The sequence below is a fragment of the Calliphora vicina genome, chromosome 5 (genome assembly GCF_958450345.1).
Source record: "Calliphora vicina chromosome 5, idCalVici1.1, whole genome shotgun sequence".
NCBI classification, from domain to species: domain Eukaryota; kingdom Metazoa; phylum Arthropoda; class Insecta; order Diptera; family Calliphoridae; genus Calliphora; species Calliphora vicina.
The window spans coordinates 12,632,180-12,760,882 of NC_088784.1; the positions used below are offsets into that span (position 1 = coordinate 12,632,180).

The 128,703-nt window shown below is 27.2% G+C and overlaps 1 protein-coding gene across 1 annotated transcript; it reads left to right on the plus strand.

Moving 5' to 3' along the window:
- The first annotated feature begins 27,368 nt into the window (after nucleotides 1–27,368).
- Nucleotides 27,369–116,912, plus strand: uzip (unzipped). The gene is made up of 6 exons (XM_065512170.1): nucleotides 27,369–27,384; nucleotides 28,072–28,175; nucleotides 63,656–63,695; nucleotides 115,100–115,901; nucleotides 115,963–116,312; nucleotides 116,377–116,912. The coding sequence occupies exons 4-6, from the start codon at nucleotides 115,160–115,162 to the stop codon at nucleotides 116,806–116,808; spliced, it is 1,524 nt and encodes a 507-aa protein (XP_065368242.1). The 5' UTR covers nucleotides 27,369–27,384; nucleotides 28,072–28,175; nucleotides 63,656–63,695; nucleotides 115,100–115,159; the 3' UTR covers nucleotides 116,809–116,912.
- The last annotated feature ends 11,791 nt before the right edge of the window (nucleotides 116,913–128,703 follow it).

The window sequence follows — 128,703 nt, forward strand, 5'->3', positions numbered from 1 at the left end:
AATATTTCCAAAAAAATTTAAAAATAATGTTTTTCGAATATTGTGATGTAAAATTATGCCTCAATATTACTTGGCATAAGAAAAAGAAAGGGTGGATATATTTTATATCAATAGATAGGTAATTGTGTCTAGTTTCCAAAAATGTATAAATAATTCAAATATTCGAAAATTCGTTTAAAACTTTTGCAAGAAATTAAAAAAAATTTTTTTTTCTAATTTTGTGATGTCAAATTTTACGTCGACTTTATTTGCCATTCGAAAAGGAAAATGTGGACATATTTGATATCCGTGGATGGGTAATTGTGTCTAGTTTTCAAAACTGTAGAAATAATTAAAATATTCGAAAAAAAATTAAAGACTTTTGCAAAAAATTGGCGAAATATTGAAAAAATATTTTTTTTTTTTTGGAATTTTGTGATGCTAAAAAGAAAAATTGGACTTCTTTTATATCAGAAGATAGGAAATTGTGCCTAGTTTTCAAAACTGTATAAATAATTAAAATATTCGAAAATTTCTTAAAGACTTTTCCAAAAAGTTGGCAAAAAATTGAAGAAGTAAAATTGTTCGAATTTTGTGGTGTAAAGTTTTGCCTTAATTTTATTTGCCAATAGAAAAAGAAAAGGTGGACATATTTTATATCACTAGATAGGAAATTGTGTCTTATTTTTAAAAATGTATAATTGATTAATATTTTAATCGAAAAATTGTTTAAGACTTTTGCAAAACACTTGCGAAATTTTTTTTTCCAATTTTGTGATGTAAAGTTTTGCCTCAATTTTATTTGCCATGTGAACAAGAAAAGGTGGTCATATTCTATATGGTTAGTTAGGAAATTGTGTCTAGTTTTCAAAAATATATAAATAATTAAAATAAATAAAAATGTCTTAAAAACTTTTGGAAAAAATTGGCGAATAACTGAAAAAGTTAAATATTTCGAATTTTGTTATGTAAAATTTTGCCTTAATTTTATGTGCCAGTCGAAAAAGAAAAGGTGGACATGTTTTATGTCATTAGTTAGGAAATTGTGTCCAGTTTTCAAAAATGTAGAAACAATTAAAATATTCGAACATTTTTTTAAGACTTTTGCAAAAAGTTGGAGAAAAATTTAAAAAGTAAATTTTTTTAATTTTGTGATGTCAAATTTTGTGTCGACTTTATTTGCCATGCGAAAAAGAAAACGAAGACATATTTTATATCACTAGATAGGAAATTGTGCTTAGTTTTTAAAACTGTAGAAATAATTAAAATATTCGAAATTTTTTTTAAAGATTTTTGCAAAAAAGTTTCGAAAAACTGAAAAGGTAAAATTTTTCGAATTTTGTGATGTAAGGTTTTGCCTCAATTTTATTTGCCATGGGAAAAAGAAAAGATGGAAATATTTTATATAATTTTTTAGGAAATTCTGTCTAGTTTTTAAAACCGTAGACATAATTAAAATATTCGAAAATTGTTTAAAGACTTTTGCAAAAAGTTGGCAAAAAATTTAAGAAGTAAAATTGTTCGAATTTTGTGGTGTAAAGTTTAGCCTCAATTTTATTTGGCACGCGAAAAAGAAAATTTGAACATAACTTATATCAAGAGTTGGGAAACAGTATCTAGTTTCCAAAAATTTTTAAGCGATAAAAATATTCAAAATTTTTTTTAAGACTTTTGCTAAAAATTGGCGAAAAACTGAAAAAGTAAAATTTTTCGAATTTTGTGATGTAAAGTTTTGCCTCAATTTTATTTGCCATGCGAAAAAGAAATGGTAGTCATATTCTATAAGATTAGTTAGGAAATTGTGTATAGTTTTCAAATCTGTCGAAATAATTAAAATATACGAAAATTTTCTTAAGACTTTTCAAAAAGTTGGCGAAAAAATGAAAAAGTAATTTTTTTCGAATTTTGTGGTGTAAAGTTTAGCCTCAATTTTATTTGCTATGAGAAAAATAAAAGGTAGACGAATTTTATATCACTAGATTGCAAATTGTGTCTAGTTTCCAAAAAGGTATAAATAATTCAAATATTCAAAAATTCGTTTAAAACTTTTGCAAAAAGTTGGAGAAAAACTGAAAAAAATTTTTTTTTCGAATTTTGTGATGTAAAGCCTTAATTTAGCCTTAATTTTATTTGCCATGAGAAAAAGTTAAGGTATATATATTTTATATCACTAGATAGGAAATTGTGTCCAGTTTTCAAAAAAGTATAAATCATTACAATATTCGAAAATTGCTTTAAGACTTTTGCAAAATATTGGCAAAAAATTTAAAAAGTAAAATTTTTTGATTTTCGTACTAAAACTTCACTGCAAATATTATCCTACTAGTTTCAGATATTACAGTGAATTTTTTTTATAGTTTTTAGTTTATAATAAGAGGAATTCAGAAATGCTATTTAAAGCTTAAATAGCATATTCTGTAATGTTAAACTTTTAGGGCCAAAAAAGTATCTTATACAAATAAGAGTAATTTCACTACAACAGCTTTGCTATCCTTGATTTTTCACTAAAGGAAATTAGTTTGAAAATAATCTGTTCCAGATATATCTGCCTATAATAAAACATTAAAAAATTTCCAAAATTCGATATAAATTATTTGTACATCACTCAAAATCTAGGATTTTTTTTCTTCAACAATTCACTATTTTCATTTAATGCTGGACGTAGGGTGTATTTTAAAAGCCGCTTTACTTTTCACTTTTAATTATTTTCAAAGTCTTTTCTTTTGATATATGCACAAAATATATAGTTTTCGTTAAAAAAATATTAAGAAAACCATTAAAGAAATAAAGCTTTTTTACCAAAAAGTTTTAATTAATTTTTCTAATAAATTTTCACAAAATTATTTTTAAAGATATTGTAAACAAATAGGATTTTGAAAAAAATATCTAAATAAATTTTAAATTTTCACTTAAAAAAAAAAATATTTTCACAAGCAGCTTATTTTAATATCACATTATTAACTGCAGAAGTCTCCAACTAAATATTTTTTAATTAAACTCTTTTTCCGAAATGCAAACACACCTTCAAACACAATCTCATTGTACAGATAATTGTTCCCCTGTGTAATTACTGGTATGACATGACATCACATATCATACAATGCATGATTATTGCGCGTTAATTGTAGTTTTAATTAAATTTAAATTTTAATTAAAATTATTATTTTTAGTTTTAGTTTTCTTTGAAATATTTACTTAATTTTCTATTCAAAACTCCTTTGTTTTGTTTTCGTTGCTCATAAGCGACTATTTTAAAATCCTCAAAGACGACAACACGTTTATTTGAAATGAAAAGATTTTATGGATTTTACAACACATTTAAAGTGAAATATAATAACTGAGTGTTTACCGCTAGAGCGCTAATAAAATACTAAAAAAAAATTCTTGTAAAAACACAAGAAATACACAGAAATAACAACAATAAGAACAACAACAACAACTCATAAACGAATTGTTTGCTAGCTAGATGTCCTGTAGCCAAATGTGAGTATTTATTCCCTTAACGCTTTTTACCAAAAAACATAGACGACACTCGCTCGTACACTAGTTGTGAAATGAATGTATTACTGACACTACCACTACAACTAACACATACTCATACCCATCCACTTTGCAGTAGTATTGTTGGCGACGAAAAGGATACACACACTCACATGTTAACTCACACTCAGCCATGAAAGGCAACCAGCCAGCCATCTAGCCAACCAACCAACCAGACAAACAATCAGCCAAATTGTAGAAGAATAAAAACCAAACTAACGAACCAATGTTATTAGTAAGTAGATCTAGCAAAACCTGCATTATGGGGCATGATCCAGATTCTAGTTTAGGTTCTAGTTCACGTTCTAGTTCTGGTTCAGTTTCTAGTTCAGTTCTAGTTCAGTTCTAGTTCAGTTCTAGTTCAGTTCTAGTTCAGTTCTAGTTCAGTTCTAGTTCAGTTCTAGTTCAGTTCTAGTTCAGTTCTAGTTCAGTTCTAGTTCAGTTCTAGTTCAGTTCTAGTTCAGTTCTAGTTCAGTTCTAGTTCAGTTCTAGTTCAGTTCTAGTTCAGTTCTAGTTCAGTTCTAGTTCAGTTCTAGTTCAGTTCTAGTTCAGTTCTAGTTCAGTTCTAGTTCAGTTCTAGTTCAGTTCTAGTTCAGTTCTAGTTCAGTTCTAGTTCAGTTCTAGTTCAGTTCTAGTTCAGTTCTAGTTCAGTTCTAGTTCAGTTCTAGTTCAGTTCTAGTTCAGTTCTAGTTCAGTTCTAGTTCAGTTCTAGTTCAGTTCTAGTTCAGTTCTAGTTCAGTTCTAGTTCAGTTCTAGTTCAGTTCTAGTTCAGTTCTAGTTCAGTTCTAGTTCAGTTCTAGTTCAGTTCTAGTTCAGTTCTAGTTCAGTTCTAGTTCAGTTCTAGTTCAGTTCTAGTTCAGTTCTAGTTCAGTTCTAGTTCAGTTCTAGTTCAGTTCTAGTTCAGTTCTAGTTCAGTTCTAGTTCAGTTCTAGTTCAGTTCTAGTTCAGTTCTAGTTCAGTTCTAGTTCAGTTCTAGTTCAGTTCTAGTTCAGTTCTAGTTCAGTTCTAGTTCAGTTCTAGTTCAGTTCTAGTTCAGTTCTAGTTCAGTTCTAGTTCAGTTCTAGTTCAGTTCTAGTTCAGTTCTAGTTCAGTTCTAGTTCAGTTCTAGTTCAGTTCTAGTTCAGTTCTAGTTCAGTTCTAGTTCAGTTCTAGTTCAGTTCTAGTTCAGTTCTAGTTCAGTTCTAGTTCAGTTCTAGTTCAGTTCTAGTTCAGTTCTAGTTCAGTTCTAGTTCAGTTCTAGTTCAGTTCTAGTTCAGTTCTAGTTCAGTTCTAGTTCAGTTCTAGTTCAGTTCTAGTTCAGTTCTAGTTCAGTTCTAGTTCAGTTCTAGTTCTGTTCTAGTTCTGTTCTAGTTCTGTTCTAGTTCTGTTCTAGTTCTGTTCTAGTTCTGTTCTAGTTCTGTTCTAGTTCTGTTCTAGTTCTGTTCCAGTTCTGTTCTAGTTCTGTTCTAGTTCTGCTCTAGTTCTGTTCTAGTTCTGCTCTAGTTCTGTTCTAGTTCTGTTCTAGTTCTGTTCTAGTTCTGTTCTAGTTCTGTTCTAGTTCTGTTCTAGTTCTGTTCTAGTTCTGTTCTAGTTCTGTTCTAGTTCTGTTCTAGTTCTGTTCTAGTTCTGTTCTAGTTCTGTTCTAGTTCTGTTCTAGTTCTGTTCTAGTTCTGTCCTAGTTCTGTTCTAGTTCTAGTTCTGTTCTAGTTCAGTTCAGTTCTAGTTCAGTTCTAGTTCAGTTCTAGTTCAGTTCTAGTTCAGTTCTAGTTCAGTTCTAGTTCAGTTCTAGTTCAGTTCTAGTTCAGTTCTAGTTCAGTTCTAGTTCAGTTCTAGTTCAGTTCTAGTTCAGTTCTAGTTCAGTTCTAGTTCAGTTCTAGTTCAGTTCTAGTTCAGTTCTAGTTCAGTTCTAGTTCAGTTCTAGTTCAGTTCTAGTTCAGTTCTAGTTCAGTTCTAGTTCAGTTCTAGTTCAGTTCTAGTTCAGTTCTAGTTCAGTTCTAGTTCAGTTCTAGTCTGGTTCTATTTAAATTTTATGTTTTTCTCATCACCCTGCCCATTGTGCTAGTTGTGTCTGAATGAATGTATGAACATACATGTATAAATAATTGTGTGTATTTGTTTCTCATGTCTGTCTCTAAATATATGTATGTTTACACAAGAACACAAGACATGGCGTATTTGTAAAAGGGGCAAAATTATACGTTTGTATAAATTCTAGGCGCCAAATATAAACTACTTACACACACAAAAACTCATTCATTCAGTCACACACACTCTTAACTCTATAAATACATACGATATCTAACAAACAAAAATATTTCATACCAAATTTTTTTTTAAAAAATATAAAAAATGAAATTTGTTAAAAAAAATTGTAAAAATATATAATATTTGAAATGTAAACCAAGTGGCCAAGGAAGGTACTTATCCAAACATACATTTATTCATACATTAACATTCGCTCACTCACACTAAAACAAAGACATGTGTTTTGTGTAGTGCAGCAGCAACGAAATAAAATAAAATATTTGAAAAAGACAGTCATATACAGATATTTTTATTAAAAATAAATGTAAGTAAGTAAGAAAAACTCGACATATATATAGGTATATAAGTATAGGTACGTGTTCATGGAAGTAAGTACACTTGAGTTTTACATTTTTCTTATTGCAATTTCTTTTATGTTTGTTTTTGGAAGAAATACCTTCATATTTCTGTTTTCCATATAATTTTAATGTGTTATATGTAGCATAAAACGCGTCAAATGTGTGCGAAATAAAAACACGTATCCTTATCCTCGCCAGAGTACCAGTAGGTGATTGTTGTTGTTGGGGAGACAAATCCCTCATGCATAAAATGACTGAAGAGCATGATGGATGAATCAAATCTTATGTTGACATATTCGTAAGTAAAGTATTGGTGCTGTAAGCCTTTCAAGGATTGCTGCAAGTATTAAAATGATCTACATGTTTTAAATTATAAGCAAATGGAGATTAAATTATGTTGATTCTAGTTTTGTTCTGTTCTAGTTCTGTTCTAGTTCTGTTCTAGTTCTGTTCTAGTTCGGTTCTAGTTCTGTTCTAGTTCTGTTCTAGTTCTGTTCTAGTTCTGTTCTAGTTCTGTTCTAGTTCTGTTCTAGTTCTGTTCTAGTTCTGTTCTAGTTCTGTTCTAGTTCTGTTCTAGTTCTGTTCTAGTTCTGTTCTAGTTCTGTTCTAGTTCTGTTCTAGTTCTGTTCTAGTTCTGTTCTAGTTCTGTTCTAGTTCTGTTCTAGTTCTGTTCTAGTTCTGTTCTAGTTCTGTTCTAGTTCTGTTCTAGTTCTGTTCTAGTTCTGTTCTAGTTCTGTTCTAGTTCTGTTCTAGTTCTGTTCTAGTTCTGTTCTAGTTCTGTTCTAGTTCTGTTCTAGTTCTGTTCTAGTTCTGTTCTAGTTCTGTTCTAGTTCTGTTCTAGTTCTGTTCTAGTTCTGTTCTAGTTCTGTTCTAGTTCTGTTCTAGTTCTGTTCTAGTTCTGTTCTAGTTCTGTTCTAGTTCTGTTCTAGTTCTGTTCTAGTTCTGTTCTAGTTCTGTTCTAGTTCTGTTCTAGTTCTGTTCTAGTTCTGTTCTAGTTCTGTTCTAGTTCTGTTCTAGTTCTGTTCTAGTTCTGTTCTAGTTCTGTTCTAGTTCTGTTCTAGTTCTGTTCTAGTTCTGTTCTAGTTCTGTTCTAGTTCTGTTCTAGTTCTGTTCTAGTTCTGTTCTAGTTCTGTTCTAGTTCTGTTCTAGTTCTGTTCTAGTTCTGTTCTAGTTCTGTTCTAGTTCTGTTCTAGTTCTGTTCTAGTTCTGTTCTAGTTCTGTTCTAGTTCTGTTCTAGTTCTGTTCTAGTTCTGTTCTAGTTCTGTTCTAGTTCTGTTCTAGTTCTGTTCTAGTTCTGTTCTAGTTCTGTTCTAGTTCTGTTCTAGTTCTGTTCTAGTTCTGTTCTAGTTCTGTTCTAGTTCTGTTCTAGTTCTGTTCTAGTTCTGTTCTAGTTCTGTTCTAGTTCTGTTCTAGTTCTGTTCTAGTTCTGTTCTAGTTCTGTTCTAGTTCTGTTCTAGTTCTGTTCTAGTTCTGTTCTAGTTCTGTTCTAGTTCTGTTCTAGTTCTGTTCTAGTTCTGTTCTAGTTCTGTTCTAGTTCTGTTCTAGTTCTGTTCTAGTTCTGTTCTAGTTCTGTTCTAGTTCTGTTCTAGTTCTGTTCTAGTTCTGTTCTAGTTCTGTTCTAGTTCTGTTCTAGTTCTGTTCTAGTTCTGTTCTAGTTCTGTTCTAAGAAGACGACCAAATGTAGCGTATAACTGCACATAAACAGTTAAATATATATTTAAATAAGTACTTTAAGTATGAATAGATTCTTTTATCTATTATATCTTTTGTCTAAGACACATCTATCTACATACATATTTATGTAGTTGTATACTCGTATCCTATCAATGATTAGCTAAAATACAACAAAATTTATTGCCCAAGATTCGTTATTGTCACAATCTCAACAAAATCTAAACTCTTGTAATTTTTCGTTCTCGTGTGAGGGGCGCACAAAACGTCGAATATTCTTTAAATGCCACAATAAAAATAGAAAATAAAAAAGAAATCGTTACAAGTTGAAAAGAAATATATGAAAGCAGTTAAAATGAACTGTTTGTATTGCTACAGTCAAAGCTCCAGAGAGAGTCGAATGTTCAGGGACTATAAATTTTTGCTTAACTGTCGCAAGGAAATTGCTTAGATAGTTCAAGGACTAAGACAGTTTCTTGTCTTTGTGTATACAGAAAATTAGGTTGATTGTCGAGATGAAAGTGGAAAACATAAGACATAAATATGGAAAATAATATTTCAAAGAAAACTCGGTTATTTTCATATTAAATTTTCCATTGTCTGGTTGCTCACTGTACGGCGTATTATCATCATTATTTTAGCATGTTAAGTATACGTACACATGAGCCACTCACTACTACTATACGCACGAATAGTTTAATTGAGTGTGTGTGTCTGTATTTTGTCTATATTTAATTAATTCATAAAAATTTATTTAACACATGTTAAAATACGAATAAAATACACACGGTTTGTTATTTTATTTTTGCGACAAATGACACAAAATAATTTAACACGCACACAAAAATGTGGCCATAAAACTCAGGTAAACTTCTCTCTCTCACAACCCAAACACACACATGAGTACACCAACACAGGAACACACATTGACAAATTGAAGAAGAAAACAAAAGTACAGGTTCACAATTGTCGGTAAGTTAAAGCATACTTTAAGGATTTCCAATACCACAAAATAACAACAACGACAACAGTAATAGTAACAGCAACAAAACTAAAGGCAAATAAATAAAAATATCAATAAACTACACATGCACATGTATTTGTAAGTAATGTTACAACATGTACATTAGATCTGCACAATTTCACAACTTTCAATCGTTTTCCGGCAAGGCAATTAGTGTTAGGAACTACAGAACCAATTAAAGCTCATCTATTTTTGAAGAGCAGGTCTAATGTACATGTTAGTTGTTAGTTTAATGACACATATGGATGGATAAGTATAAACTGCACCTGCAGATATACAAACGATTGCCGGTTCATACATGTGAGCATTTGTAGAATAGAGTGTGTTTGTATGAAAGTTTCAGAGCATATAAATAGTAACTGAATGTAAATTATTATCTACACGCGAAGGTCGATAATGGGAACTTCCTTTACTATTAAACACTCGAAGAACTAGAACGGAACTAGAACAGAACTAGAACAGAACTATAACAGAACTAGAACAGAACTAGAACAGAACTAGAACAGAACTAGAACAGAACTAGAACAGAACTAGAACAGAACTAGAACAGAACTAGAACAGAACTAGAACAGAACTAGAACAGAACTAGAACAGAACTAGAACAGAACTAGAACAGAACTAGAACAGAACTAGAACAGAACTAGAACAGAACTAGAACAGAACTAGAACAGAACTAGAACAGAACTAGAACAGAACTAGAACAGAACTAGAACAGAACTAGAACAGAACTAGAACAGAACTAGAACAGAACTAGAACAGAACTAGAACAGAACTAGAACAGAACTAGAACAGAACTAGAACAGAACTAGAACAGAACTAGAACAGAACTAGAACAGAACTAGAACAGAACTAGAACAGAACTAGAACAGAACTAGAACAGAACTAGAACAGAACTAGAACAGAACTAGAACAGAACTAGAACAGAACTAGAACAGAACTAGAACAGAACTAGAACAGAACTAGAACAGAACTAGAACAGAACTAGAACAGAACTAGAACAGAACTAGAACAGAACTAGAACAGAACTAGAACAGAACTAGAACAGAACTAGAACAGAACTAGAACAGAACTAGAACAGAACTAGAACAGAACTAGAACAGAACTAGAACAGAACTAGAACAGAACTAGAACAGAACTAGAACAGAACTAGAACAGAACTAGAACAGAACTAGAACAGAACTAGAACAGAACTAGAACAGAACTAGAACAGAACTAGAACAGAACTAGAACAGAACTAGAACTAGAACTAGAACTAGAACAGAACTAGAACAGAACTAGAACAGAACTAGAACAGAACTAGAACAGAACTAGAACAGAACTAGAACAGAACTAGAACAGAACTAGAACAGAACTAGAACAGAACTAGAACAGAACTAGAACAGAACTAGAACAGAACTAGAACAGAACTAGAACAGAACTAGAACAGAACTAGAACAGAACTAGAACAGAACTAGAACAGAACTAGAACAGAACTAGAACAGAACTAGAACAGAACTAGAACAGAACTAGAACAGAACTAGAACAGAACTAGAACAGAACTAGAACAGAACTAGAACAGAACTAGAACAGAACTAGAACAGAACTAGAACAGAACTAGAACAGAACTAGAACAGAACTAGAACAGAACTAGAACAGAACTAGAACAGAACTAGAACAGAACTAGAACAGAACTAGAACAGAACTAGAACAGAACTAGAACAGAACTAGAACAGAACTAGAACAGAACTAGAACAGAACTAGAACAGAACTAGAACAGAACTAGAACAGAACTAGAACAGAACTAGAACAGAACTAGAACAGAACTAGAACAGAACTAGAACAGAACTAGAACAGAACTAGAACAGAACTAGAACAGAACTAGAACAGAACTAGAACAGAACTAGAACAGAACTAGAACAGAACTAGAACAGAACTAGAACAGAACTAGAACAGAACTAGAACAGAACTAGAACAGAACTAGAACAGAACTAGAACAGAACTAGAACAGAACTAGAACAGAACTAGAACAGAACTAGAACAGAACTAGAACAGAAATAGAACAGAACTAGAACAGAACTAGAACAGAACTAGAACAGAACTAGAACAGAACTAGAACAGAACTAGAACAGAACTAGAACAGAACTAGAACAGAACTAGAACAGAACTAGAACAGAACTAGAACAGAACTAGAACAGAACTAGAACAGAACTAGAACAGAACAGAACTAGAACAGAACTAGAACAGAACTAGAACAGAACTAGAACAGAACTAGAACAGAACTAGAACAGAACTAGAACAGAACTAGAACAGAACTAGAACAGAACTAGAACAGAACTAGAACAGAACTAGAACAGAACTAGAACAGAACTAGAACAGAACTAGAACAGAACTAGAACAGAACTAGAACAGAACTAGAACAGAACTAGAACAGAACTAGAACAGAACTAGAACAGAACTAGAACAGAACTAGAACAGAACTAGAACAGAACTAGAACAGAACTAGAACAGAACTAGAACAGAACTAGAACAGAACTAGAACAGAACTAGAACAGAACTAGAACAGAACTAGAACAGAACTAGAACAGAACTAGAACAGAACTAGAACAGAACTAGAACAGAACTAGAACAGAACTAGAACAGAACTAGAACAGAACTAGAACAGAACTAGAACAGAACTAGAACAGAACTAGAACAGAACTAGAACAGAACTAGAACAGAACTAGAACAGAACTAGAACAGAACTAGAACAGAACAGAACTAGAACAGAACTAGAACAGAACTAGAACAGAACTAGAACAGAACAGAACTAGAACAGAACTAGAACAGAACTAGAACAGAACTAGAACAGAACTAGAACAGAACTAGAACAGAACTAGAACAGAACTAGAACTAGAACAGAACTAGAACAGAACTAGAACAGAACTAGAACTAGAACAGAACTAGAACAGAACTAGAACAGAACTAGAACAGAACTAGAACAGAACTAGAACAGAACTAGAACAGAACTAGAACAGAACTAGAACAGAACTAGAACAGAACTAGAACAGAACTAGAACAGAACTAGAACAGAACTAGAACAGAACTAGAACAGAACTAGAACAGAACTAGAACAGAACTAGAACAGAACTAGAACAGAACTAGAACAGAACTAGAACAGAACTAGAACAGAACTAGAACAGAACTAGAACAGAACTAGAACAGAACTAGAACAGAACTAGAACAGAACTAGAACAGAACTAGAACAGAACTAGAACAGAACTAGAACAGAACTAGAACAGAACTAGAACAGAACTAGAACAGAACTAGAACAGAACTAGAACAGAACTAGAACAGAACTAGAACAGAACTAGAACAGAACTAGAACAGAACTAGAACAGAACTAGAACAGAACTAGAACAGAACTAGAACAGAACTAGAACAGAACTAGAACAGAACTAGAACAGAACTAGAACAGAACTAGAACAGAACTAGAACAGAACTAGAACAGAACTAGAACAGAACTAGAACAGAACTAGAACAGAACTAGAACAGAACTAGAACAGAACTAGAACAGAACTAGAACAGAACTAGAACAGAACTAGAACAGAACTAGAACAGAACTAGAACAGAACTAGAACAGAACTAGAACAGAACTAGAACAGAACTAGAACAGAACTAGAACAGAACTAGAACAGAACTAGAACAGAACTAGAACAGAACTAGAACAGAACTAGAACAGAACTAGAACAGAACTAGAACAGAACTAGAACAGAACTAGAACAGAACTAGAACAGAACTAGAACAGAACTAGAACAGAACTAGAACAGAACTAGAACAGAACTAGAACAGAACTAGAACAGAACTAGAACAGAACTAGAACAGAACTAGAACAGAACTAGAACAGAACTAGAACTAGAACAGAACTAGAACAGAACTAGAACAGAACTAGAACAGAACTAGAACAGAACTAGAACAGAACTAGAACAGAACTAGAACAGAACTAGAACAGAACTAGAACAGAACTAGAACAGAACTAGAACAGAACTAGAACAGAACTAGAACAGAACTAGAACAGAACTAGAACAGAACTAGAACAGAACTAGAACAGAACTAGAACAGAACTAGAACAGAACTAGAACAGAACTAGAACAGAACTAGAACAGAACTAGAACAGAACTAGAACAGAACTAGAACAGAACTAGAACTAGAACATTTCAATATTTTTTCTTAAAAAACAAATTTCTTTTTATGAGTGTAATTTATATCTTATATGTTCATTCTAAACTTTATAAACTGTGAATATTGTACACATGTACTTACGTTACATAAACTATTGAAGGTAATTTTGTAATAAGGAAGACGAAGGAAAAATAACAAACTAAAATGATCCATTATATAAATTATAAACGCCATATAAGGGGTCTATTAACGTGTTTAAATAATAAAAAGAGCTAATATAATATAAGAAATATAAAAAAAATACTTTTTAAACCCTTGCTATACTCACTTAACTAAACTGTTTACAAAGGAATACATAGCCTAAAACTGTGCAGTACTCGTGGTTGTGTGATTATTAATGTATTTGAACTTTAGTTTTCTTTTAGGGCCTTTCAATTTAACCTTAATTTTCTTGGTTTATTGTTTTCAGCTTGTTCCTACCCGCCTCGTTTCTTTTGTTTCTTGGAATAATATTTAAATTGCATTTAACAAAAATAAATTCTGAAAACAAAAACAAATATTTATTATTTTGGAAATTTGCCATCAAATTATATGTATATTGGCTGTTTTCATTGTTGTTGTGAACTTGATTTCATAAGCGTGAAACAAGAGTGAAATTTAGCATGAAATAAATTCAAATAAATTAATACGCTTTTAGTGGTTGGGTAGAATGGCAAGCACCCTGTTAAATAAATTTTGCAAAAGTTATGTAAACAAATTACAGTTTCTTATAGATCTTTTAAAGGCATTGTTGTAAAATACTCCAAGATGTTTGATAAAGGTTTCCAATACTTAGTTGGACTAAGATTTTAAATAAATTATCACCCACCCAATTGAGAATTTCAGAGTGTTTCAAATGCTATGTTTAACTTATTTATTCATCCTTAAATCCAGTGTTACCATTTTTCTGTTTATTTTTTTGGAAAATGAAAATCCGGGTTTTCGGAGAAAAATATTTTTTTGAGAATCTTAGTTTTGTGTCTATCTCGTCTATTTAGGTACCGTTTTCTATGATTTTTTATGGTCATAGTACAGACAATATTTCTGACAGCTCTGTATTTCTAGAATTTGCATTTCAGCCATAGTTCTGGCAGCTCTGTACATATGTATATGTAATAAAAAGAAACACAAAAAAGGACCAACAAAACATTTTGCTTGGCAATGTCGAGGGCTCATCATCATCATCATTATCGTCATAGAGATGTTTATTGTGAATGTGCCTGTGAGTGTCTCGGTTTGTTTGCAAAAACGGAAGTCAGCCATATTGGCAGTTATTTAACATTGTTTACAAGCAGCCAAGTATGTTAATATGTGTGTATGGATGTACGTATGTATATGTAGACTTAGAATAATGTCTTCTTTGTAATTGTAATGAAACATGTAAGTCAGTATGTGGCTTGTTTTTATTTGCCATGAATATGGCGTGACGTTACTAGATGGATTATGTTGGATAATTTTTATTTTGCCTTTATTAAACCATTGAAAGATAAGCTGTTTAAAATTTCTTGACTTTTTAAAACAAACAGCAAAACAAATATTGAACAATGATAACCGAACATATGACAACCTACATCTATCAGAATCTGAACTAGAACCTGAACGAGAACGAGAACCTCAACTAGAACCTGAACTAGAACTGAACTAGAACTGAACTAGAACTGAACTAGAACTGAACTAGAACTGAACTAGAACTGAACTAGAACTGAACTAGAACTGAACTAGAACTGAACTAGAACTGAACTAGAACTGAACTAGAACTGAACTAGAACTGAACTAGAACTGAACTAGAACTGAACTAGAACTGAACTAGAACTGAACTAGAACTGAACTAGAACTGAACTAGAACTGAACTAGAACTGAACTAGAACTGAACTAGAACTGAACTAGAACTGAACTAGAACTGAACTAGAACTGAACTAGAACTGAACTAGAACTGAACTAGAACTGAACTAGAACTGAACTAGAACTGAACTAGAACTGAACTAGAACTGAACTAGAACTGAACTAGAACTGAACTAGAACTGAACTAGAACTGAACTAGAACTGAACTAGAACTGAACTAGAACTGAACTAGAACTGAACTAGAACTGAACTAGAACTGAACTAGAACTGAACTAGAACTGAACTAGAACTGAACTAGAACTGAACTAGAACTGAACTAGAACTGAACTAGAACTAGAACTGAACTAGAACTAGAACTGAACTAGAACTGAACTAGAACTGAACTAGAACTGAACTAGAACTGAACTAGAACTGAACTAGAACTGAACTAGAACTAGAACTGAACTAGAACTGAACTAGAACTGAACTAGAACTGAACTAGAACTGAACTAGAACTAGAACTGAACTAGAACTGAACTAGAACTGAACTAGAACTGAACTAGAACTGAACTAGAACTGAACTAGAACTGAACTAGAACTGAACTAGAACTGAACTAGAACTGAACTAGAACTAGAACTGAACTAGAACTGAACTAGAACTGAACTAGAACTGAACTAGAACTGAACTAGAACTGAACTAGAACTGAACTAGAACTGAACTAGAACTGAACTAGAACTGAACTAGAACTGAACTAGAACTGAACTAGAACTGAACTAGAACTGAACTAGAACTGAACTAGAACTGAACTAGAACTGAACTAGAACTGAACTAGAACTGAACTAGAACTGAACTAGAACTGAACTAGAACTGAACTAGAACTGAACTAGAACTGAACTAGAACTGAACTAGAACTGAACTAGAACTGAACTAGAACTGAACTAGAACTGAACTAGAACTGAACTAGAACTGAACTAGAACTGAACTAGAACTGAACTAGAACTGAACTAGAACTGAACTAGAACTGAACTAGAACTGAACTAGAACTGAACTAGAACTGAACTAGAACTGAACTAGAACTGAACTAGAACTGAACTAGAACTGAACTAGAACTGAACTAGAACTGAACTAGAACTGAACTAGAACTGAACTAGAACTGAACTAGAACTGAACTAGAACTGAACTAGAACTGAACTAGAACTGAACTAGAACTGAACTAGAACTGAACTAGAACTGAACTAGAACTGAACTAGAACTGAACTAGAACTGAACTAGAACTGAACTAGAACTGAACTAGAACTGAACTAGAACTGAACTAGAACTGAACTAGAACTGAACTAGAACTGAACTAGAACTGAACTAGAACTGAACTAGAACTGAACTAGAACTGAACTAGAACTGAACTAGAACTGAACTAGAACTGAACTAGAACTGAACTAGAACTGAACTAGAACTGAACTAGAACTGAACTAGAACTGAACTAGAACTGAACTAGAACTGAACTAGAACTGAACTAGAACTGAACTAGAACTGAACTAGAACTGAACTAGAACTGAACTAGAACTGAACTAGAACTGAACTAGAACTGAACTAGAACTGAACTAGAACTGAACTAGAACTGAACTAGAACTGAACTAGAACTGAACTAGAACTGAACTAGAACTGAACTAGAACTGAACTAGAACTGAACTAGAACTGAACTAGAACTGAACTAGAACTGAACTAGAACTGAACTAGAACTGAACTAGAACTGAACTAGAACTGAACTAGAACTGAACTAGAACTGAACTAGAACTAGAACTGAACTAGAACTAGAACTGAACTAGAACTGAACTAGAACTGAACTAGAACTGAACTAGAACTGAACTAGAACTGAACTAGAACTGAACTAGAACTAGAACTGAACTAGAACTGAACTAGAACTGAACTAGAACTGAACTAGAACTGAACTAGAACTAGAACTGAACTAGAACTGAACTAGAACTGAACTAGAACTGAACTAGAACTGAACTAGAACTGAACTAGAACTGAACTAGAACTGAACTAGAACTGAACTAGAACTGAACTAGAACTAGAACTGAACTAGAACTGAACTAGAACTGAACTAGAACTGAACTAGAACTGAACTAGAACTGAACTAGAACTGAACTAGAACTGAACTAGAACTGAACTAGAACTGAACTAGAACTGAACTAGAACTGAACTAGAACTGAACTAGAACTGAACTAGAACTGAACTAGAACTGAACTAGAACTGAACTAGAACTGAACTAGAACTGAACTAGAACTGAACTAGAACTGAACTAGAACTGAACTAGAACTGAACTAGAACTGAACTAGAACTGAACTAGAACTGAACTAGAACTGAACTAGAACTGAACTAGAACTGAACTAGAACTGAACTAGAACTGAACTAGAACTGAACTAGAACTGAACTAGAACTGAACTAGAACTGAACTAGAACTGAACTAGAACTGAACTAGAACTGAACTAGAACTGAACTAGAACTGAACTAGAACTGAACTAGAACTGAACTAGAACTGAACTAGAACTGAACTAGAACTGAACTAGAACTGAACTAGAACTGAACTAGAACTGAACTAGAACTGAACTAGAACTGAACTAGAACTGAACTAGAACTGAACTAGAACTGAACTAGAACTGAACTAGAACTGAACTAGAACTGAACTAGAACTGAACTAGAACTGAACTAGAACTGAACTAGAACTGAACTAGAACTGAACTAGAACTGAACTAGAACTGAACTAGAACTGAACTAGAACTGAACTAGAACTGAACTAGAACTGAACTAGAACTGAACTAGAACTGAACTAGAACTGAACTAGAACTGAACTAGAACTGAACTAGAACTGAACTAGAACTGAACTAGAACTGAACTAGAACTGAACTAGAACTGAACTAGAACTGAACTAGAACTGAACTAGAACTGAACTAGAACTGAACTAGAACTGAACTAGAACTGAACTAGAACTGAACTAGAACCTGAACTAGAACCTGAACTAGAACTGAACTAGAACTGAACTAGAACCTGAACTAGAACCTGAACCAGAACTGAACTAGAACTGAACTAGAACTGAACTAGAACCTGAACTAGAACTGAACTAGAACCTGAACTAGAACCTGAACAAGAACCTGAACTAGAACCTGAACTAGAACTAGAACTGGAACTAAACTAGAACCGAATTCAATATTTAATATATCAAATGGTTCATTTATTTTTTGATTGTTACAAAGCCCACCACAAACACATTTTACAGATTCCTCTCATGTAGGGCATTAAAAATAAATAAAAAAAAGAAAGCAAAAACCATGATCGATGTTCTTTTTTAAGGGTGTAATGATGCAATTTATTGATTAAATTTGTTCTTTATGTTAAAGTACTTGTTCATTATAAAAATAAGTATAATTTGTTAGGAATACTATTTAAATACATATCAACATATTAACTAATGTAAAAAAATATATAAGTACTAGCTGACCCGGTGCGCTTCGCCACCCCAATTAGAAGAAAGAAATAGTAAATAGTCAAGTCTCACTTTGTGAATCTAATTGAAAATGTCTAATTTCATATTTCTGGGTCCATTATTATAGAAAATGCAAAATGTGTTCCTAATTTTAAATTTTTAGGTTTATTATTATAAAATATTCAAAAAGTACCATTGCAATAAGGAAATAGTACCATTGATTATCACTTTTAAATTCGCATTCACTAAACCATAACCCGTCAAGTTTGAATTTTAGATTTGTATATCATATCCTATATTATCAACTAATTTTGTTTCTATAATACTTAAGATTTAATAAATTATCACAAAACCGAAACCGATCGGTTTTTAATTTTTTAAATCCGAAACCGCGGTTTTGAAATTCTTCGATTTTTTGGAAAATCTAGGTCCATTATTATAGGAAATTCAAAAAAGTACCATTAGAATATAGAAAAAGTACCAAAAATCCCCCACTTGTGGTTTCCCACTCACTCGGGTCCATATAAGCTTAATTTCATGGCTTTAGGTTCATTGGTGAAGAAATTACAAAAAGTACCATTCCAATAAAGAAATAGCATCAAAAAGTCTCCCCTAGAATTCTAACTCACTTAGGACCATGTATGCTTAATTTCATGTTTTTAAGTCCATTGCTATAGAAAATAAAAAAAAAAGTACCATTAGAATAAACAAAAGGTACCATGAGGTATCCGCTTGAATTTTCAATCACTTAGGACCATATACGCTTAATTTCATATTTCTAGGTCCATTATATTATAGAAAATTCAAAAAGTACCATTAGAATATAGAAAAAGTACCAAAAAGCACCCACTTGTAGTTGCCCACCCACTCGGGTCCGTATAACCGTTATTTAGGCCCTAATTTTGTAAATTACGTCACCAAAGTGATGTTTATGTGCAAAGCAAAAACAACATTTCACACATTTTAAAAATTTGTTTTTGTTTTGTGTACACAATTTTCAAATTATGAAAGGCAAATCAACGCTTGAATTTTTGTGCGTTTGTTTGGTTCACAATTTGTACATAAAACAAAAACAAATTTTTGAAATGTGTGAATTTTTGTTTTTGCTTTGCACATAAATATCACTTTGGTGACGTATTTTACAAAATTAGGGCCTTAATGTTTCTAGGTTCATTGGTGAAGAAATTACAAAAAGTACCATTTGAATAAAGAATAAGTACCAAAAAGCCTCCCCCTAGACTTCTCACTCACTTACGACCATATATGTTTAATTTCGTGTTTCTAAGTCCATTGTTATTGAAAATTCAAAAAAGTACCATTATAATATAGAAAAAGTACTAAAAAGTATACACTTGTGGTTTTCCAGTCACTCAAGTTCATATAAGCTTTATTTCATGATTCTAGGTTCATTGGTGAAGAAATTACAAAAAGTACCATTCGAATAAAGAAAAAGTACCAAAAAGTCGCCCCCTAGAATTCTAACTCACTTAGGACCATGTATGCTTAATTTCATGTTTTAAAGTCCATTGCTATAGAAAAAGCCCACACTTGTGGTTTTCCACTCACTCGGTTCCATATAAGCTTTATTTCATGTTTCTAGGTTCATTGGTGAAGAAATTACAAAAAGTACCAATCGAATAAAGAAAAAGTACCAAAAAGTTTCCCCCTAGAATTATCTCTTACTTAGGACCATATATGCTTAATTTCATGTTTCTAAGTCCATAGTTATAGAAAATTCAAAAAGTACCATTAGAATAAAGAAAAAGTACCAAAAAGTCTCCCCCTAGAATTCTCACACACTTATGACCATATATGCTTAATTTCATGTTTCTAAGTCCATAGTTATAGAAAATTTAAAAAAGTACCATTAGAATATAGAAAAAGTACCAAAAAACCCACACTTGTGGTTTCCCACTCACTCGGTTTATATATAAGCTTTATTTCATGTTTCTAGGTTCATTGGTGAAGAAATTACAAAAAGTACCATTCCAATAAAGAAAAAGTACCAAAAAGTCTCCCCCTAGAATTCTCACTCACTTATGACCATATATGTTTAATTTCATGTTTCTAAGTCCATTATTATAGAAATTTCAAAAAAGTACCATTAGAAGAACAAAAAAGTACCTATAGTACAGTTCACACATTTTGGTACCTAAATATTATCCCCTATTCCTAACACTAACTTCACTCAAATACATATCAGCTAACTTTAATGTCGATAACTGAAATAATTTAAAATGTTAAAAAAGTACCATTAGGAGAAAAGTACCAATTTCCCTTTTCTTACTTGAACACCCCTCAAGTTTGAAATTTAAAAATATTCCATTTTGCCAAAATTGTTTATGCTACAGGCATGTATCAAAATATTAAAATCTGTGTTAATGTGCCCAAGAATAAATATGTTTTAAAAAAAGTACCAAACTGTTTACCCGGATTTGGCCCAATATACACCTTGGCACTCGAGTTCCAAATAACACCCTGTTAGTTAATTTTTGTATGAATCCAGGAACCAACGTTAAAAAAATTATCAAAATTGGCTTAATAATTTCAAATATAATGTATTTTCCCGATTTTATTCCCTTTTTGGTACCTTTTTTATCCCCATTGAGGTGGTACAATTTCATTCAAATAAATTTCTGTAACGTGGTGGGAGCTCATAATAAAATATTCGTATGTCTATGTCAAATTATAGAAAAACATATTTTATGAAAAAGTACCAAAAATTAACACAATTTTTATCCCTTAAAGGTTCGAATTTCCAAAAAGTACCAAACTTATATTTTTTATTTTTTGTTAATTAAAGAATACGATTTAAAATTTGTTTCTATGTTTATTGGTTTAAAAGATACATAGGGTGCAAAAAAAGTACCAAAATACAGTTTTTACCCGTTTTCTCCCCTAAAAGTTTCGAATTTCCAAAAAGTACGAAACACCTGTCAGATTATTTTTTAAATGGAGTAACATGCTATTTTAAGTTTTTTTGTATCTTTATTAGTTTTGAAGATATAAGGTTACCGAATTTACCCGTTTTTACCCTTTTTTACCCCCTAAACGTTCGAATTTCCAAAAATCCCTTCTTATCGGATCGTTTTGGGGAGGGAGGAACCCACAGTTAAAATTTCGTGATTCTAGCTTCAGCCGTTTGGGCTGTGCGATGATGAATCAGTCAGTCAGTCAGTCAGTAACGTTACTCTTTTATATATATAGATGTATATTAGGACTGCTCAAAATTAAAATATGAATATGAACCTGGATTTGTTCTAAGATATTATTTATATAGACACTTCTACTAAAAAATAATAAATATGAAGCTTTTTTTTTAAATAACTTGAACTAATCCTTATAACAAACGTGACATAAAAATATGTCGCATGCTAAATTATACTATAGGATGTAAAAAAACATGGCAACTATCGATTGAAACCCAAATTCTTCTACTAGTCCACTACTTTGTTTAAAAAAAATTATCTTTACAAAATTATGCTACAATTGGCAGATGTGTAACAAATTTGCCTTTTCCTATATGCAGCAAAAAACCGAGTTTTTGCCTATTTTTATCTATGTCTGGAGTACCAAGTCATTGACATAGATAATAAGACCTTTCTAACAACGCACAGTGGCACATGCAGAAGAAGTGAGGTTGCAAAAATCAAAAATTTCATGTGCTCCTAAAAAGTATTGAATAAACGTATAATTTTTTGTGACAAAAAAGTGTTGTCCACCAAAAATTGTTTTTCCACTAACATCCTCTAAAATATTTTTCGAAAGTTTATTTTCTTCTTCCGATGCTATCATGAATATTTAGAATTTTTGTTTCAACATTTTTAATTTCGAAATAAAAAAATGTAATAAATTGTCTCAAATAAAACTAAAAATATTTAGTTTAAGAATCCACATGATTTAGAGATTATTTGAAGAGTTTTCGAATTTTCGAACTTAAATTCGAATTTACGAATATATTATTGCATTGGTTTATGTATGATCTAGATACTATTTTAACAGTTTTAACCATTTTTATACCCTTCACCTTCGTGAGAAGGGTATATATAAGTTTGTCATTCCGTTTGTAATTTCTACATTTTTCATTTCCGACCCTATGAAGTATTCTGGATCCTTATAGATAGCGGATTCGATTAAGCCATGTCCGTCTGTGTGTCTGTTGAAATCAATTTTCTGAAGACCTCTGATATCTTCGGGATCCAAATCATCAATAATTCTGTCAGACAGGCTTTCGAGAAGTTTGCTATTTAAAATCAGCAAAATCGGTTCACAAATGGCTGAGATATGAGTAAAAAACCAGGACAACCTCGATTTTTGACCTACATATGTATATCTGGATTACTAAGTCATTAATATAGACAATAGGATACCTAATGATAGATATTTCAAAGATCTTTGCAACGACGTATATAAGACCATAGTAAGTTGGACCTACAATGGGTCAAAATCGGATAAAAATATATTTTAACCCGAATTTTTATTTCAACAAACAAAATTTTAAAAAAAAAAAAAAATTTAAATTTAAAAAAACAAAAATTTAAATTTTAAAAAAATTTTAAAATTTAAAAATTTAAAAAAAAAATAATTTGAAATTTTTTTTTTCCAAAAAAACTGAAAAAAAAATTTTGTTCACTTAAAAATATTTAAATTTTATATTTTGAAGTATAATTTGGTGAAGGGTATATAAGATTCGGCACAGCCGAATATAGTTCTCTTACTTGTTATATTTTAACTTGGTATTTTCTAATACGATTTCGAATGCCAAATTTCAGCCTATTCGGGCTACGAGAACTGGTTAAAAAATTCAGTTACAAATTTAGACCTAATCAAACATCCATATAAACAAACAAATAGAGCATGTTAAATAAAGTTAACGGAAACTCTGCTGTCAAACACCTAACTCAGTTGTCAAAAACCTAAGTGATGAGAATGTATTAGTAAAGTATGTGAAAACAAAAGCAATATTTGTATGTGTGATTATTTGACCTTTGACCTTCATGATTTAAGGGTTAACGTACCTGGACTATAATATTCTGAATAGGTTTTACTTAAAATTCATAACAGTAAGGAAATTCGATTCATTTGCGAAATATGACCAAAAAATTAGTTTTTCTCGAAAATCGCAAAATTTAAATCGTTGGCAGGATAAAACTATAGGAGATATTGTCATACGTTTTTCATATTTTATTCCCTATTATGTTCACAATAAATCCCAAAGTGATGATCAAAAAATTCTGAAATTTGTTTAACAAAATTTTTAAAAATTTGAAATTGGAGTTTTCAAACTGCGGTTAAAAAAATTATTTTTTTTTGTTCATAACTGCGAATAGGTTAACGGTTTCCTGCTAAGACAAAAACTCATATACAAGTAAATATGGATATGTTTTAAGTTAAAATGAGTACTACGTTATAATGCCATAGAAAATAGGTCATCATAATTTTTAAGCACAAAATTGTTTCCACCAATTTTTTTAACTATAATTTTTTTTCCTTAAAAAATTTTGTTCAACAAACATTTTACCTCTAAAACATTTTTCGAAAGTTTATTTTCTTCTTTTTAGAGATTTTTGATACTACATTGAAAATACTTTAAAATTCGTGAACATTTGAATTTTTTTTTCTAAATTTTTTGGTCGAAATTGGAAATGTAAAATTGCCTTAAAATATTTTTTTAAGAATCTTCATAATTTCGAGATTATTGGAAGAGCTTTCGAATTTTCGAACATAAATTCGAATATTATATTTCATTGTCATCCGATTGGTTTATGATCTAGAAATTATTTTGGCAGTTTTAAAAATTGTTAGAACTTAACTTCGAATTTTCGAAATTCGGTTGATTAGATGTATGGATGAATTACAATGAATTCAGCCTATTCGGGCTAAAATTCAGTTACAATTGTTTTTTGTTAATAATGAAAAATAATATTAAATTACTAGCTGATCCGGCAAACGTTGTTCTGACAAACAAATTTCTAGTGAATATTTTGGTTGTTAAAGTGAATTTGGTATTATAGGTATGTTTGATGCCAAATGAAGAGAAAATACAAACAAAATTTCATAAAAATAGGTAAATATTGATATTTGGATATTGCTCATACAAAATACTAAATCTCGGCTAAAAAACGGGTGGGTGAGGGTCGGTTGATGAAAATTTGGGGTTATAGGTATTTTTTACTGTCAAATAAATAAAATGCTTTTGGCCAAAAAATTGTAAAAATAAATATGAAATATACTTTACGACCTATTCCCATACCTGCCAAACATACATATAAAATTTCAAAAAAAAATCGGTTGAGCCGTTTCGGAGGAGTTCAAACACTAACATTGTGACACGAAATTTTTATATATTAGAAGATGTACATATCGAGCCCTTAGCGCCAAATTATCGTAAGCGACATTTTTAAAATGTTTGTTTTATTGCAGAAATTAAAATTTTATGGACCGACTGATGTTTTAGCGTTCTCAGAATATCAAAATTGTTAATAACATCAAAAATATAGGGGGTAAGATTTTATCGTAGGTCAATGTTTATATTTCACAGTGGTATAGAAAAAAAGAGGGAAATAAATCTGTAACTTTTAAATGTTTAGATTAGTTTGAATGAAATTTCACATGCGCAAAGTAGAAGTGTTGTCGAGTTTATGTTTTGAACGTGGAGCTCATGGGCCCACCAGGGGCATGACCAATGGCCCTCAAAGTAGGACACCTCGGGTATGTTACATTTTTAAAACGATATTATTTCTTGGTTTGAGTTCCGATTTCAAAAAAATTATACATATAGAATCTTCTCAACGAGCACTACAATTATCTATTATAGCTTAGGAGATATTCGCATTTGAAAATTAAATTTTCAACATTTTTACCCACCCTACACCAGTTTTTTGATAACAGCGTATCGAAATATTTCCCGATTTTCTCCAGTTTTCCTTTATTGGACTAAGAACACATGTATGTGTCAAATGGAAAAAGAATTGTTTAAAAGTAATGACTAAGTCCAAAGTTATATGCATATGAATTTAAAAAATTTTAAAAAGGCGATTTTTCGCTAATTTTTTAGGAAAAAAGAACTTTTTTTCTTTTTGAGTTATCACAAAGAATTTCTTAGAGGATGTATAAGGAATTTCTACTTTCTGAAAGCTAAGTTCTCATAAAATATTTTAAAGGAAAACTAATTTCAAAACTGTTGTTACCGAGGGGACCAGGTTCTTTCAAAAAACTCCTATTTTTTATGTAAAATAAAGTTTTAGGGCAAAAATTCTCAAATCGCGTATCCGATATCAAAATATAGTAAGCGATTATAGGTGGCGCAATATGTTTCTAATTATTTTGTAAATTGTCCCGATAACCCCGACCCTGGTATGGATATTATAGCCAAAAAAACTAAAAATTTTAATTTTTTGAATTTTTCGACACTTTTTTGGCAATTGCGGGATTGCTGATAATAAATTTCAAAATTCGTTTTTATTTTTACATTTTAAATAGAAAAATCTACATAACTGTGAAATTTCATTAAAAACTATTTATAAATAAAAATTTAATTACAATTCGAACAATTTTTATCTATGCAAAAATTCAATAAAAAACATTTTTTGTCATATTTTTCTATAAAGTATTCCATGCAATTTTTAATTGTCAAAAGTTATAAATGTTTTTGAAAAATAGATAAATAGCTTGAACGAAATTATATTATATCGCATCATAACATTTTTAATTCTACGTATAAATTTCAAAATAATCAAAAAAACCTTCTCCTGTAAAATTTGTGTTTTGTCGCTTACGATAATTTGGCGCTAAGGGCTCGATATATTTATTTACATGTTTTTAACTTTTAGTTTATTGTACTCTTATTAATTTCCAATTTAAAAATAACAGTTTTTATAACCATTCTGTTGCAATGTTGCCATTTAGAGATTTCATTTAACCGGAAATAATAAACAAACCGCTATAAGTTGCCAACCCTAACTGTTAAACTAAACACAGTTAAATATTAACATTCACTTAACAGTAATTTAAACTAACAGCTGTTAGTTTATGCATTAAACACATTGAAGACAGCAGGCTTCCGACTTCAATCTGTCAAAAATAGAATACACACGTTTATATGAAGACGATTCTTTTGACGACAGCACAACTTCACGACGACACGACTTCGTTTGCTGCTGCTGCCCAATTAGGCTAATTTCTATTTTTGTCAACTTCAAAACAGAAATAGTGTTGCTAATATAATAAAAAATGTAAATCAAATTAGTGCTTAAAAAAATATATTTTTTTTTACTTAATTAAGAGAAGTTTCTGATAACCATATTGAAATGAATTAATAACAGGTACATAAATTATTACCACATATATATATTTACTCAAAATAATTGTTTAACGTTTAATTACTTTGGAATTTTGTACGGTTATTTTTTATTAAAATAAAAAATTAAAGTGACATCACTGAATTATAAATCAGCTGTTTACTTTGAAGCTGTCGTCTTTAAAAGAATTCACCGGCTGCCGCACGGCTGCAACTTCAGCCAGCAGCATTTGTGTTCGTGAAGTCGTGAAGCCTGCTGTCTTCAATGTGTTTAATGCATTAGTTCACCATGTTTCAATTTCATATCACTACTTTAAATGTGTATGTTTCATTTGCCAAAATGTTCTGTTGATAACATCATCCTCATCTTAATCATCACCAAAAGGGAATGAAACGAAACGAACCAACGAACCAACCAACCAACCAGCCATCCAACAAGCAAAGCATGCAAGCAAGACTAGTGATTGAAGAGGGTTCAGTTGCTAAAGTCGTGCTGGGTGTTGTTGTTGTTATTAATGTTTTAATACAACCATCATTATTAGATATTTATTTACTCTGGCATTATTTTGAGTGTAATTCAAGCCAGTCAGAATTCAAACGACTGTAAAACGAAACAGACGCGTCGCGCATTAATATATTTATTTTTCTAACGCCACAAAGAAAAAAAATTAAAAAAAAAATTGTGTGTTGTTGATTTAGTGAAAGAAAATAAACTTAGAGAAAAGTTAAAAAATAAAAAAAAACAATTGTCAATTGTTAATTAATGCTGATAAAATAAAGATTTTTTTTAGAAAATACTTTAATAAAAAGGTATAAAAATTTCTTATAACAAAAAATAAAAAGAAACAATTCACAATTGTTTTTACCGTTAGTTGAGAGTGTAAAAGTTTGTTGGCGAGTGAGTGAGTGTGTGTGCATGTGTATCACAATTCCTGTGTGTTCCCTGAGTTAAGGATTTTGCTTTCTTGTGGCTCTCCTTGCTCTTCCTCTTGCTTACAATAAACAACAACAACAATAAATAATAAAAAGTGCAGTGAACGAACACCTATAACAGCTTTTATTTATTTTTCTCCCTACCACCATCATTACCACCCATTCATTCATTCATCCATCATTATCACAAACCCCCCCTTCTTAAGTTTAGCATTGAAAACTTTGTTGTTGTTGCTGCTGTTTTTTTTAGTTGTTTATTTCTCATAATAAAAAGGGTTCAAGAGAAAGAGAAAAAAGTTCAAAAAACAACAACAAATACAACAAGAAAATAAATATTCCGTACTTTAATGCTCAGTTATGTGGAAAATTGCAGTGTAATTTAAACTGTGCTGCTGCTATTGATGTTTCTCTGTTTGTTTATTATTTTTTCGGGTTTTTGTTTTCATTAAAAATTTAATTGTTTGCAATTTGAAGTGTTTTATTTAATAAACAAATATTAAGTTTACTATTTCATTTTTATATTGAAAAAAATAATAATTTCTTAATTTTTTCCTACAATTTTAGTTAAAAAATTTATAAAATTTAATATAAAAAAAACCAAGCAAAAAGTTTGCAGTAAAACCAAAATTAAATCAAATTCAGCTATCAAGGATTTCGAATTGACCAATGTAAGTATATTTTTTGGTATTTTTAATTAGATTTTGTAATAAATATAAAAGTTGTATAAATGATTTCCGCAACAAAATTTTTCTAAAATTTTGATATTTATTTTGGAATCATATATAGATTGTAATTATTACCAGGTTTCTTGCTCTGGCAATAAAAAATATTCAAGTCCTTAATCATTCCCCTGCACAAATTATCTAACGAAACAGTATTTTTACTTTCTAAGATCTATAAATGGCGAATAAGACAATATTTTGTATGAAAATGTTTAAGTTTTTATAAATTCGCCTGACTAGTACAATGATTCAGACTTTTTCAATACGAAAAGTTGTAAAAAATTTTAACTGTTTTGTGAAATTGTCTATTTTTGCTGGATCCTTAAATTTTATTTAAGAAATGTTCAAGTTTTTACAAATTTCCCTCAAAGGTTCGAAAGATTTATTTTAGCTGATTCAAAAAAACACAACTTTTCACTTTCCAAGGTTCAAAAAAATTAATTTAGCTGCTTCAAAACAACTCGACTTTTGTCAATAGTTTGACTTTTAAAGGCAATTTTTTTAACTGTTGCTTACTTCCAATAAAATCATTCTAGAATATGCTGAAAATTTTACCAAATTCGAATAACTAGCTGGCCGGGTCAAAGGTCAAAATGATGATTTTTTACATTGTTTATTGAAAATATAGAAAGATCTTGTTCTTTTTTAAGGTTTTTGATAAAATTAGAGCTAAATCGTGTTTTGTTAACACAAAGCCACCAAAAATTTTTGTGAAAAATTGTTTTTTCGAATATTTTTCAAAATAAAAAAAAATTAAAATTTTTTGCACCAAAAAGGTTCAAAGGTTCGAAAGAATTAATTTAGCTGATTCAAAAAAACTCAACTTTTTACAGCGGCTCACTTTCCAAGGTTCGAAAAAATTAATTTAGCTGCTTGAAAACAACTCAACTTTTGTCAATAGTCTGACTTTTAAAGGCAATTTTTTTAACTGTTGCTTACTTCCAATAAAATCATTCTAGAATATGCTGAAAATTTTACCAAATTCGAATAACTAGCTGGCCGGGTCAAAGGTCAAAATTATGATTTTTACATTGTTTATTGAAACTAAAGAAATATTTTGTTCTTTTTTAAGGTTTTTGATAAAATTAGAGCTAAATCGTGTTTTGTTAACACAATGACACAAAAAATATTTGTGAAAAATTGATTTTTTCAATATTTTTCAAAATAAAAAAAAAAATCAAATTTTTATTTAAATTTTGTTCATATTAAAAATTATTGCACCAAAAATTAGTTTGCTCTATTTTTTCTTAATTTACCTTACGATTGTTAACACAAAGCCACAAAAAAACAAGTAAGAAAGTATGGTCGGTCAAGCCCGACCATATAATACCCTACACTAAGTAAAAGAGTAAAAACATTTTTCTTTTAAAATTTCAATAATTTGTATTTTTGAGTGATTTTCGGAAGTGGTCCTTATATGGGGGCTATGACCAATTATGGACCGATCACCATGAAATTAGGTCGTGTGATTTATGTCTATATGAAAGTTATTTATGTTGAATTTTGTGTGTATACCAACATTTTTAAAAGATTTATGCACGTTAAAGTGATTTTCGGAAGCGGGTCTATATGGGAGCTATGACTAATTATGGACCGATCGTAACGAAATTTGGTGACATGAATTTTGTATATATAAAACTTATTTGGAGCCAAATTTGTGGAGATACATTTATAAATTAAACATTTATGACCGATAAAGTCCAATTTCGGAAGGACATTTGTATGGGGGCTAGGTGAAATAATGGACCGATTTCAGGCAGTTTCAAAAGGCTTGGTCCTTGGGCCGAAAAAATAATATGTACCAAATTTGATCGAAATATCTTCAAAATTGCGACCTGTACTCTGCGCACAAGGTTTACATGGACAGCCAGCCAACCAGACGGACGGACGGACATCGTTTAATCGACTCCGAAAGTGATTCTAAGTCGATCGGTATACTTTAAGCCAACCAGACGGACGGACGGACATCGTTTAATCGACTCCGAAAGTGATTCTAAGTCGATCGGTATACTTTAAGGTGGGTGTTAGACTAATATTTTTGGGCGTTACAAACATCTGCACAAACGCATAATACCCTCCCCACTATGGTGGTGCAGGGTATAAATATATTTTTTTTCCAATATTTTTCAAAATTGAAAAAAAAAATATTTTAATTTTTTTCACATTGACACATTTGACATATTCATCTCCATGATTCTATCGTTTTAATATTAGGCCATTTTCTAAATTAAATTTAATCTCTTAAACATTCCATTAATGAATTCATCATTAATTAATTCTTAGACATGTATTTCAAATGTATTGAGTTCATTGCTTTGAGAATTCATTCTTTATAGAATTAATTCCTTGTTAAATCTTTCAAATTATCTTGAATTCAAATCCATTACAAAATAGCATTTATAAAAATCTTAAGTATAAAAAATCTTAAGTCGATATTTTTCAAAAAATTAAGAATCGTTTTAAAAGATTAAATGATAACTCAGAGAACAAAATGGAATTTTGTATGATTGCCAATCTTAATTTTTTTCAATCTTTCAAAAACTCCTAATTTTAAAAATTTATTTAAACAAAATTTAAATAATCAAAGTTTACTCTTCATAGCCTTATAAATAATTACTAACCCCCGTTAACACGAAGCCTGGTTATGCCTTAACTAATAGTTATACTGTCGGTTAAAATTATTTTTGTATGAAAACTGTCAGTATAACTATTAGTTAAAACATAACCAGACTTCGTGTTACTGTTGGTAAGAGAATACTTTTGAGAAAGAATTGATTAAATTCCGTTCATAATTTAGCAAATTTTTCAAAACTTTCTTTTGAAAATTTAATTAAACCATTTTTAAAATATTAACGACTAATCACTAAGATTTTATAAACAACAAATAAGAGTATATATCTGAAAAAGAATTAATTAAATTCCATTTTTAATTTAGGGTTGGCTGTAATTTGAATTCAATTGATTTTTTTTTTTTCAAATTTTCTCAAATATTTTTCCTAATTTTAAAAAAATTTTAAAAATAAAAATTTAATAACAAATGGGAGTATAAAATAATTGATCCAATTCCTGCCAAAATTTAGCAAAGACTGTAATTTGAATTTAACGCATTTTGTTTAAAATTACATAAAATTTATTTCACTTTATTTAGGTGTAGCTGTATTTTGAATTCAACAGTTTTGTTTTTAAACTTTTGGCACCTGTTTCTTTGAATTTTGTTAAACAATGACTATTATTTGTTTTTATAAACAGTAATAAGTAAATAAAACTGAAAAATATTTGATTAAATTCCATTATTAATTTAGAGATGGCTGTAATTTGTATTAAGGAATTTTGTTCATGATTTCATAACTCCATTTTCAGTTTCCTTAAAATTTTGTTAAACATATTTTACAAAACCAAAGATATTTGTTTCAGATTTTATACAAAGTAAATAAGAGAATCTAATTTAAAAAGAATTGATTGAATTCCATTTCTTTATAAGTGGAATTAAGAATTTCAACTATATATCACAATTTAGTGCTAACACAAATTTGAATGTAACAAAATTTTTTAAAATTTATTTTATTTTTCCCCTCAATTTACTTTACAATGCCATAAAATTTTTTTTATTTTTTTTGCATATTTTTCAAAATTAAAAAAAATTAAAATTTTTTTTCAATATTTTTCAAAATTAAAATAAAATTTAAATTTTTTTTTCAAAATTAAAATTAAAATATTCAAATTTATTTCAATATTTTTCAAAAATTGAAATAAAATTTTCAATATTTTTCAAAAATTGAAATAAAATTTTCAATTTTTTTCCAATAATTTTCAAAAAAAAATTTTTATTTTTTTTTCAATATTTTTCAAAATTGAAATAAAATTTTAATTTTTTTTCAAATTAAAATAAAATATTAAAATTTATTTCAATATTTTTCAAAAATTTATATAAAATTTTCAAATTTTTTCAAATAATTTTCAAAAAAAAATTGAAAATTTTTTTAAAATTTTTTTCACATTAAAATTTACCAAAAATAATGTTTCTCTATCTTTTCCTCAATTTACTTTACGATTGAATAGTTCTTAAAACGTTGCTAACATCTAGAAGTAAAAATTTGAATGATGACCTCATCTCAAAATGGAAACCATTTAAATCCGGAGAATTTAGAAAATAAGACATATTCATCACCACGATTCTTTCGTTTTAATTAAAAATATTATATTTTATTCCATATTTTTCAAAATTAAATTTTTTTTCAATATTTTTCAAAATTAAAAAAAAATTTTAATTTTTTTTCAAAATTAAAATAAAATATTCAAATTCATTTCAATATTTTTCAAAAATTGAAATAAAATTTTCAAATTTTTTGAAATAATTTTCAAAAAAAATTTAAAATTTTTTTCACTTTGTTGCACCAAATATAAGCTTTCTCTATTTTTTCTCAATTTACTTTACGATTGAATAGTTCTTAAACCGTTGCTAACATCTAGAAGTAAAAATTTGAATGATGACCTCATCTCAAAATGGAAACCATTTAAATCCGGAGAATTTAGAAAATAAGACATATTCATTACCACGATTCTTTCGTTTTAATTAAAGGTCCTTTTTTAAAACAATTTCTGTTGATTTTTATTAAAAATTGTCATTGAAATGTTCTTATAATGCCCAAGTGGTAAATCGGTTTCGATTTAAGTGAAATATGTGGGATTCAAATGACTTTCCTGTTTTAGAATATTTTGTAACTCAAACTTTATTTAATATTTTCTTAATTAAGCTTTATTAAATGAAAAAGAAAGATCAATATTTGATTTATCTAAATGTCTTCTATATCAGAAATTAATTTTACCCCCAATTTTGCTTAAACTTTACACGTTTTCTTTCGTTGCACAGCAAAAAAATCGATATCATTAAAATCTTACTTCAATTGTCTATATAATATTTGTCTTTTAGTTTTGTGCTTTCAAGTCAAATCATATCTTTTATTTTATCTATAACTACATTTATTTAAGATGCTTGGCTTGAGTTCATTTCAAATTTTATTTATTTTTTATACTTTTTTTCGATTCTTTTGGGTCGTACGTGTTATTTGTGATAATCACGTTTGGTTGTCACGTTTTTCGTACGCTCATTGTTGCTTTAAACTAAAAACAAAAAAAAAGAACGCAAAAAGAAGCAGTTTATTTCAACACCAAGCTAGATAGACCTAATTTAAAGAGGCAAGCAAAAGCAAAAAAGAATGTCAAACTTCTTTGTTTTATTTTTTTTTAGCACATACAAATAATTACAACGCAATATTTCCGGTTTTAACAGAAGGTCCTTTGACACACACACACAGGGTTACTTACTTGTGTTTAACACTTTCAAGTATTAAGGTTTTAGAAATCTTTTAAAACTCTGCTGTGTTTACATACCAGAAACTCTTACACGCTCTCTCTCTCTCTCTATAACGCTGTTATTTTCTATTAAATGTAGACTTATCTGAGTTGTGAATTACCCGGCAATTCTGGTTAACATTCACAAAAATTCGGTTAAGGATACCGAATCCTATGGTTCCCACAACGAAACTGTTTTCTCTGTACTTGTTGTGGGAGAAACTTCATTGACCCCACATAGATTACAAGGAGACAGTGTGGTAGCTGATCTAGCTCCCTACTGCTTCAGCCTCACTTACGATGAATTACTGAAGCCTTCTGCCAAAAATCCGTTGTAAACAGTGACACATTCTGGATGCATTTCTTTTTGCACAATCATATGTGGGTTCTCTGAATTCCAAATCTGGCAAATGAAAATGAGCTACACCGCTTAGAATGATTTTATGTGAAACTGCGGTCATAATTTTTGAAAAATTATTCAGCAATGAAAACGAAATAACTCTGTCCTTAAGTGAAATGTAAAAAGTTTTCAAACTAACTACATTCTTGATTACTTAAGGACACTAAAGAGACAATTGACTTTACGCTAGATTACCGAGGATATATAAAGTAACCGATTGACTTGTCTCTGTGGACATAGATTGCTGATGAGTAAATTATTTACTTACTAAAGTGAATTGTAAACATATTCAAACAGACTACATTCTAGATTACTTAAGGACACTAAAGAGACAATTGACTCTATGCTAGCTTACCTAGGATGTGTAAAGTAGCCATTTGACTTATCTTTGCATTGCAATGGATAATAACTATTTCCTAAAGATTAATGTAAAACAAAATTTCATAATAACTAAATTCTAGTTTACTTAAGGGCACTAATGACCATTGACTCTATGCTAGATTACCTGGGATATGTATAGTAGCCAGTTGTCTTATCATTTCATTACTACGGACACATAGACTTCAGATAAGTACAATAACTGTTTCCTTAACTGAATTGTAAAAAAATCAAATTGACTACATTCTAGATTACTTAGGTACACTAAAGAGACAATTCAGTATAGATTACCTGAAATGTGTAAAGTAGCCAATTGACTTATATTTCCATTCTAATGGACTTTTAGACAGATGATGAGTAAAATAATTAATTCCAGCAGTGAAATGTAAAAACTGTTCAAACAGACTACATTTTTGATTACTAAAGAACACTAAAGTGACAATTGACACTATGCTAGTTTATCTGGGATGTGTAAAATAGCTAATTGATTTATATTTGTATTACTAGTGAAACATAAACATTTCCTTAAGTGAAATGTAAAAACTCTTCAAATTGACTACATTCTAGATTACTTAGGGATAATTAATTCTACACTAGAATATCTGGGATGTGTAATATTGAAAATTTACTTATTTTTGCATTAGCACGGATATGTAGACTACAGTTGAGTAAAATAGTTGTTTTCTAAAGTAATATGTAAAAAAAATTCCAACTAACTACATTCTAGATTACTTAGGGACACTAAAGAGACAATTGGCTCTACGCCAGCTTACATAGGGCGTGTAAAGTAGCCTTTTTATCCACAACGGATACATATACTATTGTCGAAGAAAATAATTACTTTCCAAATGAAAATGTTAAAAAAAAAATTACGGTCACCACCCTTTAGCTTACTAAGAGTCAGTGAAGGGGCAATTGGTTATACAAATTCAAACCAAATGATTCATTTTTGTTCTGCAAAGAACCCATATACTACTGATGAGTAAAATAATTACTTTTTGCAGTGAAATGTAAAAATTTTTCAAACTGTCTACTTACTATATTACTCAGGCACACTTAAGAGACAATTGACTCTACTCTAGCCTACAAAGGGCATGTAAAATAGCATATTTATGCATTATAAAGGAAACATATGCTATTGGTGAGTAAAATAACTACATTCTACATGAAATTGTAAAAAAAATTACGGTCACCACCTTTTAGCTTACTAAGAGACAATCCGATATTCAACTACAAGCCAAATGATTCATTATTGTTCTGCAAAGGACCCAAAGACTATTATGAGTAAAATAATTACTTCCTGTAATGAAAAATATAAAAAAATTGAGACTGACTACATTCTAGATTACTTGGGGACACCAAGGTGACAGTTACTTACATCTAGATAGAAAATTAATAATAAGTATTTGCATTACCAAGGACTGATAGTCTTCTGATAAGTAAAAATTACTTCTAAATGTGAGTTGTAAATGAAAAATATAAAAATTATGAAACTGGCTACATTCTAGATTACTTAGGGATACTAAAGTGACAGTTGACTTATACGTTACATTACTTACTTGCATTACAAAGGACTGGTAGTCTTTTGATAAGTAGAAAAATACTTCTAAAAGTGTGTTGCAAATCTAAAATATAAAAATTATGAAACTGACTACATTCTAGATTACCTAGTGATACTAAAGCGACAGTTGAGTATACTCTAGATTACATGGGATGTTTAAATTAATAAATATTTGCAATACGATGGCTTGACAGTCTTTTTATGAGTAAAAAATACTTCTAAAAGTGAGTTGTAAATGAAAAATATAAAAATTATGAAACTGACAACATTCTAGATTACATAGGGATACTAAAGTGACAGTTGACTATACGTTAGATTACTTACTTGCATTACAAAGGACTGGCAGTCTTTTGATAAGTAAAAAATACTTCTAAAAGTGAGTTGCAAATGAAAAATATAAAAATTATGAAACTGATTACATTCTAGATTACTTAGGGATACTAAAGTGACTGTTGAGTATACTCTAGATTACATGGGATGTTTAAATTAATAAATATTTGTATTACCAACGACTGATAGTCTTCTGATGAGTAAAAAATACTTCTAAGTGAGTTGTAAATGAAAAAAATAAAAATTATGAAACTGACTACATTCTAGATTACTTGGGGATACCAAAGTGACAGTTGAGTATACTCTAGATTACATGGGATGTTTAAATTAATAAATATTTGCATTACCAAGGACTGGTAGTCTTTTGATAAGTAAAAAAATACTTCTAAAAGTGAGTTGTAAATGAAAAATATAAAAATTATAAAACTGACTACATTCTAGATTACTTAGTGATACCAAAGGGACAGTTGACTTATACGTTACATTACTTACTTGCATTACAAATGACTGGTAGTCTTCTGATGAGTAGAAAAATACTTCTAAAAGTGAGTTGTAAATGAAAAATATAAAAATTATGAAACTGATTACATTCTAGATTACCTAGGGATACTAAAGTGACAGTTGACTATACGTTAGATTACTTACTTGCATTACAAAGGACTGATAGTCTTTTGATAAGTAAAAAATACTTATAAAAGTGAGTTGCAAATGAAAAATATAAAAATTATGAAACTGACTACATTCTAGATTACTTAGGGATAACAAAGTGACAGTTACCTATACGTTAGAGTACTTACATTTAGATAGAAAATTAATAATAGATATTTGCAATACAAAGGACTGGTAGTCTTCTGATGAGTAAAAAGTTATTTTAAAAGTGAGTTGTAAACAAATTTAAAAGTGATTGTTTACATTACGCTAGAGTAGACAAGTGAAGCGTGGAGTAGCCAAATGTGTTAGCTCTGCATTACAAAAGACATACAGATATACTGATGAGTAAAATAAATAATTCCCAAAGTTAAGTGTTTAAAAAATTTCAACTGTCTACAGTCTAGATTACTAAGAGACACTAAGGTGACAAATATACAAAGTAACATTACCAGTAATGTGTAAAATAACCGAAATACCTATAATTGCATTAAAAAAGACACACAAGTGTATAATTAACTTAAAATATAGAAATGGGAATCATTTAGGGAAATAACAAGACAATGGGTATATTTCCGCCCTTAAAACTGCTGGGTTTTTAAACAAATGGTATCAAAAAAGTGGGGAAAAAAGTACTTATTCGTTCCTGCCAAGGAACTCATTGTATCTTGGTACTATTTAATCAAGTGCGAAATGTAAACTCATTCTCCTTTCCAAATCCCTTACGCATTTTCTTGTGTTTGTTGCCGCCGCTGTTGTTCGAACTTAGCACACCTATGCAAACATTAATACATACTAAAGTAGCCAGCCAGAGATCCTGTAAAGTTTTTTTATTTTTTGAAGTTTCTAGTGTTTGTTTTTGTGTGTATGTGTAGCGTAGTATCCTTTATTGCTTTTGATTAAGTTTTTCATGTTGCTGTCTGCTGTATGAGTCTGTGTTTTTTGAATACAATTGGGAATAAATGTTAAATGTGCAGATGTTATTGTCCTGGCTGAACTGTTGTTATCCTTAAATAAACAAAACTGAAACACGTGCCATTGGAAATTGGTTTTTATACTTGTATTCAAAGTGAATAGCAACCAGGAAATGTGTAAAGTCCTGTTAACAAATTATTCCAAGTTTGAATGAAACTAAAATATCTAGGTATTGTTATAATAGCTATTGATTGAAAAGCCATAAACTAATAGTTACTCTATTAAGGCTTTACGTTGAAATATTATTGATTTTATTTTTCTTATTTTTAATTTTATTAGTTTATTTTCAAACTTTATGTCATGAGGATAGTGTGTGTGTTATCCTTGAACATTATTTTTTCTCCACCGTTTTATGCTAGTCCTTAAGTCGTCAATGTCATTTAACAGGCGCCAGTTGTATTTCTATATGTATGAATTGAGAATGATAAGAAAACAACTTTACCACACACAATCGCCTTAACTTTGGCATGACAGTATAAATAATTGTAATTGAGAGCAGACAGTGGGTGGAAAAATTAATGCAACACTTGGAAAATTATTTAATTTATAAGCAAAATCTTAAAGATTTTTAAAATCTTTTTTTGATGTATTGTTCTCTACTGAGGGTTAAGTTCCACCAAATTTTTATTTAAACGTTCGTCTACTTTATTTTCTCACTATCTAAGCTTTGAAAAAAGCATGCTTTTGTAAGTTGTAGAAGTTCTTTTTTTTTTATCAAAATACCAAAAAACCACCCACATTTTTATGTTTTTTTTTAGTTTATTATTTCTAATGTACTCATTTTTACTACATACTTTGTATTAGTTGTTTGTTAGTTGATAAATAATGTACGAAACAAACAAACAAAACAAACCCAATAAAAAAAATTGTAGTAACAATTTCATTTCCCCAACTATAAAGCCATAAAACAATATGTATATGAAGGTTAAAATGTCCTTAAGTAGGATGTTTTAGCTGCCGCTAAACATAATTATTTTCGATTTGAGGCAGTGCGTGTAAGTTATTGAGTTGATGACAGTGTATATAGAATTAGATTTATGCAGGAATGTGTGCAGGGGAAAAAAGGACTCAGACAAAAGGGGAGAGAAAATAGAATTTTAGTTCAACAGATGAGTAAAATAACTAATTCCTAAAGTGAAATGTAAAAATAGATCAAACTGACTACATTCTAGATTACTTAGGGTTACTTAAGAGACAATTGTATCTAATCTAGATTACCTGGGATGTGTAAGGTAGCCAATTGACTTAGTTTTGTATTGCAACGGTCACAAGAGTAAAATAATTACTTTCTAAAGTGAAATGTAAAATATTGTCAAACTGACTACAGTCTAGATTACCTAAGGACACTAAAGAGACAATTGAAGCTAATACACATTACCTGGGATGTATGAAAGTAGTCAATTGACCAATATTTGTATTGCAGCCGATACATAGATTACTGATGAGTAAAATAACTATTTCCAAATGAGAAATGTAAAAAAATTTTCAAACTGACTACGTTGTGGATTACTTAAGGTCACTAAAGAGACAATTGTATCTAATGTTGATTACTTTGGATGTGTAAAGTAGCCAATTGACTTACATTTGTATTTCATCTCGATACATATATTACCGATGAGTAAAATAACTATTTCCTAAAGTGAAATGCAAAAACTGTTCAAACTGACTACATTCTAGATTACCTAAGGACACTAAAGAGACAATTGAACCTAATACAGATTACCTGGGATGTTTAAAGTATCCAATTGACTTAGCTTTGCATTGCAACGGACACAAAGGCTACATATGGGTAAAATAATTACTTTCTAAAGTGAAAAGTGAAATATTGTCTAACTGACTACATTCTAGATTACCTAAGGACACTAAAGAGACAATTGAACCTAATGTTGATTACTTGGGATATGTAATGTAGCCAATTGACTTAGATTTGTATTGCAGCGGACTTATAGGCTACATATGAGTAAAATAATTACATTTCTAAAGTGAAATGTAAAATATTGTCAAACTGACTACATTCTAGATTACATAAGGACACTAAAGAGACAATTGAAGCTAATACACATTACATGAGATGTATAAAGTAGTCAATTGACCTATATTTGTATTGCAGCCGATACATAGATTACTGATGAGTAAAAAAACTATTTCCAAATGAGAAATGTAAAAAAATTTTCAAACTGACTACGTTGTGGATTACTTAAGGTCACTAAAGAGACAATTGTATCTAATATTGATTACTTGGGATGTGTAGAGTAGCCAATTGACTTACATTTGTATTTCATATCGATACATAAATTACTGATGAGTAAAATAACTATTTCCTAAAATGAAATGCAAAAACTGTTCAAACTGACTACATTCTAGATTACTTTAGGACACTAAAGAGACAATTGTGTCTAATGTAGATTACCTGGGATGTGTAAAGTATCCAATTGACTTAGCTTTATATTGCAACGGACTTATAGGCTACAGATAAGTAAAATAATTACTTTCTAAAGTGAAATGTAAAATATTGTCTAACTGACTACATTCTAGATTACCTAAGGACACTAAAGAGGCATTACCAGGGATGTATAAAGTAGTCAATTGACCTATATTTCTATTACAGCCGATACAAAGATTACTAATGAGTAAAATAACTATATTCTAATGTGAAATGTAAAATTGATCAAACTGACTACATTCTAGATTACTGAAGGACACTAAAGAGACAATTGTATCTAATGTTGATTACTTGGGATGTGTAATGTAGCCAATTAACTTAGATTTGTATTTCAACGGACTTATAAGCTACAGATGAGTAAAAAAAACAAGTTTCTAATGTGAAATGTAATAAAATTATCAAACTGACTACATTCTAAATTACTTAAAGACACTAAAGTGACAATTGTATCTAATGTAGATTACCTGAGGTGTGTAAAGTAGCCAATTGACTTAGCTTTGTATTGTAATGGTCACAGAGTAAAATAATTACTTTCTAAAGTGAAATGTAAAATATTGTCAAACTGACTACATTCTAGATTACATAAAGACACTAAAGAGACAATTGAACCTAATGTAGATTACATGGGATGTATAAAGTAGTCAATTGACTTAGCTTTGTATTGAAATTGATTACAAATAAGTAAAATAATTACATTTCTAAAGTTAAATGTAAAATATTGTCAAACTGACTACATTCTAGATTACCTTAGGACACTAAAATGACTATTAAAGTTATGTTAAGCTTAAGGAATTGTCATGAGTTAGTCAGCACTGAAGACATCAGGCTGGTTTTTGAATCAAATATTATACACAATCTAGAATACTGGTACTTTTATGATACTTAAAGAAATGTCAGCAGTAGGAGTGACATGTCATCAAGTCATAGATTCCTATTTAATGACACGTCACTATTAAGTAAGTGTTATTGTAAATGTGTCTCCAAATATGCGTGAGTGTGTCTGAGTTTTTGTGTTGCGTATATGGGTGTCTGCGTCTAATGGCTGGTTCTGTTTAATATGAGTCATCCTGAGCAAACGTCACCAGGAAACATTAAAACTTTTTCTCTCTCTTGCTATAGAGGAATATAAAAATGAATGTATGAATGAATGTTTTATGTGCATACAAGTGTATATAATTGTATATAAAGTAGAGTAAATTGTAGAATTTTATTTTGTTATCGACAAGTTTTATTTTTTTTTGTAACAAATACCAGCCAACAGACACTCACGCATTCATACACATATACATATATATATTACTTGTATGTATTGCTTAACTTGTTATCCTTGCCTTCATTTCTATTGTTTATTCTTTGGTTTTTTTTAATATTTTTCTATCCTTTATTATGTTGTTGTTTGTTATTTAATAATTCTTTTTATTGTTTTTTTTCCTAGCAAAGCTAAAGCTTGGAGCCTTTAGGCTCATAAATATTATTTTATTTGTAGAGGTTTCCATTATGTATGTCTGCCCTGGTATTTTCAAAAAAGGATGTCAGCAGTTATGTATATGTCTGCTCAATATTTATGATCTAATAACATTATTTAGTTGTTAACTAAGACAATAAACAAAACATTCACACATTCATTACTCTACTTTAGTTTTAAAAAAATTGATTAAGTTTTTTTTTTCTATGTGATTGTGGTAGGTTTTTTGTGTTTGTCATAGAAAAAGTAGAACACTAATGGAGTTAGGAATGTTGGGGAAATTCTATGGCAAATTTTAGAAAGTAAATAAAATGAAATTGATTGTTTTAGAAAATGTCCATTATGGGCAGGAAATTTATAATTTTGTGTTGCCGACAATTGACGAAATATATGATAAACTCAAGGATTTTTACAAGGGAAAAGTCTGATAATTTTTGTGTTTATGTGCAATTTAGAGCAAATTCAAAATGAGAAAATTAAATTTTTAAAAAGTGGGCGTGGTTTTTATTTCAATATTTTTATTTTTTGTTTTAAAAGTTGTGTTAAAACAAATTGTAAATATGAATTTAGCTTTTTCTATTTTTTTCTACGCCCACTTTTTGGAAATTTTAATGAAATTCTAAAAGTGGGCGTGGTTTTTATTGCAAAATTTACGTTTATTGTTTAACAAGTTGGTTATAAACAAGTTTCAAATACGATTTTAAGTTTTTTTGAATTTTAAACACAACCGATATGTGAAATTATAAAAGTGGGCGTGGATTTTTTTTATTATTTTTTTACAATATTTAAATATTTATGTTTTTTGTTTTAAAAATTGGTTTCAAACACATATTGAATATCAATACATATATTTTTTTTCATTTTTTTCAACGCCCACTTTTTTAAATTCCAATCCAGTAAATATGATTGTATTTATTTTTAAGTTTTGTTCTGACCTACTTTGTGAAATTTTAAAAGTGAGCGTGGTTTCAGTCTTTATGTTTTTTCTTTTTTTCTTCACAAGTTTAAATTAAGATTTTTTTTATTTTTTAATCTTAATCACGCCTACTATTTAAAATGGCGTTTTTTTCAACATTTTGTAATTTTTCTCCTAGAAATTGGTTTTAGATATGGTTTAAAAACTATTTTGATTATTTTTTAAGTTTTGTTTTGGCCTACTTTTTGAAATTTAAAAAAAGTGGGCGTGGTTTTGTTTCCAAATTTAGTGGTTTATTTCAATATTTATGATTTTTCTTTTACATGATGGTTTAAAATTTTGTTTATTTTGTATCTCAAACCTACTATGTAATATTTTAAAAGTGGGCGTGGCGTTTATTTCAACATTTTTGTTTTTTTCTCCTACAAATTGGTTTTAAATATAAAGTAAATATGATTTTATTTATTTTTAAATTTTGTTCTGGCCTGCTTTGTGATTTTTAAAAGTGGGCGTGGTTTTATTTCTAAATTTAGGTTTTTATTTTAATATTTATGTTTTTTTCTTTGCAAGCTGGTTTAAAACATATTTAAAATAAGATTTTATTTATTCTTTCATGTTAAACATGCCTACTTTGTAAAATTTTAAAAGTGGGCGTGGTTTTTATTTTAACCTTTTTTGTTTTTTTCTTCTACAAATTGGTTTTAAAAATAGAGTAATTAAGATTTTATTTATTTTTCAGTTTTGTTTTGACCTTCCTTGTGAAATTTTAAAAAGTGGGCGTAATTTTATTTCCAAATTTTGAGGTTTATTTCAATATTTATTTTTTTTCTTCTACAAGTTGGTTAAAAAAACATTCAAAATATAATTTAATTATTTTTTTAATCTCAAACACGCCTACTTTGTAAAAATTTTAAAAGTGGGCGGGGCGAGGTGTTTTAAAATAAAAATCTGAACTTAATAAATGGCAAAGAAAAAACATTTAAACAAATTAATATTGTAGAAAGTTGTACAACCTTTTGAGATAATATGTTGCAGAATTGTTTAAAAGGACTTAACATGTTTTGCAAGCTAAGCCAAACAAGATTCCTTTTGAATATTTAATTTCCTTTAATATATTCTTAAGTTTCTTACTTTCCTTTGCCAGTTATAATATCTATAGAAAGTGATATCATCACCAACATATTATCATCATCACCATCATCAATTTATGAATCTGTTATTTCTGTTTTTCTTTGGCATTTTATTGCTTTACTTATTTATTTATCTATATTTTTTCGCAAACGAACCTACTACTGCTACTACTTGTGATATAGTTCTCAGTATAAACAATTTCTTAAATTTATGACTCATCTTGCCACATCACTTTATTCAGAATTTATATAAAATTTATTGAATGAAAAAGAATTCATCATACAAATATTTTTGTTTAACATACTTCTTTTATTATTTTGCCTCATTTTGCTAGCTGCCTTTTCAACTCTCCTTATAAGCTAAATTTTTCATATATTTTTTTTTACTTTTTTATGACAATGTTGATTGAGGTTTTGTTGCAGGTCTGTTATATTTATTTATACTATAATTTTCCTATTTGGTTCGTAGTTGTATTATTTAAATGATGACAAAATGTCGGAAATAACCTTTTGACATTCTGTATATAATAAACACATCATAACTTTGCAAGTCCACTGACTTGTCTTGACTGTGTTGCTGAATGACTGTATCTGTTTAAGGTTGTATAATAAAAAAAAACAGCAAAAATGAAAATGAATTTTTAACTATGTATTTACATTTTAGTTTCAAGCTCAATATTGTTTCTTTTAAAAGAAATTGAAAGCTTAATAAAAGTAAACAATTTTTACATTAATATTTGATGAGCTAAATAAACAAAGTTGCAAAGTGAAATGCTTCAAAGCTAATGTAATTTCTTCTAACTACTTAAATTCATACTTATTTACTTGATAAATGTCTATCATACACCAGGCTACAAAAAATTATATTTGGAATGAGAGTAAATGGAAATAAAATTAGTTTGGAAAACGAAATTTCTCCCCTTAAAACCGAAAAGTTTTAATATAAAACAAGTAAGAGAGCTATATTCGGCTGTGCCGAATCTTATATACTCTTCATCAAATTATACTTCAAAATAAAAATTTTAAATATTTTTAGGTAAACAAAATTATTTTTTTTTTAATTTTTTGGGAAATTTTTTTTATTTTTAATTTTTTAAATTTAAAATTTTTTTTTTTTAATTCTAAAATTTTTTTTTGGTTTTTTGTTTTTAAAATTTAATATTTTTTTTTTGTTTTTTAATTTTTTTTGGTGAAAAAAAAAATTCGGGTTAAAAAATATTTTTTCCCATTTTGACCCATTGCAGGTGCAACTTACTATGGTCTTATATACGTCGTTGTAAAGGTCTTTGAAATATCTATCATTAGATATCCATATTGTCTATATTAATGACTTAGTAATCCAGATATATGTAGGTCAAAAATAGTTCAAAAATCTAGGTTGTCCTGGTTTTTTCATCATATCTCAGCCATTTGTAGACCGATTTTATTATTGAAGATTTGGATCCCGAAGATATCTGGGGTCTTCAGAAAATTGATTTCAATAGACAGACGGACATGGCTTTATCGACTCCGCTATCTATAAGGATCCAGAATATATATACTTTATAAGATCGGAAATGGAAAATGTAGAAATTACAAACGAAATGACAAACTTATATATTCCCTTCTCAAGAAGGTATAAAAAGGGGGAAATGGTTGACCTGGATACGTGCCTGCTTTCAAGGATTGACTTAAATATGTTGAAATTACAATATCCTTATGTGAGTTGAAATCAACTTTTCGTAGATCCTAGATATCTTAAGGATGCTGGTCATGGATCAATGTATCACATAAACTTTCGAAAATTGGTTCATTATTTATTGGCTGAGATATGAATAGAAAATCAAGACTACCTTGATTTTAGGTAATATTTGTGTATACCTCGAATTCTAAGCTCTATATAAACAATATGTATATCAAATGAAAGGTATTTCAAAGGCCTTTCCAACGCAATCGGCTATTTTCCTTTGCTCTCCAGCAGGGATGGAAAATTTGATATTATTTTATAATAAACTATCTCTCGACTCATTTCACACTTTCAAAAAATGTTCAGAAATTAACACGACAAATTTTCACATTCCTATAGACTCGTAATTATTTTCTTCTATAGATAAAGTATGTTCAATTGAAAATCTAAAGTATATAGGATTTTCTATATAAGATCGTATGTAGTAAGTTTATGAAGTTGAAAATATAGTCATCTACAGAGTCGACTTCAAAAAGTCGACTATCAACTGTCAATAGAGTAGACTACTGACTCGACTATAGAGGCGACTGTCTATTGAGTCGACTATAGATGTAACTATAAATATATTCAACTATCGACTGTCCATATGCACGCCTATCGACTCGTCTATAGAGTCGATTATCGACTCGTCTATTGAGTAGACTATAAATTCGTCCATAGAGTCCAGTATAGTCCACTATAAGCACGTCCACACAGTCGACTATCTTCTCGTCCAAAAAGTTGACTATCGACGACAGTCCATAGAGTCGACTATCGACTAGTATATAGAAAATGATGCATTTATCTTTACAAAACAATAATCGCCCAATAACAAAATTTTGAATTTTTTGTTGCTTGACTGGTTTTTGAAATAAACGATTCAATTATAGGACTATCATTATAAAAGTAGGTGATTCTTGTGATGATGATTTATGTCGAAAAAAAAAATATTTAAGTGATTTTTGAAAGGGGTCCTTATATGTGAGCTATGACCAATTATGGTCCTATCTTTACAAAATTTTGTACGGCAATTTCTATATATTTTGGGATTATTTATGTCGAATTTCAATCTGCTAACGATATTTGTAAGAGCTTTATGCCCACATATGGGGGCTATGCTCAAATATGGGCAGATTCCAAAAAAATATAGCGATTCAAACAAACATTGAACTAATGTATCATAGAGACATATTCCGGTAAGAAATTTGTATAGGGGCTGGTTAAAATCATGGACCGATTCCTGTCATTAACAACATGTTATTAACTGCAATATATTTGTTGAAATAGCCAAACATTTTTTTTAAAAATTATTAACTTTTTTGGAGGTTGTCTCACATTTTTATCCATAACTCTGGTTCTTCTTGAGCGATTTTGGCCATTTTCTATACCAAACATTTGTAATCAACAAAAACTATTTGAGAAAAAATTCATCCCCCTAAGTCTTTCCCTGTAGTCCCTATCGAGCCTTCAACAGAAAGACAGACAGACGGACGGACGGACATAACTAGATCGTCATATGATTTCATAAGGACTCAAAATGTATATACTTTTGTAGGTCTGCGATCCATCTTTTTGGTGGTGGGTATAATAAATTATTATAGACACATAGCATTGTTAGTAATGTACTGGACCGCCATGTCCTTCTTCATATATTTAATACACATTTCGTTCAGAAATATTTCTCTATTTCACTGCACATTGAGTGAGACGAAATTTACTTATTGTATTCTAATTATTATATGTTTCCTTTTTATAAAGGACCTTTTCCATATAACTCAAATTGTCTTTATTCTTTTTACCTAAACTATATTTTTGCACATCTTGCTTATCATCTGCATTCAATTTAATTCGCACATTTTTTTTGGTTTTCAATTAAATTTCTTGCAAAAATATAATAAAATTACAAGACATTTTGGTGAAATATTTCAAATGGGAAAACTCAACAACAAAATCACAAAATAAGTACATGAATTCAAAGCAAACAAATGAAATTTAGCCACCCCTGTTGGGGATGTTCTCAACGCTGAGGATGATGATGATATTGCTGCTAATGCTGAGGGACACTGACGATGATGATGATGCTGCTGATGAAGATGAAGACTACAAAGAAAAATTTCACAATAATACAAAAAAAAGAGGATTTTGGGCAAATAACAAGAACAGCAAAAATGGAATCAGCCAACCAAACTACCCTTACAGGACTGAAAACAAGAAACATGTTTAAATAAAAGAACAAAAACTGAACTGAAGCAACAAAAACAACAACTAGAGATTTTTATAATAATGCAGCATATTCATATGTATGGTAACGCAGCAGTAGACGCCGCAGCTGCTCCTGAGGCTAACTAACACACAGGATAAATTATCCTTACAATGGCAAATAAATGCTGATGGTAGAATAACAACAACAAAAAAACGCGTGGCGTCTGCAAAATGTTACCACGTACCACACAGATTTATTTATGCCATACAATTTATGCTACATGCTGCATGAATGAGTTTTGCCTGAAAAAACAAAACAAAGCTAAACACAACAAAGAACAGCAAATGAAATTTTAAAATTTTCACAAAAAAGAAAACAACAACAATTGCGAGCAATAAAAATACAATAAAAACAAACAATCAAATGTAATATTTATGTACTAACAAAAACAACAACAATATGAAAATTCTTTTAAATAGGAAACGGAAAATCAAATTTCTAAAATGAAAATAGAGAAAGAAAAATCAGTCAGATGTTTGAGTCATTATTTACAAGAGAGAGAGGGGTTAGTTTATGTTTCAATTCCACAATATTCCTAGAAAATTCGGCTGTAATACTCTGCTGTAATTGTAATAAAGGAAGGAAGTTGTTTATTTTAGCGTAAATCTCACAACAAATTTCTCGTGGTAACTTGGTAATGTTTAAAAATGTTTTGAAAATTTGTGATTTTCATTCATAAGGACTAAAAGAGCAAAAGCTCTAGAAAATTGTGTTAGAGTTTCTAAATTTTCAATAAAAATTGTGTTAAACACATGACAGGAATCGGTCCATTATTTATCTCAGACCCCAAACAAATTTCTTACCGGAATATGGCTCTATGATACATAAATGCCTATAGATTAGCACTATCCATACATTATTCAGCAAAAATTAATTTTATGTAAAAAGAAATCCATACTTGAGCATAGCCCCCATATGAGGGCATATAGCTCTTACAAATATCGGTAGCAGATGGAAATTCGACATAAATAATACCAAAATATATAAAAATCGCCGTACAAAATTTTGTGAAGATAGTACCATAATTGGTCATTGCTCACATATAAGGACCCCTTCCTAAAATCCCTTAAATAAATCTCTTATAAATATCAGAATAAGTTTTAAATTCGACATCAATAATCCTCATGTACACAAGAATTGCGGCACCTAGTTTTATATAGATCAGCCCATAATTGAATCGTTTATTTCAAAAACCAGTCAAGTAACAAAAATTCAAAAATTGAGTTATTGGGCAATTATTGTTTTGTAAAGGTAAATGCTACGTTTAATTAAAAAAAATTAAATACTGCCCCCTATTAAGGTGATGCAAAACCGAGAAATCTGTATTTAGTGCAGAAAGAAGCCAAGTGACAGCGATTGACTGGCCCTACTAGACCCTAATCTATATTTTTTTGTTCATAAATGTTGTTGGTCTCAATAAGTGTGAAAAAATAAAAGATTTAAAACCCTAATTGGTTAGATATAAAGAGTTTTATGGGAATATTTTTCTCAATGGCCTACAACGGAAGCAGAATGCACTATAGAAAGTGTGTTTGTTTCAGAAACCAGTTAAGTGCAAACTTTATATTATTTTTTTAAATATACTATGTTAATATAGATAAAGTTTTATGGTTATTAAATAGTTTCTAAAATGTATAACCTTCATGGGAAAAAATATAAATTTTGTAAAAGTAATTTTTAGTTTGCTAGGAAATTTTCTTTGATTTAGTCAAAATCAATAAATTTGTTGCTTGACTGGTTTTTGAAATAAACGATTCAATTGGTCATAGATCCCATATGAGCACCACTTCCGAAAATCTCATTAACCTAATGAACTTTTCGAAGCCCCCAAAAATAACTTTCATACATGATTGATACATTAATAAATCCGCAATAGTCCAACTTAGGTTGGTATTTATAATAGAGAAAAGCGGCCCACCAATGGCTGAGATATAAAAATTTAACCAACAATTTTTTTCTTATTTTTTTTTTCAAAATTTAAAAAAAATATTCACCAAAAGTTTTTTCCAACTATTCTTTGTTTTTACAAAAATTGGTTTTTCACAATATTTTTTTCACCAACATTTTTTTTTTAAATTATTTTTTTAGAATTTATCTTAAAGTATACATTGGTGAAGGGTTACTTGTTAATACTAAATCATTTTCAACACCATTTTGGTACTAAATCTGTTTTCAATAATATTTTAATACAGATTAACAATATTTTAGTACATAAAATATATTCCAACATTGTTTAAGTACAAAAAATGTTCTAAAGAATATTTTTTACAAAGTATATTCGCAATAATAACACTATCCAACATAAAAAATATGCAGGTCTTTTTATATAGCAATTCGGTTCGGTTGCTATTTAAAATCGAGAAAATCGGTCCAGAAATGGCTGAGATATAAGGAAAAAACCAGCACAACCCCGATTTTATACCCTTCACCTTCGTGAGAAGGGTATATATTAGTTTGTCATTCCGTTTGTAATTTCTACATTTTTCATTTCCGACCCTATAACGTATATATATTCTGGATCCTTATAGATAGCGGAGTCGATTAAGCCATGTCCATCTGTCTGTCTGTTGAAATCAATTTTCTGAATACCCCAGATATCTTCGGGATCCAAATCTTCAATAATTCTGTCAGACATGCTTTCGAGAAGTTTGCTATTTGAAATCACCAAAATCGGTCCATAAATAACGGAGATATGAGCAAAAAACCGGGACAACCTCGATTTTTGACCTATTTTTGATCTATATCTGGATTAAGTCATTAATATAGACAATATGGATATCTAATGATAGATATTTCAAAGTCCATTGCAACGATGTAGATAAGGCTATAGTAGTTGGACCTACAATGGGTCAAAATCGGAAAAAATATTTTTTGACCCGAATTTTTTATTCATCAACAAATTTTTTGTCATAAATTTTTTTTTTAATTTTTTTTTTTTAATTAAAAAAAAAAATATTAAAAAAAGAAATTAAATTTTGTTTACCTAAAAATATTTAAACAAATTTATTTTAAAGTATAATTTGGTGAAGGGTATATAAGATTCTGCACAGCCGAATATAGCTCTCTTACTTGTTTATCTATATCTTGATTACTAAGTTATTAATATAGACAATATGGATATCTAATGATACATATATCAACGACGTAAGTCGGACCAACAATGGGTCAAAATCGGAAGCAAAAAAATTTCAGAATTTTTTTCACTAAAAAAATTTTTTTGCCTTAACATTTTTTTCACTAATAAATTTTAATTTCTTTTTTTCGAAATTTAAAAAAAAAAAAATTGAAAATAAAATTTCCTATAAAAATTTGAACAAAATTTACCGTTTTTTCATACAACAAACTTTTGAAAAAAAAAGTTTTTCCATAAAATTTTTTCACTCGAAATTTGAACAAAATTTACAGTTTTTTCATGCAAATGCTTACCATTTTTCAACAGATTTTTAAAAATCCTATTCTTTTTGAAAGAATATGATTTTTTTTTTTTTCAAAATTTAAAAAAAATAATTTTTGAATAAAAAAAATATTCCATAAAATTTTTTTCATAAAATTCTGAAAAAAAATTTGTTTCCATAAAATTGTTTGCACTAAAAATTTGAACAAAACTTACCGTTTTCTCATACATTTGCCATTTTTCAACAAAATTTAAAAATCCTATTCTTTTTGAAAGAATAATATTGTTTTTTGAATTTTTTTCAAAATTTTAAAAAAAAATTTTCTATAAATTTTTGAAAAATTTACCATTTTTTCATATAAATGCTTGCCTGTTCTTTATTGTTGTTTTATAAATTTCTCTGTTGCTTTATTTGGGTAGCATCTCGACTTTAAACTACCCTAACTCTGCCATTTTCCAACAGATTTTTACAAATCCTTTTCTTTTTAAAAGGTGAAACTCTAAAAACTAAAAAACTAAAAAAAAAATTTAAAAATAAAATTTCCTATAAAAATTTGAACAAAATTTACCGTTTTTGAAATTTTGAAAAAAAAAGTTTTTTCATAAAATTTTTTCACTCGAAATTTGAACAAAATTTACAGTTTTTTCATACAAATGCTTGCCATTTTTAAAAATCCTATTCTTTTTGAAAGAATAGAATTTTTTTGAACTTTTGTTTTTCAAAATTAAATAAATTTCTCTGTTGCTTTATTTGGGTAGCATGTCGACTTTAAACTACCCTAACTCTGCCATTTTCTAACAGATTTTTACAAATCATATTCTTTTTAAAAGGTGAAACTCATATCTGTCAAACAAAAGAAGCAATTTTAAAATTAGTTTCAAAAGAACATATTTATGATGTTTTGAAGTTGTAGCTATAAAAATTCATTTCACTAAAACGAAGTGATCGAGAAAAACTATAAGTATTTCCGTAATATATGGACTTCAACAAAACATAGTTCCTACATGAGAATCTCTGCATATTTTTCTTCACTTTTTAATCACTGTGTAATTTACTACGATGTTTTTATACCTTTTCCTCTGTCCGTCTGTATGTTGAAATCAACATTCCATAGCCCGCAAATAACTTACAAACATAATTGATATATCTATATATGGAGATTTCTCGCGGTTCGGTTGTTATTTAAAATCGAGAAAATCAGCCCGGAATCAAACCTTCTATTAAAAAAAAAATTTAAAGAAATTTTGAAAAAAAAAATATTTTTCACTAAAAAATAAAAAACGATTTCGAAAAAAAAAATTTTTTTTTAAATTTTGAAAAAAAATTAGTTTTTTTAAAAAAAATTGTATTTTAAAGTATAATTTAGTGAATTATATATACCTGTTAGTACTAAATACGTTACATTAAAAAAAAAATTAAAAGAAATTTTGAAAAAAAAAAAATATTTTTCAAAAAATTTCGAATTCGCAAAAAAAAAATTTTTTTTTAAATTTTGAAAAAGAAATAATTTTAAATTTGTATTTTAAAGTATAATTTAGTGAATCGGCACAGCCGAATATAGCTATCTTACTTGTTGGTACTAAATATGTTTCTAACAACATTTTAGTACTAAATATATTTCTATCATCTTAGTACAAAATATGTTTCCAAAATTATTTTAGTTTAAAATAGGTTTCCATTTATATTTCTGTACTAAACATATTTTCTGCAATTATTTAGTACATAAAATGTTTATATTCTGTATAAAATAGGCCAATGCTAATTTTAGCACAACTTCAATTACTTTTTAGTACCAAACAATTTCTATTTAGTTAAACATTCATTATTCAAGGTTAATAAAAAGTACTTGAGAAATTACAATTTTTTTTAGAAAATTGCTTAGCAAATTTTCACCAAAAATAACCATAAATTTATAAAAGTTCAGCAAAAAAACAAGACTTTGTTTCAAGTTTTTTCTTTAGCTGCTTGTACAATCTTTAAGTACCGTTTAAACATCTATGTATCTGTATGAATTACTTTTTATAACTGTCAATTTTCTTAGTTTTTTCTTCTTATTTAAGATCTTTTTGTTTTGTTCCAACACAATGAAGATAAATTATTTGAATACATTTACAAAATACAGTTGAATGGCAAAAAAAAAGCTCAACTAAAAATAAAAATTTAAGCGAAAAAATATATCGTACAAAAAGTAGGAGGAATGGTTTGGTAGAGTAGATTGTAGAGTAGACAATTTAAACTGTATTTTTTCACGCTTTTGACTTTGCCGCAATGAATGAATGAACGAATGTAATGTAATGAATGAAGGCAGACTAGACTTACTTCGTCATGAACATGAACTTCATGCAATCTCCCCAAACAACAACATGAACAACAAACAGCCAGTCAGTCAGTCAGCAACATGAACGACTGAACATGAACAACAACTACAACTGTTTTTTTTTCAGTTTTTTTTTTTTTGTGAAATTTTGTTAACAACACAATATGTCGCCAGCATTATTTTTTTTGGAAGCTTTTTTATTTGTGGTTGGGTTTGGGGTTCAGGGCTTAAGTTTTGGAGATAATTTTTTTTAAGTTTAACAGATTAAAATTAATAAAGGGTTGTTAAGCCGAAACAATAGTTGTTGGTTGCAAAGAGAATTTTCAAAATATTCATAAATGTTTATGAGTCAAGTGTCAAGTTGCGTTTTGCATACCAGACAACAAAAATGCCTTTACATGACTACTACTACTGCCTCTTTCATAGTTTTTGCATCAGAATGTGATTGTGAAGATGACGATGATGATGATGATGTGATATTTCCGCAATTTTATGACATTGCCAAAAACCACTTTAAGTACTTAGACTTTTTTTATATAAATAAACATTTCATACTCACATTCATTCATTCATTTACTCTTTGGGGCTTTGTTTTCATTTGCTTATTTACTTTTCTACATATGAATATGTAAATATAGGTGTAGAATTGTATCCTAAAGCTATATTTTGACTTAACTTAAGCCTGAAGTGTTGAATGTTGACTTTACGTGAACCTCAACTCAACACCTTGTCGTCATATCCACACCGTAGTCGTCGTTTTCTTCCTCATCATCATCATCATACTGTCAACCGAATGTACTAATGATGCATATAATACACGTCTTGAACTAATCATTAATGAAGAAGAATGAGGGAACAAAACAAAAAATTTAAAGAAAAACAAAACCATTCCAAGTTAAACTTAATAAAAAAGAAAGAAAAGAAAACGAGTGAAATCATTCAAAGTCATGTTGACTTTTAACCCTTTAGAAAGGCATAGTAAGTTTTAAAAGAATCCGAACTGAATAACCTTTTAAAGGCTTAACAATTTTAGAAATCTTAAAAAGGTACCAAATCAGAAAATGTACCTAACAATATTTTAGTACACAATAAGACTACGCTAAAGACTACACTATGGACTACGGTAAAGACTACGTTATAAACTGCGCTATAGATTACGCTAAAAATTACGCTAAATACTACGCTAAAGACTACGCTATAGACTACACCATAGACTATGCTAAATGCTGTGTTATAGATTACGCTATGGACAACACTAACTACTACGCTATAGATTACGGAAACGACTTCGCTATATATTACGCTACGGATTATTATAGGCCATGTTATAGAAAACACTATAGACTACACTTTATAATACAGTATTTACTACATTATAGACTACGATATAAACTACGCTGTATATGCTATAACCTTCGCTGTAGAGTACACTAGACTAAACTTTACTAAAGATAACGAAATAGACAACACTATAGACTATACACTGTAGACTGAACTATACAATACATTACAGATTTTAATATGGTACATAGTACCACATTATAGGAATACCAAACTTTAAAGTCGGCGTGGTTTTTAAGTCAATGTTATTTATCTTATAAGTTTGTTATAAACAAATGTTTAACACGATTTTAAATTGTGGGTGTTTTTGCCACTCGAATTTGGTGAAATTTTAAAAGTGGGCGTGATTTTAATGTCAATATTTATATTTGTTCTTTTACAAATATGTAATTAACAAGTTTTCAATAGGATTTTGGTATTTTTTTTAGTTTTTGTCATGCCCATTTGCTGAAATTTTAAAAGTGGGCGTGATTTTTATGCTAATTTTCATATTTTTTCTCTTACATGTTTGTTATAAACCAGTTTTAATAAGATTTTAGTATTTTTTAGTTTTTGTCACGCCCATTTGGTGACATTTAAAAAGTGGGCGTGGTTTTAATGTCAATATTTATGTTTTTTTTCTTTTACAAGTTTGTTATAAACAATTTTAAATACGATTTTAATATTTTTTTTTATTTTTCCCCGCACATTTAGTGAAATTTTAAAAGTGGGCGTGGTTTGTGTATCAATATTTATGTTTTTTCTTTAAAAGTTTGTTATATACAAGTTTTTAATACGATTTGAATATTTCTTTAGTTTTTGCCACGCCCATTTGTTAAAATTTTAAAAGTGGGCGTGGTTTTTATGTCAATATTTAAGTTTTTCTCTTACCAGTTTGTTATAAATAAATTTCTAATACGATATTAATATTTTTTTGGTTTTTGTCACGACCATTTGTTGAAATTCTAAAAGTGGGCGTGATTTTTATGTCAATATTCATGGTTTTTCTTTTACAAGTTTGCTTTAAATAAATTTTCAATACGATTTTAATATTTTTTCCGAGCCCATTTAATAAAATTTTAAAAGTGGGTGTGGTTTTTATATCAATTTATAAGTTTGTTATAGTTCAGTTCTTAATACGATTTTAATATTTCTTTAGTTTTTGTCCCGCCCATTTGTTTAAATTTTAAAAATAGGCGTGGTTTTTATGTCTATATTCACGCTTTATCTCTTAAAAGTTTGTTATTAATAAATTTCAAATACGATATTTATATTTTATAGTTTTTATCACGCCCATTTGCTGAAATTTTAAAAGTGGGCGTGGTTTTTATTTTAATAATTAAGTTTTTTCTCTTACTAGTTTGTTATAAACATGTTTATAATACGATTTTAATATTTCTATAGTTTTTGTTACGCCCATTTGTTGAAATTTGAAAAGTGGGCGTGATTTTTATGTCAATATTCATGTTTTTTCTTTTAAAAGTTTGTTATTAATAAGTTTTTAATACGATTTTAATATTTTTTATATTTTTTCCCCACCCATTCAATGAAATTTTGAAAGTGGGCGTGGTTTTTATATTAATATTTCTGTTTCTTCTTTTATAAGTTTGTTACAGTTTAGTTCTTAATACGATTTTAATGTTTCTTTAGTTTTTGTCCCGCCCATTTGCTGAAATTTTTTAAGTGGGCGTGGTTTTTATGTCAATATTTATGTTTTTTTCTCTTAAAAGTTTGTTATAAAAACGTTTCTAATACGATTTTAACATTTCTATAGTTTTTATCACGCCCATTTGCTGAAATTTTAAAAGTGGGCGTGGTTTTTATTTTAATAATTATGTTTTTCTCTTACAAGTTTGTTATAAACATGTTTATAATACGATTTTAATATTTTTATAGTTTTTGTTACGCCCATTTAGTGAAATTTTAAAAGTGGGCGTGGTTTTTATGTTAATATTTATGTTTTTTCTCTTACAAGTTTGTTATAAACAAGTTTTCAATGCGAATTTAATATTTTTTAGATTTTTTCCCCGCCCATTTAATGAAATTTTAAAAGTGGGCGTGGTTTTTGTGTCAATATTTCTGTTTTTTTATTTTATAAGTTTGTTATAGTTTGTTATTAACAAGTTTTTAATACGATTTTAGTATTTCTATAGTTTTTGTTATGCCCATTTGTTGAAATTTTAAAAGTGGGCGTGGTTTTTATGCCAAAATTTATGTTTTATCTCTTAAAAATTTGTTATAAAAACGTTTCTAATACGATTATAATATTTCAATAGTTTTTGCTACGCCCATTTGTTGAAATTTTATAAGTGGGCATGGTTTTTATTTTAATAATTATGTTTTTTCTCTTACAAGTTTGTTATAAACAAGTTTACAATACGATTTTAGAGTTTTCCCAGCCCATTTAGTGAAATTTTAAAAGTGGGCGTGGTTTTATGTCAATATTTACGGTTTTGCTCTTACAAGTTTGTTAAAAATAAATTTGTTGTACGATTTTAATATTTATTTAGTTTTTGCCACTCCTATTTGTTGAAATTTTAAAAGTGGGCGTGATTTTTATGTTAATTTTCATATTTTTCTCATAAAAGTTTGTTATAAACAAATTTTCAATACGATTTTAATATTTTTTTAGATTTTTCCCCGCCAATTTAGTGAAATTTTAAAAATGGGCGTGGTTTTTATGCCAATATTTATGTTTTTACTCTTAAAAGTTTGTTATCAAAAAGTTTCTAATACGATTTCAATATTTCTATAGTTTTTGTTACGCCCATTTGTTGAAATCTTAAAAGTGGGCGTGATTTTTATGTCAATATTTATGTTTTTTCTGTTAAAAGTTTCTTATAAACAAGTTTTAAATACGATTTTAATATTTTTTTTTAGATTTTTACCCGCCCATTTAATGAAATTTTAAAAGTGGGCGTGGTTTTTATGGCATATTTAAGTTTTTTCTATTACAAGTTTGTTGTAGTTTAGTTTTTAATACGATTTTAATATTTCTTTAGATTTTTCCCCGCCCATTTTTGGAAATTTTAAAAGTGGGCGTGGTTTTAATGTTAATATTTATCTTTTTTCTCTTTCAAATTTTTTATATTTTTCTCTCTTACAAGTTACTAAATTGTTATATTTTCATTGAATCATAAAGTAAAGTATTGTGTGTAATGTGGTGTTTAAATGTCAAGGACTTAACTTGCTTTGCTGGCCCTTAAAAGGTTAACCATTAATCAAACCATCAGCAAATAAACTTCTTTTTTGCTGTGGCCACAAATTTCAGTATTTATTTACTTTCCACACGCAATTTAGATTTAAAATATTTACGTTTTACTGAAAAAATAATAATAAAAATCCAATACAAACAAATGGACATTTATACAAATTGATGACTGCTGCATTGCAACAACTGTTGTTGGTGATGAGGTATCAGTCAGTCTGTCTGTCTGTCTGCTTTGTTGGTTTCAATGTTACTTCAATGTTGAAACAATATCGACAAACAAATTAATATTAAAACATTGGTTGGTGGTGAATTTCTCCCTACAAATCACCACCCTCATAATTTTCAAATTTGTATTCAGAAACGTCCAACGATTTTTGTTTTTTCGAAATTTGAGTGTGTAAACAAAGCATTAAATTAATTTCAAGAATTTATTTATTTTATTTCATATATTTTTATTGCTTTTGTTATTTTTGTTTAATATTAATATTATTTTATATAAGAATCATCGCACTGCTCTTGAATTTTGTATTTCGCTTAAATCGCATATAAATTTCAAGCCCATTATTATGTGTGCAAAGAGTGTGGCGGCAGTTTAAATAACAAAATAAAATACACAAAAAAACCAAACAAAAATTTGTATCAATATTTGAAACCATGAAATTACTGTTGAAAATTAAAAAGGCACTAAACACAATAAAAACGAACGTATGACGCCGCGGCCGCTATATGAGTTCCATCACCAACCAACGTAATAATCATTAGTAACAGCAACACCACACCACCATTATCATCATCAACAGCCAAATCCATTGAGGGGTTTCATTCGCATTCAATTTATAACATAGAGCGTCAGCCGACTATATAGACTTGCAACCAACCCTTGTCAGTAGTTTTGCTGTTTGGTTTGAAATATATTTGTTGTCGTAGGTAGCAGTAGTAGTATGCAGTGGCAATTTATATTTGTGGATTAATTTCAATATCCCAAGTATTGAAATACATACAATTTATCGTTTAACTATGTGAAATGGTTTTTTGTCAAAACTGGGACTAGGGTAAATTACATATTTGTATGTGTGAACTTTGCGTATTTTGGGTGGTTTTTATTGTATGACATTCTTGGGAATTTTCCATTTATAAAACAAATAGCCAGCCACCACAGTTGCAAGTAAATGAATGGTGGTCCTTCGCATGAGGCAATGATTTTTAATTGTCTGCAAAACATTCCTACTTTATCGTAATGTTAATTAAAGGGCGAAAAGTCAAGTGTATTTTTGGTAAATTTTTCAATAGAAATATGTTATAAATTCTATTTATAACTTTATTCTAGGAATTTTTTATGAAATTGTTTCAAAATGTTTTGGCAACTGAGGACAGAAACAATTTAACAATGTTTATAAGCAGGATTTACGACATTTCCAACTGATTTTCTTTAATAAATTGGTTTTAAACACATTTTAAATATAAATTTAACGCCCACTTTGTGAAATGTTAAAAGTGGGCGTAATAAATATTTAAAAACTTACGCTATTTCTTCTTCATGTTTGTTATAAACAAGTTTTAAATGCGACTTAAACTTTTTTCCGTTTTTGCCACGCCCAGTTTGAAATATTTTAAAAGTAGGCTTAGTTTTTTATCTTAAATTTTAAAAGTGGGCGTGGATTTTATGTCAATATGTATGTTTTTTCTCTTAAAAGTTGTTTATAAACATGTCTTTTATACGATTTTAATATTCCTTAAGATTTTGCTCCGCCCATTTGGTGAAATTTCAAAAGTGGGCGTAATTTTTATTTCAATATTTATGTTTTTGCTCTTACATGTTTGTAATAAACAAGTTTTTAGTACGATTTTAATATTTTTTTTTAATTTTTGTCACGCCTTTTTGTTGAGATTTTAAAAGTGGGCGTAATTTTTATTTCAATATTTATGTTTTTTCTCTTACATGTTTGTTATAAACAAGTTTTTAGTACGATTTTAATATTTTTTTTTAATTTTTGTCACGCCTTTTTGTTGAGATTTTAAAAGTGGGCGTTGTTTTTATTTCAATATTTATGTTTGTCTCTAAAAAGTTTGTTATAAACATCTTCTTCATACGATTTTAATATTTTTATGGTTTTTGTCCCGCCCATTTGTTGAAATTTTAAAAGTGGGCGTGGTTTTTATGTCAATATTTTTGTTTAATCACTTTTAAATTGGTTTTATATATATCTCAAATACAATTTAATGTATTTTTTAATATTAATCACGCCCACTTTGTAAAATCTTAAAAGTGGGCGTGGTTAATAGTTCAAAACTTAAGTTTTTTCTCTTACATGATTGTTATATACAAATTTTAAATCCGATTTAATATTTTTTGTTTTTGCCACTCCCGTTTTGGAAAATTTTTAAAGTGGGCTTGATCAATGTATAAAAATTTACGTTTTTTCTATTATAAAATTAATTATATAAACACGTTTTAAATCCAATTTAATTTTTTTTTAAATTTTTTCACGCCCACTCAAAATTTTACAAAGTGGGCGTGGTTTTTATGACAATATTTATATTTTTTCTCTTACAAATTGGTTTTAAACCTATTTTAAATATAATTAAATTTATATTACATAAAAATCACGCCCACTTTGTAAAATTTTGAAAGTGGGCGTGGTAAATATTTTAAAATTTACGTTTTTCTTTCTATAAATTTGTTATAAACCAGTTTTAAATTCGTTTTTAATTGTTTCCACGCCCACTTTGTAATATTTTAAAAATGGGCATGGTTAAAATTTCAGAATTTAAGTTTCTTCTTTTACAAGTTTATTATAAAAAGAGGGTTTTAAATTTAATTTTTGAAACAATTTTCTCTGTCAAATTTAAATGTTTGTCATGATTACTCTGTGTCAACAGCAAATTGCATTAAAAAGTAATTATTTTTTTAAATCACTAATTAAACTTCTAAGTTCAAATTGTAAAATTTTTAATGGTGGGTGGGTGGTAAAAGGCAACAAATTCAACTTAAAAACTTTATTTTGTATGTCTTTGCTTCCCAAAAAATTCCTAAGCAGCAGTCAACATCTGTTATTCTTCTCAATGTCTTAAAAGAAATAAAAATTCACTCAAATGTTAGATGGCTGGTTGGCTGCTTTGGTTAGTTACTTTTTGGTATTCATTACAACACCAACAATATGTTTTTTTATTGGGTTTTGTTGTTGTTGCTGAAATAAATATCTTAAAGTTGAAATCTTTTGCTGTTATTGTTGTTGTTGTTACTTACTGTTCTTGTTGTTCTTGTAATATTAAAAAGGTTTGTTGAACTTGCTATTGTTTTGCGGCTGCTGCTGCTGCTGCTTGTTTCTTTCTAATGCTGTTTTTTTTTTGGTTTATTTGATGTCGGTGTAGTATTGTATCTTTAAGCTTTAATTTCCGTGTAGTTGAGGTTGTACATTTGCTATTTTTTTTTTAAAAAGTAGTGGGTACTGTTTTGAAGTTGTTTGATGTAAAAAGAAGTTACCTATATGTTGTTTTAAAATACCCTACAGCAGGTTTTTTGATTATAGAAAATTTCTACAGAAAATTGTGTTATACACAACATTTTCTATAGAAAATTGTGTTATACTCAATCTTTTTTATAGATAATTCAGTTATACACAACATTTTCTATAGAAAATTGTGTTATACACAACATTTTCTACAGAACATTTTGTTATACACTACATTTTCTATAGAAAATTGAGTTTTACACAACATTTTCTATAGAAAATTATGTTATACAAAACATTTTCTACAGAACATTTTGTTATACACAAAACTTTCTTCAGAAATTTTGTTATTTTTTGGAGAAAAAATGTAATGCACAATATTTTCTATAGAGAAAACTGTTATACACTAAATTTTCTATAGAGAAAACGATAAATTTTCTAAGAAAAAGTGTTATACACAACAATTTCTACAAACAAAACTGTTATATGCCAAATTTTTTATATAAAAAACTGTTATACATAACATTTTCTATAAAAAACTGTTATACACAGACATTTTTCTATAGAAAAAACTGTTATACATACAATTTTCTATAAAAAACTGTTATACAAAAAATATTTTTTATAGAGACAACTGTTATACACATAATTTTCTGTAGAGAAATCTGTTATACACCAAATTTTCTATAAAAAAAACAGTTACACTCCAAATTTTTTATAGAGAAAACGGTTTTACACAAATCTTTCTATAGTAAAAACTGTTATACACAGTTTTATATAGAAACACACCAATTTTTTTTTATAGAGACAACTGTTATAAACAAAATTTTCTATAGAGAAAACTGTTATACGCCAAAATTTCCTGAGAAAAAAACTGTTATACATAACATTTTCTATAAAAAAACTGTTATACACAAACATTTTTTATAGAGACAACTGTTATACACACATTTTTCTATAGAGAAAACTGTTATACACCAAATTTTCTAAGAAAAACTGTTATACAGCATTTTTTTATAGATACAACTGTCATAAACAAAATTTTTATAGAGAAAACTGTTATACGCCAAATTTTCCTTAGAGATAACTATTATACATAAAATTTTCCATAAAAAAAACTGTTATACACAAAATTATCTATAGAGAAAACTGTTATAAACCAAATTTTCTATAAAAAAACAGTTATACACCAAATTTTTTAAAAAACTGTTATACACAGTTTTATATAGAAATACACCAATTTTTTTTTGTAGATACAACTGTTATAAACAAAATTTTCTATAGAGAAAACTGTTATACATAAAATTTTCCACTGTTATACAAAACATTTTCTATAAAAAAAACTGTTATACACAAACATTTTTTTATAGAGACAACTGTTATACACAAAATTTTCTATAGAGAAAACTATAATACGCAAAATTTTCCATAAAAAAACTGTTATACACCAATTTTTTTATAGAGAAAACTGTTATACACAAAACTTTCTGTAGTACAAACTGTTATACACAGTTTTATATAGAAATACATAAATTTTTTTATAGAGACAATTGTTATAAAACAAATTTCTTTACTGTTATACGCCAAAATTTCCTGAGAAAAAAACTGTTATACATAACATTTTCTATAAAAAAACCGATATACACAAAATTTTTTTTATAGAGACAGGTGTTATACACAAGTTTTCTAGAGAGAAAACTGTTATACACCAAATTTTCTATAAAAAAAAACTGTTATAATGCAAATTTTCTGTTGAGAAAACATTTATACTCAAAAATTTCTATAGAAAAATCTGTTATACCCAGTTTATATATAGAAATTTCTAAAACATTTCCCTTAAAAAATATTTTGGATAGAGTGTTTTCAACTTCTGTGAGGCTTTATGCATGATTCTCTATACTTTGTTGCGGATTTTTCTAGCTATTGTTTTTAACATTTTTATTTTTTGTTTTTTCGGTCATGTTTTTAGTCAAAAAAAATCTAAGTTGTAATACTTTTACTTCCACTGCCAGCAAGTACTTGTTGTAAGTCATATAAAACATAATTTTACTACCTCTACTTTATTTCTTGCCATCTTATAGCTCTTTTTTTTCATCTTTCTAATTTTAAAGGTAAAATGTTAAAATTATTACTACTACTCTTTACTTTTTTTGGTTTCTTTCCAGATTTTATATACAATTTTATTGTTTGAAAGCGGCAAAACAGGTTTGTTTCTCATTTTTTTTTATAGCTGATAAAGTTTAAAATAATAATAAAAAAAAACAACTGAAATGATATGAAAAATAACTTAACAATTGAGCAGAAATACCTATGAAATTCTATTAAATAAATTATATTTGTGATTTAATTGAGTTTTGATGTTTGTGGATTGTTTTCTAAGAAGTATAAATATGTGGTTGCTAAGAACGTGGTAAAGGCAATTCAATTAAACCTTTTAAATAATATAAGAAATAAATTACTATTGCAATCTGAACAAACTGCAAAACAAAAAAACTAAAATTTTTTCTTTAAAATCTTCAATATTTTGAATAATTTTCTTTAGTATTCTATAGTAATTTATTCCTTTAAGTTGACATTAATTTTTATTATTTAAATTTCATGAATTTACACGCAATAGTAACGCCTTAAATCTGCACTTGAAAAAACGTTTATGCAAATGTCAACACATTTTTTTGCATTGTAGTTGTAGCTATAAATCAGATTCTATTCATAGAACATTTCAAACATTTCATTTGGAATAAAAATTTATTTAAAATACTGAAATGGAAAGGTGATTTGTAGTTGTAGCTATAATGAACCTTGAACCATATTAACGAAAAAACAAAACTACTTATCTCTACTTGAACTACATTCACAATAAAATTTGCACCCTCCCAGATGAATGACAATAAAAGTGACAATAGCAAACAACAGATAGAAGACAGTAGAACCTAGATATAAAAGACAAATGAAATAGGAACATGAAAAGAGCTGTAGAGAAACGTTAATAAATAAATTAATATTTAAATAATGATTTAATAACTTAAAACAAATATGGAAGCAATATTTAAGCTTAAAATTAAAAAATTTTTAGTGAAACAAATTTTTATTGAAAACATTTTGTTGAAACATTTTTTTTTTGCTGAGAAAAATTTTATAAGTGAAAAAAACTAAAATTCTAATGTTATGGTTAAAAAAAAAATTTTTCTGAAAAAAAATTTCGGGTTAAAAAATATTTTTCCCGATTTTGACCCATTCCGGGTCCGTATTACTATAGTGTTATATAAGTCGTTGGAAAGGTCTTAGAAATACCTATCATTATAGATCCATATTGTCTATATTAATGACTTATTAAGCCAGATATACAATAGGTCAAAAATAGGTAAAAAAAATCGAGGCAGTTGTGGTTTTTTGCTGATATCTCAGCCATTTGTGGGCCGATTTTTTCGATTTTAAATAGCATCCGAACCGGGACCATAGCGGATGTATTGATGTATGAATAATGTTTGTAAGTTATTTGGGGGCTACGGAAAGTGGATTTCAACATACAGATGGACAGACAGTCATGGTATAAAAATTTATTCTTAAAAAAGTAGAGAGAATTCATATTATCGAAGCTTTACTGTCTTTCATATATTTTTTTTAAGTTTCTCCATCAAAAAATTCATACAGTTTATGAAAAAAAAAATGCAAAATTGATGATTTCAAGAGTCAAATTGTCTGTTAATCTATAAATGACTGCCTGTCTGTCTAAACAACAAAATAAAAAAATTACTTTGTTTTTTCTCAACGTCCTTAAAAACATCTATCAGCAACACAGTTGATTTTGCATTAAAATTCATATGAGTTCTGAAAACAACAAATTTACATTGGCACTTTTAGTAGTTTATTTATTATTACACAAAAATGCATAAATTTATTTGCAAATTATTGTAATTTTTTTTATATCGCAACTATTTACTTTAAAATATTTAAACGTCATATGCTTTTCAAAATTCAATATAGAATTTATTTGAAATACTCACAACAGCAGCAGCCATTATTTTGCCAAGACCTTAAGTCAATTTTTCAATTTATTTTTTATTTAATATTCTAGATTTGTAGTTGTTTTTTTTTTGTTTTTGAGGTTTGTTTCTAGAGATTTAGAGCTAAATTGTTCTTTATAAATTATAATCAATTATTATCACATTGCTGGTTTTTTTTTGTTTATTTATTTTTTAAATTTTAAATATTTTTTTGTTTTGCTTTTTTTAAATGATGTCATTCGGTTTAGGATTTATTTTGAACATTTTTTGTTTGTATTTAAAAAAGTTAATCGTTTTTCATTAATCAAGATTATTTTACAAAAAATCATAAAAACTACATAGTTTTACATAAATCATTTTAAAATCTGATAAAATATTATTGTAAATGTTTGGTTTCTAATGAGAAAACACATTAAAATCTGTTAAGATTTTTGTTGTTGTTGTTGTTGTTTTTTGAAACACATATTGTGGGTAGATTTTATTATTGACAGCTAATGTCAGAGACAAGATATTTTAAATATTTTATATAACATAATAATTATGTATATTAAAAGGGCTCTAATATATTACAATAATAAAATATCTGTTTAGTAAAGAGCTTTTGAAATAAACATTTAAACAGAATAAAAGTTATGGAAATTTTTCAAGCTACCGTTACTCCTTAAATAGCATTTCAGCTCAACTACTGTTACAATTCCCGTTGTAAATACCACTAAATACCGTCACTGATATTTTATAAATAATTTTGAATAAAAAATGTTTAAAATTTTTTTGTTAATTAAAATTTCCCTGAATGGAAATTTTTAAGAACGTGAGAAATTTTTAAAAAGTTTGCAAATTTGTGTTAAGCTTTTAGATCTTGTTTTAATAATATAACAATTTTGGAAAACTATTTGTTAAATAAAATTTCCCTCAAAGGGAAATTTTTTCATAAAGGGAAATTTTGAATATTTTGTTCAAATATTATTAAACACATTCCACTTGTTATAAAAGTATAAAATATTTGTTAATAACGCTTTCTAATAAAATTTCCCTTGAAGGGAAAATTTTTCAAATTAAGGGAAATTTTGAAAATTATTAAAAAAAATGGTAATCTAACAGAATTAATTTTAAAAATATGAAATCTTTCGAAAAATTTTAGTTTAGTAAAATTTCCCTAGAAGGGAAATTTTTCTAATTAAGGGAAATTTTGAAAATTATTAAATTTTTTTAAAAAACTTACACATTTTGTTTCAAAAATATAAAAGTTGTCGAAAAAGTTTAGTTTATTAAAATTTCCCTAAAAGGGAAATTTTTTTTAAAAAGGGAAATTTTGAATATTTTATGAAAATTTTATTAAACACATTCCAAATGTCATGAAAATATAAAATATTTGTTAATAAAGCTTTTGAATAAAATTTGCCTTGAAGGGAAATTTTTCTAATTAAAGGAAATTTTGAAAATTATTAAATTTTTTTTGTAAGCTTACAGATTTAATTTTAAAAATATAAAAGTTATCGAAAAATTTTAGTTTAGTAAAATTTCCCTAAAAGGGAAATTTTTTTATAAAGGGAAATTTTGAATATTTTTGGAAAATTTTATTAAACACATTCCAAATGTCATAAAAACATAAAATATTTGTTAATAACGCTATCTAATAAAATTTCCCTTGAAGGGAAATTTTGAAAATTAAGGGAAATTTTGAAAATTATTAAATTTTTTTAAAAAACTTACAGCTTTTGTTTTAAAAATGTAAAAGTTGTAGAAAAATTTTAGGTTAGTAAAATTTCCCTTGAAGGGAAATTTTTTTCATAAAGGGAAATTTTGAATATTTTGTGAAATTTTATTAAACACATTCCAAATGTCATAAAAATATAAAATATTTGTTAATAACGCTTTCTAATAAATTTCCCTTAAAGGGAAATTTTGAAAATTATTAAATTTTTTTTGTAAGCTTACAGATTTAATTTTAAAAATATAAAAGTTGTCGAAAAAATTTAGTTTAGTAAAATTTCCCTAAAAGGGAAATTATTTTTATAAAGGGAAATTTGGATTTTTTATAAAAATTTTATTAAACACATTCCAGATGTCATAAAAATATAAAATATTTGTTAATAATACTTCCTAATAAAATTTCCCTAGAAGGGAAATTTTTAAAATTGAGGGAAATTTTGAAAATTTTTGAAAATTAGTTTTAAGCTTTTAAATCTAGGTTTAATAATATAAAAGTTGTCGAAAAATTTTAGTTTAGTAAATTTACCCTAAAAGGGAAATTTTTTTTATAAAGGGAAATTTTGAATATTTTTGGAAAATTTTATTAAACACATTCCAAATTAAGGGAAATTTTGAAAATTTTTGCAAATTAGTTTAAAGCTTTTAAATCTGGGTTTAATAATATAAAAGTTATCGAAAAATTTAAGTTTAGTAAAATTTCCCTAAAAGGGAAATTTTTTGAAAATTTTATTAAACAAATTCCAAGTGTCATAAAAATATAAAATATTTGTTAATAACGCTATCTAATACAATTTCCCTTGAAGGGAAATTTTGAAAATTATGGGAAATTTTTGAAAATTTTTGCAAATTAGTTTTAAGTTTTTAAATCTGGGTATATAAAAGTTGTCGAAAAATTTTAGTTTAGTAAAATTTCCCTAAAAGGGACATTTTTTTTATAAAGAGAAATTTTGAATATTTTGTGAAAATTTTATTAAACAAATTCCAAGTGTCATAAAAATATAAAATATTTGTTTGAAATTTTTCAAATTAAGGGAAATTTTGAAAATTATTAAATTTTTTTTGTAAGCTTACAGATTTAATTTTAAAAATATAAAAGTTGTCGAAAAATTTTAGTTTTGTAAAATTTCCCTTAAAGGGAAATTTTTTTATAAAGGGATATTTTGAATATTTTGTGAAAATTTTATTAAACACATTCCAGATGTTATAAAAACATCAAACATTTGTTAATATCGCTTTCTAATAAAATTTCCCTTGAAGGGAAATTTTTCAAATAAAGGGAAATTTTGAAAATTGTTGAAAATTTTTTGTAAGCTTAAAGATTTTGTTTTAAAAATATACAATTTTTCGAAAAATTTTAGTTTAATAAAATTTCCCTGAAAGGAAAATTTTTTTTAAAAAGGGAAATTTTTAAAATTAGCTAAATTTGAATTTGGGTTGAAAATTTATTTGTAAAAATCTAAAAATTTTGGAAAAATGTTTGTTAAAGAAAATTTTTCTTAAATGGATTTTTTTTAAAAAGGTAAATTTTTTATAAATTTGTAGTTAGCTTCAAAAGTTAGGTTAAATAAAATTTACTTGAAGGAACATTTTTCAAAACAAATAAAATTTTCAAAATTTGTTTAATTATAAAACATTTGTTAATATCGTTATCAAATAAAATTTCCCTTTAAGGGAAATTTTCAAAACGTTTGAATATTTGTGTTAAAAAACATATGTAAAATAAAATTTCCCTTTAAGTGAAAAATGTGTAGAGCAATTTCTCTAGGTGATATCATTTGACAAATATTTTTTATATTATTTTCTTGACAATTTTTAGTTTTAATAACTGTAATAAAATTGTTCCAAATTCTTTAAGTACTTAAAAAATAATATTTGGGTTAATTCACAAAAATGTCTGTGGGTGTACGTATAAAATCTATGAAATTTTAATTTTTATTTTCAAATGACCTCCTCTACTAATTGTGACACTTCTCTCCACTTAGAATATTTTAAAACATTCACACGTTAGTGTCTTCGTTGTCGTTGTCACCGACGACGTCATCATCTGCATCACCTCAATTATAACGTCCGGCTAACGGTCAACATAGCAACATTTCAGCTACAGGATATTTACACAAATTATTAACGCTCTGCTGCTGAGTTAATGGACGTTTCTCTTCTAAAAGAATACTTGAATAATTACTGTATTAAATTAATGACAGGTGTGTGCTGCACTTAGTAACTTGAAATGCGGCGCTTTATAATTAAAACCCAACAGCTTTGGTTTTATTTCTCTAAATTCTATTAAATAAAAACCACAACAATTAAACAATTGTCTCATAAAAAAATATGAAAAATATGCTCTAATGTTTAGCAATAATTAACTAATTGTGAGTGACAGCTGTCATAGTTTTAGAGAAGAAAAAAAAACCTGTCATTTCACTTTAGTTATAATTATAAGGCGTTGTAATGAAATCTACAAGAAAATAAAAAGTGAAAGAATAGGAAAAATATTCAGAGAGCTAGCTCGAGCTAGACTTGCAGCAAAATTGTAACAGTTTTTTGTTTGTGATAAATTGTTTAAATGATTGTTATGAGTGACTGAAAAATGTAGGTTGCAAGAACAATAAGCAAAAAAATACTTTAATTAAATTGTGTCCATTAGAGTGTTAAAAATATAAGTTAAATAATAATGAAATGAATTGATGTTGTTGATAAAAATAAACATTCACTCTCTTGTTTATGGAGAACAGATTGTTTAACACGATTACTATTACAATTATTTTCAAAAATAAATAGTTTTTTTTTATTAAATTTATAAAGCATACGTCCTCAAACATATGAGTCTATATACATGATGATGACATCGTTTTGATAACATTGACATATAGCAAAAACAACAACAAAATATGTATGAATATACATATATTTCACATAAAAACCTGCAGTGGATAGATGTCATCATCATGGATACACTTCCAGTTATATACAACAGCTTATGCAGCAATATATCAACATACTTAAATAAACACAGGCAATACACAAAGAAAAATTCCTTTAATTTTGTTTTTTTTTTATATCAGAAAATAACATATTTCAAATATTTTTATAAAGGGAAATTTTAAAATTGCTTAATTGTTATAAAAATATGAAATATTTTTTAATATCGCTTAAAAATAAAATTTCCCTTGGAGGGAAATTTTATTAAAAAAAGGAAATTTTGAAATTATTTAAGGAATTTGTTTACACTTACAGATTTTGTTTTAAAAATATAAAAATTTTGGAAAAATTTTTGTTAAATAAAATTTCCCTTGAAGGAAAATTTTTGAAAACAAGGGAAATTTTTAAAATTTTAGCGAATTTGTTTTAATTTCAAAAGTGTTGTTTTAAAAATGTAATTTTTTTTCCAAAATATGTAGAAAATAAAATTTCCCTTGAAGGGAAATTTTTAAAAACAAGGGAAATTTTGAAAATTTTTTCAAATTTGTTTAAAGCTTTTAGATTTTTGTTTAAAAATATAAAAATTTTTGAAAATGTTTTTTTAAATAAAATTTCCCTTGAAGGGAAATTTTTAAAACCCAGGGAAATTTTCAAAATTTCTGCAAATTTGTTTAAAGCTTTTAAGTGTTATTTTAAAAATATAAAAACTTTTTAAAATCTATTTTTAAATAAAATTTCCCTTGAAGGGAAATTTTTCAGAACAAAGGAAATTTTGAAAATTTTTGCAAATTTGTTTTAAGCTCTTGGATGTTATTTTAAAAATATTAAAATTTTGGAAAATATTTTTTTAAATAAAATTTCCCTTGTAGGGAAATTTTTAAAACCAAGGGAAATTTTCAAAATTTTTGCGAATTTGTTTAAAGCTTTTAGATCTTATTTTAAAAATATAAAAATTTTGTAAAATCTTTTTTTAAATAAAATTTCCCTTGAAGGGAAATTTTTCAGAACAAGGGAAATTTTGAAAATGTTTGCAAATTTGTTTAAAGCTTTTAGGTCTTATTTTAAAAATATATTTTTTTTTTTTAAATATCTTTTTAAATAAAATTTCCCTTTAAGGGAAATTTTTAAAAACAAGGGAAATTGTGAATATTTTAGCAAATTGTGTTAATATTTTAGATGATATTTTAAAAATTTGAAAAATTTTTGAAATTTGTTTGTTAAATAATATTTCCCTTTAAGGGACATTTTTCAGAATAAGGGAAATTTTGAAATGTTTTTCCAAATTTGTGTTAATAGTTCTTCTGTTGTTATAAAAATATGAAACATTTGTTAATATCTTTATTAAATAAAATTTCCCTTGAAGGAAAATTTTTCAAAACGAGGGAAATTTATGAATTTTTTACAGATTTTGAAAAAATTGTTAGGTTTTTTCTAATAATGTATAAGAATCCATTATAATTGTGTTATAATGTATAATAAACCATTATAATTGTATTATAATATATAAGAATCCATTATAAATGTGTTATAATGTATAAGAATCCATTATAATTGTATTATAATATATAAGAATCCATTATATTTGTGTTATGATGTATAATAATCCATTATAATTGTGTTATAATGTATTATAATCCATCATAATTGTGTTATCATATATTATAATCCATTATAATTGTGTTATAATGTATTAGAATCGATTATAATTGTGTTATAATGTATAAGCATACATTATAATTTTGTTATAATGTATTATAATCCATTATTATTGTGTTGCAATATGTCATAATCCATTATAATTGTGTTATATTGTATTATAATCAATTATAATTTTGTTATAATGTATTATAATCCATTATAATTTTGTTATAATGTTTAATAATCCATTATAATCGTCTTATATTGTATTATAATCCATTATAATTGAGCTATAATATATTATAATCCATTATAATTTTTCAAAACGAGGGAAATTTAGGAATATTTTTCAGATTTTGAAAAATTTTTAGGTTTTTTCTAATAATTTTTAGTTCTTCTCCTTTTCTAATTACTTCATTAAAACTATTTTGTGTTTTGTCTTTATTTTTTGCTACCATTTGCTGTTGTCTGCTGCTTTTTTTATAGAATAATATCTGTCTGTATCTCTTGTTCCTGACAATTGCATGTTTAGAAAATTATATACAATTTTATTTAATGTTTTCTATTTCAATAACAAACTAGAACGGATTTGCATACACATATATCTATCTATTTATTTAACTACACAAACAGATGAATATTTAATTTTCTAAAAAAAAATATATAAAACACTTTAATAATAGTTAAATCCAAACCAAAGAAAATAAAAAAAAAGAATAACTAACATGTTATTGGTAATGTTAATTGCAATGTGTGTGATTCCTTTTACAATGACCTGTAATAGCATTATCATGTGGTGACACTGTGGGTGCCTGGTGACTACTACACTTTCGGTATTATTTCTATGTGTGTTTAAGCATCTTTTGATAAATTTGTTTGGCAACATAATGCAAATGAGAGCCATTATCTTACAGATACAAACACACGCAATTTAGTTGTTAAATGCAGGGATGCCACAAAGTGCTTTCAAAAGCAGCAAATAAATTTCAGCTATGTAGTTTAAAATATTTCTACATATTATGTGTGTAGTATATATAGTCAGAAAAACAATTGCTGACCTTATTTCTTTTTTTTTAAATTCTTAGAATGTCTATCTGTCCGTCTGTCTGTCTATCGCTCTGTTAGTTTTTTGTTCCTAATTTAACTTTATTTAATCATGGTTTGGTATGTAGAGTAATTTTGGTATGTGTCGTAAAAATATGACATTTTATAACTTAGAATTTTTGTGTATTATGTGTGTGGCTGCAAACGTATTCAATCTTAAAAATACTGACATCATGTTAAAATTTTCATTACACATTCTTTGGCAAAAAAATAAAAAAACACAATATCATAAAAAGAAAATTGAAAACATTTTAAAAATCCTTCAAATTTTTATAACAATGACCAAAAACTTTATGACAGTATGATGATGTTGATGACAGTTTTCATCAAACATTTCCAAGTATTTTTTTTTGTTCTTTTAAATTAACTTGTTAGAGAATGTTTAATATTATAAAATTGTTTTGAGAAATTGTAACTCATTTAAACAATTTACTAGTACAATGACTTTCTAAAATTGTCATGCTTTGTTAGAGAGAGATTCAGTTTAAGATAAAATTTCAAATGTTTAATTTACTTGTGTTTAATTGTGCTATAATGAAACATAGTCCGTTATAATTATAATATATAGTTATAATTGCAATATAATGTGTTCTAATAGATAATAATTGTGTTATAGTATATTATAATCCATTATAATTAAGTTATAATGAATTATACTCAATTCTAATTGTGCTATAATATATAGTAATCCATTATATTTGTGTTATAATATATTATAATCCATTATAATTGTGTTATAATGTATAAGAATCCATTATAATTGTGTTATAATGTATAAGAATCCATTATAATTGTATTATAATATATAAGAAACCATTATAATTGTGTTATAATGTATAACCATCCATTATAATTGTACTATAATATATAAGAATCCATTATATTTGTGTTATGATGCATAAGAATACATTATAATTGTGTTATTATGTATTATAATCCATCATAATTCTGTTATCGTATATTATAATCCATTATAATTGTGTTATAATGTATAAGAATCGATTATAATTGTATTATAATATATAAGAAACCATTATAATTGTGTTATAATATATAACCATCCATTATAATTGTATTATAATATATAAGAAACCATTATAATTGTGTTATAATGTATAACCATCCATTATAATTGTATTATAATATATAAGAATCCATTATATTTGTGTTATGATGCATAAGAATCCATTATAATTGTGTTATCGTATATTATAATCCATTATAATTGTGTTATAATGTATAAGAATCCATTATAATTCTGTTATAATGTATAAGAATCCATTATAATTGTATTATAATATATAAGAAACCATTATAATTGTGTTATAATGTATAACCATCCATTATAATTGTATTATAATATATTAGAATTCATTATATTTGTGTTATGATGTATAAGAATCCATTATAATTGTGTTATTATGTATTATAATCCATCATAATTCTGTTATCGTATATTATAATCCATTATAATTGTGTTATAATGTATAAGAATCCATTATAATTGTATTATAATATATAAGAAACCATTATAAATGTGTTATAATATATAACCATCCATTATAATTGTATTATAATATATAAGAAACCATTATATTTGTGTTATGATGTATAAGAATCCATTATAATTGTGTTATTATGCATTATAATCCATCATCATTCTGTTATCGTATATTATAATCCATTATAATTGTGTTATAATCTATAAGAATCCATTATAATTGTGTTATAATGTATAAGAATCCATTATAATTGTATTATAATATATAAGAAACCATTATAATTGTGTTATAATGTATAACCATCCATTATAATTGTATTATTATATATAAGAATCCATTATATTTGTGTTATGATGTATAAGAATCCATTATAATTGTGTTATTATGTATTATAATCCATCATAATTCTGTTATCGTATATTATAATCCATTATAATTTTGTTATAATGCATTATAATCCATTATTATTGTGTTGCAATATGTCGTAATCCTTTATAATTGTGTTATATTGTATTATAATCAATTATAATTGTGTTATAATGTATTATAATCCATTATAATTGTGTTATAATGTTTTGTAATCCATTATAATCGTCTTATATTGTATTATAATCCATTATAATTGTGCTATAATATATTATAATCGGTTATAATTCTGCTATAATATATTATAATCCATTATTAATGTGTTATAACTTATAAAAATCTATTATATTTGTGATATAATATATTATAATCCATTATAATTGTGTTATAATATATTATAATCCATTATAATTGTGTTATAACGTATTATATTACATTATAATTGTATTATAATTTTTGTAATGACTGTTTTCTTAAAATTTTTTATGCTATTTTTAATTGACTTAGATTAAGAGTTCATTCCTTATATTTTACTTTATTAAATTGTTTTATGAAATTATAATTCATTTAAACAATTTAGTAGTACAATGTATATCTAAGTAACATTGTCATGCTTTGTTACAGATTCTATTTAAGATAAAATTTCAAATGTTTTATTTTAGTTGTTTATATTTTTTGCTTCTGTTTTGTTAGTTATTTTTTTCAAATGAAAAACTTGTCATTACCATTTAACACTTGGTTAATAATCGTATTGTATTACCAAGAATAAGACTTTGAAATTGCATAAGTTCATTTGTTGTAACTACCTACAATTACAATTTAAACCTTTTTCATTCTTAAGTAATTACAAAGACTTTTAACCCATTGGGGAACTAAGCAAAATTAAAAAGAAAAAAAATAATAAAAAAAAAATAAAAATAACATTAAAGCATGTAAGATCAGCCGTAATTTCTTATTTAATTACAAAGATTATAATAAATAACTTAAATGCAGTTAAATCAAATGTAATATAAGTCGTTATTTTGATTATTTATTCTGCTTAATATAGAAATTATAATTTTTTTTATACCTTGTTTAGTTTCCTTCCTTTTTAGACCCCAAAAGGGTTTAACTCCCACTAGTTTATATTTTTTTTTCACTTTGTAATTTCATACATTTTTCCTTCAAGGTGCGTTTAAGTATTTACAAACATCTTTTCCTTATGCTTTTGTTCTAAAAGTCTTAATAATTTTCCATTTAAACAAAAGACAATGCTTTTTTTCAAACGTATCACATTTCCTACAACTAATTTAACAGCATTAGTGTTTTGTAAGCACAGTTAAGTTTAATGGTCAAATATAAAAAAGGTAATATTCATTTAAAGAATATTTAAAGTTTAAAACTAAATAAAGTACAATAAATTTAATAAAAACTTTTTCTTTTTCACAAGTATGCTTCATAATAAAAAGTATTTTTTTCTTTGCCATACTTAATTAACTTAAAGTTTATTACTTTTTGTAAGAGTTTCAATAAATAATCTGGTTTAAAAAATCCTTTTAATTAAATTAGCAAATTTCCTTTTTATGTTTTTGATTCTATGCAAATGCAATTTGTTGCACAACCAACTAACTATTCTGGGTTTGAGGTATGTCAGCAGTTTTACACGTTGCCATTCATGTCTTCTAATACTGCAAGTATCATTTCATCAGCACATCATTGTAATTTAGCACATGTCTTGTTTAGTCATGTTGTCATACAATTCATGTCAAATTAATAGTTTAAACATTTCGACAAGCAAAACATGTTAATAAAATTAACAATTTACTAAACAATGTGGACAGTGGAAGGCAGGTGAAATGGTTGAACAATATGATTGAAAATGAAGCAATTATAATTGTGTTATAATCTATTATAATCTATTATAATAGTTTTATAATGTATTATAATTGTGTTATAATATATTATAATTGACTTGTAATGTGTTATAATCCATTATAATTGCGTTATAATGTATTATTAAACTTTATACTTCTGTTATAATTAGTTATAATCTATTATTATTGAGGTATAATGTGTTATAATCCATTATAATTGTGTTATTATGTATTATAATATGTCATAATCTATTATAATGTGTTATAATCCATTATAATTTAATTGTAATGTGTTATAATCCGTTATAATTGTGTTATAATGTATTATGATACTTTATAATTGTGTTATAATATGTTATAATCTTTTATAATTTTGTTATAACGTATTATAATCCATTATAATTGTGTTATAACTGTAAATAATTATAATTGTATTATAATATATTATAAATGTGTTATAATCTATTATAACTGATTTATAATGTATTATAATCCATTATAATTTAATTATAATGTGTTATAATCCATTATAATTTTGTTACAATGTATTATAAAACTTTATATTTGTATTATAATCTATTATAATTGATTTATAATGTATTATAATGCATTATAATTGTGTTATTTTTTATTATAATACTTCATAATTGTATTATAATATTTTATAATCTATTATAATTTAGTTATAATGTGTTATAATGCATTATAATTGTGTTATTATGTATTATAATACTTCATAATTGTATTATAATATGTTATAATCTATTATAATTGAGTTATAATGTGTTACAGTCCATTACAATTTAGTTATAATGTGTTATAATACATTTTAATTGTGTTATAATGTATTATGATACTTTATAAATGTGTGATAATATGTTATAATTTTTTATAATTTTGTTACAACGTATTATAATCCATTATAATTGTGTTATAATGTATTAAAATCCATTATAATTGCGTCATAAATAACTATAAATAATTATAATTGTTTTATAATGTATTAAAATATATTATAATTGTGTTATAATACACTATAATCTATTATAATTGACTTGTAATGTGTTATAATCTATTATAATTGTGTTCTAATATATTACGATACTTTATACTTGTGTTATAATTTGTTCTAGTCTATTATAATTGAGTTATAATGACTTATAATCCATTATAATTGTGTTATTATTTATTATAATACTTCATAATTGTATTATAATATGTTATAATCTGTTATAATTGAGTAATAATGTGTTATAATCCATTATAATTATGTTATTATGTATTATAATACTTCATAATTGTATTATAATATGTTATAATCTATTTTAATTGAGTTATAATGTGTAATAATCTATTATAATTGTGTTATAATTTATTATAATACTTCATAATTGTATTATAATATGTTATAAACTATTATAATTGAGTTATAACGTATTATAATCTATTATAATTGTGTTATATGTTATAATCTATTATAGTTGAGTTGTAATCTATTATAATTGAGTTATAACCTATTATAATTTATTATAAATGAGTTAAATGTCTTATAGTCCATTTTAATATATTATCATACTTTATACTTGTATTATAATATGTTATAATCTATTATAATTTAGTTATAACCTATAAAATCCATTATAAATCTGTTATAATATATTATAAATCATTTTATTTGTATTATAATGAATTACATTTCATTATAATTGTGTTATAATACATTATTACCCATTAAGATTATGTCATAAATAACTATAATTTATTATAACTGTATTATAATAAATTATCATATTTTATAATTGTGTTATAATGTGTTATAATCCATTATAATTGAGATATAACGTATTATAATCCATTATAATTGTTTTATAATCTATTATAATAGATTATAATGATGTTATAATGTATTAAAATAAATTATAATTGCGTTATAATGTATTATAATCGATTATAATTTTATTACAATATGTAATGTATTCTAATTCATTATAATTGTGCTAATGTATGCTTTTTAATTGTGTGCTAATAAAATCTGTAACAGTTTTTGAATTCTTCTTTCAATATTGGCTTTCACTGTAAATTTATTCTAAATAATTTCTTAATTAAACCTAACCTCATACGTGCTTGCATTTTGAAGCTCTCAATATGATTGCGATGTTAACAGTTTGTGATTTTTAGTCGTACATATTTGCCTTGACTTTACCGGTATTTTTACTCTGTCGTTTGTTGGTATTTTCTTTCTTCTCCTTCCATTTGCCCTGTATTTGCCAAGATGAGGCCGACCCCTTGCCAGTAAAGAATCGATTATTTTGTAGTTTTATATTGTAAATGTTGTCGGCAAAACCCTAATATGTCAAATAAATTTGTGTTTTAATGATGATGTTGCATGTACAAATTGTTGCTGATGTTACTGCTGTCGTTTCTTGTATGTTGTTCATACGGCTTGTTTATGTAAAATATGAAGACATTATTGTTTAATGATTCTTTAGCACTTTTTTTTGAAAAAAAGAAATATGAATTTGGCTTCATTGTTATTGTTATTGTCATTATCATCAGCAACAGAGTTTTTTTTAATGCTCTGGCTAAATTGCAGTATAATAAATAAATCATCTTTGATGAGAAATATAATGGGTTTTTAAACTGCATTAAATGAATATAAGCAGTATGAGAAAATCGAAAGATTTTATATATATAAATCGAAATACACAAATGAAAACTAAATTTTGTACAAACATTTTGTAAAATGAAGAGATTGGGGTCAAGCACTTTGGTTCCAAATCAAATGATGTCTGTGGCAAGCTGTTGCAACATTTTTTGAAATTAGGGGACTGGTAATATTAGATTCTTTATTCTGGAATGGAGCACAAAAATTCAGAAGTTTTTGAAGAAATGAAGTAAATCTAAATATGAGAAAATGACAAGTAAAATTACATAAAATTCTCAATTGTATTTTCAAGGGCTTTGAAAATTATGAACTTAAAAAAAAATGTCTGTAGATCGGAAATATTTCTTCAACATCTCACTTTCTTCCTATGAAAGCAAGTATTTTGAAGTAAGCAACAATTTTTTTATTAAAAGAAATCCACTTGAATTTAAATTTGATCTTTAATTAAACCTTCTTGACAATTTTTTGTTGAATTCTTACGATCAAACGTTTAGTAACTCAAAACTCAATTTATTTACAATTTAAACAAAATGGTCCATGATTGAAAAATATTTAATTGCTTAAATTTCTATAGGCCCAAAATATTTTTATTACAAGAACATATTTAAAATGACCACCAAAAGCATTTCTTTGATTAAAAGAAATCCACTTAACTTTTTTAAAAAAAATTCTCATCTTTCAAGCTGATCTTTTTAATTAAACTCCCTTGTTGACTTGTTATTTAACTTTGAACTAAAACCAAAAATATGAATATAAAGAAAATTTGTTTAAGTGCTTAAAGGCTTTAAATATTAAAATTTCATTATTATACAAGTGTATTTCTTTTGCCCATGCAAATGAACACATATGATTTTTATGAGCCATGTAACCCAAATTAAAAATGAACAAGAAAAATAAAACAAAAATTAAATTTCAAAGTCAAAAAGTCAAATTAAATAATTTAACTTATTCACACAAACAATCATTCACTCAGTCAGTCAAACAGTCACTCACTCGCTCGCTCACGCAGTCGTTTTAAACATTTATAAGTGTACTTTTTAATAGGCAACTATGTTAAATTCTTGGTTACAGGGTTGTGATAGGAAAAATGGTACCAGAAAAGTACTTTTTCAGCTATAATGAATTATGAATTAATGGAGTTATTATGAATTAATGGAGTTATTATGAATTATACTACAGCTTAATTGTATTATAATTTATTATACTACATTATAATTGTATTACAATAGTTTATGCTTTATTGTGTTTGTGTTATAATATATTATAATCCATTATAATTGTGTTATCATGTATAAGTATCCATTAAAATAGTGATATAATGTAAAAGAATCCATTATAATTGTGTTATAATGTTTAATAATCCATTATAATTGTGTTATACTATATTATAATTGTGTTGTAATTCATTATAATCCATCATAATTGTGTTATAATATATTATAATACATTATAATTGTATTATAATCCATTATAATTATGCTATAATGTATAAGAATGCATTATTATTGTGTTATAATGTATTATAATCCATTATAATTGTGTTATAATATATTATAATCCATTATAATTGTCTTATAGTTTAGTATAATCCATTATAATTGTGTTATAATGTATAATAATCCATTATAATTGGGTAATAATGTTTAATAATCCTTTATAATTGTGTTATAACATATTAGAATCCATTATAATTGTATTATAAACCATTATAATTGTGCTATAATGTATTAGAATAAATTATAATTGTGCTATAATGTATAATAATCCATTATAATTTGTCAATAATGTTTAATAATCCATTATAATAGAATTATAATATATTATAATCTATTATATTTGTCTTATAGTTTATTATAATCTATTATATTAGTGTTATGATGTATAATAATCCATTATAATTGTGTTATAATGTATAATAACCCATTATAATTTAGTAATAATGTTAAATAATCCATTATAATTGTCTTATAGTTTACTACAATCCATTATAATTGTGTTATAATGTATAATAATCCATTAAAATTGAGTAGTAATGTTTAATAATCCTTTATAATTGTATTATAATATATTATAATCCATTATAATTGTATTATAATCCATTATAATTGTGCTATAATGTATTAGAATCCATTATAATAGTGCTATAATGTATAATAATCCATTATAATTTGGCAATAATGTTTAATAATCCATTATAATAGAATTATAATATATTATAATCTATTATATTTGTCTTATAGTTTATTATAATCTATTATAATAGTGTTATGATGTATAATAATCCATTATAATTGAGTAATAATATGTTATATTTATGTTATAATATATTATAATCCATTATAATTGAGTAGAAATGTTTAATAATCCATTATAATTGTGTTATAATATATTATAATCCATTTTTTTTGTATATTTAATTGTCTTTTAGTTTATTATAATCCATTATAATTGAGTAGTAATGTTTAATAATTCATTATAGTTGTGTTATAATATATTATAAACCATTATAATTGTCTTGAGGTTTATTATAATCCATTATAATTGTATTATAATCCATTATAATTGTGTTATAATATATTATGATCCATTATAATTGTCTTATGGTTTAGTATAATCCATTATAATTGTGTTATAATGTATAATAATCCATTATAATTGAGAAATAATGTTTAATAATCCTTTATAATTGTGTTATAACATATTATAATCCATTATAATTGTATTACAATCCATTATAATTGTGCTACAATGTATTAGAATCCATTATAGTTGTGCTATAATGTATAATAATCAATTATGATTTAGTAATAATGTTAAATAATCCATTATAATTGTGCTACAATGTATAATAATCCATTATAATTGTCTTATAGTTAACTACAATACATTATAATTGTGTTATAATGTATAATAATCCATTATAATTGAGTAATAATGTTTAATAATCCTTTATAATTGTGTTATATTTTATTATAATTCATTATAATTGTATTATAATCCATTATAATTGTGCTATAATGTATTAGAATCCATTATAATAGTGCTATAATGTATAATAATCCATTATAATTTGGCAATAATGTTTAATAATCCATTATAATAGAATTATAATATATTATAATTTATTATATTTGTCTTATAGTTTATTATAATCTATTATAATAGTGTTATGATGTATAATAATCCATTATAATTGAGTAATAATATGTTATAATATATTATAATCCATTATAATTGTGTTTTAAATTATTATAATCCATTATAATTGAGTAGAAATGTTTAATAATCCATTTTAATTTTGTTATAATATATTATAAACAATTATAATGGTCTTGAGGTTTATTATAATCTACTATAATTGTATTATAATGTATTGTAATCCATTATAATTGTGCCATAATGTACTTAAATCCATTATTATTATGTTATAATGTATAATAATCCATTATAATTCTGTAATAATATATTATAATCCATTATAATTGTGTTATAATGTATTGGAATCCGTTATAATTATGTTATAATGTATAATGATCCATTATAAATGTGTTATAATATATTATAAACCATTATAATTGTCTTGTGGTTTATTATAATCCATTATAATTGTATTATAATGTTTTGTAATCCATTATAATTGTCTCATAGTTTATTATAATCCATTATAATTGTGTTATAGTGTATTATAAGCCATTATGATTGAGTAATAATGTTTAATAAACCATTATAATTGTGTTATAATATTTAATACAACATTATAATTGCATTATAATGTAGTATTACTTTTCCTGTTAAAAAAGTATCTACAATAAAGTACCATTTGCTCCCTGAATTCTTCCCTCCCTATGTAACTCATCTCAAGTTATGTGTTATTGATGCTTGAATAAATTTTCAAGTCCCTCTTCTGGCAGTTAGGTTTATTTTTTTTTTCTTTCTGTAATAAAGTGGAAGTCAATCATCACCATCATCATTTGTATTTACACGCACTCTTAAAGTGTGTAAGCAAGTAAGTGAGTTATAAAGTAAATTACAATAACAACAATAATATAACAAGCAACAGTAACAACAACAGCCCACATTTGTAAATATTACAAAAAATAGAAGAAAAAAAATTAAAATGAATTTTTCATTACATTTATGTAGCATAAATATGTTGCATGTTGCTGTTCATCTGAATCAATGTTTGCATTCATCCATGTTCACACATGTATATTTACATGAATTACAAACACATTGATTGTATGCGTTAATGTGAATGTGTGTATTGTAAAAGTGATGCACAAGATTGTGGTCTCCTTAAATTTATTTATTTTTATTTTTTTTTATTTTTGTTTAAAAACCAATCAACAATTGTTAAACAAGAAGTGTGCAATCGATCAGGGGTGTAAGAGTATGGAATCGTCTATGGATTTATTTTACTGTGTGGGCCCATTTCTGGTAACACTGGACATTGAGCACGAAATTTGAGGGCATGGTCATCTCACGTGGAGGTGATGCGAACAGGCCCCGATTTGACCCCATTCGCAGCCAACATAACCCATCTCATCAATCAAATTCAGCCTGATTTATGTGCCAGAGTCATGGAAAATTGTTCATTTCGGATAAGTGTGAGATATCACACAAAGTTTGTGTGATATTTCACACACTTTGTTTTATTTAAATTTAAAGATAGGAAGAGCTTAATGAAAGACCCTTTATATTATAAAGGAGTTACAGATTTTTCCTCAAACATGATTTAACTCTTTTAGCATGCAGTGTAAGTTTAATGATTTTATTGTATGCAAGATTGTTCTTTTCACTCTTTTTACTTTGATTATTTGTTAAAGATGTTATTTATGCAAAAAAAAAACAAGAAACATACAAAGAAACCACAACAATATTAACAGAAAAACCACAGTAATAATAAATTTAATAAAAAGCTTGACAGACAAGCTGCAAAAGTTTTATTACATGGACTTGAAAATTAAATTTTACAACAAACTAAAGTGACAACAAACAACATTGATCATATTTCCTGTAATATATCATTTTCTAATTTACAACAAATATACACAGAGACTTACATATCCATAGAAGAGAAAAGAGTAGGTATTTCTCTTACACCCGACCACTATATCAGGGTTCAAAGTTCAATGAATTTTGTTACTGCTGCTGCTGCAGTTGACTGCTTTTTTTATTTACGATGTAAACATTCCCTGCCTGTATTGCTATTTTATGGTTGTTTGCATTATATTTTAGTTATGGCAAACATTCAAAAAATTCAAGAACAAAAAACCAAAAAATAAATCCAATCACTTTTCGCCCGCAGTTTGCCATAAATCTTAATTTTTTCTTTTTAACGCCAGAATAATAGAAAACAAAATTAATGGATGTTTTTGATTATCGTGTTTATAATAACAAAACAAAATCTGTTTCAATATATAATTTTAATTATTTGATATTTTTATACTGACATAAATATGTGGGTAAAAAGAGTAATTTTATTAATTAAATTTTATGTTCAAAGTTTAACCATTAAATTGCTGGCTTAATTAATGTTGGTTGGTATTTTTATTTATTGCACTTTAAATATCATCATTTAAACAACTAAAGACTATTTTTAGTTTTTAGAAAATTGCCTGAGTCAAAGTTGAACTAGAAAAAAATGTGTGTGTTGAAATAATAAAAAATTTTCAATTCAATTTTAATTAAATATTTTAAACAGTGACTGTGGCTAATTTAAATAGACTGATCAACAAGATGCTGAGTAATTAAACAAAACAACAAAAAAAAAATTGCCAAGAAATTTAAATGAATTCAATGTAATAAATTAAGAAAAAAGGGGAGAGCCTATAACAGCTTTTAATATGCATATCGTTAGCTTAGAGAGCAAAAGGGCCAAGTCCAATTTTTATGGAAATTGACTTTTGAATAGAAAAAACAAACTTATATATACCCTTGCCACTCATGGTGAAGGGTATAAAAATACATACTAGAATAATAAAAACAAATAAGAGAGTTATATCCAGCTAAGCCGAATATTATATACCCTTCACCAAAGTATTTTTTAAGATAAAAACTGAAAATATTTTTTTGGTTAAAATTTTTTTTTTAAATTTTTTAGCTAAAGAAATTTTATTGCTGCAAAAATTAAGATTAAAAAAGTTTTTGGTTAAAAAAAAAATTTTGTTGAAAAAAAAAAATTTAATCGATTAATTTTTATTCGTTTTTATTACCCATTTTTAAAGATTGATTTGTTTATATTGAAATGTTTACTTAAATTTGACGAAAACTGTTGAAATTTTCTAACGAATTATTCGATTCATTTTTTTCGTTATAAATTCAAAATATTGAGACCAGAATTAAGCAATCCAAGGTTTAGAATTAAATTTTAGTAACTTTCCGAAAAAAGTAGAAACTTTTGACGAATAATTTTAATCGAGTAATTTTTATTCGTTAGAAACTCTAATTTTTATGACTGGATTTATATATTTTGATGCATAAAAATATAAGTTTACTTTAATGTTGGCATTTTTTTCATTATTCATTCGAAAACTGTTGAAATTTCGATGAATAATTTTAATCGATTAATTTTTATTCGTTATAAATTAGAAATTTTTAAACCGAATTTAAGTTTAATATAACTTTTTAACTAAAATTTTGGAATATTTTCGAATATTAGAAATAAAATTTAAGAATATTTTACAAATAATTTTAATCGATTCATTTTTATTCGTTTTAATTTTTTACTTATAATGATTGATTTGTTTTTTTGTAATGTTTACTTAAATTTTACAAAATCTGTTGAAATTTTCTAAAGAATAATTAATCGATTATTTTTTATTCGTTATAAATTAAAATTTTTTAGACCGAATTTAAGTTTACATATGACTTGAAATAAAATTTTGCAATATTTTCGAATATTTTATTTCTAATAAGAACTTTTTACAAACAATTTTAATCGATTAATTTTTATTCCTTTTCGAAAAAAAGTAGAAACTTTTGACGAATAATTTTAATCGACAAATTTTTATTCGTTAGAAACTCAAGTTTTTATGACTGTATTTATATATTTTGATGCATAAAAATATAATTTTACTTAAATTTTTGCATTTTTTTAGAAACCAGTTAAAATTTTTATTCATTGAAATTTCGACGAATAATTTTAATCGATTAATTTCTATTCGTTATAATTGTAAAATTTTTAGACCGAATTTAAGTTTACCTATGACTTGAAATAAAATTTTGCAATATTTTCGAATATTAGAAATAAAATTTAAGAACTTTTTACAAATAATTTTAATCCATTAATTTTTATTCGTTTTAATTTCCCATTTTCAAAGACTGATTTGTTTATTTTGAAATGTTTGCTTAAATTTGACGAAAAATGTTGAAATTTTCTAACGAATAATTAATCGATTAATTTTTATTCGGTATAAATTCAAAATATTGACACCAGAATTAAGCAATCCTAGGTTAAGAATTAAATTTTAGTAACTTTCCGAAAAAATTAGAAACTTTTGACGAATAATTTTAATCGAGTAATTTTTATTCGTTAGAAACTCAAATTTTTATGACTGGATTTATATATTTTGATGCATAAAAATATAAGTTTACTTAAATTTTTTAATTTTTTTTTAGAAACCTGTTGAAATTTTGTCGAATAATTTTAATCGATTAATTTTTATTCGTTATAAATTAAAAATTTTTAGACTGAATTTAATTTTACCTATAACTTGATACAAAATTTTGGAATTTTTTCGAATATTAGAAATAAAATTTAAGATTTTTTTACAAATAATTTTAATCGATTAATTTTTATTCGTTTTAATTTTCCATTTTTAAAGATTGTTTTGTTTATATTGAAATGTTTACTTAAATTTCACCAAAACTGTTGAAATTTTCTAACGACTAATTAATCGATTAATTTTTATTCGTTATAAATTGAAAATATTGAGACCAGAAATAAGCAATTCTATGTTTAGAATTAAAATTTTAGTATTTTTCGGAAAAAAGTAGAAACTTTGACGAATAATTTTAATCGAATAATTTTTATTCGTTAGAAACTCTAATTTTTATGACTGGATTTATATATTTTGATGCATAAAAATATAAATTTACTTTAAATATGGAATTTTTTTCGAACCATGTTGAAATTTTTATTCATTATTCATTATTCTTTTAGATATTGCTCAGACAGTTATTAGCCCAACTACTTTTAACTTAAATTCACAGCAAATCCGCAATATATACTAAACAGATACAATAATTTCTTAGCTTCAAATTTACTATAATTATAACAATAAGCGAAGAAAACTTTTTTTTATATATTTTTACGCTAAAGGCTTTAAGGAAATGTTTAAACAACACGTGACCCACGTGTTTCATTCAATTCAATTTTTAATTGTGTTTTTTTTATTATTGTTTCCGAACCATACTGGCCGTAGTTAAGGCAAGTGTTTAGAATAACTTTTATTTACTTATTTGTACGACTTATTGTTGTGCTATTGTTGAAAAGTATTCAAATGAAATCGTATTTTTTTATTTAGAACACAAGCCAACATCAAACACATTGTTTTATTGATTGTTTTAATATGGTCAAACATTTGAACACAGATACCTGCTCCAATGAATTCACACACGTTCGTTTGTTTGCCTATAGTTTCAACTGCAATGTATTGTGGCATTTAAATTGAAATGCGTCGTCTCTGTGGCAAACATGGCAATCGATTAATTGCCACCTGACTCTGGTTTGTTGCCCTGCTTTTCACACTTCTCCCTTTTTCCATCACTTTGTTTTAAAACTAGCCAACTCGCCCAAGTTTAACTCACACCGATTTTTTTCTCATTTGAAATTTTCTTTTCATTTGTGCTGATTTGTTGTTTTTTTTTGTCATACTTGTTTTATAAATTATAAGAGCAGCAATTAAAGACTTGTTTAAAAGTGTTTCTAAAAGCTTTTAAGTTTTATTGCATTGTTGTTTACACATTTTCCACACGTAATGAACACAAAAATGTTTATTTTGTCACCTTTTTCAAATGCCGAGTTTCTAAATTGTCATTATTTATAATACGGGGATGTTTGGGGGGGAGTTTAGTAAAAAATATGTGTAATTATAAAATGTTTAAACAAACTGGCTTTAAATTTGTGATAATTATTGTGTATGGCAATAAATATTTATATTTTTATTATTATGAGTAAATGTCAAATGTAATTTATAAAGAAAGCTAGAATTTTATTTTAAATTAGTTTGATTTTCATAGATTTTCTTAAGTACCGCCGCCTTTAATGAAAGTAAATGTTTTAATTATAGATTTTATTGAACAGACGATTTTCTAATGAATACATAATGCAAATACTGCTAACTAAACTTTTCATGGTGATTTAAACTTTTCTCATAGAAGCTTGTTAATTTTAAGTTCTACTTCTGTTCTAGTTCTATTCCAGTTCTACTTCTGTTCTAGTTCTGTTCTAGTTCTGTTCTAGTTCTGTTCTAGTTCTGTTCTAGTTCTGTTCTAGTTCTGTTCTAGTTCTGTTCTAGTTCTGTTCTAGTTCTGTTCTAGTTCTGTTCTAGTTCTGTTCTAGTTCTGTTCTAGTTCTGTTCTAGTTCTGTTCTAGTTCTGTTCTAGTTCTGTTCTAGTTCTGTTCTAGTTCTGTTCTAGTTCTGTTCTAGTTCTGTTCTAGTTCTGTTCTAGTTCTGTTCTAGTTCTGTTCTAGTTCTGTTCTAGTTCTGTTCTAGTTCTGTTCTAGTTCTGTTCTAGTTCTGTTCTAGTTCTGTTCTAGTTCTGTTCTAGTTCTGTTCTAGTTCTGTTCTAGTTCTGTTCTAGTTCTGTTCTAGTTCTGTTCTAGTTCTGTTCTAGTTCTAGTTCTGTTCTAGTTCTGTTCTAGTTCTGTTCTATTTCTGTTCTAGTTCTGTTCTAGTTCTGTTCTAGTTCTAGTTCTGTTCTAGTTCTGTTCTAGTTCTGTTCTAGTTCTGTTCTAGTTCTGTTCTAGTTCTGTTCTAGTTCTGTTCTAGTTCTGTTCTAGTTCTGTTCTAGTTCTGTTCTAGTTCTGTTCTAGTTCTGTTCTAGTTCTGTTCTAGTTCTGTTCTAGTTCTGTTCTAGTTCTGTTCTAGTTCTGTTCTAGTTCTGTTCTAGTTCTGTTCTAGTTCTGTTCTAGTTCTGTTCTAGTTCTAGTTCTGTTCTAGTTCTAGTTCTGTTCTAGTTCTGTTCTAGTTCTGTTCTAGTTCTGTTCTGTTCTAGTTCTGTTCTGTTCTAGTTCTGTTCTAGTTCTAGTTCTAGTTCTGTTCTAGTTCTGTTCTAGTTCTGTTCTAGTTCTGTTCTAGTTCTGTTCTGTTCTAGTTCTGTTCTAGTTCTGTTCTAGTTCTGTTCTAGTTCTGTTCTAGTTCTGTTCTAGTTCTGTTCTAGTTCTGTTCTAGTTCTGTTCTAGTTCTGTTCTAGTTCTGTTCTAGTTCTGTTCTAGTTCTGTTCTAGTTCTGTTCTAGTTCTGTTCTAGTTCTGTTCTAGTTCTGTTCTAGTTCTGTTCTAGTTCTGTTCTAGTTCTGTTCTAGTTCTGTTCTAGTTCTGTTCTAGTTCTGTTCTAGTTCTGTTCTAGTTCTGTTCTAGTTCTGTTCTAGTTCTGTTCTAGTTCTGTTCTAGTTCTGTTCTAGTTCTGTTCTAGTTCTGTTCTAGTTCTGTTCTAGTTCTGTTCTAGTTCTGTTCTAGTTCTGTTCTAGTTCTGTTCTAGTTCTGTTCTAGTTCTGTTCTAGTTCTGTTCTAGTTCTGTTCTAGTTCTGTTCTAGTTCTGTTCTAGTTCTGTTCTAGTTCTGTTCTAGTTCTGTTCTAGTTCTGTTCTAGTTCTGTTCTAGTTCTGTTCTAGTTCTGTTCTAGTTCTGTTCTAGTTCTGTTCTAGTTCTGTTCTAGTTCTGTTCTAGTTCTGTTCTAGTTCTGTTCTAGTTCTGTTCTAGTTCTGTTCTAGTTCTGTTCTAGTTCTGTTCTAGTTCTGTTCTAGTTCTGTTCTAGTTCTGTTCTAGTTCTGTTCTAGTTCTGTTCTAGTTCTGTTCTAGTTCTGTTCTAGTTCTGTTCTAGTTCTGTTCTAGTTCTGTTCTAGTTCTGTTCTAGTTCTGTTCTAGTTCTGTTCTAGTTCTGTTCTAGTTCTGTTCTAGTTCTGTTCTAGTTCTGTTCTAGTTCTGTTCTAGTTCTGTTCTAGTTCTGTTCTAGTTCTGTTCTAGTTCTGTTCTAGTTCTGTTCTAGTTCTGTTCTAGTTCTGTTCTAGTTCTGTTCTAGTTCTGTTCTAGTTCTGTTCTAGTTCTGTTCTAGTTCTGTTCTAGTTCTGTTCTAGTTCTGTTCTAGTTCTGTTCTAGTTCTGTTCTAGTTCTGTTCTAGTTCTGTTCTAGTTCTGTTCTAGTTCTGTTCTAGTTCTGTTCTAGTTCTGTTCTAGTTCTGTTCTAGTTCTGTTCTAGTTCTGTTCTAGTTCTGTTCTAGTTCTGTTCTAGTTCTGTTCTAGTTCTGTTCTAGTTCTGTTCTAGTTCTGTTCTAGTTCTGTTCTAGTTCTGTTCTAGTTCTGTTCTAGTTCTGTTCTAGTTCTGTTCTAGTTCTGTTCTAGTTCTGTTCTAGTTCTGTTCTAGTTCTGTTCTAGTTCTGTTCTAGTTCTGTTCTAGTTCTGTTCTAGTTCTGTTCTAGTTCTGTTCTAGTTCTGTTCTAGTTCTGTTCTAGTTCTGTTCTAGTTCTGTTCTAGTTCTGTTCTAGTTCTGTTCTAGTTCTGTTCTAGTTCTGTTCTAGTTCTGTTCTAGTTCTGTTCTAGTTCTGTTCTAGTTCTGTTCTAGTTCTGTTCTAGTTCTGTTCTAGTTCTGTTCTAGTTCTGTTCTAGTTCTGTTCTGTTCTAGTTCTGTTCTAGTTCTGTTCTAGTTCTGTTCTAGTTCTGTTCTAGTTCTGTTCTAGTTCTGTTCTAGTTCTGTTCTAGTTCTGTTCTAGTTCTGTTCTAGTTCTGTTCTAGTTCTGTTCTAGTTCTGTTCTAGTTCTGTTCTAGTTCTGTTCTAGTTCTAGTTCTGTTCTAGTTCTGTTCTAGTTCTGTTCTATTTCTGTTCTAGTTCTGTTCTAGTTCTGTTCTAGTTCTAGTTCTGTTCTAGTTCTGTTCTAGTTCTGTTCTAGTTCTGTTCTAGTTCTAGTTCTGTTCTAGTTCTGTTCTAGTTCTGTTCTAGTTCTGTTCTAGTTCTGTTCTAGTTCTGTTCTAGTTCTGTTCTAGTTCTGTTCTAGTTCTGTTCTAGTTCTGTTCTAGTTCTGTTCTAGTTCTGTTCTAGTTCTGTTCTAGTTCTGTTCTAGTTCTAGTTCTAGTTCTGTTCTAGTTCTGTTCTAGTTCTGTTCTAGTTCTGTTCTGTTCTAGTTCTGTTCTGTTCTAGTTCTGTTCTAGTTCTAGTTCTGTTCTAGTTCTGTTCTAGTTCTGTTCTAGTTCTGTTCTAGTTCTGTTCTGTTCTAGTTCTGTTCTAGTTCTGTTCTAGTTCTGTTCTAGTTCTGTTCTAGTTCTGTTCTAGTTCTGTTCTAGTTCTGTTCTAGTTCTGTTCTAGTTCTGTTCTAGTTCTGTTCTAGTTCTGTTCTAGTTCTGTTCTAGTTCTGTTCTAGTTCTGTTCTAGTTCTGTTCTAGTTCTGTTCTAGTTCTGTTCTAGTTCTGTTCTAGTTCTGTTCTAGTTCTGTTCTAGTTCTGTTCTAGTTCTGTTCTAGTTCTGTTCTAGTTCTGTTCTAGTTCTGTTCTAGTTCTGTTCTAGTTCTGTTCTAGTTCTGTTCTAGTTCTGTTCTAGTTCTGTTCTAGTTCTGTTCTAGTTCTGTTCTAGTTCTGTTCTAGTTCTGTTCTAGTTCTGTTCTAGTTCTGTTCTGTTCTAGTTCTGTTCTGTTCTAGTTCTGTTCTAGTTCTAGTTCTAGTTCTAGTTCTGTTCTAGTTCTGTTCTAGTTCTGTTCTAGTTCTGTTCTAGTTCTGTTCTGTTCTAGTTCTAGTTCTGTTCTAGTTCTGTTCTAGTTCTGTTCTAGTTCTGTTCTAGTTCTGTTCTAGTTCTGTTCTAGTTCTGTTCTAGTTCTGTTCTAGTTCTGTTCTGTTCTAGTTCTGTTCTAGTTCTGTTCTAGTTCTAGTTCTGTTCTAGTTCTGTTCTAGTTCTGTTCTAGTTCTGTTCTAGTTCTGTTCTGTTCTAGTTCTGTTCTAGTTCTGTTCTAGTTCTGTTCTAGTTCTGTTCTAGTTCTGTTCTAGTTCTGTTCTAGTTCTGTTCTAGTTCTGTTCTAGTTCTGTTCTAGTTCTGTTCTAGTTCTGTTCTAGTTCTGTTCTAGTTCTGTTCTAGTTCTGTTCTAGTTCTGTTCTAGTTCTGTTCTAGTTCTGTTCTAGTTCTGTTCTAGTTCTGTTCTAGTTCTGTTCTAGTTCTGTTCTAGTTCTGTTCTAGTTCTGTTCTAGTTCTGTTCTAGTTCTGTTCTAGTTCTGTTCTAGTTCTGTTCTAGTTCTGTTCTAGTTCTGTTCTAGTTCTGTTCTAGTTCTGTTCTAGTTCTGTTCTAGTTCTGTTCTAGTTCTGTTCTAGTTCTGTTCTAGTTCTGTTCTAGTTCTGTTCTAGTTCTGTTCTAGTTCTGTTCTAGTTCTGTTCTAGTTCTGTTCTAGTTCTGTTCTAGTTCTGTTCTAGTTCGTTCTGTTCTAGTTCTGTTCTAGTTCTGTTCTAGTTCTGTTCTAGTTCTGTTCTAGTTCTGTTCTAGTTCTGTTCTAGTTCTGTTCTAGTTCTGTTCTAGTTCTAGTTCTAGTTCTAGTTCTAGTTCTAGTTCTAGTTCTAGTTCTGTTCTAGTTCTGTTCTAGTTCTGTTCTAGTTCTGTTCTAGTTCTGTTCTAGTTCTGTTCTAGTTCTGTTCTAGTTCTGTTCTAGTTCTGTTCTAGTTCTGTTCTAGTTCTGTTCTAGTTCTGTTCTAGTTCTGTTCTAGTTCTGTTCTAGTTCTGTTCTAGTTCTGTTCTAGTTCTGTTCTAGTTCTGTTCTAGTTCTGTTCTAGTTCTGTTCTAGTTCTGTTCTAGTTCTGTTCTAGTTCTGTTCTAGTTCTGTTCTAGTTCTGTTCTAGTTCTGTTCTAGTTCTGTTCTAGTTCTGTTCTAGTTCTGTTCTAGTTCTGTTCTAGTTCTGTTCTAGTTCTGTTCTAGTTCTGTTCTAGTTCTGTTCTAGTTCTGTTCTAGTTCTGTTCTAGTTCTGTTCTAGTTCTGTTCTAGTTCTGTTCTAGTTCTGTTCTAGTTCTGTTCTAGTTCTGTTCTAGTTCTGTTCTAGTTCTAGTTCTGTTCTAGTTCTGTTCTAGTTCTGTTCTAGTTCTGTTCTAGTTCTGTTCTAGTTCTGTTCTAGTTCTGTTCTAGTTCTGTTCTAGTTCTGTTCTAGTTCTGTTCTAGTTCTGTTCTAGTTCTGTTCTAGTTCTGTTCTAGTTCTGTTCTAGTTCTGTTCTAGTTCTGTTCTAGTTCTGTTCTAGTTCTGTTCTAGTTCTGTTCTAGTTCTGTTCTAGTTCTGTTCTAGTTCTGTTCTAGTTCTGTTCTAGTTCTGTTCTAGTTCTGTTCTAGTTCTGTTCTAGTTCTGTTCTAGTTCTGTTCTAGTTCTGTTCTAGTTCTGTTCTAGTTCTGTTCTAGTTCTGTTCTAGTTCTGTTCTAGTTCTGTTCTAGTTCTAGTTCTGTTCTAGTTCTGTTCTAGTTCTGTTCTAGTTCTGTTCTAGTTCTGTTCTAGTTCTGTTCTAGTTCTGTTCTAGTTCTGTTCTAGTTCTGTTCTAGTTCTGTTCTAGTTCTGTTCTAGTTCTGTTCTAGTTCTGTTCTAGTTCTGTTCTAGTTCTGTTCTAGTTCTGTTCTAGTTCTGTTCTAGTTCTGTTCTAGTTCTGTTCTAGTTCTGTTCTAGTTCTGTTCTAGTTCTGTTCTAGTTCTGTTCTAGTTCTGTTCTAGTTCTGTTCTAGTTCTGTTGATCTTAGTTGATTTTCTGTTGTTTTTTCTATTAATTTTTTTTAGTCCCACCCTGTGACACTCCTTAATTGAAAATGTTTGAAATATTTGTTTCCATTTATATGCAAAATATTGCAAACAAGTTTGTAGTTGATTTTTATTACTTTAACTACAATTTTTCAGTATTTTTTTACGACAAATTTTTAATTTCTGAAACAAATTCCGTGTCATTTCGTAATTTGTTTAATAATTTATTTTTTTTTTACAACCACAATAATAAAAATTATGGCTAATTTTTGTTTTAAACACAGTAACAATTTCCGAATGTCCATAGTCCAAAACACCAGCTATATTATTAAAATCATGTTTAATACTACGAATATTATTGAATTTATTATGTACCACACTTATGTTGCCACATGTCGTACTGTAACTAGGCAATGTGGCATAAGTTTTAGCTGGTAGTAAGTTGTTTTACAAGAGTTTCATCGATACGAAAGTATCAATTATGGATGGGGTTGTTGTGGTATTTACTGGAGGAGCTACATCAATTAAGAGGGTATTAATGGTTGAGTCAAGATAACGAAAACAAATAATTTAGAAAATTTAGTTTGAAATTACTGAATAAATTTGTCAATATGTGCTAGTTTTTATGAGCTGGAAAATTGAAAAATTTAAAAACGAGATTTTCAAAATTTGTTGATAATTTTGCTGCCATTTATTTCAAAATTTTGTTTGAAATGTTTAGAATTGGTTTAAATATTATAAAATATTGAATAATTGTGAACGAAATGACCTACAATTTGTTTACATTAATTGTAAAATGACAAAAATGTGTTAGTTTTTGTGAGCGGAGATTTTTCTGAATTGTTCATAGATTTGATGAACAAATTCATTACAATTAAATCTATTAGATGTCAAGAGTTCAGAAATGTAATGGCTCTGAAATTGTGAAGGGTTTTTTGTGCTGTTGGTGAATGTTTTCCTGAATGTTTTTTTAAGTTTTCAAATAAATAAATTTAATGCAAATTTCTTTTATTGCAATTCTAAACAATTTAGTTTTAGATTCGTGCCTTAAAAGCAGCGTCTGGCCAAGTCGTTGTAACTATTGTTTTATTGTATTACGTGATGTTTTGTGCTGCTGGTTGGAAAACAAAACCAATCATTTAATTGAAATTCTATATATGGTTTATTTTTTATTATTTTTTTTACAACAATAAATAAAAATATTGTTGTTGTTGTTTTGTAAATTTTTCTGTACAAATTTGTGCTGACAGCGCGGCACTTGTGTGTTTTATAAGCCAAATTAAGGTGATGTGTTGATTTTAGGCGCCTATTAATTTAAATTTAGTTTTGAGAAGATTTGAAATAAAAGATAAAAGTAAACAAATTATGGGGGAAACCAAGTAAATAGTATAATCATTGTAGAATAAGCAAGGTACAATTATTAGAAAGTATGTTCTCAATTATACATTCCCTATAACGTCAAACAAAAGAAAATTAAAAAATATAAAAAGGAAATGCCAAAAAAAAATAATTGAATTAAAATTTTTATTACAAAAATTTACTAACAATTGAAGAAAAAATATATTTTTTTTAATAAGTGTTTATAATTTCAGTTAAAATGTAACAAATTTAAAAAATATCGCGGTAACAAATTAAAAAAAGTTAAGTGATTAAATACATAGTTTGACGTTTTAGGGGTGAACATTGGAAACTCTCTCTAATAATTGTACCTGGTAACTGATTGTACCATGAGTATAATAGTAAATAAATAAAATGATAATTTAAACAATTTGTAAACAAATATTGAATGGAAATGTAGAGAAAATAAAACTAATTTAAGACTAGGATTCCTCTATAACGTAGTCGATGTTGAAATCAACTTTCTGTAGACTCCAAATAACTTAAATTTATGATTCATACATTAATATATCCGCTATAGTCCCGGTTAGGTTACTATTTAAAATCGAGAAAATCGGCCCACAAATGGCTGAGATATAAGCAAAAAACCACGACTACTTCAATTTCTGACCTTTTGACATTTTATGGATTCCATGCTAAAAGTAGTGCTCATCTTTTGGGGTCAAGAACGAATCAAGCCAATTTCGGATACTCTGTTCCAAAGTGAAGCAAATCCCAAAAAGAGAGTTCTGCTTCGATCGAAATAAATAGTAGTCAGAGGGGGCATGGTCTGGACTATAAGGCGGGTGAGGCAAAACTTCCCAACCTCTTCATTCTAAATAGTTTTTAACCGGTATTATTGCATAATTCAAATTTATTTCTAAACAGTGAATGGCCTTAATGTTCTGCCTTTTTTTTCAAACTCATTATCAGTATTTCCACACTAATTAATCGATTTTATTTTAAATTCAAAACATTGAAGCTTGAAATGGCAGTTTAAAATGTAAACATTTAAACAAAATTTAAAAACACAGCTTCACAATTATAAACCAGTTTTAGAAAAACAAAATTAGCATCGTTAAATTAAAAGCTAAAATAAAATTTATGACACCAGTTTTGTTTTCATTATTATTATTATAAATTTATTTGTTTGCTGTTATCAATAAATTTATCATCAACAAAATATTTAAATTGAAAGGGATTTAATTAAATATTTCCAAAATTTAAATCTATTTAATTTACAAAATGAAACGTGATTTTTAACCAGTTTCCTTTTTGTTTTCATTAAACAATATTATTACTCTGAGAACTAAACACCCTTTTTTTGTAGATTTCCATATGATTTTTCTTAAACAGACTTTAAAGTTGATCCCCACCTAATTGAACATGATTAAATAATTGACATAATTTAGCAGTAAAGAGAAAAAAAAACCAAGCAAGAATTACTTAAATGAAGCAAGCGTGTAAAGTACCCCGCATTTCCCCCCATTTTTTTTCTTTTCATTTGCAAATTCTTATCTCAAACAGCATATCTCGGCCCCAACTAAAAGCTGATGAAGAAATATGAAACATTATATTAAATATAAGAAGAAAAACAAAAAAAAAAACAAATATAAGAGAGACACAGTTTTTTAATGCTAAATTGGCATTATTCCAAATGTTCTTTGTACTCGTAACCATATTTTTCTATTAAGGGTAGTGGTGCATTTTTTGAAATAGTAGATGTTTTTATAATGCTAAAATAAATAAGAGACAAAAGGAGTACAATTACTTTAAAACAGTGGTCGGCTGTCAAAGCCGCCAGAGGCTGAACTCAATGCAATTAACTCGAATGAGAGTGAAACTTGTTACAAATTGAGTAACAGGAAAATTGTTTAATAATAAATAGATCTGCATTTATTAATGTAACATGTTCTCTTTGTGCCGGTCACTGGTTTTAAAACAATATTTTTATACCCTTCGTCATGAGTGGCAAGTCATTCCATTTGTAGTTTCTACATATTCATTTGTCACTCAATAAAGTTATACATTTCCTACATGATTTATATATCAATATATCCGCTATAGTCCAATTGAGAAAATCAGCCCACTGATGCTTAAGATATAAGCAAATAACCTCGCTACCTCTAGTTTTCAAAATTTTTTTCACCATTTTTCTTACGAATTTTTTTTTTCACCAATTTTTTATCGTCTTCAATTTTTTTTTTTTTAATTTTTAACTTATTTTATTTTCACCAAATATTTTTTACACCAAATTTTTTCATAAAAGTACCAAAAAAGTACTTTTTTGAAAATTTAAATTTTTTTTCCATAATTACCTTAATTTTCAATTTTTTCACCAATTTTTTTTCTCAATTTTTATCAATAAACTCGACTACCTCTAGTTTTTAAAATTGTTTCACCATTTTTCTTACGAATTTTTTTTTCATCAATTTTTTATTGTCTCCAAATTTTTTTTTTTTTAATTTTTAACTAAATTTTTTCACTAAAAATATTTTTTACACCAATTTTTTTCATAAAAGTACCAAAAAAGTACTTTTTTGAATATATAAATTTTTTTCCATAATTACCTCAATTTTAAATTTTTTCACCAATTTTTTTCATAAAAGTACCAAAAAAGTACTTTTTTGAAAATTTAAATTTTTTTTCCATAATTACCTCAATTTTCAATTTTTTCACCAATTTTTTTCTAAATTTTTGTCATGAAAATTTTTTTTTTCATAAAAGTACCAAAAAAGTACTTTTTTGAAAATTTAAATTTTTTTCCATAATACCTCAATTTTCAATTTTTTCAAATTTTTTTCTAAATTTTTATCATCAAAAATTTTTTTTCATAAAAGTACCAAAAAAGTACTTTTTTGAAAATTTTAATTTTTTTTCACCATAATTACCTTAATCTATATATATACAAATTAAATGGTCCATGTATGTAATGTCATCACGTGAGAACGGCTGGAGCGATTTGACTGATTTTTTTTTATTCGATTCGAAATTTTCAGGAGATGGTTTGTAAAGAAAAAAAATTCAAAAATTACGGGTAAAACCCGGAAATTCTTTTTTTTGTGAGTCCAGTCAACTGTAATAAAAAATCCCCCTAAAGTATGCAGTACAAATTTATATATTTTATTTGCAAATAAATAAGAACAGGCTGATGTGGAGAAACTTGAAGAACTAACATTCAACTAGTTTTTAATAAAATTAGAAAAATTACAATTTTCAAAAAAGTACCAAAAAAGTACATTATTTCAAAATGTCTCTTTAGTTCACAATTTTCAAGATGTTTACATCGCTTTAAGCCATATTTAAAACAAATATTTTATTTTAACCAAATTTATAAAAAGTAGCAAGCAACTATTTTTCCAATCTACATGAATTTTCAATTGAATGTTTACCGAAGTATGCATAAAGGTACTTTTTCTAAAGTTATGGTTTTTCCAACTTTACATTGATTTTATATTTTTTTTAATAGCAATTGAAAAGAAAATGAATTTTACAGTGTTACAATAATGGTACTTTCATCTAAAACATTTTTCATAAAAGTACCTAAAAAGTACTTTTTTCCAAATTTGATTTTTTTTCAAATATAAACAGTTTTTCTTGATTTTTAGCTTAATTTTTAAGTTAAATTATAAAAATAAAACTTTTCAAAAAAGTACCCCAAAAGTACATTTTTCAAAAATGTCTATAATTCACAATTTTGAAAAATTGTCAGCGACCATATTTTCTATTGTTCTAAATTAAAAGTGTAAAATGTTTAAACTGTTTATGAATTTTCAGTTAAAACTGCAGCATTTTCCAAAGCTACATGTATTTTGAAAAACAACAATTTTTAGAGTTTTATCGTAATGGTAAACATTTTTCCAAAAAAGTACTTTTTTCTAAATTTGATTTTTTTTTTTAAATTTTAAAGCGTTTTGCTTGATATTTATCTTTACTTTTAAATGAAAATTGGAAAAATAACACTTTTAAAAAAGTACCCCAAAAGTACATTACTATTTTTGTAAATTAAAAGTGTAAAATGTTCAAACTATACATGCATTTTCAGTTAAATGTTTACAAAAGTATCAAATAATAGTACTTTTTCTTAAGTTTTTTTTTTCCAACGACAATAATTTTATAATGTTTAAAATAGATTGTTTTTAATTATAATTGAAAAATATACGTTTTGAAGAATGTACCAAAATGGTACATTCTTTTACAACATTTTTTATAAATGTACCAAAAAAGTACTTTTTTTCTAATTTTTTTTTCCAATTTTATCGGGTTTTTTATGATATCTACATTAATTTTTAATGAAAATTGAAAAAAAATAGTTGTAAAAAAAGTACCTAAAAAGTACTTTTTCAAAAATGTCTATAATTCACAAATGTTCAAACTGTACATCCATTTTCAATTAAATGTTCAGCTAGACGGTGATTTTATCTTGTTTATAATAGAATGTTTTTAATTATAATTGAAAAATATACGTTTTGTTGTATATATATTCTAAAACATTTTTCATAAAAGTACCAAAAAAGTACTTTTTTCTGAATTTATTATTTTTCCAATTTAAGGCTTTTTTATGATATTTAGTTTTATTTTTAATAAAAATTAAAAAAAAAGTTTTAAAGAATGTACTTTTTCTTAAAAGATTTTTTTTTTCCAAATTTCATCTTTTTTATGATATTTTGCTTAGTTTTTAATGAAAATTAAAGAACAAAAATATGATTTCAAAAAAGTACCAAAAAAGTACTTTTTTCTAAATATTTTTTTTTCTAATTTAAAGCGTTTTTTATGATATTTTTAATTTTTTAATTTTGAACTATTTTTTTTCACCAAATTTTTTTACACCAATTTTTTTCATAAAAGTACCAAAAAAGTACTTTTTTGAAAATTTAAATTTTTTTTCCATAATTACCTCAATTTTTAATTTTTCTCAATTATTATCATCAAAAAATTTTTTTCATAAAAGAACCAGTACTTTTTTCAAAATTTTAATTTTTTTCACCATAAAAGTACTTTTTTGAAAATTTAAATTTTTTTCCATAATTACCTCAATTTTTAATTTTTTCACCAATTTTTATCATCAAAAAGTACTTTTTTGAAAATTTAAATTTTTTTCCATAATTACCTCAATTTTTAATGTTTTCACCAATTTTTATCATCAAAAAATTCTTTTCATAAAAGTACCAAGTACTTTTTTCAAAATTTAAATTTTTTTCACCATAATTACTAATTGTTTTATAAATTTCAAATTTTTAATTAAAAATTTGAGAAAAAAAATAATTTTCAAAAAAGTACTTTTTTCAAAATTATTTTTTTTTGAAATGTAAGGCGTTTTTATGATATTTAGAGTTATTTTTAATGAAAATTAGAAGAAAAAAAATCTGTTTTCAAAAAAGTACTTTTTGTTAAAATTAATCGCTTTCCCAATTTCAAGCGTTTTTTGACATTTTCATAGTTTTTAAATGAAAATTAAAGAAAAAATATGATTTCAAAAAAGTACCAAAAAAGTACTTTTCTCTAAATATTTTTTTTTTTCAAATTTTATTAGTTTCTTATTACATATATTTATTTTTAATGAAAATTATAAAAAAAGAACAGTTTTCAAAAAAGTACTTTTTCTTAAATTATGATATTTTAGTTCGTTTTATGAAAATTAAAAAAAAAAAATATGATTTTCACCTTTTCTTAAAACTAATTGTTTTATAAATTTCAAACGTTTTTATGATATTTTGCATAACTTTTAATTAAAAATTTGAGATAAAATATAATTTTCAAAAAAGTACTTTTTTCTAAATTATTTTTTTTTCAAATGTAATTGGTTTTTTATGATATTTAGAGTTATTTTTAATGAAAATTAGAAAAAAAAATCAGTTTTCAAAAAAAGTACTTTTTCTTAAAACTAATTGTTTTATAAATTTGAAAAGTTTTTATAATATTTTGCTTAGTTTTAAATTGAAAATTAGAAAATATATGATTTTCAAAAAAGTACCAAAAAAGTACTTTTTTCTAAATAATTTTTTTTTTCAAATTTTTTTAGTTTCTTATTATATTTATTTTTAATGAAAATTAGAAAAAAAAGTTTTCAAAAAAGTACTTTTTCTTAAATAATGAAAATATTAATGAAAATTAAAGAAAAAATATGATTTTCAAAAAAGTAACAAAAAATTTCCAAACTGTCTTTAATTCAAAATTTTTCCAGCGCTTTAAGAAATATAAAAATATAGTTTTCTATTTTACAAAATTTATAGTATTTTAGCGGTTTTGTTATTATTTTTCTGTGATTTTTTCTATTATCCAGATTTTTGTTACAATCTCTAATAACATCATGTCCTAAATCATTAGGTATAATTTAGTAATTTAATTGTATAGGTGTCAATTACCAAGCTTTTATAAAAACCAGCCGACGACACCTTATTTTTTCAAATGTCAGTAGGACAAAATCAGCAGTTTGTCAATAGTACTATAATATAACAGAAATTTAATAGATTTGTGCTTACTATTGGCAAACTTTTCAAATTATCTTGCTAATAAGTATTTGAGTTTGAGAAATTCAGCTGCCACCAACAGGTCGTTATTATTTTCTTTGTATAGACGAAAAACATCATTAGATTTGCAATATTAAATACTAAAATGTCAAAGGCTACTGAACCTACCTACATTTCAATAAAAATTATTAAAAACTTAAGGAGTGGTCCAGACAAATAATCAACGTTTTTCTATTTTAAAATTTTTTTTACAAACATTTTAATTGAAACTTAAGTTTATTACTTTAATAAATTTATCATTTCTTTGCCATTATCCACAGACTGTTTTTTTTATTTTGTAAATTTTACTCTGCATATTTCGTGCAACTTTATCACATATTTAGTTTGCGGTTTTGAGTGCAAATATTTGAAATAAATCTGCAATAGTTATTGCAAGAAATAGTAGCTGATAACGCATATTTCACGAGATACAGTTAAATGGTTTATAATGTTTATAGTCTAAGCACAGTGGTGGGAAAAAGTAAACGAACGGATATTGCATTATTATCTGTAGGTTATGTGTAGAGGGAAGGGATCTGTTGGCTTGTACTTCCAATAGAAAGGAAAAGAGTAAGAAAAAATAAATCAAATTATAAAACAACCATCCCATTCCAAGGTTTTTTGTGAAGTGGTTAGTTTACTAACCACCGTGGCCACGCGTAGCGGTGGGCATTAAAATTAATTAAATTTTTTTGAAATCGAATAATTTTAACGAAATAGCAAAGTAACATTGAATTAGATGAACAATAAACACTCTGAGCTTTTTGTTTATTGAGTGCGTGAAAGTCTCTTAAAAAACTGCGGTTTACAATATTTTTAAATTAATATATTTATCTAACCAGAGCATCCTGACGGCAAAGTTTTGCGAAAAAACATAAACAATGATTTCACAAAATATAATTGTTAAGCTAAATGCCAATAGATGTCAATAAACTATGTTTTAAAGACCTTAGAAAAGGTGGTTAGTAAAGTGACCACCAAACCTTAAATAGTTAAATTAATAGATATTTTTCATAATCTAACCAGCTATTGATTGTGATATTTATTTCTTATTTGATGCTCATTCACTTTCGTATTGTTTACAGTTAAATAACCGATCTTGTTGGGCCCCTAGTGGAAAACGGGATCTTAATGATCGTCTACTTTTCCTAGTTACTGTAACAGATCATGCAAATGGTGTTTTTTTGTTCAGCTGCCACAGAGCTTAAATTTCATAAATAAATAAATGAATTGAAAGAGAACTAAAAAATATGAACGAACCTCCCTCCTCCAAGAAATAACGTCAACTTGGCGTCTTTTCTAATGAGATGAAATGAAAACGAAACAACTTACAGACAATCAAACACTCATTCTTTTGCAATGAAAAGTTTAATGGACGAAGAAAACGTAAAATAAATAAAAAAAGTAAATTGAACAGGAAAGAAATAAAATAAAAAAAAACTAAACTAAACCTCAAATGAAATTTAATTAATTGTTACTAAAAGACCAGTGACAATAAAAACAGCAAACAAATGAAGTTTACAGAAAATAAAACAACAAAAAATTTGTAAACATGTTTGTTGTTTTAACAAAGAACCATATAAAATTTCAAATGACGTCATTTACCTTGAATTTATGTAGAATCTGTAGCTAAAAAAGAAGTCGTAAAAACACAACTACTGCTCCAATTCTTAAGGGGAAGACACCAACAACAATAAAAATGTTATGTTGTTGTTTGATTTTGATTTTACCATAAAAAAAACTCTGGCTCAAAACAAAATAAACAAACCAGAAAGATAAGCCGAAAAAAGAATCTCAAAAATAAGCTTTGAGCGCATGCTTGCCCGCCTTTTGGTCACGATGTGGTTTCTTAAAAGTTGTTATTTTGATTTTTGTAACAAAAGTCATAGCAAACCGGTTAAGATTTTTATTGTTTATTTGTTTAGTTTGTTAACAACCTTTAAAAGAGATTTAATTTTGTCTTACCAAAATAAAATCATCGTTATTAGCACGTGTTTTTTCCATTTTAAAATCACTCAAACCTAAAATCTCTTGTTTCAATTCCATCTCGATGCAAAGTTTTCTCAACACGTTATTGATTTTGAGAATATAAATTACAGCTTAAAATTGCTCTTTGTCCGGCAGTTCTGGTGACTTAACATTTAGTCTCACCAATAACTAGCGAATTATTAGATTACAAAGAGCCAGTCTGGTGGTTAGTAAAACAAAAAGCAATTTAATATGCAATAGATTACTACCAATAAGTGAAATAACTATTTTCTTTAGCAAAATCCCAAAAAAATTAAACTAACTACACTGTACATTACTTAGAGACAATAAAGTGGCAATTATTTCCACTCCACATAACCTGGAATGTAAAAATTAAACAAATCATTTCTTCTTTTCAAATAAAAGAGGACAAATTACTTAAAAATATACAATAGAAATTATCACAATCAGTTCTAATTAATGTTTAGTTAAACTTAAAACAAATTTTAAGATCTTAAAGATCGTTTGTTTCCCTCCCAATGACGTAAAAATGTTTAAACTTATTTCAATATTTCCCATTGATTTTTTCACTCTCTTTCTCTTTCTGTTACATGATCGTTGATCATGATCATGGAAACCCTTATCTTTAATTAATTAATATTAATCATTTTACTTTGTGATTAATTAACAGGCCCTTCAATTTGTTAACCAGCCAGTGAGTGTTAATCACAATTTGTTTCTCTTTGTATAATTTTATGGCTGACGATTAATTTAGAGGTCAAAAAAACGAGGGAAACTAAAATGTAAATTAATGAAACTATTAGGAATCGATTGGTGACAATAGAAGGTCATTTATGGATAATCAATAAAATAGACCGCAAAAAAAAACACTTTGTTCTCGTATTAAAGTATGTTTTAGGGGCGGATTTGTTTTGTTTTAATTTAAACTACTGGCGCTAGCTTTAATCTTAAGATTGGTTAATCTTTAAGATCATGACATAGTATGTATAATGATGTCGTTATTAATTTCTTTTTATGTGACCGTCTTTGCTCATCGAAAGATATTTTGTTTTAAATAAAATTAAAAAGAAATTTGAGACCATATTTTGACCCTAAAAATTTTACAGTTTCAAAAGACTATTTCAATTTGTAAGACCATTTCAGGATTCTTCATATAGTTTTTATTTATTCTACTTCAGTTCTAGTTTGGTCCTTGATTAGTTCTGTTCCAGTTCTGTTCTGTTCTAGTTCTGTTCTGTTCTGTTCTAGTTCTGTTCTAGTTCTGTTCTAGTTCTGTTCTAGTTCTGTTCTAGTTCTGTTCTAGTTCTGTTCTAGTTCTGTTCTAGTTCTGTTCTAGTTCTGTTCTAGTTCTGTTCTAGTTCTGTTCTAGTTCTGTTCTAGTTCTGTTCTAGTTCTGTTCTAGTTCTGTTCTAGTTCTGTTCTAGTTCTGTTCTAGTTCTGTTCTAGTTCTGTTCTAGTTCTGTTCTAGTTCTGTTCTAGTTCTGTTCTAGTTCTGTTCTAGTTCTGTTCTAGTTCTGTTCTAGTTCTGTTCTAGTTCTGTTCTAGTTCTGTTCTAGTTCTGTTCTAGTTCTGTTCTAGTTCTGTTCTAGTTCTGTTCTAGTTCTGTTCTAGTTCTGTTCTAGTTCTGTTCTAGTTCTGTTCTAGTTCTGTTCTAGTTCTGTTCTAGTTCTGTTCTAGTTCTGTTCTAGTTCTGTTCTAGTTCTGTTCTAGTTCTGTTCTAGTTCTGTTCTAGTTCTGTTCTAGTTCTGTTCTAGTTCTGTTCTAGTTCTGTTCTAGTTCTGTTCTAGTTCTGTTCTAGTTCTGTTCTAGTTCTGTTCTAGTTCTGTTCTAGTTCTGTTCTAGTTCTGTTCTAGTTCTGTTCTAGTTCTGTTCTAGTTCTGTTCTAGTTCTGTTCTAGTTCTGTTCTAGTTCTGTTCTAGTTCTGTTCTAGTTCTGTTCTAGTTCTGTTCTAGTTCTGTTCTAGTTCTGTTCTAATTCTGTTCTAGTTCTGTTCTAGTTCTGTTCTAGTTCTGTTCTAGTTCTGTTCTAGTTCTGTTCTAGTTCTGTTCTAGTTCTGTTCTAGTTCTGTTCTAGTTCTGTTCTAGTTCTGTTCTAGTTCTGTTCTAGTTCTGTTCTAGTTCTGTTCTAGTTCTGTTCTAGTTCTGTTCTAGTTCTAGTTCTAGTTCTAGTTCTGTTCTAGTTCTGTTCTAGTTCTGTTCTAGTTCTGTTCTAGTTCTGTTCTAGTTCTGTTCTAGTTCTGTTCTAGTTCTGTTCTAGTTCTGTTCTAGTTCTGTTCTAGTTCTGTTCTAGTTCTGTTCTAGTTCTGTTCTAGTTCTGTTCTAGTTCTGTTCTAGTTCTGTTCTAGTTCTGTTCTAGTTCTGTTCTAGTTCTGTTCTAGTTCTGTTCTAGTTCTGTTCTAGTTCTGTTCTAGTTCTGTTCTAGTTCTGTTCTAGTTCTGTTCTAGTTCTGTTCTAGTTCTGTTCTAGTTCTGTTCTAGTTCTGTTCTAGTTCTGTTCTAGTTCTGTTCTAGTTCTGTTCTAGTTCTGTTCTAGTTCTGTTCTAGTTCTGTTCTAGTTCTGTTCTAGTTCTGTTCTAGTTCTGTTCTAGTTCTGTTCTAGTTCTGTTCTAGTTCTGTTCTAGTTCTGTTCTAGTTCTGTTCTAGTTCTGTTCTAGTTCTGTTCTAGTTCTGTTCTAGTTCTGTTCTAATTCAGTTCTAGTTCTGTTCTAGTTCTGTTCTAGTTCTGTTCTAGTTCTGTTCTAGTTCTGTTCTAGTTCTGTTCTAGTTCTGTTCTAGTTCTGTTCTAGTTCTGTTCTAGTTCTGTTCTAGTTCTAGTTCTGTTCTAGTTCTGTTCTAGTTCTGTTCTAGTTCTGTTCTAGTTCTGTTCTAGTTCTGTTCTAGTTCTGTTCTAGTTCTGTTCTAGTTCTGTTCTAATTCTGTTCTAGTTCTGTTCTAGTTCTGTTCTAGTTCTGTTCTAGTTCTGTTCTAGTTCTGTTCTAGTTCTGTTCTAGTTCTGTTCTAGTTCTGTTCTAGTTCTGTTCTAGTTCTGTTCTAGTTCTGTTCTAGTTCTGTTCTAGTTCTGTTCTAGTTCTGTTCTAGTTCTGTTCTAGTTCTGTTCTAGTTCTGTTCTAGTTCTGTTCTAGTTCTGTTCTAGTTCTGTTCTAGTTCTGTTCTAGTTCTGTTCTAGTTCTGTTCTAGTTCTGTTCTAGTTCTGTTCTAGTTCTGTTCTAGTTCTGTTCTAGTTCTGTTCTAGTTCTGTTCTAGTTCTGTTCTAGTTCTGTTCTAGTTCTGTTCTAGTTCTGTTCTAGTTCTGTTCTAGTTCTGTTCTAGTTCTGTTCTAGTTCTGTTCTAGTTCTGTTCTAGTTCTGTTCTAGTTCTGTTCTAGTTCTGTTCTAGTTCTGTTCTAGTTCTGTTCTAGTTCTGTTCTAGTTCTGTTCTAGTTCTGTTCTAGTTCTGTTCTAGTTCTGTTCTAGTTCTGTTCTAGTTCTGTTCTAGTTCTGTTCTAGTTCTAGTTCTGTTCTAGTTCTGTTCTAGTTCTGTTCTAGTTCTGTTCTAGTTCTGTTCTAGTTCTGTTCTGTTCTAGTTCTGTTCTAGTTCTGTTCTAGTTCTGTTCTAGTTCTGTTCTAGTTCTGTTCTAGTTCTGTTCTAGTTCTGTTCTAGTTCTGTTCTAGTTCTGTTCTAGTTCTGTTCTAGTTCTGTTCTAGTTCTGTTCTAGTTCTGTTCTAGTTCTGTTCTAGTTCTGTTCTAGTTCTGTTCTAGTTCTGTTCTAGTTCTGTTCTAGTTCTGTTCTAGTTCTGTTCTAGTTCTGTTCTAGTTCTGTTCTAGTTCTGTTCTAGTTCTGTTCTAGTTCTGTTCTAGTTCTGTTCTAGTTCTGTTCTGTTCTAGTTCTGTTCTAGTTCTGTTCTAGTTCTGTTCTAGTTCTGTTCTAGTTCTGTTCTAGTTCTGTTCTAGTTCTGTTCTAGTTCTGTTCTAGTTCTGTTCTGTTCTAGTTCTGTTCTAGTTCTGTTCTAGTTCTGTTCTAGTTCTGTTCTAGTTCTGTTCTAGTTCTGTTCTAGTTCTGTTCTAGTTCTGTTCTAGTTCTGTTCTAGTTCTGTTCTAGTTCTGTTCTAGTTCTGTTCTAGTTCTGTTCTAGTTCTGTTCTAGTTCTGTTCTAGTTCTGTTCTAGTTCTGTTCTAGTTCTGTTCTAGTTCTGTTCTAGTTCTGTTCTAGTTCTGTTCTAGTTCTGTTCTAGTTCTGTTCTAGTTCTGTTCTAGTTCTGTTCTAGTTCTGTTCTAGTTCTGTTCTAGTTCTGTTCTAGTTCTGTTCTAGTTCTGTTCTAGTTCTGTTCTAGTTCTGTTCTAGTTTGGCTGAGTGTAAAAATCCCTTTCTCACACAATATGTCTTCAAAATAGATTTATTTAAAAGAAAACATTTTGTATAAAAATATTGTGAATACTGTTTTCAACAATTAGAAGAAAAAGACGTTAACGAGAGGTCCTTATGACAACCAACAAGTATAAATACTAAAATTCATGTATGATGTATGGGTAAATAACAATAGCTACGTATGTATACACTTGTGTTATAGAAACCACTCAAGTGGCACAAGTCTGTGTATAAAGACGGCTCCTATATTATTTCGAAAATAAGACAAAAAAAGCTTTTATTTTTCAACTCAACAACAAATGACAACTATAAATATTAACTTGGCCATATGCAGACGCACTAACACATTAACACATTTGTACAGGAATTTTTTTTCTTTTTTTTGCAAAGGACGTATGATGTATAACATTACGAAGGACAACAGCACCAATACTATCAAAATTTAAATGAAAATGTGTAAATATGTGTGAAATACATGTATAGACTCTTTGCTAAGCAAATATTTAATGAAACCCAATAGTTGTTGTACTTGGACAACATGTTATAAATGTGAACTCTGTCTGTGTCATAAACCCTTGTCCTGGACATACTCGGACAAATTGTTGAATTTTGTGTACACAGTGTCGTCGGAGAGTGAATCCATTGGGTCATTAGTTTTTGTCAATAACAAACATAGACATGTAAATGACCCTACCGTAGATAAAAGCTCAGGACTAATATATAGCGATTTTTGGTTAAATTTCCAATTTGCAAAATTTTTGTGTTTCTTTTTTTTAAACTCAATTTTCGTTTTTTAATGACTCAATATACCGGCTATAAAGTTACTCTAGTACCTCCTGCACACACAAGTGTAGCATATATAATAGGGCAAACAATATATTCATATCCTTTTTCGGCCATTACACCCGCACATCTACTCTTTTTCTCTCTCTTCACATAGAGCACTTGTTAAACTAGTGTGTGTTCATTAGTAAACCTATTGTCTTTCATCAGCTGTTGTTTAACTTCCGTTAAAACATCATTGTCATGAAAAAGGATAATGAAGCTGAGGATGATGACCATTATAATGAAGTATATGATACTTGCTGCCAAAAAGTATGATTTTCTAAAGGATTCTTTTGCTGTATAAATAAAATACTTCAGTTAAGCAAATTATTGACCCTGTGGTCAATTTTTTTCTAGTTTATTCAAATTGAATTTGTTTTCCACTTAAGCTGAGACAAAAAGGAGTAACGACGTATGTCTGCATGTCTAAATGGTTCAACGTCATCCTGGTTGGTTATTTGATTTGTTGATTAAATCTTTTGACGCCGGTTTTTAGAAAATTACAAGCTAGACAGCCGTTATTCGTATATAAAACAAAACAAAAAAACTAGACAATTAGGTAAAAAGTATTTTTGGAATGAAATGAATAATTTAGGAAAAAGTGTTAGCAGAAACTCAAGTTTATCTGTAATTAAGTTTTTAATGAGTAAATATTTGAGACTAGTAATGTTTGTATGGCAGCATTTCAGTAAAGTTAAATTAAAAATTGTCAAACAGGAGATATTTAAAAAGAGATACATATTAGTTTCACAAAAGTTTGCTTTGTAATCTGAAATCTTAATTTATTAAGTAATTTAAGAAAATACCTATTTTTGGATTAATAAACAAGATTCATATTTTTATACCCTTCGCTATGAGTGTCAAGGGTATATATAAGTTTGTAATTTCTACATTTTTCATTTCCGACCCTATAAAGTATATATATTCTGGATCCTTATAGATAGCGGAGTCGATTAAGCCATGTCCGCCTGTCTGTCTGTCTGTCTGTCTGTCTGTCTGTCTGTCTGTCTGTCTGTCTGTCTGTCTGTTGAAATCAATTTTCTGAAGACCCCAAATCTTCAATAATTCTGTCAGACATGAAGTTTGCTATTTAAAACCAGCAAAATCGGTCCATAAATAACGGATATGAGCAAAAAACCGGGACAACCTCGATTTTTGACCTATTTTTGATCTATATCTGGATTACTAAGTCATTAATATAGACAATATGGATATCTAATGATAGATATTTCAAAGTCCATTGCAACGATGTAGATAAGGCTATAGTAAGTTCGACCTACAATGGCTCAAAATCGGGAAAAATATTTTTTAACCCGAATTTTTTTTCATCAAAAAATTTTTTTTGTCATAAATTTTTTTTTAAAAAAAAATAAAATAATTAAAAAAAAAAAAATTTAAAAAAAATTGGAAAAAACTTTTTTTAAAAAAATAAAAAAAAAAAAAATTTTGAGAAACAATTAAATTTTGTTTACCTAAAAATATTTAAACAAATTTATTTTAAAGTATAATTTGGTGAAGGGTATATAAGATTCAGCACAGCCGAATATAGCTCTCTTACTTGTTTGGCCTATTTTTGATCTATATCTGAATTACTAAGTCATTAATATAGACAATGTGGATATCTAATGATAGATATTTTAAAGTCCATTGCAACGATGTATATAAAGCTATAGTAAGTTGGACCGACAATGTGTCAAAATCGAGAAAAAAAATTTTTTAACCTCAATTTTTTTTCATCAAAAATTTTTTTTTGTCAATTATTTTTCCAAAAAAAATTTATTAAAAATTAAAAAAAAATAAAAAAAAAAAAATTTTGAAAAAAAAATTTAAAAAAATTTCGAAAAAAAAATTTTAATTTAGTTTACCTAAAAATATTTAAAAAAAAATATTTTTAAGTAGAACTTGGTAAAGGGTATCTAAGTTTCGGTACAGCCGAATATATCTCTATTACTTGTTGTTACTAAAAGATTTTTATTTCTTTTAAGAAATAGCATTTGCCTCTATATTTTCATATGGATAAAAGATTTTATAAACTTGCGTTTAAGAAGCTTTTAATATCGTCCCTTATAATTAAGGAAATACTATTTTTAAAAAGTTTTTGATCCTACCAGCTTTCTATTTCAATTTCCCCGATTACTATAAAAGCTTACAAAAGCTTTTGTTTTGTTATGCGCTAAATGCTTTTAAAAATGTTCTATGAAAAAGGTTTAGCTTTTTGTCATTAAATTCTTTTCCTTAAGAAGCTTTTAGTTAGTTTTTCTTAAAAAAAATGTTCGGTTTTGAGTTTTTTTTTTATTCATGAGCTGTCCAAAGTTTGGCCTAAAATCTATTTTCCTTAATATTTTTACAAACTTGATTTTAAGAAGCTTTTAATATTGTCCCTTATAATTAAGGAAATACAAATTTTTAAAAAGCTTACGAAAGCTTTTCGTTTTATCAGCTTTTAAAAATTTTGTATGAAAAGGTTTTAGCTTTTTTTCATTGAATTTGTTTCCTTAGGAAGCTTTTAAGAAATCAAACTTTTTAGGTTTTGAATTTTTTGTTCAAATGTTTTGCTAAAAGCTTTACCTAATTTTTACAATTAAAGCTATTTTCCTTAATGTTTTATAATTTTTATAAAAGGATTTCCTACTTTTTTAATTTGTTTATACCCAAAAAACTTTTAAATACTCAATTGTTTTTGCTGAAAGTGCTTAGAGAGCTTATGAAAGCTCTATTTTCTGGATTTCCAGTCTTGCATTACTCTGAAAGCTTACAAAGGTTCTTATATTTTTAAGCACAAAAAGCTTTAAAAGATTACTATGAAAAGCTTTTAGATGTTCTCTTTAAATATTTTCCCTTTATTAGCTTTTAGAGTTTTAAATTTGCTTTTAGAGTTTTAAATTTGCTTTTTTATACAAAAAAACCTTCCTCAAGATGCTTTTAGAAGTTTCCCTTTAATACACAAAAGCTTTAAAAAAATTATTTTTACATTTATTACAAGTTTTATCTTTAGAACGATTTTTTATTGAAAAGCTTTTTAGCTATTTCTAAACAAAATTTCTTCAATTTATAAAAGCTTTGAAAAATATTAAAAATAAGCAATGAAAATAATGTGTTGAAGCTGGCTTAAAATCATAAAAGCTTTAAAAAAATTGTTCACATTGTTTACGAAAAGCTTTTTCAATCTATTTAAAATGAAATAAACAATTCAAAAGTAAAAACTTTTGATATTAATTGAGACTTGTTCACTACTTTGTTAAAAAGCTTTTGTAAAATTCGAATAATTTAAAATTTTTTAACAGTTTTTCGATAAAAGCTTTTTAGTTATTTTTAAACGAAATTGCTTCAATTTGTAAAAGCTTTGAAAAATATTAAAAATAAGCAATAGAAATATCTGTTGAAAGTGGCATGAAATCATAAAAGCTTTTTAAAAAAATGTTCACTTATTTCGAGATAAGCTTTTCAAATCCATGTAAAATTATGTACCTACAATTTAAAAGCAAAAGCTATTGTATTAATTAAGAGTTGTTTATTACTTTTTTTAAAAAAAAATTTTTGGAAATTTGAAGACTTTTACAATAAAAATATTGAAACTGTTTTGATCTATTTTTAACCAAAATTGATTCAATTTACAAAAGCTTTGAAAAATAGTAAAAAATATACCATACAAATATTTATTGAAGATGTTTATGCGTTATGTTTAAGCTGGCATAAAATCATAAAAGCTTCAATCATTTAAATTTTAATCTATTTAAAATTGTATGCCAACAATTCAAAAATAAAAGCTTTAGATATTAATTAATAGTTTGATAAATTCTTTTTTAATCTATTTCAAATTGTATGTCAACAATTAAAAAGCAAAAGCTTTATTAGCTTTTAGAGTTTTACATTTTTTGAGTTAAACATTCTTTTCCTTTTTTTTAATTAATTATACCCTACACCACCATAGTGGGGAGGGTATTATGCGTTTGTGCAGATGTTTGTAACGTCCAAAAATATTAGTCTAGCACCCACCTTAAAGTATACCGATCGACTTAGAATCACTTTCTGAGTCGATTAAACGATGTCCGTCCGTCCGTCCATCCGTCCGTCTGGTTGGCTGGCTGGCTGTCCATGTAAACCTTGTGCGCAAAGTACAGGTCGCAATTTTGAATATATTTCGATAAAATTTGGTACATATAATTTTTTCGGCCAAGGACGAACCCTATTGAAACTGGCTGAAATCGGTCCATTATTTCATATAGCCCCCATACAAATGTCCTCCCGAAATTGGACTTTATCGGTCATAAATGTTTATTTATATATGTATCTACACAAATTTCGCTCCAAATAACTTTTATACATACGAAATTCATGTCACCAAATTTTATTACGATCGGTGCATAATTAGTCATAGCTCCCATATAAGACCCGCTTCCGAAAATCACTTTAACGTGCATAAATCGCTTAAAAATGTTGGTATACACACAAAATTCAACATAGTTAACTTTAATATAGACATAAATCACACGACCTAATTTTATGGTGATCGGTCCATAATTGGTCATAGCTCCCATATAAGGCCCACTTCCAAAAATCACTCAAAAATATAAATTATTGATATTTTAAAAGAAAAATATTTTTACTCATTTACTTGGTGTAGGGTATTATATGGTCGGGCTTGACCGACCATACTTTCTTACTTGTTTTCCTTTAAACTACTTTTTCCGTTTTTTCTTTTAATGCTTTTTTCATACAAAAAAAAACCTTCCTCAAGAAGCTTTTAGAAGTTTTCCTTTTATACACACAAAGCTTTTAATCTTTTATTGTTTTTTAAAAAAGCTTTTAGTTCTTCCTAAAGAAAATTTCAATAGTTTTTGTTAAAAATCTTTATTTTCTTGAAATTAATGAACTTTAAAAAAAATTCTTAAATAGCAAAAGCTTTTTCTAGCTTTTAGTTAACTACCTTAAAGAATAAGAAACTTTTAAAAAATAATTATAATAGTTTCATAAAGAAGTTGAAAAGAAATAGCTTATATAGTTTTGTTTACATCAATTGTCATGAAGAATCTCCTTTTTAATTGAAAATTTTAAATTGTTGGTCAAAAATAACAAAGTAAATTAAATTATAAAGAATTTATTTTTAAAAAGCTTTAAGTTTGTTTGCTATAAATTTGACAGCTTTTTCCACACAAAACGTATATTGTTTTTGAGAATGCTTTAAATTAAGGGAAAAGCTTTTTCTATAAAATAACTGTTGTACTGTTTATTTACACCAATTGTCATGAAGCACCTTTTTAATAGAAAATTTAAACCATTTTGTCAAAAATAACGTAAAACTAAAACATGTTTGAAATACTTATTTTTAAAAAGCTTTTAGTTTGTTTGCTATAAATTTGATGATGATTTTATGGAGAAAAACGTTAATTGTTTTTGAGAAAGCTTTTTTCAATTCTGCTTTAAATTAAGAAAATGCTTTTTCCATAAAATGGGAACGTAAAGGCAATAAAAAATATTTGTTTTTTGTTAGCAAAATTTATTTTTGATTTTTTTTTAAAAAAGCTTTAATGATTTAAAAAGCTTTTTCTAAAAAATTTTCTAATGTTTATATTGTGTTTAAAAATAATTGATTATAAAGATTTTGTGAAAGCTTTTTCAATATAGCTTTGAGTTTCTGAAAAAGCTTTTTTCATTAAAATTGGCTTCAATTTTAAATCAATGTTAATCTGTTATATTTAGCTTCTAAATTGTAAAATATATTATAACGTTTTTGCGAAAGCTTTAAGTTTCTTAAAAAAAGCTTTTTTCTTAAAAAAATAGCTTACATTTTAATTTTAAATCAATGTTTATGAAATTCTATTTAAAATTATTTATATATAGCTTCTAAATTTTAAAAATCATTTGTTTAATTAATTTCTCTTTAATTCTCTTTCATTGCAGTTCCTTCCTCTCTTCCTCCTACCCCTGCTACCAATAAAACCAAAACAAAAATACATAAACATGTTGTCTTCAAATAAAAAACCACCGAGATTACCCAGGTTTCTCAGCCTAAACATATGCTCCCTAACACTAGCACTCTTCCTCTTTGTAACATCCAGCCAAGCTGCCGTCCATTCTGTTCTCACCTATAAAAATGCCTCAACACTATTGGGCCAGTTGGTTACATCCAGTACCCTGGTATGGGAAACGTATGAACTTAAAAATCCCAAACAATTACAGTATGCCGTCGAGGGCGGTAAATACATTACCGAAGATGAACACTATCCTATCTATGTGTGCAGGGTGAATATCGATGGTGTGGGCACCATTGGTCATACGGAGAAAATCCAACAGTCACATGAGTGCAAAGCAGCCCATTACAAGAATATGAGATATAAGGTTTTTGATGTCTTGATTAATAAGGGTCATTTGGGCAAGGTGTCCTGGAAGCATTGGCGTAAATTTAATGTGGGCGTGCCTGTGGGAGCCATACGCATTGGCGAGGATGCTTATATAGGCAGACATAAGGCACCACAAACGGAGAATAATGCTGCTGAGGGGGGCCAGCAGCAGGGAGCTGATTTCAATTTGGGCCGTTTGGATCCAGTGGGTTTGGGTAAAATTAAGGTGATGGAATCGAATATTGAAAAGGATTATGATGAGGGTGAGCTGTTGGTGGAGACTGAGCCTTTCCGTTATGAGTTGAAAGATATCAAATTGGATCAGATACGTTTGGATATAAGAGAAAATATTACGGAATTGGGTGAGTTTATTAAGGAGGTGTTTTTTTGTTGGTTTCTTTATTCATTTGTTTTTTACTTTAGCTTTTGGTGTCTTGGCTAATAATGGCGATAAATACAGTGTGGTGGAGACGGCTTTAACTTATGGCTTTGATCATGTGCAATACTGGGGCTCTCATGAGGGTGTTGCTCGAGGCTTGCCTACCAAAGTCTTTGAAAATGATGCTTCCAAACCGGCTGAAATCAATTGGGCTCTCAAACATAGTGAAAAACGTTTTGAAACAAAGTCAGTGAATACTAAACTATGGCCAGGCACTGCTATTAATGTTACACTCAAGGGTAATTATGTGACTTTGGATGCTCCCTACAGTGCGAAACTGTATGCCTTCTATGCGGGCAGTGAGGACAGTGTATCGAGAAAAATTAAAGCAGAGGTGGGTTCATAAGTTTATTAAATTGGAGACAATTTCTAACTAATATTTATTTTTAACTTTCTAGGTACGCAAATCCTATTTGAAGGATGTTAAATTGGAGTTAACCAATCCCTATTGGATTGAAAATGGCACCTTTGTACCCGTGACTTCCACCACATCTACCACCTCGACTACCACACATGCCACCACCACCAGTGCTGGCACACCAACACCCATACACGAACCACCAGTAGTGCAAATGACCAATATGGGTCCCGTCCACTCTGGACCCGATTCCCTGGAGAAATCCATGAAAGATGAACCCTCCAGCAGCAATGAAATACCACAAGATAAACCCGAAAATATAGCAGCTAAACATCAAAATACCGCTTTGGCTGGCATAGGAGCCTCAACAAATTCAGCCACCACCACCACCACGACAACTCTACAACAATCCATCATGTTTGCGGCCAGTATGACAACCCTATTAACAGTTTTACATTCATTTTATATTTAGAATAAAATTAAAACGAATTATTATTATTATAATTATAATTAAAATTAAATGGTATGATAATTTTTACTTTCTTTAATAATAATAAAAAAAAACCAAACAAAAAAGCAGCTATTTGTATGTAAAAAAAAGAAAAACCAGAAAAACGAAATGAAATGAAAAAGCTGACAATTAATTGCAGAAATTACAGTAGAATTGAATTATTTTTTTTATTAATTTTAAACTAGGGTAGCATTTATTATTTTTATTTTCTTGTTGTTGTACCTGTTGTAGACCCGTCAAAATGAATGAAATTTAAAACTAAAAATAAAAGAAAAAAATCATGTTAAAAATCTCTCAGATAATCAAATTCAACATAGATGGGTATTTAAAGGAAGCATAACTTTTTCTTTTAAATTTGCTAAAATAAAAAAAATAAAATATTTAAGAAAAATATATAAAATAAAACTAAATATAAAACTAATTGTGTATAAATTTCTAAACAACTTTTTTTTTAATTTGCCAAAAAGAAAATCTAAGAATATTAAAAAAATATATACAAGTTTTAATTGTTTTTAGTCGCAAACCATTATGTAAACCTACATTCCTTTTTTAAAAAAATAAAAACAATTTTTATAAAAAATATAAAACTTTTTTTTTTTTTTTAAATAAACTTTTTGATAAAAAATATAAGAAATTTTTTGTTTTGATTTTTTTCCATAAAACAGAATTATACAATATAAATTTCCCAAATAAAATCATTTGTTATAAAATTCTCCCACAAGCTTAAAAGCTTTAAAGCAAATTATTCGTAATGTTTAAGAAAAGCTTTTTTAATCAATTCAAAATTAAATGCCAATAATAAAATTAATAAATGTATTAATTTAAAGCAAAAGCTTTTGATATTAATAAAGAGTTTTTCCCAACATTGTTAAAAAGTTTTTTTCTTAAAAACATTGCTTATAAAAGCTTTTTTAATCAATTTAAAATAAAATGCCAATATTAGAATTAATAAATGGAATAATTTAATGCAAAAGCTTTTGATGATAATTAAGTTTTTTTCCAGTACTTTGTTAAAAAGCTTTTTCTTAAAAAAGCTTTTGGAAAATTCGAAAAAACGTTTAACATTTATTAACAGTTTATTCATTAGAACTATATACATTTTTTATTGAAAAGCTTTGAAAAATATTAAAACTAAGCAAAAACAAAAATTTGTTGAAGATGAAATACCTGTTTATGAGTTATGTTTAAAGCTGATTTTAAATCAAAAAAGCTTTAAAAAAATTATTTTTACATTTATTAAGTTTTATCTTTAGAACGATTTTTTATTGAAAAGCTTTTTATATATTTTTAAACAAAATTTCTTCAATTTATAAAAGCTTTGAAAAATATTAAAAATAAGCAATGAAAATAATGTGTTGAAGCTGGTTTAGAATTATAAAAGCTTTAAAAAAAATTGTTCCCATAGTTTGAGTAAAGCTTTTTCAATCTATTTAAAATGAAAAAAAAATCAATTCAAATGCAAAAACTTTTAATATTAATTGAGACTTGTTCACAACTTTGTTAAAAAGCTTTTGTAAAATTCGAATAATTTAAAATTTTTTAACAGTTTATCGATAAAAGCTTTTTAGTTATTTTTAAACAAAAATTGCTTCAATTTATAAAAGTATTAAAAATAATCAATACAAATATCTGTTGAAAGTGTCATGAAATCATAAAAGCTTTTAAAAAAAATGTTCACTTATTTTGAGATAAACTTTTCAAATCCATTTAAAATTATGTACCTACAATTTAAAAGCAAAAGCTATTGTATTAATTAAGAGTTGTTTATTACTTTCTCTAAAAAAGATTTTGGAAATTTTAAGACATTTTAACAATAAAAATATTGAAAATGTTTTGATCTATTTTTAAACAAAATTGATTCAATTTACAAAAGCTGGCTTAAAATCATAAGAGCTTCAATCAATAGTTTGAGAAATTCTTTTTTAATCTATTTCAAATTGTATGTCAACAATTAAAAAGCAAAAGCTTGTGCTTTTGATATTAATTAAGAGTTTTTATTATTTTCTTAAAAAGTTTTTTTTACAAAAGCTTTTGGAAAATTCTTGTACTTTTAATTTTAACATGGATTAACAATATATTCATTAAAACAATAAAAATAAAAAAGCTTTTTAGCTATTTTTAAACAAAATGGCTTCAATTCACCAAAGTTTTGAAAAATAGTATAAAAATGCCATAGAAATATTTGTTGAAGATGAAATACCCGTTTATGCGTTAGAACTTTACACAATTTTAAGAAGAAGAATGTAAAATTTTTTATGTGAAAAGCTTTTTTTAAACAAAATTGTGTCAATGTTGAAAATATTTTCGGAAAATATAAAAAAATATACCAAAATCTGAATTCGGCAAAAAACTATCCGTTAGATTCTAAGAAATTAATTAAAATGTTTACTTTAATTCAAGTAAATAATTAAAAATTTGGTTATAAATCAATTTTTAGTTTAACTCATTAAAAACTTAAAGCTTTACAAAAAGCTCTTGACTCGATTTTCATAAATGAGACCAGAGAATATTTAAATTTGAAAATTATTTCCTATTTTCACGACTTCTAGTTATTTCTTAACTAAATTAACTTTGAATTCAAAACGACATCGATGAATAAATAGAAAGTGTTTATATACTATTTACTAACAAAAGTTTTTTTAAGTTTAAATGATTAGATCAAAAGGTTTAAATCGTAAAAAATAAAATTTGAGCTCTGATTAAAGAACTTTTGAAAAAAAGCTTTAAATATATTTTGTTTTAAATATACAATATTAAAATTTAAATTCCATTGAATAAAATTAAAAACTAAAATTTTAAAAATGTTGGAAAACAGCTTTCGAAAGCTGTGTTATTACTGCCGTCAAACTAATTTTGGATATTTTACGCAAATGTAATCAAGAAAGTAGAGTTTTTTTAGAATAAAAATGCTTTAGTTTTCACACAAAGCTTAAAGAGCTTTTGAAAAAATCTTTCAATAAAAGGTTTCTTTGAAATATATTAAAATTTAGATTCCATTGAATAAACTTAAAAAGCAAAATTTTAAAAAAATTTTGGAAAATGCTTTAATTTTCCGAAAAAAGCTTTCGAAAGCTGTTTTATTACAGCTTTCAAACTAATTTTGGACATTTACATTTAATATACATAGATAATAGAGATTTTTAGAGAGAGATTTCACACAAAGCTTAAAGAGCTTTTGAAAAAAGCTTTAAATATATTTTGTAAAATTTTGAAAAAAGCTTTAATTTTCGAAAGCTATCACTAATTTTGGACATTTTTCAGAAATGTAATAATGAAAGTAGAGATTTTTAGAAAAAAAGCTCTAGTTTTCACACAAAGCTTTTGAAAAAAAGCTTTATAGAAAATAGTTTTTGAAATATATATGCATTTAAACTCAATTAAATAAAATTAAAAGCCAAAATTTTGAAAAAAGCTTTCGAAAAAAGCTTTTAAGATTGAAATTCAAAACCTGATAATTTTTTTGTAAGCTTTAATTTTCAATAAAACTTTTGAAATTTTGAAAAATTTTAAGAGCTTTTGAAAAAAGCTTTATAGACAATAGTTTTTGAAATATATATGCATTTAAACTCAATTAAATAAAATTAAAAGCCAAAATTTTGAAAAAAGCTTTTAAGAATGAAATTCAAAATCTGATAATTTTTTTATAAGCTTCAATTTTCAATAAAACTTTTGAAATTTTTAAAAATTTTAATATTTCATAACTTATAAAAAATTTAAAAAACAAGTTCGAAAAAAGAAAAAAATAATTTATGAGAATTGCAATTAAAGCTTTTTTAAAGCTTCTGAGAGAAGTTATTCTCTCAAAAATATTTATTTATCTTGTGAAAGGTAAAGTTTAACAATTTATTGAATTAAAAACGGTAGAAATTAAAACATAAATGCTTCATTTATAATAAAAGATTTTTACATTTTAAGGGGAACTAAGATATTTTTTCTAAAAAGCTTTTATATTCACAAAAAAGCTTATTTTTGTTCTTGAAATTAAAGAAAGTTTAACAATTTATTTCACTAATCAATTTAAACTAATCTTTTTTATGAGAACAGTAAGAAGAGCTTTTTGAAAAAAGCTTTGCAAAATTATTAAACTTTGGGATTTTTGACCAGAACTTAGGAAAAAGTGAATTTTGCTCCTAGACTAAATTCTTAAATTTCAATGAAATTTACATGTTTTAAACATTGAACTGCGAAAAACAAATAAAGTTTAAGTTCTACAAATTATTATAAAATTTAAGGTCAAGACATATTAAAAGATAATCCAACTGCGTAGTGAGTGAAGAAGTCGCTGATTACTAAAATCGCTGAAAGTTTTCTAAAATAATTTTTTATCTCATAAAAGCTTAGTTTATTTCTTGAAATTAAAAAAATAGAACAATGTGTTTTATGATATGAAAAGCTTTGAAATTTTTTTTAAAATCAAAATAAATTCTTTGCCATGTTCAGTCAGAATTTGATTATAAATTGACTGAAAGAAGATTGGAGTATTTCCTAAAAATAAAAAATCATTTAAAAGAGAGAACTCTTGCTCTTGTTTTTAAGGATTTTTAATTTAAAAGCTCTTGAGAAATATGTAAATTTCATTGTGAATGCTTTGAAAATTAAACTGTGTAGGCTCTTACTAAGTATGCCTTTTATTTTAAAGCTATCATATGGATTTCAGAATTTAATAAATTATTATGAAAAACTTTCTTAAGAAAAAGCTTTTAAATTATTTGAAAAGACAAATCATGTGAATTAATTAATTTTATATTGTATAATTCTTGTTGCTTTTTTTAATATTTAAAACTCATTTTAGTTGTTAAACATTTCCATATACTACTTGTAATGTGTATAAAAAAAAAATAATAATTTAATGAATAAATTTTTAGCTTTTAAGCCAAATTATGTATAATTTTCTTAAATAAAAAATCTATATTTATATATTATAATAAATAAATAATAAAATAACTTTATTTTAATAATAAAGACAGACAAAACAGATGGATGGACAGACAGACAGACCAAATTAAAATCAAAATTTATATATTGTATTGTAATAAATTCTTGTATAATGTATTGTATGTTGTATGTTTTTTCTTTTGTTTCATTTTGCTAAAATAAATTTTTTATTTTAAAATTGTAATTTATGGTTTCAGTTTTATGGTTTACAATGATTTTTTTTTATACGTATATGAAATGGTAAACCCTTTTTATTATTAGTTCATCAAAAAAATGTATGAGAAAAACAAGTTTTAAATTCAAATTAAAATAAACAGAATATTGAGATCTAAATTGAATTAAATTATGAGGTAAACATTGAAAGTTAAGGTACTAGTTTAGACACACGGGGTGTGAGAGTTGGATCATAACAAAAACCGGTTAGATTTGAAGGTGGTAAATTTACTATTACTAGTTTACTATATTAAAACAGTTTCAGAATATGTTATATGTAATGTTATAAATGTGAAAAATTCAAATGAAGTGTTTAGTGTGATTATTGTAGGCAGTAACTTTTTTTGAGTTAAACCCACTAAATTTTCAGCCACTTGATTAGAATGATCGCAAAGTACTAATAACAAATTTTGACTTAATTAAGAACGCGACATTTTTTTTAGTTAAAAACACTTAATTTTGATTTGGTTTAAAATATTTAGTCAATTTATTAGAACGTTTACAAAATACTGAAAACAAACGATTTTAGCACAAGAACGCGACATTGGATTTTTTTTTTGGTCTATTTTAATTTCATGTTAATAGAATTATTTCATATAAATATAGTACTTAGAACTGATTTGTGCATAATTTTATCAGGATTGCTGCATAATCAATATATTATGACTGCTCAAACAGTATTTTCGGGGGTGACATTTATATGGGGGCTAAGTGAAATCATGGACCGATATTGCTCATCTATTTATATAAAAATTAAATGGTCCATGTATGTAATGGCATCACGTGACAACGGCTGTAGCGATTTGGCTGATTTTTTTTTATTCGATTCGAAATTTTCAGTAAATGGTTTGTAAAGAAAAAAATATTCAAAAATTCCGGGTAAAACTCGGAAATTCTTTTTTTTTTGTGAATCCAGTCAACTGTAATAAAAGAAGCTCCCTAAAGTATGCAGTACAAATTTAGATGTTTTATTTGCAAATAAATAAGAACAGGCATTTATATGTGGTTTGGAGAAACTTGAAGAACTAAGGCGAAATTTACATTAAGACTTTTCAGACGTCTGTTTTTTCGAATTCCCTTTTGAGAATCTTCCAAAAAATCATGAACATTTACACGGTGATATTTTACATGAAATTATGTTTGTCTTGTTTTTGACATTTAATTGTTGATTCTCTTTAGTTGTTTATTCGTAATATTTTTTTTTTTAAACGAAAACATCTTATTTGATTGTGGAAAATAAATTGGACAATGTCTGATGAAATAATTCAAGAAATATTGTATTTAACTGAATTGAATATTGTATTTAACTTCAACAAAGGAAAAATTATAAAACATAACAAGAAGAATACGAATGAGTGTAAAGAGGAATGTCAAAAAGAAACATGAAAAACCGAAATCATGTTTGTTTTCTTACCAAAACCAATCATCGACAAACATGAAAACAGACGTCTGGGCAAACATGAAAAAAAAATCATCGTGTGAATTGCGTGTAACATTAGTAAATGCTACCGGGCAAAGCCGGGGCGGTCAACTAGTTTTCAATACCAAACAAAGAGGGAATATTTGTGGAAAATTTCAACATTCCACAAGTCGTCAATTATATGTATATCAAGCATGTCTTTAGATCAGTGGTCGGCATAAAGAGAACATGGAATTTGAATTATAATATTTTGTTATGCTACTTATTTTGCTGTTTATTATACCCTTCACCTTCGTGAGAAGGGTATACATATATAAGTTTGTCATCCGTTTGTAATTTCTACAATATAATTTTTCAACCCTATAAAGTATATATATTCTGGATCCTTAGGCGATTAACCCATGTCCGTGTGTTGAAATCAATTTTCTGAAGAACCCAGATATCTTCCAGATCCAAATGTTTAATATTTCTATAGACGTACTTTCGAGAGGTTTCGTATTTAAAAATCAGCAAAATCGAATAAGAATAACCTCGATTTTTAACCTATTTTTGACATATATAGACAATATGGATATCTAATGATAGATATTTCAAAGACCTTTGCAACGACGTATATAAGACCATAGTAAGTTGGACCTACAATAGGTCAAAATCGGAAAAAATATTTTTTCACCTGAATTTTTTTTTCACTAAAAAAAATAAAAAACCAAAAATTTTTTTTTTAAATTTAAAAGAACATTCGAAAAAAAAAAATTTCCAAAAAATTTAAAAAAAAAATTTGAAAATTTTCCAAAAAATTAAAAAAAAAACATTTGAAAAAAATAATTTTTTTTACCTAAAAATATTTAAAATTTAAGATTCGGCCCAGCCGAATATAGCTTGTTATACCTTTCATCTTCGTGAGAAGGGTATATATAAGTTTGTCCTTCCGTTTGTAATTTATACATTTTCCATTTCCGACCCTATAAAACGGAGTCGATTAATCCATGTCCGTCTGTCCTTCTGTCTGTTAAAATCAATTTTCTAAAGACCCCAGATATCTTCGAGATCCAAATCTTCAATATTTCTGTCAGACATGCTTTCGAGAAGTTTCCTATTTAAAAATCAGCAAAACCGGTCCACAAATGGCTGAGATATGAGGAAAAAACCAGAACAACCCCGATTTTTAAAATATTTTTGACCTTATAGACAATATGGATTTCTAATGATAGATATTTCAAAGACCTTTGCAACGACGTCTGTCCGTCTGTCTGTTGAAATAAATTTTCTGAATACCCCAGATATCTTCGGGATCCAAATCTTCAATATTTCTGTCAGACATGCTTTCAAGAAGTTTCCTATTTAAAAATCAGCAAAATCGGTCCACAAATGGCTGAGATATGAACAACCAGAACAACCCCGATTTTTAACCTATTTTTGACCTTATAGACAATATGGATATCTAATGATAGATATTTCAAAGACCTTTGCAACGACGTATATAAGACCGTAGTATGTTGGACCTACAATGGGTCAAAATCGGAAAAAAAATATTTTTCAACACGAATTTTTTGTTTCGCCAAAAAAAAATTTTTTTTTAAATTTAAAAAAAAAATTTTAAAATTTAAAAAAAAAATAAAATTTAAAAAAACAAATTTTAAATTTAAAAAAAAAATTTTTCCAAAAAATTAAAAAACTGAAAAAAATATTTTGTTCACCTAAAAATATTTAAATTTTTTATTTTGAAGTATAATTTGGTGAAGGGTATATAAGATTCGGCACAGCCGAATATAGCTCTCTTACTTGATTTTGATAATTTTTGAAAACTTCGTTGATATTCGTATTATCTGCAATTAAATTACCTATCATGTTCGGCTGCTGGTGGCTATGAGAGCCGATCACTGCTGTAGATATATTTTATCATCTAATGGCCTCTTATGACTCAAAATTCGAATTGTATTTTTCATATATTAAATTAATACCAAATTTAAAGTGTTGATTTACAATTAGTACATTTTTCGTACTTTGTTTATTAACAATTTTAGCTTTGTTTTCAACAGTATCTATATCAATATTTATTTATAGAATTATCACTAATTTACAAACAAATGTTTTTTTTTTTTTTTCGAAAATAAATATTTGTGATATAAACACTAAAAGCTTATGTCATGTCAGATATTTGTTTCAAAATAAGCCGGTTTAATATAGAAAAAACAACAAATAAAAACTGTTTTATTTAAATTTAATTTATTTAATTTATTTGTGTTGTTTTTTCTGTATATTTTTGTATTTTTTCAACACCAGCAGCGCATAACCAATTCTTTAACAAAATTAACATGTTTTGCATTATAATTAACTTGGCCAGACAGCATGGCAATGGCAGGGTTTTTATTTTTTACTCTACAACCTTAGTTTAAATAGATAATAAATGTTGGTTTTTTTATCATATTCTTTTTTTTTTAATTAGAACTTGGCTTAAATAACCACTAAACAAATCAGGAATTATAATTGCGCTATAATAAAGGGGAATTGTATAGATAATAAGTAATTATAGAGTATTAAACAGACTATAAATCAATTTTCTAGGCTTTTTAGTTTTATTTATTTCATTATTCTGGTTAATTAATGGTTTGCTAACAAACAATGACCGGTATTTGGTTTAGTTTTGTATGGAAAATGTCAGGTGATTTATAATACAATCTGTTTTCAAAATATTTATAAAATAACCTACAATACTAGAGAAATTTAGTTAGCAACTGTTTACTGTGAGGTAAATTTACTATAGGGATTGCAATAAAGGTAGTAAATGTTAACTACCTTTCACTAATCTTAACTTCATTCAGATATTTTTGGAAACTAGCTGAATTTTCGTTTAGTGTAATACATAAGGTTTATAGTCCCCACGGTGGGGACTTTAAAACGGGTTAGGCAAAACTTTTAAACTTCCTTCTTTCTAAATAGTTTTTAACAGCAATTGCATAATGTGGCCGAGCGTTACGGTTTTATGGTCGCATATTGTGGCCGTTTTTCGGCCAGATTTCAGCGTCTCAGAATTGATAGGACCCTTTTGGACCCACCAAATACAGAGCATTACCTACGCGTCATGAATATTTCGCTTTGGTGTCCATTCAGCTGGTTGGCGTCCTTCATATAGGATCACAAATCGCTTAAAATACTGAATATAAATTTTTTCCACGAAAAAAGCCAAAATTTCCTAACTTTAATGTTTTACCCCGAAAATCGCTAAAACAGAAATGTTTTGTTAAATCGCCAAAAGTAAATTTATTTCAAAGAAAATCTATGGAATTTTTCCATTATTGTTTTTTTAAAAAATAAAATCACTTTTCAATAGAAAATTTTAACCCTCCAAAAAATCGCCAGAATTTCCTAGAGAAAATTTTCGGCGAAAATCAGCAAAAATGTACCCCAGAAACTGAATTTAATTAAGAAAAATTTTTTCTCAAACAAATTGTAATCTATTTTTCCTTCTCCTAAATCGTAAAATTTCCTTAAAAAAAAACAATTCCAAAAGAAAATGTGTTTCAATGAAAATCCTTAAAATCTAAAGAAATAATTTTACCTCGAAAATCGCCAAAAAAAACTAAAATCTACAGAAAAATAATTTCCCAGAAAATCTTTAAAATTTTCTATAAAACATTGTGAAAATTGCCAAAAGAAAATTTTTTTCAAAAATTGTCGAAAGAAATTTCTCGTTTAAAATCGCCAAAATTTCAAAATAATAATTGTTTCTCCAGAAAATTAAAAAAAAATTTTATAGAATTTTTTTCCTGTACGAAATAGTTAAAATATTCTTTAAACCAATTTTCCCTCTAAAATCGCTAAAATAGAAATGTTTTCTTAAATCATCAAAAGTAAATTTATTTCAAGTGAATTTATTTCCATTATTGTTTTTCTACAAAAAACAAAATATTTTCCCCGAAAATCGTTAAAATTTTCTATAAAACATTGTGAAAATTGCCAAATGAAAAATTTTTTCCAAAAATTTTCGAAAGAAATTTTTCCTTTAAAATCGCCAAAATTTCAAAATAATAATTGTTTCTCCAGAAAATTAAAAAAAAATTTTATAGAATTTTTTCCTGTTTTTTTTTTTTAAATTTCCCTCGAAAATCGCTAAAATATAAATGTTTTATTAAATCGCCAAAAGTAAATTTATTTCAAGTGAATTAATTTCCATTATTGTTTTTCTACAAAAAAAAATGCCTAAATTTAATTAAGAACATTTTTTCTAAAACAAATATATTTTTTTAAATTAGGGCCTAATTTTATAAAACGTTGTATAGAAATTATTCAAGTTTAAAACCTTTTTAACAGAACTCTTCATACAAATTGCATACGTTTCTGAACGCTTTGCTGACCCTTATTCTATTTTTGCTTTTCCAGAATCTTCAAAATTCCTAAATAAAAATTTTTCCCAAAAAAAATTAAAAAATTAAAATTTTAAGAAACTCCTTTAAATTTAAAGAAATAATTTTACCTCGAAAATCGCCAAAAAAGTATGCAACATTGTTTTACACGATAATCCACATTTCTATGGAAAACAAATGTTCCCTCGATAATCTCAAAAATTTTCTGTAGAAAAATGTTTCCCCAAAAAATAGCCAAAACTCATAATAAATAAAATAATAAAAAAAATTTTCACCATTTCGAAAATCGCTAAAATTTTATATAGAAAACTATTTCCCAAAAAAAATCGTCAAAATTAGTTCCCTCAAAATCGCTAAAACGTTTTGTAGAACATTGCGAAAATTGCCAAAAGAATATGTTTTTCTCAAATTGCCAAAACTTCAAAATAATAATAAAAATTTCAAAATTTTGTACAAAAACTTTTTCCGAAGGAAATATCTAAATTTTTTTTTAACAAATTTTGCCTCGAAAATCGCTAAAATTTTCTATAGAAATTTCACATCGAATATTTCTTACTATTTCTATTGTTACCGAATGAAATAGCTAAAATTTTCTTTAAATAATTTTTGCGCTCGAAAATCGCTAAAATTGTTTTCCGAAAAAATCGCTAAAAATTTCAAAAAAGAAAAGAAATGTTCCCCCTAATATATTTTATAGTGAAGTCACCATTTCTATTAAAAAAATGGTTACCCCGAAAATCGCTAAAAATTTTGAAAATAAATAAAAATCGCTAAAATATTCTATATATTTTCTTTAAACATTTGACAAAAAATTATGAGGAATTCTGGTGGTATCAGCACAATCCAAAAATCTCTAGTTGGTATAATATATGTGCGTTTTAATAAGTTTTCTAATTAACATTTCTCTTGAACCTGTTTACAAAA

Coding starts and splice junctions, on each gene's coding strand:
- uzip (XM_065512170.1), top strand. CDS start 115,160: ATGTTGTCTTCAAATAAAAAACCACCGAGATTACCCAGGTTTCTCAGC. Junction 115,902..115,962: donor AGAAAATATTACGGAATTGG/GTGAGTTTATTA, acceptor TTTTTACTTTAG/CTTTTGGTGTCTTGGCTAAT. Junction 116,313..116,376: donor CGAGAAAAATTAAAGCAGAG/GTGGGTTCATAA, acceptor TTAACTTTCTAG/GTACGCAAATCCTATTTGAA.